Here is a 144,179-nt window from a genome sequence, read left to right as displayed (position 1 = left end):
ATGGTTTCCTCACCTCTACGTTCTTTGTACCTATGTTTTTCTTTCCAACTTCTGTGATTGTTCTTTTTAGAGATGTCCATTCCTCTTCATCTGTACTGCCTACTGAACTCTTCTTCAGTGCTATATCTTCAGCCTTAGAGAACTTCAAGCGTATCTCGTAATTCCTTAGTACTTCCGTAGCCCACTTCTTTGCGTATTAATTCTTCCTGACTAATCTCTTAAACTTCAGCCTAGGTTTCATGATTATTCAATTGTGATTTGAGTCTACATCTGCTCCTGTGTACGCCTTACAATCCGCTATCTGATTTTGGAAGCTCTGCATGACCATGATATAATCTAACTGAAATCTTGCCGTATCTCCCAGCCTTTTCCAAGTACACCTCCTCTTCTTGTCATTCTTGAACAGAGTATTAGCTATTGATAGCTCAAATTTATTTCATAACTCATTCTTTCTGCCTCTCTCATTCCTAGTACCAAGGCCATATTCTCTCGTATCCCTTTCTTCTACTCCTTCCTCTACAACCACATTCCAGTCCTCCATGAATATTAAATTTTCGTCTCTCTTTACGTACTGAATTAGCCGTTCAGTATCGTCATACATTCCCTGTCTCTTCATCTTCGGCTTGTGACATCGGTATGAATACAACAACTATTGTTGTCCGTGTTGATTTGCCGTCGATTCTGATGAGAATAATCCTATCACCGAACTATTCACAGTAACTCACTATCTGTCCTACCTCCCTGTTCATAACGAATCCTTGTCCAGGTATACCATTTACTGATGCTGTTGATATTATCCTATAGTCATCTGACCAGAAATACTTGACTTGTTTCGATTTCACTTCACTGAACCTCACTATATCCGGACTGAGCCTGAGCATTTCTCTTTTAGCATTTCCTAGTTTCCCAAACACGTTCAAATACCTGACATTCCACACCCCGTCTCGTAGAACGCTATCCTTTTGTTGGTCATTCATTCTTTTTCTCATGGTCACCTTCCCCTTTGGCATTCCCCTCCCATATATCTGAATGGGGACTAGTCTGCAATCTTTTGGCAATGGAGAGATCATCGTGGCACTTTCCCAATTACAGGTTACATGTCCTGTGGATACAAACCGTGTTCCGTTATTGCAATGGTTTCCATTGCCTTCTGCATCCTTATGCTGTTGATCATTGCTGAGTCTTCCACTCCAGGGAATGACAGTGTTCTGATCCTCTGTCAGATCCTCCTCTCTCTTTGGCAAGGCGCTAGATGATTGTGGTTGACTGCTTATTCCAGAAGTCTTCGATCACCACTGTTGATGATCTTTATTCAAAATTTAAGCGGTGGCGGGGTTCGAACCCTGGGATGTGAACGGTTTGATTATTTACCAAAGACGATATCCTAGTCCACAGTTACTTTTTATTAACTGCTAAGGAACCGCATCATTCTTTATGGTCGTCTGATAAGATAAGGAATGAGGAGGTCCTCTGCAGAATCGCCGGAGAAAGGAAGATGAGGTAAACTCTGACAGGAAGAAGGGAGAGGGTGATCAGATGTGTGTTAAGACAGTGTGTGGAATAACCTCCACGATACAGGGTAAAAACAGTAGGGGAAAACACAGGTTTCAATACATCCATCAAATAACTGAGGCCGCGCGGTGCAAGTGCGATTGTGACATAAAGGGGTTAGCGCAGGAGAGGAATTCGTGGCAAGAAAACAAACCTGCATACATGTTCGAAAAAGAATGAGATAAGTTTAAACATTATAACTGAAAACTTCGATTCTAAATTTTGTAAAAAGTACCGCTTGGTCGTTTGTGCATTTTTGTAAAAGATATACTCCTGCAAAGTGACGGCTCTTTTCAAAAAGAAAACTTTGTATTCCAACGAGTAAGTTAAATTTCACTCCATGTTTGTATCTTCTTTTATGTAGGAGATCTAGTTTTTTGATAAGGGATGAATCTTTTTGAGACTCGGAATGGAACAGAAAAGAAGTCCTATGCTATATATTGATTACTTTGAAAATCACTTCACATCATATTATTCGAATCTACACTTAGCAGTATGCCACCTATCGCAATTTCTATGATTACTGTAGCAGTCTGTCAAAAGCCTTACATAACTATAGGGATCTGATAAATTCGACAACTTTCCTTAATGAAAACGAAAGGAAGCATAAATAAACCAAATGTAGTCCGTAAACATGTTGGAAGGAGCCACTGTTGTTGAAACCAGTGACGAAATGAAACAATCAAAATTACAGGTACTGCTAGAAGTTCTCCAGAAATGAAATGAAATGTCGTGTGGCTAGGGCCTCCCGTCGGGTAGACCGTTCGCCTGGTGCAGGTCTTTCGAGTTGACGCCACTTAGGCGACCTGCGTGTCGATGGGGATGAAATGATGATGATTAGGACAACACAACACCCAATCCCTGAGCGGAGAAAATCTCCGACCCAGTCGGGAATCGAACCCGGGACCTTAGGATTGACAGTCCGTCACGCTGACCACTCAGCTACCGGGTCCGGAATTGCAGCATGTCTGACATTATCGTTCTATCGAAGGCCGCACTCGCTGCAAGATGGGTAACATAGGTCGATAATCTTCCTTAGCTATGTGTACTGGCAAAATAAATCATTGAAACTTCCTGGCAGATTAAAACTGTGTGCCCGACCGAGACTCGAACTCGGGACATTTGCCTTTCGCGGGCAAGTGCTCTACCAACTGAGCTACCGAAGCACGACTCACGCCCGGTACTCACAGCTTTACTTCTGCCAGTACCTCGTCTCCTACCTTCCAAACTTTACAGAAGCTCGTTTGGAAGGTAGGAGACGAGGTACTGGCAGAAGTAAAGCTGTGAGTACCGGGCGTGAGTCGTGCTTCGGTAGCTCAGTTGGTAGAGCACTTGCCCGCGAAAGGCAAAGGTCCCGAGTTCGAGTCTCGGTCGGGCACACAGTTTTAATCTGCCAGGAAGTTTCATATCAGCGCACACTCCGCTGCAGAGTGAAAATCTCATTCTGGAAAATAAATCATTGTCTGACATCCGTCACCTACCATATAATACCACATTCTGAAATGCCCACAGGAAAACAAGTTCAGGGGTCTTACGTCAGACCATCGAGATGGACGTGCTCTGCTGCGTCGCTGAATGAAATTTCGAGAAGTCCGCTAAAATACTTAGACTTATACCTTATTGCGAAAAGCTCTGTATGGTGAGGACAGAGCCATGTGGAAACTGCTGGCGCTCAACGTTCGTCTTGATATTTAGTGCACTGTTATCAGTGGAAGTAAAACTGCAGCACTGAAGTAGGGTTGGCGAGAATTTTTTCATTTTCTTGGCGAGAACGCTTATACCAGGGATTGCCAGGAATTCCGCCTGGTCAGACTGGGTCCCGGAATTTAATTATTTGGAAGGCATCTAGAGCAGGGCTGTCCGCTCGTATTACTTGGTGCACTCTTGACGCGCAAAACTAAAAGAATGCTTGTCAGAATCTGCGTGGCAACAGGCGACAGATAAGACATCAGTACCTGAGAGAACTGGAAACTGCGCATTATAAGAATAAGTTATTGTCTTCAGTCTCAAGATTGGTTTCATGCAGTTTTCCAAGCTAGTCTATGCTGTGCGATAGTTTTCATCTCTATGTAACTACGCAGCCCTCATCTATTTGAACGCACTGTATTCGAGCCAGTCTCCCTGTATAATTGTAATTATACCCCCCCCCCCCAAATCCCTGACATACTTCCCTCTATTACAAATTCACGACTCCTTGATGTCTCAGGATGTGTCTTCTTAAGCGATCCCAACTTTTAATTAGGTTGTCCAAAAATTTCTTTTTACTAAAGTTCGATTCAGTACCTCCTTACTAGTTATTCGATCTGCCCATTTAATCTTTAGTATTCTTCTGCAGCATCACTTTTCAAAAGCTTCTATTCTTATCTGAATTGTTTATCGTCCACATTTTTCACTTCCGTGCAAGGCTACACTCAAAATAAACACTTTAATAAATTTCTTTCTGAAACATAAATTTACGTTGAGTATTAACGAATTTCTGTTTTTCAGTTATACTTTTCTTAGTACTGCCAACCTGCACGTAATGTCCTCTCTATTTTGGGCATCATCGACTAATTTGGTGAGAAAATAGCAAAACTCATCTACCGAAAACATTGTGTTTGAATGGAATCCGCCTTGAGGAAACACGTGTTTTTCTTTTTATCCAGACATGTTTCCATAAGTTTGCTGCATCATCAGTGGGCTTTTTTTTATTTTCTTTCTATAAGAAAAGGAATATTTTGGTTTACTGCTTGCTGTTTACTGTCTGTATACATAAAAATGTGAGATTTTAATAAAATATTTACAAATTTGTAAAACGTGTTATGGTTCTTGTGGTTTTCTGTGTTTTGCGTCTCAGTGCTTTTTCTTTCACAGTTTTTCATTGCAACTACAGAGAACTTAGAGCTGAAAATTTATTTACATCGAACATTTACGACTGTGAGTGTTATGGTTTCTATTATTTTAGGTTGTGTGTGTGTGTGTGTGTGTGTGTGTGTGTGTGTGTGTGAGTGAGTGAGTGAGTGAGTGAATGAGTGTGTGGGGATTTTTGACTGTCTCTCTCTGTGTTTGGGCGAGTTTATGGGTTAGGGTCGTCTGACAATTCCTTGAGGGCAGAGAACAGAGTTCCGTTGCAAAGAGCTGTGTACTCGTTTATTATTTGTTTTCTTTCAACTACGGTTTCCTGTATTTGGTGGGGAGCTGTTACTGCATTTGAAAATTCTTAAGTCGGTGTTGATGTCTGTCGGTTTGGTGGTCTGCGTCTGTGGTCCATATGCATAAGGTGTCCTGTCGGCTGTTAGCTGTAACCTCAAGAAAAACCCATCTACAAGTTTTAGTACCTGATTTCCTCTTGTAATTCTTGCAGAGCCACCTGGTTTAATTCCACTGTATTTCATACTAGACACTATCCATTCTGCGAAACTGTTCTTCCAAGTTCTCTTCCTGTGACATAATTTCAATGCTGTCGGCGAACGTAAGAGTTTTTATTCCTTTTCACCGAAGATTGATTCCCTGTTCAAATTTCTTCTTTATTTTAACCTCCGGGATGGGCTAAAACACTGACTTACTCCCTGATCATCTACTGCTACCCTTTAATGTCTTTCGACTTCTGTAACTACAGACTGGTTTCTGTGTATGTTATGTTATGTGATGTTAAACGGGGACCTAGAAACGACGGAGAGGCTCCGTCCCCGCCTCAGCCGCAGTGGTCCGCCACTCCAACGACGACTAACGTAGTCCACTTCACCCCTCCGTCGCCCCACACCGAACCACTCATTCAGGGTTATTGTGAGGTTCGGCCCCCGGTGAACCCCCCCCCCCCCCCCCTTTCCCCCAGGGAGCGTCTCACACCAGACGAGTATAGCCCTTATGTTTGCCTGGTAGAGTAATGGTGGTGTACGCGTACGTGTAGAACTTGTTTGCGCAGCAATCGCCGATATAGTGTAGCTGAGGCGGAAGAAGGGGAACCAGCCCGCATTCGCCGAGGCAGGTGGAAAACCGCCTAAAAATCATCCACAGACTGGCCGGCTCACCGGACCTCGACACAAATCCGCCGGGCGGATTCGTGCCGGGGACCGGCGCTGCTTCCCGCCCGGTAACCCGTGCGTTAGACCGCACGGCCAACCGGGCGGGCGGTTTCTGTGTAAGTCGCTTAAAACATTTCACTCCCTCCGTTTTATCGCTGCCGTCTTCAGAATTTCAAAGACAGTATTCCAGTTAATATTGTCAAAATCTTCCTCAGAAAATATAAATGCTATCAATGTAGGTTTACATTTCTGTAACCTACCTTTTACACTAAGTTGTAGGGTCAGTGCTGCCTCGCGTGTTCCTGCGTTTTTCCTAAATACAAACTGATTTTCCTTGAGTTCGGCCTCGACCAGTTTTTCCATTCTCCTGTAAAGAAATCTTGTCACTTCCAGCGATGATTTTTTAAACTGGCAGCTCGGTAAAATTCACACCTGTCAGCACCACCTGCCTTCTTGGAAATAGGAATTATTATAATCTTCTCGAAATTTGAGGGTATTTCAGGAGTCTCTTATATCTTACATTCCTAGGGGAATAATTTTGTCTTGTCTGGGCTCTTCCAAGGATATCAATGATTCTACAGGATCTTAGATTTTACTTAGGTCTTTCTGTGCTCAGCTTCATTTTCATTTATTTCTTCAATTTTTATAATACTGTCTAAGTACATCTACCTTGTATAGCCCTCCAGCCTTCCAATCTCCGTTCTGTGCATGATTCTAGCTTGTCATCTGAGCTCTTGACATTCATTCAGCTCCTTCTCTTTTCTCCAAAAGTCTCTTTAATTTTCCTAAAGGGGGCATCTATCTTTCCGTTAATTATGTATTCTTCCACAGACTTGTTCTTGTCTTATATACATATCCGCATTTTATGTCAATCTCCTTTTATAGACTGTATTATTTTTTGCCTGAGTCTTTTGCTGTATTTTTATATTTTCTTCTTTCGTTAAAAAACTTCAGTATCTCGCATGTCATTCAAAGGTTTCTACTGAGCCTTTCTGATCCCCTTTGCCTTCACTGTTTCGTCTCTCAAAGGTACTCATTCACATTCTACTGCATTCTCGTGCTCAGTCATTGGCCAATATTGGCTTCCAAACTCTTAGTAACCTCTGTTCCTTTCAGTTTACCCAGATATCATCTCCTTAACTTCTTAACATTCTGGAATTTCTTAGGTTTTAATCTACGGGCCATAACTAATAAATTTTCTTCAGAATCCACTTGTATCCCTGGAAATGCTTTGTAGTTCAGAATCTGGTTTTGACGTCTCTATGTTGCCATTTTGCAATGTGTTTAAGAAAAGTGTCACATATTCTTACGGGAGGTACAGTAATGTTCAAAAGCAGAAAAAACATCCTCTATTGATATGTCTAGAAGTTAGTACCTGCTGAGATAAGGACCATTGAAGATCCGCAGTTCACAGCCTGCATTTTATTTACATTTGAAGCAGTACTCACAATTGATGGCATAGTAAATTACCACATGAGGACAGAAGAAAATAATCGAGCATTCATGGGGGTGAGACATCAGGACCACTTCATTGTTATTGTAAGGACAGGAATTGTCGGTGTCAGACTCAGATTAATAGGTGCTGAGTATCACCAAATTCTTGTCGAAGAATTACCAGCGCTATTGGAAAGCGTTATCTTTGCAAAAAGACAACGTCTGTATTTTAAGCACCACATTCTCTACGTATCGTGACCGCGCGAAAGTACCTCACAGCAACGTTTCGTGTGCGATAGACTGATCCATTAAGTCCGGCAGTGTGCCCTCTCCTTTCAGCGGACCTGAATCCCTTCGATCTCTGGCGTTAAAGGAGCGTGTTGCCAATACGTATAACATAATCCGGATGGAGCCAGATACCCTTGAAAGAGAGCGTGATTCATTGCAAAAAAAAACCTGAAGCGCGTGTTAAAATGCGTGGTACCCATCTGAATCACTGCCTATAGTGTCTACTCCTATGTAACAGAACGATAGAAGTGAGAGTACAGATTTTCCCATATCTCAATACATACTGCTTTTGGGGTGTATAATAATAGGAACTTTCCTTCTAGTTTTGGACAAACCTACCTGCTGTAGAAAAGGGTGATACTTTTTCTGAACAGCCTGTATAATCTATTAGAAACCTTCCGACGTCTCCAGGACTTTTCCACGTACACAATCTTCTTTCATGATCGCTAATCCAAGTGTTAGCAGATTAAAGAATCAGATTTGGGTATTACAGCAGTACATTTAGGTACACGAGTATTCCCGACACATACATATAAGAGGTACATAGTGACATACATTTAGAGCTGAGCATTCCATATGCTGCTAAGTAGCACTTGGGAATAAATTCAGTTGACTGAACTGTGGTTTTCCCTGGCATTCTAAATACCAAAAGCATTATTGTTTTGTTTTGCTTTAGGGCACAAAAAACAACTAGGGTCATACGCGCCCAAGTCAAAACTATAGAACACGAACACAGAGAGGGGTTAAACGACTGTACAGCAGTCCCAATGGACAGAATAGGAGGTAGCTAAATACAGGCACGTGGAAAGAGGGCTAAAAAAACACCATACAGAAATGGAGGCCCAAAACCAAGAGCATTACATAAGCAGCCTAGTTAGCTGTATCCCGATATTGGCATTGTTGACGAAGTCCAGTACCTTATACGTTGCGTTGGATGCTAAGAAATATTCGAGACTGTTTGGGAACTGATGACCACGAGTCCGAACATGTGATACATGTTCTGAGGACATTGTAGAAATACATGATTTGGCTCTTCTTCCCCTCCGCAAACACATAGAGTGAGACCGCCCAGATTGAGCTCATAGAGGTGTTTGCTGAACTTCAAATGCTTAAAAATAAGCCGTAGCATAACTCGTGTAAGTCGTTGATGTCTGTACCTTATTATACCATACCACTCTTAGAATCGTGGGATGAATTAGGGCCTTTGATTTTAGATGTCCTCGACCATTCCTCTTGTCAGTCCGAGGACGACCACTTTCTCAGCATGGGTATCATATCTGTGAAAGAGAGTTTATAATATTTGATAGCTCAATGCAGAGATGGCTACTTTCTACGGTATCTACTTGTTCATTTTCAGGTTTCGCGAATGGTCTTTCATCCACTCCTTCACGACGTTGTGACATTTCCTCTGCACCCGAAACAAACCGTCGACGATTGTTGCAACTACTTGGCTGGTACAATACTGTGATGATTTCTAATCAGTTTTAGCGCTGACATACTACCTTATACATGCATATAAGACCCTGCAAAGAATGGACTCGTCATCATACGTATTATATTCAACGTTACTTTTTTTGGGTCGGTTCGCCATATCTCCCACATTACTTAATGAAAATAGATGGTTGAGACATCATCTTTTAGATTTCGTTCACTATTAATAACGAATAATACACAAATAGTTTGAAATCATTGTTTTCGTTAAACGACTATGTTTAACAAAATTTATAAAAACGATGTAGAATGTGCCATGTATTGAAAATCCGTTTAACTAAGATGCATGGAAGCTGTGGCAATTGTGTACATTCTTTACGTAAGTGTAGTCTGTCAGGTGATTTGGGCCATGTGTATGAAATCTTATGGGACTTAACTGCTGAGGTCATCAGTCCCTAAGCTTACACACTACTTAACCTAAATTATCCTAAGGACAAACACACACACACACACACCCATGCCCGAGGGAGGACTCGAACCTCCGCCCGGACCAGCCCCACGGTCCATGACTGCAGCGCCTGAGACCGCTCGGATAATCCCGCACGGCGATTTCGGTCATACACGTCGATGTAAAGGACTTAGAAGGCGGCATCAATTGACACTCTTATTTTACTCTTATGCATAACAGTGGTAGAAGTTGTTTACTGTCTTTAAGCAAGCGTTGTGTTCTCTGTGAATAAACTGAATTGCATCAATGTTCATTATTCCAGGTAAGTACTATTTTCATTTATAAGTTATCTTATTTAACTTATAATTCGTCATTATTTACAGCGTATTCAACGTTGCGTTACACTTCTCCTAAACTGAGTACTATTAATCTGAATCACCAGCAAAGGTAAAAAAAATTAAAAGAGGTTGAAAAAAAAAAACAGCCAACCAGTTGACCTAGGTTTCGATATTTGTAAAAATATCTTATTCAGAAGTAGTGGGGCTTGTTACATCACATGATGGTACATTAGATTAGATGAAGCCGATCGGCTGTTGTCAGTTTACACAGCTGCTGTTTCACAGACATGTTTCAGATTTTGAAAATAATTACGGCCAAGAATATTTATTTCATATTAATTTTTCTTACTAAATGAACAACTACAAAAAGCCAAAAAATGTCAAATGTCTGCTGAATTTCTTTTTCTCTATTTCAGGTTTTCACTGTGCCACGGGACAGAAATGCAGACTGAGAGGGAGGCCTCCAACGTGAGGCCGCTCCACACCATTGGAACGACTCACCGCCCGCAGAAGAAATGCTTGAGTAAGTAACGAACCAAGACAACTTCCACCTCAGAAAGATAGAGAAGTTCAGCACAATCGCAGACAAGACCGACTCAGTGCTAAACGGCAACAATTAATGCAAGACAACGACTTTGTGAAGCCAAGTTACCTGCTTCACGCCATCAGAATATCAGTGCAAGAAGACAAACCCCAAAACTTCCAAAAACGTGTTGTTCCGTCCACTTTCCCCCTAAAGACAATGAAGTGCGAACACACAGTGTTGGTAATATGGACTAAATGTGGGTATATCGCTCTACGAGGTTGTTAGCATTGGAGTTTAGTGACAATTCAGCTACCACGTCGTTACTTTTTACTAAGTAATACTAGAGGTAAGGCGTACCGGCAACAAAAACTTTGAGACATAGTCTACGTGATATATATGTGAATAATATATGGGATATCTTAATGCTAACCAGGGGTTAATTAATGGTGCAAGATTAGTGGATATTCACTAAGGAGAGGACATCATCACTGCTAAACTGATTGACTCCGATAATACTCTGCTCATATCCTGCATTAACTTCACATCTTCTGACTAACAATGACTTCCAAACTGATAGCCGGCCGCGGTGGTCTCGCAGTTCTAGGCGCGCAGTCCGGAACCGTGCGACTGCTACGGTCGCAGGTTCGAATCCTGCCTCGGGCATGGATGTGTGTGATGTCCTTAGGTTAGTTAGGTTTAAGTAGTTCTAAGTTCTAGGGGACTAATGACCACAGCAGTTGAGTCCCATAGTGCTCAGAGCCAAAATGATAAGAAAACAATCCGATAGAAGTAGCCTTCGCTATGACCATTAATAAAGCACAAGGTCAGACACTTCAAAGGGCAGGATTGAATTTACCAGAAAGTGTTGCTTTGAGTGGACAAGTATACGTGGCTTTCTCGTGAGTTCGCATTTTCAGTGATACCTTTGTTTGTACTAAAGAATATACAGCCAAAAAGTAAACGATGGTCACATTGTTACGGCTAGCATCATTTCCAAAGAAGTGCTGTGAAATAAAGGCTTTTTAAAAAATAAAATTAATGTGATAAAGAATATTTGCTCTTTATACGTATACAATTAACCGTGTTGTATACGAGTGTAATGACATCAGTTTTTACAGGGCGACTAATATTTGTTACAACTATTTAAAATACAATTCCTTTTTTTAAATAAATACTTCCATTTATTTATTTCTCCGTTACTATGTTACACATCGGTGACTAATAAGGGTAGAGTGGGAGTTATTCGAGCTGGTCAACCAGTTATCAGTAATTACACTAGTCAACAGCCATTTTGCATCTGGGATGTGATACATCAAATAGTATGTAATTTGGTGTGCAGAATCCGAATATACTTTTCAAAATGTTTTATTACCATTTTTGAGTTTTTAAACGTTTTTTATTTTTCATATTCAGTATTTCGCTTTTTGCTGTTCTTCTGTTTTGATGTTTAATTGTTTGTTTTCGATTTGCAGAGGAGAGCTAGAAGATCTACAAATCGTCAGTAAATGGTTGTTGAGGTAATCGAGTGGTGTGAAAGAGATCCTCAGTGAGTGTTTCCTGTGAAAGATAGTGCAAACTTTTTGTGTTTAAAAATTACACTGAGAAAAATGGCAACTAGCAAATCTCGTTGTTGTCTAAACCACCCTTACAACCTATGTTCTGTATGTGGGAAATTCACTCCAAAAGGCCAAAGAAAACCAATCAATAATTTCGTTAAGAAGTCATATAAATTGTATTTTGATCATCCTGCTGGTGATCAAGATAAAAATTTTGCACCTCATATTGCCTGCATAACCTGTACCACAGCCTTAACCGAATGGTTGAAAGGAAAACGCCGAGCCATGCCATTCGCTATTCCGATGGTGTGGTGTGATCCTAAAGGCCATTATTCAGACTGTTACTTCCGTCTTGCAAATATTTCGGGACATTCAAGCACAACCAGACATAAAATAAAGTATCCAAATGTATCTGCATCACAATTTCCTGTGCCCCATGATATGGGGTTGCCTGTTCCTGTCTGTAACTTGATAGCCATGGAACCAGACACCACGTCAAGTGAATCAGAAAGCATTGAACATATAGATGAGTACCACCCTCAGTATCATGACACTTCATCTCAGCTCTTTAATCAAAAGGAACTGAACGATTTGGTTCGCGATCTACAACTTTCGAAACAGGAAGCTGAACTCTTGGGATCGAGATTGCAACAACGGAAATTAGCCGCAGTTACTGAAGGGCAAGAAAATCTGAAAACCGATATTAAAGCACAATTAGTGACAGTCACTCAAACTCAAGAAGAAATGAAATTAGTCCAGACTGAGATTAAGCAGCAGTTACAAGACAGTTTTTCCGAATTAGAGCAGCGGATAGAGGCGAAGACCAAAGAACTCAAAGATCAGGCCGAAGAGACGGAACGAAAATTAACTGCACAAATAGAATTGGTGAAAGCACAATGTGAGGAATCTACTCACCGCGTACGTGTCTAAATGAAGGAGTATGTGGTTATTAAGATAGATACTGTACGGGAACAAGTGGAAATGGTTCCGCAATTAATACAAAAGCAAGACGCCATGTCATGTGCAATTGCACAACTTCCTGAATTGGCACGTACACAGGCTAACCTAAAGGAAAGCGTTGAACATCTGACAGAGCGTCAAGGCGTTATAGACCACCAAATTAACGTATTTACGGGTAAATTATCCGAAATCACATTAGAAAACAAAAGGCTAATGTGTGAAAACGTTGAGCAAAATGTTAAGGCAGCATTCCAGAGTTTATCTGGCAAACAGGAAGATAATTTGTTTGCGAAAGGACTTGAGGAGGTGCGACACCAGTTAGGTGCTGATTTGGAGCATTGGAAACAAACGATAGAAGAGTCGATGCGCGCTTCACAACAAAGCTCAGAACAAATGAATACAGGGCAGCAGCAGAAGTTGGCAGCGACTATAGAGCCAGTTACTGCCCATTCGCACACAATACCGACTTGTGTAAGTAATTCAAACATTAAATTGCCACAAGCGGGCTGTTCGCGTGAATTCTTATCTAACGGAGATTACGAAAGCCTTTGCCATGCCGAAGAAAAAATGATAAAGCATAGGCAATTCCAGATTTTTAACCCTGACAAAAGGGGGGTCCATCCAATTGTTTTTATTCGAAGTTTCAGAGGAGTGCTACCCAGAAATTGGTCGGAGTGGCAGAAGATCAGTTTTGTTACAGGGTATATACAAGGTTCGGGGGCGATCTGGGCCTCGGACATGACTTCTGTTTGCTCGACATATGACGATTTTGAGAAGGCGTTTTTAGCAAAGTTCTGGTCAGAAGGGGTACAGGAACGCCTAAGGCAGGAGGTGCTCTACCCAGAGCCTTTCTCCTTTTCGAAAGGAAGCCTTAGAAAGTATTTCGAAAAATATATAAATAAAACGAGATACTGGGACAGACCTATGCCTTTGCCAGACATAATAAACATACTTAAGGCAAGACTACCAACTAGCATCCGGAATCAATTGATTTACGGCAACGACAAAGACTTGGAGTCGTTCCTCACGACGTTAGACCATATAGATATTATCGAAGAGAACAATCAGAAAGCCCGTAATAACAGATTCCAATATAGGGAGATAGAACCTCCGCCAAACGGTAGGCAAGGTGGAAGTATGTGTTATGCCAATGGCGATCAATCGACACTTAGAAGGAATGAACAGAGATCGTTAAGTAATGGAGAAACCCCTCAAAATCTCAATAGTAATCCCGGCAATGGTCTTGCGAGGGGCTATTCAAGGAACAACAGGAACGGGAAAAGATACAATCCCGTGTGGGGGAACGAAAGAAATTTCAGACCCCAAGCCTGGAATAATAACGATAATAGGAAGTGGAATCAACCGGGAGGAATGAATTCAAATAGCCAACATCAGTGGGGACGGACATCTACGAATCAACCGGTAATTACCGAAGTGACGGATGATGTCAACCAGCAGACAAATCAAAATCCCACAAACTTGTAAGGACCCACTCGTGCCCCGGAGGAGCGGTCAACAATTGGTTGAGGGGCAACAGGATATGTGTACCCATGCTAACGTATAATGATGGACGATTACTGGCAGATGAACTGACCGAGGACTTAGAACCACAAGATGAGGATAAGGAACAGGTGGCAGTAGCCGAAGTGCAAGTCATTATGGAGACCGTACCTATAGTGGTGGTTTTAGACACAGCTGCAACCACAAATGTTATTTCGGAGGCACTATTCAACAGGATCAGAAATATAAGACGAGTACCAATTTTTCCAGTTCAAAATTGCAGAATAATAGGCGCCGTTGGGGCTCGATCGGCTAATGTAAAGGTGCAGTCACTACTTGGTGTGGAATTCGGAAATGTAGCAATATTAAGCACATTCCTGGTTGTGAAAAATTTGGTGGTAGATTGCATTATCGGAGTCGACAGCCTACGTCGATACGGATGCAGAATAGATTTTAAAACAGGAAAAGTTTGGTTGAATGTTAATAAACAAGAAATTGAGTTGGAGATGTTAAAAAAAAGGCCTTACGAGAAAATATAATTGTGGGATCAGTGTGCAAGTAATCAGGACGGCCAAAAATTCGAAAGAGCACGTAATTAATGAGTTCCAAGTCAAAGAAGATTTCGGTCAATTAGTGTTTGGAAAGTTAAATGAATCCGACTGCATTATCGAAGATCAGAAGAAGCAGCTCAATGAATTATTATTCACGTATGAAAACGTTTTTGATGAAAGGCCAGGAGTTATTAAGGGATGCATATGCCATCTCTACGTTAAGCCGCACGAAACGTATTGTAGAACTTTCTATCCTGTTCCCTGGAGGTTAAAGGCTCAAGTTCAAAATGGATATGACTTTTCAAGGAAATGATGGATTATGTCTTTGTATAAAAGGAACCACACACTTTCCATTATTCGATGATTTGAATCCAAAATCTACTGCAAGTTGCATGAATCCTTTAAATTACGAAGAACAAATCATTGACAGTAACTGTGTCAGAATTTTTGGACTTACAAGCACAAATGGTGATGCGAAGTCCAAAAGAAAATTCAAACTAGACTAAATATTATGATGTTTTCGGCAACAGCATTAGTCAATGGATAAATGGAAACTTTAAGTCAATGGCTAAATTCCTTGCAGTACATCGTAAGAAAAAGGATGCATGAAGCCATAGGGATTTTGTTTTCAAAAAAGGAGAATCTTGGACGGTGCAACCTAACCAGTTCTTTTACAGGAAGAGTTTCCCTTTCGGTCATTGCTAATTCTTTTGGAATGAATGTTGCATGTGAAATCTGGTATCCCTGTCCCTTCTACTCTTCTAATTGTGGGCCGCGTAGAAGACCGACTACAAATGTGAACGTCCGGGACATGCAAGATCCGGGGGAGTTTCAGCATCGCAAGATATTGTCCTGGGAACAAGATTGTAAAAAAAAGAAGCTCGAGTTATTTATTGTAATTTTTTTTTAGCTAGAGGCACAAATCACTCTTCTCCAAATCGTTATATAAATCGATCCCTATCTTTCCTTTAGAGATCAATTTCAAAATTATTTTTTCTCTTCTGTAGGCTTTCCTATCTTCTATGTACCGTAGGCTGGGGGTCTAGGCTTAAGAGGTTTTCCAAGGTTTCCCTGCTTAAGAAAGTTCCCGAATGGGTAGACCCTGATAACAGTCTCATGAAAGATCATCTTCCTTGGTTGTGCGCAGCAAACATAACACCTTGATGCACGTAAAAGCAATACAGCCGCGGTACCTGTCTCTTCATTTCTTCTGTTTCCAATGTTTATTTTCTTCGTCTGTCTTAAACATAATTAATCTTTTTCAGTCGGAGGACTGACACTCATCACTTCCGGGTTACCCACACTAATAGATAGCTCGCGAAGTGTGTTCGGTAAATCAAAATTAGGCTCACAATCTTCGCTCGCTGCGAGGGGCATTGTAACGTCCCCACAGAAAATACCCTCTACCACGCACCAATTAATCATTGTCAATCAAACCATCCACATTCATTCACTTTGGAAAAGTATCTGATCTGATTTTCTCGTAACATATGCGGCGACAGCTAGACGACGCCAAAGTATTTTCTAGCGCGTTTATTCTTTGAAATAACAGAGATGCATATATGCATTCTCCATGGTTGTTAGAGGGGTAACTAGGACAGCTTCTGGAGTATGGATTGAGGGATTGACGTGTTTATGAGAGATACATATTCTGATTTTCTTCTCGCTAAATCGAGCGAATTAACTTTTGTGCCACTAGCGGTTTGTTTGAATAGAAAGAGAGTGTAAACGGAAAATTATGAAGACGTTGAATCACCGGAGATCCGGACATGTAATGGAGATGGATTTAATACACAATTTCCTTCATAAATAAGGTTTGTGACTTTTTGTTCCGGAGTGAATGAACGAATGAGTTTTTTTCTGAACCAGTTGATGATCACGTTGGCTCTGTAATTAGTGGGGAAGTTTCAGCTGTGTAGAAGAGAGCCTGCAATCACTGAGTCTGTGTTAAATCGTCCAAAAAGGCTTCGTACACATCTGGAATTCGCAATCTGTCGTAAAAGGAACAAAGTGTCCACACGATTGATTCTCCCGACTGAATTCAGTGTTTAACAGTGTTAAAAGCTGAAAGAGGGTATATTTGTTTTACCACAAATAAGAAAATTGCTGAAAGAACCAACCTTTGATACCAAACACACATATATCCAATTAGCTACTTGGTCCTCTTTTAAAGGAATTATGAAGGGCTGTTTGGGTAACAGAAGAGACAAAAACTATTTTACGATTGTGAATGATCTGTTGGACAACTATAAGAACATGGGCTGTAGAATGTCGCTTAAAATTCACTTTTTGCATTCTCGCCTTGATTTCTTCCCGAGAGATTTGAGAGCAGTAAGTGGTGAGCTTGGTGAACGCTTTCACCAAGACAATCTTAGCAAGGCCATTGGAACCCTTCGATGATGGGTGACTACTGCTGGGGTCTTGTTAGGGAAAGCTATGAAACGGCAAACAAATGAAGAGCTCCTTCGTCGCATTTTTCGAAAACCAACGACGGTTAAAGGTGAAAATATCTTCTGAACTAATATGGACCTTTTATAGGCATCATGTTCATATATACATACAAAATAGTATTGAAAATGGAAATTAGCGTTTCGCGTCATTGGCCGGGAGGTTTCCTTGCGGGGCAGGTCCGGCCGCCTTGGTGCAGGTCTTATTACATTCGATGGCACATTGGGCGACCTGCGGGCCGGATGGGGATGGAATGATGATGAAGACAACACAACACCCAGTCCCTGAGCGGAGAAAATGTCCGACCCAGCCGAGAATCGAACCCGGGCCCGTACGACGGCATTTCCGTCACGCTGACCACTCAGCTATCGAGGTGGACACAAAATAGTATTGATTTAAATCGTTCTGAATATGTATTTTTGTTTGACTTAATTCTGTCAATTTTCGCTATTATCATTTCTTATTCTACTGTGTTTCTAGGAAATGTGACGTCATAGAGAAAAACAGATTTTACCATTGTATTCAGCACCCCAAAATTAGTTACATCCACCCATGTACAAACCCGATGCAGACAAAATTTTAGATTTGTCAGATAGTAATATTATATGACCTGGCGCTGAGGTAATGGGCTACACCATTATTGACAAGGAGCTAGTTACAACATAGCATTCGTGGTTTAGCTGTTGTGCCATTTGCCTTAATCTCTTCAGAAAAGTGAGTACCCACCACTTTAGGAAAGCTGTCTCCACCCTTCCCAAGTGAGCTGATGCGCTGTCTCTGATGCTTTTTTTCAGAAAAGGAGACATTAAACCCAAGTATATCTGCTGAAAGGAAAGGGAACTGCTCAGCCTGGCGTATGTGCAGCTGCCGAAAATTGTAGCTACAACTAAACTGACCTTGCTCATACACTCCTGGAAATTGAAATAAGAACACCGTGAATTCATTGTCCCAGGAAGGGGAAACTTTATTGACACATTCCTGGGGTCAGATACATCACATGATCACACTGACAGAACCACAGGCACATAGACACAGGCAACAGAGCATGCACAATGTCGGCACTAGTACAGTGTATATCCACCTTTCGCAGCAATGCAGGCTGCTATTCTCCCATGGAGACGATCGTAGAGATGCTGGATGTAGTCCTGTGGAACGGCTTGCCATGCCATTTCCACCTGGCGCCTCAGTTGGACCAGCGTTCGTGCTGGACGTGCAGACCGCGTGAGACGACGCTTCATCCAGTCCCAAACATGCTCAATGGGGGACAGATCCGGAGATCTTGCTGGCCAGGGTAGTTGACTTACATCTTCTAGAGCACGTTGGGTGGCACGGGATACATGCGGACGTGCATTGTCCTGTTGGAACAGCAAGTTTCCTTGCCGGTCTAGGAATGGTAGAACGATGGGTTCGATGACGGTTTGGATGTACCGTGCACTATTCAGTGTCCCCTCGACGATCACCAGTGGTGTACGGCCAGTGTAGGAGATCGCTCCCCACACCATGATGCCGGGTGTTGGCCCTGTGTGCCTCGGTCGTATGCAGTCCTGATTGTGGCGCTCACCTGCACGGCGCCAAACACGCATACGACCATCATTGGCACCAAGGCAGAAGCGACTCTCATCGCTGAAGACGACACGTCTCCATTCGTCCCTCCATTCACACCTGTCGCGACACCACTGGAGGCGGGCTGCACGATGTTGGGGCGTGAGCGGAAGACGGCCTAACGGTGTGCGGGACCGTAGCCCAGCTTCATGGAGACGGTTGCGAATGGTCCTCGCCGTTACCCCAGGAGCAACAGTGTCCCTAATTTGCTGGGAAGTGGCGGTGCGGTCCCCTACGGCAATGCGTAGGATCCTACGGTTTTGGCGTGCATCCGTGCGTCGCTGCGGTCCGGTCCCAGGTCGACGGGCACGTGCACCTTCCGCCGACCACTGGCGACAACATCGATGTACTGTGGAGACCTCACGCCCCACGTGTTGAGCAATTCGGCGGTACGTCCACCCGGCCTCCCGCATGCCCACTATACGCCCTCGCTCAAAGTCCGTCAACTGCACATACGGTTCACGTCCACGCTGTCGCGGCATGCTACCAGTGTTAAAGACTGCGATGGAGCTCCGTATGCCACGGCAAACTGGCTGACACTGACGGCGGCGGTGCACAAATGCTGCGCAGCTAGCGCCATTCGACGGCCAACACCGCGGTTCCTGGTGTGTCCGCTGTGCCGTGCGTGTGATCATTACTTGTACAGCCCTCTCGCAGTGTCCGGAGCAAGTATGGTGGGTCTAACACACCGGTGTCAATGTGTTCTTTTTTTCCATTTCCAGGAGTGTATATTCCACAATCAGAACTGCAAACCCAGTTTCGAAGTAACATAGGCTGCTAGCCAGCCCCACCCTTATCTGCACTTTATCTTGCGCGGTTGAGATTACTCCGGTTCCCTGAGTTATAATCGCAAGTGGAGAGCCCCACGTATCTCCATTCTTATCACTGACAGCAGCTTATTGGTGAATAGTGTTTGTCCTCGTATTTTCCACTGCTATGTATGGGGACGATTGCTGCTGCAGGATCCCTAAGTTCTCTTTATTTTTAGTAAGAAACTATTTATTGACGTAATATTATTCTGCTACTTCGATTACTATTGTTCCGTATGTTTGCTCCCACAGAAAGTAACGTAAGCTGCGATCCGGAACGGAAGTAAATATGGCGGCGTACGGTTCATAAGTTCTGGGTTGTGCGCCCGTGTCCAATATCGGCTCCGTAGTATCATGTGACACTACAGATGATGATTACTCAACTCACGCTAGAGCACATAATCCGAATTTTCCAGCTTCTTTTTCCTTTCTCTCCGCCCCTGACCAATGCGTGGGGTCATAAATTTGAGGGCGCTGCCTTCAGACTTTCTAGTCGAGGGTGGCCTCAGCTGTCATTATGAGGTCGCGCGGGTGCTTTGAGGAAGCAGCTCTTCATCTTGGTAGGGAGGACGCAGTATGTTATGTTATCTTGGATGGGGAGTTATAGACAGATACAGAAGTATCTTGAGGAGTGCCTGAGGGAAGTGTGAAATGTCAGTGGACGCCCCAGGATACGACAACAACTTGATGGGCGGGAGGAAGGTGCAGGCTAAGTTCACCAAACGCCATTTGTTGCTTCACAATGGTTGGTAATCCTTTATTTAATGAGATATACTTAAAAACAACACTAACATATAAGTCAATAATAACTGACAGATAGATTACAGGGCGGCGAACCAAAAGGACCACACTTACATCAGTTTTTTTTATTGTTCTTCGGGACAAGTAATAACTCTTTAAAATAACCAGTTTAACATTCATAAAAATGCAGCTCAAAAGCCCTTTAGGCATCCGTAAGATTTCAACCAGGCAAATCTGACTTCACTACATTTACAAACAGAGCTCAAAAATGGTTCAAGTAGCTCTAAGCACTATGAGACTTAACTTCTGAGGTCATCAGTCCCCTACACTTAAAACTACTTAAACCTAACTAACCTAAGGACATCACACACATCAATGCCCGAGGCAGGATTCGAACCTGCGACCGTAGCAAAAAATGGTTCAAATGGCTCTGAGAACTATGAGACTTAACTTCTGAGGTCATCAGTCCCCTAGAACTTAGAACTACTTAAACCTAACTAACCTAAGGACATCACAAACATCCATGCCCGAGGCAGGATTCGAACCTGCGACGGTAGCGGTCTCGCGGTTCCAGACTGTAGCGCCTAGAACCGCTCGGCCACTCTGGCCGGCGCGACCGTAGCAGCAGCGCGGTTCCGGGCTGAAGCGCCTAGAACCGCTCGGCCACAGCGGCCGGCTACAGACAGCGCATTACCATAACAATTTGAAAAGCCGTCATTAGATAGTAATCTTCAGACATGGAAGCTGAGCCTTAATTAGAAAATTATTTACAAATTCAGGATTACCATTAAAATAACTTGGGGGCGATTTTGATGCTAGCAATTTAGCAACTTTTCAGACAGGAAGGTAACAATATTCAAAATTTCATAAGTTCAGCATTTGACAATACTTCAAAATTTAAACGTTCAGGGTTCCGACAAAGATTTGGAACGCCCTTTGGGCATTAAAAATTTTCGAACATAAGGTAACAAGGATTTTAAAATTTACAGCAGTGCATAATTAATGATTGAAAAATCTTCAAATCAAGTAGCGATATAAGGCTATTCCGGGCTGGCGGAGGCAAGGCTTGATTAGGATGGCTTAGAGTAGCAGACACTTTGATTTAAACTTAAGTCTGAATGCCATAAGATTAAGAACTTAACTTATAGAGAGAGTCCAAAGCGAGGAGTGCGCGCCGCCTCAGTGGCTGTCGCAAGACAGGAGGCGCAGCACCACGCCGCACACACGTACACAGCCCACGTGGTCTACCCACGACCGGCGAATTGGCGGGCGGGGTGAATAACACGCCGGGACCAATGGCTTCAACAGTATGAACAACTCGGGAAGCCGAGGGCAAACAAACAGCCATATAATTCATGCAAGATTGAGCATCAAGTAAGTAAATTCCCACGGCCCGATAGAAGAATACCAAATGCAAACTCCGCCCCAGGCACCGACCAAAATCTAAGTGTTACAATGACTGAATAATTAAAACAAAGATCAACCGGTTTATAGCTCAAACGACCAAACTCTTCGAAAAACAAATTCACTTGGGAAGCTTAAAAGTAAGAATAAATGCTTAAGCGTTAATACCTAAGCACAGGGTACAGTAGTAATAAAACATAAGGCAGTTAAATAATACATTTTTTCTTTTAACAGAACTGCCGGATGTCGCCAAGACCTTCCAACGTGAGCGCATAAAACGAACCAACATTCATCGGGCCTCTGGCGTTTGCTTGTCACGACCATACCCCATGTTACAATTCATACACAAGTCGGGACGGAAAAGTAAGAACTTGCCACCTTAAAGGTCAGGCTGAATATTCAACCTGAGTAGTCCATAATACATACCCTAGAACATATTCCAACCAAATTAATTTCGCACCCAACCAATAACGACAAGATCACCGAAATGCTAATGAAATTACAATAAAAGGAAAACACCGTTTAAATACACTCAAATATATCATATATAAGGGGAGTTCACACAGAGGGGGGGGGGGGGGGGAATTTAGTGACGCGGAGTGACGGAGAACAGTGGACAAACCAGCCGAAAGGGAGCAAGCCCAGCATCGGAGCACAGGTGCCAAAACCCACAAGCAGAAGTACATTGCTCAAAAATAAGGTAGGACGGACGGTTAGCAGGGAAACGCAACGTGATCACGACGCCCACATCAGAAGACGGTCACTCGCAAACGCGGATAGTCAATCGGGCGCAACAGCGCAGAGCGCAACACTCCACACAGCACTGCCCCGTACATGTAGCCGCTCACTTGGTGGTCAGGCCCCGTAATCGCACGCTCATCGTTCGTCACCCGTTCCTCTCTCTCACTGTCGCACCGCCCGTCAACAACCTACCTCCAACTTCCTCCAACCAAACAGCTAACAACAAGTCGATCGAAGCGCCACCCGGTGGAGTGCCAGGAAAACGGATCGGCCACCAAGCAACGATATAACAGCTCTGAAAACGACGCGAGACGGCTCAAATTGTATTCGGACCCTTCCTGTTTACGTTGCATTTTGATGGTCAGCCAGAGAACATTCACAGTAAACTAAAACTTTGTGTAGATGGTGTAATTTTCTGTGATGGGGTACTATCTTAAAAAGCTGCACGAATATTGTCAGATATTGATAAGATTACCGGCTGGTGTGGACGAACGGCTCTAGGCGCTTCAGTCCGGAACCGCGCTGCTTCTACGGTCGCAGGTTCGAATCCTGCCTCGGGCATGATTGTGTGTTATGTCCTTAGGTAAGTTAGGTTTAATTAGTTCTAAGTCTAGGGGACTAATGACCTCAGATATTAAGTCACATAGTGCTTAGAGCCATTTGAACCATTTGATAAGAGTTCAAACTGGTGCAAGGACCGGGAAATTCATTTAACTGTCCATAAAGTAAAATACGAGTAGTACGGTTCACAAAATGCAAACAGTAATATTCTATAAATAAAATATCAATGAGTCACAACGGGAGTCAGACACTTTATAAAAGTACCTTAGTGTAACAATATGCGGGGATGAAATAATCAAATAGATTCAGTAGTAGGTGTAGCAGGTATTGGACTTCGCTTCAGTACCAGGATACTGTGAAAATGGAGTGATTCTACAAAGGAGACCGCTACTCCTGCGACGTACCCTACAATTTGCTGAAGTGTGTGCGATCCGTAGCAATAGGACTAACAGGCGATACTGAATGTACACAAAGAAGGGCGTCACCAATTGACGCAAGTTTGTTTGATTCGCTGGAGAGCGTTGTGGAAATGCTGAAAATCTGTATTGGTTGATTCTTGAAAAATAGACGCCAAGCAGCCCTTGAAAGTCTACTTACAGTGTTTCAAGGGCATTATTAATTCGAAGAATCTGCCCATCATATCTTTTGTATCTCTCCCATGAGGCCTGCGGAGACAAGGCTAATTACTGCCAAACAAAGAGACCTTTAGACATTCAACCCCGCGCTTCATACGCAGTTGGAATGTGTACAAACCCTCCTATGTGGTACAACAGCAGGTATCATCTTCACAGTGGATGTGGAGGTGTTTGGCGATTACTCCCTGTGCTGTTAATCTCTCACCTCACCCTGGATCTTCGGACCATGACTGGGTCTCTCATTATTTGCAATAGATGATCGCCGATCATCCTCTTTAGGTAACATCGAGGCACTGCGGTAAGACACTGGGCTCTAAGTCGGGAACACCGCCTTTCAAATCATGATGCACAATAATCATCCTCCTTGCACGAAGAATCGCCAGTTACGCATTTCTCTCTCATTTTGTCTGTGCTACCGCTATCCATCACCTCTCCATTGATACCTCCACACCTATTTTGTCGAGTGAATATTGCGCAGCGGACGAAAAAAAATCTCATATCAGCTGTATGCAGGATTTTATGTTCTTTGTTTCTTCACTGCCCAGTATTCGTAGCGATATAGCGTGCATGGATGGACTGCTTGTTCGTAATTTACTGTCTCGACCTGACGCCTGTTCTCAGCCGCCTCTTTTCACCGACACGTTGCCGAAATGTCTGAACTAGTCTACTTTCGCAAGCAATCCTCCGCCAATGACGACCACTCCGTCCCGCAAGCTCAATATGCACAGTCCGCTTTGATCTTGTTTACCAGACGACATTGGCATTTCTGTGACTTAGTTTCTGTTCAATGACTTCTGTAGTATTTCCCATTATCACTTTATCTGCAGACGGAAGATGGCTGCATTTCGTTACTGAATACGTGAGTTCACAAAAGCCCGCTAGTGTTTTAAAACTGCTTCTCACACTGCTTCTAGGTTTTATTCTCGACGCTTCTGTGCCGATCGGTGTGGCCAAGTGGTTCTAGGCGCTTTAGTCTGGAACCGTGCGACCGCTACGGTCGCAGGTTCGAATCCTGCCTCGGGCATGGATGTGTGTGATGTCCTTAGTTTAGGTTTAAGTAGTTCTAAGTTGTAGGGGACTGATGACCTCAGATGTTAAGTCCCATAGTTCTCAGAGCCATTTGAACCATTTTTGACGCTTCTGTCTACTAAGTTCCAGTTGTGCGTCATAATTTTGACTCAACGGTAAACATCACATTTCCTTTTGTAAATGTCTGGGTTGATGATTTCTCTCCAGTTACTATGTATTTTGCCACTCTTCCGCGTTTGTTGGTCAAGCGCACATCATTTGACCCCAGTATCCTAATACCTTCTGTAGCTACATCACTCCCTTCTGTAAGTAATCACTTGCCATATTTCCTAGCGCTCTCTCGATTTCAGTCTCAGAAACCTTTTGCATCGGCTGTAGGAAAGCTGTATATTCGTGTAGTGGCAGTCGACTTCTTCAGCTATAATTCTCAGTACTGGCACCTACTCGCTGTAATTTAGGTATTCCGACTTTTCTGGTTCCCCCATCTCTCTCACATTCAGTTGCACCAATTTATTTTCTCACCTTCCTTATGTTGTTTGCTATACTGAAGACCTCGCTATTTCCATGACGGGTACAGCTTGTGTCTAGTACATTGTGCCTCGCTTCCACCCATGACTCTTTGATGGTCTTCAGAAAAGATTTGTAAATTTTCTGTTTCACTACAGTGCTGCTTTCTGTCAGACCTAGGAGCCTGCCATTTTAGTGCTCCACCCCATTTCTATATTTTTTTTTTCCTTCTTGCACTTTGGTTTTGCGGAGGATCTCTTTCCTGGAACGAACTAGCTTATCCTTAAAGCTACTCCGTAGTGCATTCACAGTCACGTTGCTCAAACAGAGATCCATTTCGTCGACGTCTTCCACAAACCCTTCCTGTACTTGATTCTCCTTCACGTCCTCTCGCCTACTTACAAAGCATACCACTTTACCTTAGCCTCTATCTGTTCTCCGTCTGGTGCATACCAGTGAGTTGATTGTGACATAAGGTACGTAGTGTTGAGAAAAAGCAACGTCGTTGCATTAGTCGTATGCCACAGATTTTCCGGAAAGGGTCTCCATGATCTGTCAAGAAAGATGTACATTTTATTGAAACTATTAACAATGTTCAGTAGAGCACATTGTTTGAAATTATGAAGATAACAGGAATAAAATATGGAAGAAATGATTTTCTATATCTTCTACATAAACCACTCTGCAGTTATAAGAACTGAATGTCATGAAAACGAAGTATTTGCTTATGGCGTGGCACTGGGTTGCAGCCGATCGCCGAAAATATTCAATCTGTACATTCTTTAAATAATAAGAATCTAAAGAGCAATTTCGAAAGGAAATTAAAGTTAGGGATAAGAAATTTTAATATTGTCAGAGATACTCAAATAACTTGTATCATCAGCCTGACAGGAAATTATGGTATCTTGAGGAGCAGGGTTAAAATGAACATCTAAAAAGTAAGATGATAATAGAGCGTAAAAAATTATGTCATGTGATTCTGAGGGAATTAGATCAGTAAACGAGACACTGAAATTTCTAGAAAAATTTTGCTATTATGTGAGCAAGATAGCTACTGGTGGCCCCAGTGGAGACAATATAAAAGGTTCAAATGGTGCAAATGGCTCTGAGCACTATGGGACTCAACTGCTGAGGTCATTAGTCCCCTAGAACTTAGAACCAGTTAAACCTAACTAACCTAAGGACATCACAAACATCCATGCCCGAGGCAGGATTCGAACCTGCGACCGTAGCGGTCTTGCGGTTCCAGACTGCAGCGCCTTTAACCGCACGGCCACTTCGGCCGGCCAATATAAAAGGCAAACTGGCAATAACCAGAAAAGTGTTTCCGAGAAAGAGGAATTCCTTAACATCGAATACAAATGTAAGTGTTAGGAAGTCATTTACGAAGGCATTTGTATGGAGTAGTCTTACATGGAAGCGAAATATGAACAATAAGCTGTAAGGACAAAAAGACAATACTTGCTTCTGAAATATGGTACCTCAGAAGAACGCTGAAGATTAAATGAATACTTTTAATAACTAATGCGAAGGTATTGAATCAAACTGGGGAGAAACTGCGTTATGGCACAACTTCACCAAGGAAGATCGGTTGGTAGGACGCATCCTGAGGCATTATGGGTTATTCAATTTGGTTACAGAAGGAATTTTATGGGATAAAAACTATAGTGAACTTCCAAGACGTGACCACAGTAAGCAAGTTCTAGTGAATGTAGATCTCAGTAGTTATGCAGAGATGAAGGGTTGTTTCGGGGGAGAAGACTAGACAGCGAGGTCATTGGTCTCATCGGGTTAAGGAAGGACGGGGAAGGAGGTCGGCCGTGCCCTTTCAAAGAAACCATCCCGGCATTTGCCTGGAGGGATTTAGGGAAATCACGGACAACCTATATCAGGATGGCCGGACGCAGTATTGAACCGTCGTCCTCCCGAATGCGAGTCCAGTCTCGTAGCCACTGCGCCGCCTCGCTCAATAGCAGAGATGAAGAGCCTTGCAAATTGTAGACCGGCATCGAATCAGTGTACAGATTGAAGACCATGCAACAACAACAATTTAATGATTTAAAATTATGATTTTATAATTGTGCTACAAAAATATGTAGTGACTGAACGTGAGTTTTTTTTACGTTTTCCCTAGCCACCTCCGAACCATGGCAAGGCAGGCTCGAGCGCAAGCTCGCTACCGCAACGAGAAGTTGGGAGGAGAGCCAATACCGCAATATCGTGGAGCTTAACCAAGGCCGTTATCACACATCACTTGAAAGGGAGGTATGAATCAGAAATAACTGTTAAGGAAACACTCGGCACAGTGCGTCATTTCCGAGTTAATTTGCATTGAAGTTAGCTAATGAGACCACTGCACACGAAGATTCAAGCAACCTGCCAGATACAACTGGTGTCAGTTGTTCTCATAGTGTAGATGATAGTACACACGATAGCCGAGCCTTTGGATTGGATTCGATTCTCACTACCGTCCCATGTCCAAATTTTTATCGCTCCCTTGTTTGGTTTTAGGAAACCAAGCTGTTACATCCCACGATACTATCCCCAGCATACACTATACATTCATCTAAGTTCTATCTTGACAACAGCTGAAAGCTAAACCGCCTGTGTCAACAACGAGCAGGCTATCAGCTGGGGGGAAGTGCTGAGCAAGCTGCGGCAAACACGGAAGCTATCGCAGTACCAGGGAACAACTGAGTGCCCACCAGAAAAAAAGAGCCCCTGAAAGGTGAAGCTGCGAAAGTCTCAAGATACCAGGGAGCTGACAACGATGGAAAACCAGGACACATGATGTCTTTACCATCCCCACCGCAGCAGAGTGCACAGAAAGCACCAGCATAAATACCCCACCCTTCTGAACAAATGCCTCTGTCCGTTTCGCATCTAGCCAATGATGATGGCCAATAACCCTTCTCCAGCGTAAGTGTAGAATAGGGCCTTTCTCTCCAATGACAGTGGGCGGCCAATAGTAACTACAAGTGTTTAGCGAGTAACTCCCCTTCTTCTGCATCAGCGCTGGAATATTAACCTATAACGATGGCTCAGCAATGGTAGCTACAAGAATTTTAACTGATACTCCCACGCCGGCCGGAGTGGCCGAGCGGTTAAAGGCGCTACAGTCTGGAACCGCACGACCGCTACGGTCGCAGGTTCGAATCCTGCCTCGGGCATGGATGTGTGTGATGTCCTTAGGTTAGTTAGGTTTAAGTAGTTCTAAGTTATAGGGGACTTATGACCACAGCAGTTGAGTCCCATAGTGCTCAGAGCCATTTTTGATACTCCCACTTCTCCAGCACAAACGCGGGAAAACTCTCCTCTATAAGAGAACGTGACACTGGTCTCCTGCAGTGTTCTAGCAGTAGTGGACGCCGGAACATCCTGAAGAAGATACCAGCAAAGGGGGCGAAACGCCAATTATTTTAGAAGGAAATATGAAGCGGTCTAACAACCCAGATTTTAACTTAAGTTACATCGGCTACGAAAGCCTGCAGACTTACATAAATATCTAATTTTTTCAGCCCACTGCGTTGTCTCAGACCTTGTCTCAGTTAGAGCTATCCAGTTGGAAGATATGTTATACTAGTCGATCCCTGGCACACCTTGCCATCTTCAATTTCCTATGGAGTCGCAATTCGTGCTGGAAGGACCCTGCGCTGCCAGCTGCAGTACCAAGGGAGCGCTAATAGACTTCCATCACTCTGCAGGCCTGCAGGAGGCTTTACCTGCATGACCAGGACATTGTCCGTCATTGGCCTTCGAGGAGAGGGAGGACACCGCTGCTGCTGCTCGTGCCATCCTCTGGTAGACATCGATGCTGCTGTCTCCTGCCCCGTCAACAGGAGATGGTGGCTGACAACTGAATGACAGGTGGACCTAGGGATGTGTCTCCTGAGTGCAGACCTTCACTAGCAAGGGGAGCTCTTTGGAGATCGACACATAGAGCTGGAGGCCATCAGCGTCCATCGGGCGATGCCACTTGTTGACGTAAACGCTGGCACCCAACGCCTTACTGCACCAGGAGAACGGCAAGTCAAGAGCATCCCAACCCCCCCCCCCCCTCCCCTCCCTGATGAGGCCACTGGCACGCCAGAACGACTGTGGCGCAGAATCTTGGAAGGCCATTCTGTATTACTTTTTAATAAATGTATCATTGTTTTCACGGCGCTCTCGAGTGTAATTAGGTCCTCACCACAGCATCCTGCCCAGCTCTCTCCTGATGACTGTACAGGTCTGGGACCGAACCCTATAAAACGAATAACACATCTTGCGACATTGACTCTGATGGGCCACGTGAATTTGCAGGTGTAGAGCCTTATCGACTAATTTCAATACTAATTAACTCAGAAATGGCATATCATATCGAATTTTTTCTTAACAATCATTCCTCATCAGAACCTACCCTACATCACCCTTACAATGTTTTCAGACTGATTCTGACCACTCTGTATATTATACTTGGGCTCCCAAGCGTCTTTATCATCCAATAGCTGTGAAGCAGGATCGAGGCTGGATCTAATTCTCAGTGCGATTACTGAAAAATGAAACCGTGTTGTGATCTTCCACAGTGAAATTATATCGGGAGGCGAAAACCAGTATTGCATCACGCTCTCTGTCTTCCATACGATCACTCAGCGATAAAATAGATGATTTCCATCCATTTACTGATTGTACATAAGACCATAAACATGTAAGTATTTAACCAGAAATGTGAAAGCAGCGTTTCTAATTTATGGCTTTGCAGACGTTTGGAGGAATGGTGCCATGGCATGCGCCCCCACCGATGCAGTGCGGTATTCCCTTCAGCTGGTCGCCACTGCGCGATGCACGCTGATGGGCTCGACGATATTACGCGGCCTGCCGCGCCGCAAAATTACTCCAATCCAAGAGCGGAATGCTGGCGCCGCGAAAACCGCTGTGTGGAACGCGTTTAATAAGCTCAACATCTTGAACACAAGTCTTCTTGGTTGTGAACATAAAGCTATATACTGCAACAGTAGTGTAACATTATTCCAGTAACGGTTGGCAAACAAGGGAAGGAAGTTTTCAATATTCAGAACTGCAACACGTATGAAGACCGAAACAAGTTTTACAGAGTGCATGTTGCGTACAGTTCGCTTTATTGTCTCACTAGCTGCAGTGCCGAGCGTTGCCCGGGATGTTTAATATCTGCCACACAAAGTGACTGCCCATGAGCTTTGTCGATACTCATAGTGAATGCAAGCTGCTTGTGAAACAGCAATCGCTCTGTATCGAAGGGCACAACTGAATCACTACATATCAAGGGAATGCGACGAATGAATGGGTCTTCACCTATGACATTCGTAAAAGTCAGGTTCTAGGCTTCCGGTTCTGAACATTGCAAATAGACATCAATTTCTTACCAACAATTACATCTTTATGCTTTGTTTCCCTTTTAAATTACATATTAAAGGGATACGCCTGTAATACAATAAGTGTCAAAAATCTAACTGTAAAATGCATCATTTTATCATTTGAAGAAACTTAATTTTCTGCGAGTTATATTTTGACTATAAATACATACATATTCGTAATGTATAAATGTTTCACATATTTATTAATATTTTGTACAATGCAAATACATTTTGCGATAAGTATCTCACTGTGATTTTGGAGAATTCGTCTTCTGTTGTTTCAGCTCAGTTTTCACTGTTTCAAGTACGTCTGTGTTCGAGCACAAGCTGGAGTATTCGAACTTAAACGGTCCCTTGGAAGTGTAAAGCATTTAAGCTTCTAAGTCAGTTCAATCAAAAGATACGGCCATTTATATCACATGTGATACTCGAAAACTCACTCATCAAAACCTATAGGGAACTGTCTGTTGATCTAGAATCATGAAATTTGCAAAGACGCATAGTTTAACACTACAAATAAATGAAAAAATCCGAAAATTGATAATTTGTAATTATATCACACCATAAAAATATTTGTTTTCATTTTTTATCTATCTGTCTGCCTGTCTGTTAAGAACCATTTTTCTCTGGAACAATATGGCATATCAAGTGCAAATCTATGTCGCATACTAAAGTCTTTGATCCTTTGGTGGTGTAAATGATTCAAGTTTCTATGTCAATGCAGTCAAAAGATACGGTCATTTATGTCACACATTTTGACTCTCGAAAACTCCCTCATAAAAACCTGTAGGGTATTTTTCGTTGACCAAGAATCATGAAATTTGGCAGTAAGCAAGGTTTCACAATAGAAGTAAAGGAAAAAATACAAAATGTTTTAATTTGTAATTTTATAACACGAACAAGTATTTCTTTGTAATTTTTTATCCGTCTATCTGTTTGTCTGTGCCTCTGTTAAGACCAATTTTTCTAGTGAATAGGTTAGCGTATCATATGCAAATTTATGTCACTAAGGTGTATGATTCCTTGGGGGTGTAAGAATTATAAGCAACTAAGACAGTACAGTCAAAAGATACGGCCAGCTACGTCAAAACCGTTAGGGTACTTGCCGTTGACCTAGAACCATGAAATTTGCCAAGGAGCAAAGTTTAACAGTACAAGTAAAGTAAAAGATCTGAAAATTGTTAAACTGCAATTTTGTCACATTAAAAATATCTTTTTTCGATTAGAGCATGCATTGCATTCATCACTCGTCAAAAGCATAATAGAGAGAAATCACTGCATGCAAACATAAAATGTAAGTTGAGTCATGTTTTAGCAAGTAAGTAAAAAACATTTTATTGAATCTTCTATACCTACTGAAGTTCTCTGCTCGCTTCTTTCTGTAAGTCACAACACGTGTGAGGAACTACTGTAGAGATTTTAGCATGGGCATGGAATTCCTGGGACCGACATCTTGACAGTATCGTTGAGAATCTCGATTCTCAGGATGCGTGAACTCTATACGCCCGCTGCTTTGCTCACGTAGACTGCATGGTCTGCTAGGAATTATTATTTATTTATTAAATCAGATTTGTATGTTGTTGCGCCCAATGTTCGTGTGTAAATTTCTACATTGTGTTATTGGAAATTCAGTCGCTAAGAAGATGCAAGGGGGAATTAAAGTTTCTATGGAAATGGTTAATTATGAAAGCATTTTTGAAGCTAAATCTATCAAATTTTATATTTGGCTTCTCGGCTAAAAATGAAGAAATACATGTTTTATTGTTTTTGGAATTTCAGCCCCTAACGAGGTGAAATAAATGCTTTCATAATGAAATAATTCCATAAAAACTTTCGTCCCCACTACACCCCCACCCCCTCTCCTATGGTGCTTGAATTTCGAAAAACATTGAAACACGTATTTTTTTACTTCCAACAGAAAAGCCAAACACAAAATTTGATAAATTTTTATAAGACTTTTCATCCCTGAAGATTAGATGGGTAGATCACATAACTAATGAGGAAGTATTGAATAGGATTGGGGAGAAGAGAAATTTGACGCACAACTTGACTAGAAGAAGGGATCGGTTGGTAGGACATGTTCTGAGGCATCAAGGGATCACCAGTTTAGTATTGGAGGGCAGCGTGGAGGGTAAAAATCGTAGAGGGAGACCAAGAGATGAATACACTAAGCAGATTCAGAAGGATGTAGTTTGCAGTAGGTACTGGGAGATGGAGAAGCTTGCACAGGACAGAGTAGCATGGAGAGCTGCATCAAACCAGTCTCAGGACTGAAGACCACAACAACGACAACATTTCACCCGCTTAGGGGTTGAATTTCCAAAAGCACTGAAGCACGTATTTTTTATTGGTCACTGAGATGTGAAATACCAATTTTCGTAGTTCTATTTTCCAAACTATATTAACAGTGACATTTTTCAAAAAACCTTTCATCCCCTACTTCACACGCTTGCAGATGGAATTTCAAAATATCCCTTCTTAAACGACGCCAACTGTACAACGTCAACACGCTCTCAAAATTTCAATTTTCTATGCTTAAAAGTCGAACTTTCATCCCCTATTTCCAATAAATGATATACCTACTTTTGCGGTCTAACCAAGCTTCCAACAGAAATTTCCAAACATTTGGCTTTAAAAATGCTTTCATAATGAAAGATTTTCATAAAACATGTCATCCCCTATTGAACCCACTTAGTAGTTTACTTTCCAAAAACGCTGAAGTAATAGCTCTAGCTTCAAAATTGCGTTAATGGCAACATATTTTTAAATAGACCTTTCATTCCCTATTTCTCCCCTTAGGGGTCAAATTTTCAAAAAGAAGGAATTTCTGACTAAAATCCGAATACCTACACTCCTGGAAATGGAAAAAAGAACACATTGACACCGGTGTGTCAGACCCACCATACTTGCTCCGGACACTGCGAGAGGGCTGTACAAGCAATGATCACACGCACGGCACAGCGGACACACCAGGAACCGCGGTGTTGGCCGTCGAATGGCGCTAGCTGCGCAGCATTTGTGCACCGCCGCCGTCAGTGTCAGCCAGTTTGCCGTGACATACGGAGCTCCATCGCAGTCTTTAACACTGGTAGCATGCCGCGACAGCGTGGACGTGAACCGTATGTGCAGTTGACGGACTTTGAGCGAGGGCGTATAGTGGGCATGCGGGAGGCCGGGTGGACGTACCGCCGAATTGCTCAACACGTGGGGCGTGAGGTCTCCACAGTACATCGATGTTGTCGCCAGTGGTCGGCGGAAGGTGCACGTGCCCGTCGACCTGGGACCGGACCGCAGCGACGCACGGATGCACGCCAAGACCGTAGGATCCTACGCAGTGCCGTAGGGGACCGCACCGCCACTTCCCAGCAAATTAGGGACACTGGGGTATCGGCGAGGACCATTCGCAACCGTCTCCATGAAGCTGGGCTACGGTCCCGCACACCGTTAGGCCGTCTTCCGCTCACGCCCCAACATCGTGCAGTCCGCCTCCAGTGGTGTCGCGACAGGCGTGAATGGAGGGACGAATGGAGACGTGTCGTCTTCAGCGATGAGAGTCGCTTCTGCCTTGGTGCCAATGATGGTCGTATGCGTGTTTGGCGCCGTGCAGGTGAGCGCCACAATCAGGACTGCATACGACCGAGGCACACAGGGCCAACACCCGGCATCATGGTGTGGGGAGCGATCTCCTACACTGGCCGTACACCACTGGTGATCGTCGAGGGGACACTGAATAGTGCACGGTACATCCAAACCGTCATCGAACCCATCGTTCTACCATTCCTAGACCGGCAAGGGAACTTGCTGTTCCAACAGGACAATGCACGTCCGCATGTATCCCGTGCCACCCAACGTGCTCTAGAAGGTGTAAGTCAACTACCCTGGCCAGCAAGATCTCCGGATCTGTCCCCCATTGAGCATGTTTGGGACTGGATGAAGCGTCGTCTCACGCGGTCTGCACGTCCAGCACGAACGCTGGTCCAACTGAGGCGCCAGGTGGAAATGGCATGGCAAGCCGTTCCACAGGACTACATCCAGCATCTCTACGATCGTCTCCATGGGAGAATAGCATCCTGCATTGCTGCGAAAGGTGGATATACACTGTACTAGTGCCGACATTGTGCATGCTCTGTTGCCTGTGTCTATGTGCCTGTGGTTCTGTCAGTGTGATCATGTGATGTATCTGACCCCAGGAATGTGTCAATAAAGTTTCCCCTTCCTGGGACAATGAATTCACGGTGTTCTTATTTCAATTTCCAGGAGTGTATTTTCGTAGTTCTAGCTTCAAATTTGCCTTAATGTCTACGTATTTTCAAAAAGCTTTCATCCAATACTTCACCTTCTTATCGATAGAATACCGAAAAATCTCTTCTTAAGTGACGCCTACAGTATCAAATCAATACTCTCTGCAAATTTCAAGATTCTAGCCTCAGTGGTTTGAGCTGGGCGATGATATGTTAGTGACTCAGTCCGTCGGGACATTGCCTCTTACATAAATAGACTAAGTTTGCACGAAATACTGAGTGTGTGAGTCGTACTCATACTTGGCCAGTTTTTCTTCCCATGTGACTCGGTTTCATTTGACTGCCCCTTATAAATAATCAGTCTTCACAGAAGTCCTCCTGCATACCTTTCCAGACTGGCACTAGAAAGGATATTGTGGACAAATTGCTTAGCCACAGCCACAGATATCATAATACACGGTAGCGATCACGAGGTGGATGCACAGTAGCAAACCGCGCCGTTGACGTCAGTGTGAACCCAACCAGCGCTCAGAAGTCTACAGTTGCCTTAATGTATTGTGCTGCAATTGCGCTTCCGAGTGAAAACGAAGCAAATTTTTATTTGTCATTGGCAATTGAGTACAGAGTTATGACGCAATTATCAGTGTACTGAGGAATTTTTTAGAGTAAGTTTTTAAGTGAAAAATATGATTTGCTGCGATATCGCAAGTTCTACTAATCGCAACAGACAAGTAAGTTGGGAATTACCTTCATTTATTTTCAAAACTATGAGATGAAAAGAAAATGGACAAATGCTTGTAAACATGTAGACTTTTCTACAGTTGAAAATTCACCGGTCAGCTCAAATTTCCACTGTCGTCATTCCATTATACAGCTGATGGTTGTCTATATTCGCAACTGCGAATACATTTCTTGTATGTCGTAACGGGTGTAAGCGCCACAGTGCCTGTTCCTTTGGACATGGATGCATGGTTGCATCGTAATTCGGAATAACACAGGCTCTGCAATATCGTATCGTATGGTATAGAAAAATAATATTAACAAACATATAGCTTAATAATAATAATAATAATAATAATACACTAAATCATGGAAAATATTGATTGCTTTCATACCTGGGAATGAGTTAAACATGAGCGCGCCGTGTGCGTATAAGCGTCAGGGTAGTGCAGCGTGGCGAGGGGTTCAAAGTGACTTCACAGCCAACTACTCGCCTGCGCGTGACCCCCACCGTGTGTTGTAGTATTCGTGGCCGCAGACTAGGGAATTATTCTAGTACGCATCTTTCACTCTGCAGTGGAATATCTGCAGTTTTGAAACTCCCGGACAAGTTACAGCTGGGTGCCGGACCGTTGTGGAGTTACTGGCAGAAACAGAGCTTTGAGGCCAGGTCCTGTGTCATAAGGCATAGCTCAGCCGGCAATAGAAGCGCTTGTAAAAGGGAGGTGTCTGGGCTCCAGTCCGAAACAATGATTCAGTCTGTCAGGAAGTTTCAAAATAGCGCCCAATCCGCTGTTTGATGAAATATTCGTTCTGAAATGAAGCTAACAGATGGAATTGGAAAATTGCCATCCTATGGGCCCGAGTTCGATTCCTGGCTGGGCCGAGGATTTTCTATGCTCAGGGACCGGGTGTTGTGCTGTCTTCATCATTTCGTCCCCATAGGGAGATGAAGAAGCTTGCACAGGATAGTAGCAAGGAGAGCTGCATCAAACCAGTCTCTGCACTGAAGACCACAACAACAACAGATAGAATTTTTGTAGCCCTGTGATTAGTGTCTTAAGTAGAGTCTATGTTTCATAAAGAAAACGAAGTGGGAAAGAAAAGCACTTAACACGATTTACACACAGAGAAGTCAAGAGTAATCGCTTTCCAGTTTGAAATAAGAAAGGAGAAGCAATGTTTTGCAACCTTTCATATCTATTTTTCCCCCTTATTCTTTGAGTCCCCCACAGTGCTTTTCTGTCTGAATGTGAAGGCTAATCTTAGGAAGTACTGTAGGGATTTTCATTCGGTTTTGGCTAATAGATAGACTGATTGCGGGGTAGGTTTGAGTGAATACTTTATTGAAAAGTCGTCCCACAGTATATGCTTAGCAGCCGCGGCGGGTTGCTGCTTTAACAGTCAATTCAGGCCTTGAAACGCCCTTGCAGTCGTCTACCGTACACGTATACAGACGTGGCTTCCTGGCGCTTGTAAGGCTCGGTGCTTATCTCATTTGGCGCTGTGTTCGTCCAAGGGTCCCATCTGAGCTGCGATAATTGAAAAGCACTCGAGATAATCCCATTTCTTCTGGCGGAACAAATCTGAGCAAAGCTCAGGTCACTCACTTTCTCACCTGAGACGAGGTAAGTCACGCCTCTACAAAACTACCGGGAGCTGGTGATGTGTTCTTTCGGCATACATGTCCGTTGTGATGTCATCTCGACGGGTGATTATATACCGGGTGCATAAAAAATCGTTATGACTAATCACAAGATATTGAAGCTATGTGTACGTTATTTCGGCAGCAACCATTCGCACTGGTATGTCGGGTTTATCGTTTGTTCGTCACTCGGAGTTTTTGGCGTCTGTGAACACTGAAAATCAGGAAAGTATTTTCACAGTGCTTGTCCATTCCTATCAACTAAATTTTGGTTTGCACGCCCTGGCAGTCGGAACTCTTCCTCTTGCTATCGCTTCCAGAGACTTTTTCTTTCTCCACCCTGAGGAAAGTAAAAGTTATTATGAAAATAATTTTGCGTAGAATGTGCGAAGGTCTCAAATTTCTTTATGCGGTCAAGTCATAAGCTTTTTATTACGTCATGGGGAATTCCAGATTGTTTAGTATTTGTTGAATAGAAATACAAAAAGGCATATTGGTCGGGGTAACATTTCTTCGTTTGTGCAGACAAATATGACAGCGAATGCATAACATTAACATGACATACTGTATGTGATATTTATCTGTGCTCTAGATGTTTCACCAACGAACTGATATTACGGACTTCACCATGCGAAGTTCCTTAGCTAATCCAGTTGCGTAGTTCATTCTATTTCGTAAGAAACAGAACTTATTGATATTTCTGTTGCCTGTGAATATGAACTGACGAGCGAATTGTTTACGTTTCTCCCTTGTTAGATTTTTTTACCGCTTGTACTTCACCATTCCTCATTTTCCTGAAAAGTTGTTGCAAACTAGATCTACCAAAGGCTCGACGTTTGTTTTGTACTCGACGTTATAGGATTGGTCCTATTGCAAGTAAGATGTCCTTCCCATCCTCCAATCTTCGAAGCGATTTACCCAACCAGTAAATCAGGAGAATTTCGGACTGACATTGATGCCAAAGCACAGTGCAGCTTCGATAATGACATATTAGCAAACCATTGCCAGTCACAAAGAAGCGGAAAGAGTCAGAAAAGATCCTAGTATCGAATGAATATCGATCCAGAGTTTTGGGGTTTTTGGCACTGAACTGCTCTTCGTTTCTTTGGTTCTTTTCATATCATTGCTTTGCTTTTGAATGCAGACATGACGTCACAAAATAGTATTTTACTCTCGACAGTATGTATAACAATGGAGTGTCTATTTGTGACGTTGAAGAATATAACAATGGCTTTTCAAACTACATGTAAGAAGCATAAGTAGAAGTAATTAGACTACTTTCTACTGACATCGTAATAAAGGAAACGTCAACCTCCCAGCTTCCAGATTTAGAAAGCTAAAATCCCGCCTAACTTATGAAATGTTTATTTCTGAATATTTCCCAGAACCAGCACCAACTGCGACGACGTCAATGAAGTAGCCACAGCGCTTAATAATCAGAACACTTGTCGATCCGTTCACCAAGATGAAATTATAACCGATGTGTTGACGGTTTGCCGTACGGCGTTTAATAAAGGTACAAGTTTATAAAATCCAATTCATTTGCAAAGCTTCGTCAGCATTACTGTGGTAGCAATGTGGCTCTGGCCGTGACGGTCTTAGTGAAAAAACGAGTGGAGAGATGTTGCCAAGGCTTTGGGAGGGGGAGTGGAACAAAACGGTAAACTTGGGTGGAAGTTTAAGAGAAGACGGAGGGGGGGGCGGGGGGGGGGGGTCGCACAGTGGGAGGTTAAGTAATGCTACACATCTAGGTTGCATCTATATGAGCGGACACGTAATCCTTATCATACGTATGTCGGTAATTTTTAGCAATGAATTTCACCGATACTGCTAATCACGAAACCCCGACAACAGAGATAAATATATGTCATCTACTGTAACACGTTACGATCTGTAACTTGACAAACAAGAGCCGCGTAATCGAATTAATTTTACCGATGGCTGCTGTGAAACTCATACGTTAAGTGGCTGTAACAGACCCCCTTAACTTATTAACATAAATTTGCTCCCTGTTGGTGGTACTTAAAATCATGATTAATTTTTAAATCTCCTAATACTCCATCTCTTTGTTTCCTACGTCATATGTTCTACGATACAGCTTAATCCGTGACTCCGGGTTAATGTCTTTGAGTAGTAATGAAAACTTTCTGGATACTGGGTACGAACTTCGAAGTAAGACGAACGTAATGAGGAGTAGCAGAAATGACTAAACGACAAAATTAGCATCTGATCTGACGACCCGTCGAAATACTCATGGTATAATATTCGAGTAATTGAGGACGTAGGGTGCAAGCGCTACTCTGAAATGTTGGCACAAGTGATGAATTCGTGACTGGCCGCAAAAAATCACCCTAGAAAACTGATGACTGCTGTTTTTGTTTCTGTCATGTTACATTTTGCAGTTCATAGTACAGACCTATCTTCTATGTACTTGGGAATTTCAACGCAAGTTATAAAGAGATGATGATTCACCAGCCACAAACAGTTCTTCTGTTTTCCTGTGTTCATCGAACTCTGCCTCACTTCCGTGTGACTGCATTCTTCGAATAAACTTTACTTAAGTTAATAGAGCTTAAATTACTAAAGTAATATTTTTCATGAACGTGTAATAAAGTGCAAATGCACCACAAAATTCTGTAAAACATCCTTCCATTTTTAGTGGGTCTTTTGTACGTTGTAACACGTTCACTGGCATTTTAGTTCAGCCACGCTTTGGTACGATACTGTTTCAAGAGCTGTTTTGTTGTGGAAGTTAGCCCAAATACAAAACACACATACAGACTGTATGTATGCGCAATACTATCTTTACAGATATATTATTGTTTTGAAGAATATTTTACTAATAGGTCTCTATATTTATACTGAACGGTGATTGCTCAAAAAAAGAAAGTGTGTGCTTCAATGAAGCGTGATTAACAAAATAGTTATCGGAAGGACTCAGCAGACTCTAAGATTTATCTCTGGCGATGCTGTTGTTTGCAGGAAAGTATCGTTGTGGGACGATCGTAAGGAAATACTGAAAGACTTGAGTAAAATGGTGTTAATATGACAGTTTTATTTGAATGTCGATAAATGCTAAACAATGCCTGTAACGAAGGAAAAGAAGCCAATAATATCAGGTTACAAGATTAATGGTGAACACAGAGAGCATGTAGTGATTCAGGAAAAGCTAGGGCCGGGTTGAGTGGCGAAAATTGCTTGCTATTAATATTTCATTTAATAACAAGCAAGAATTTTCAGTTCACAGTAAATTGAGAACCTTCTTAAAAAAGATCGTAAATCATCAACCAGAAAGACAAATGAAAACAAATATTTGGAAACAGAACAAGTCTTGCTCAGTCAAGGCAGAATGCAAAAGTATTTTCAAGAATAATTAAAATCTAAAGCGATAGGATAAGCCCCAAAAATAAAAGGGATAGTCACCATTATAAAAAAATGAGATGAATAATTTGCGCTGGAGAAACTCGCGGAATAAAAACAATTCAGAAAAGTATACAAGATTTATAATAAGCTAAAAATAAATGGGTTCAAAGGCTTAAGTAATATCGCACTATACGCATGAAAGTTGCTATAATTAATTGTGTCCACAGGCACCGTCAAATCATAGAATAACAAGAAATCAGAATTATATATATCTTAAAACAATTTCTTTAATCAAGTCCACAAGCATCACTAATCACAAATACAACTTGGTTGACTGAATTCCACTGTCTGAACAGTCGGAAATAAATCTCGACGCATATACTCAGAAACAGGCGTGATCAGTTGCTTACATTTCAGTGAACAGCAGTGTAGTAATCACACAGTGAACCTTTAGACAGATGAAAGACCCATATACCCCACACAGTGCTAATATCTGTTCTTTGATGTAAATACAATACCGGCCGTACAGAGGGCAGACTTAAGAACTTGCTCCGAACTCAGGGAAGCGTTTTAAACAAAACACACGAACCTAATTCAAGCCGCTGTCCCAGTTCCTTCTCTCCAGGAACAACAGCAAGGAGCGGACTACTGGACACCGAAACGACAACGCACGTCCCGTGCTTCCACCCTTCTGGACTGCACATTCTTGTTATCCACCGCCGATGTGCCAAGCGCCTCTTACAAATCCGTCCTCTTCGGCTGCTCCACAACATTCTGTCCTCCGGTAACAGCGAGCCTCCTTCATTGGCTTCGGACGGCACCGACTAGTATAGGTGACTGAGGAGACAATATTTTGAATGGGAAGCCATGACCGGAAACGTACCGTTTCCGTGCTCAAGCCGTTTAAAAACATTTTTGTTAGGTGTAGTCGTATTGAGAGGTGCTTACATCGGATCGCCTGATGTCATTTGACATCTGTTCTACCTCTCTGACCTGGTTCGGGCCTCATTGACATATCTGTCAGTGTTAGAGCAACATGGCTGAATAACGTTTGCAGCATACATCGACAAGATCCTTCCGTATGGCGAAGTTCGCAGTAATGGAAGAGCTGCTTTTCGCCTTTGGTTGAAATGGCTCTGAGCACTATGGGACTTAACATCGATGGTCATCAGTCCCCTAGAACTTAGAACTACTTAAACCTAACTAACCTAAGGACATCACACAACACCCAGCCATCACGAGACAGAGAAAAGTCCTGACCCAGCCGGGAATCGAACCCGAGAACCCGGGCGTGGGAAGCGAGAACGCTACCGCACGACCACGAGATGCGGGCTTTTCGCCTTTATCAAGATCGTTGTCCACAACGTTCTACTTCATCGTATAGCTTATTCGCCACAATTACGCAACGGCTTCGCGAACGGGGTACCTTCACCGTCAGTAGGCAAAGCAGATGCCGCACATTGGAACTGGAAGAGACGGTACTGCATCACGTTGAAGAGTAACCGTTGACGAGTACACGAACTATTGCTCGTGCAGTAGATATTGCTCCCAGTACCGTCTGGTATGCTCTGCATCACCAACAACTACAACAATGCGACCTCTAAAGGATATAGTCACTAATGCCAGCCGATTTTGCACCACGCTTTGAGTTCTGTACTTTGTTTCTGGGCCGCTGCATCAACGAGCCCATAGTGTTTCCACGGCGCATTGTCTTCACATATGAATTTAAGTTTACTAAGAATTGTGTTATCAATTCTCGAAACAGCCATGTCTGGGCAGACGAAAACCCACATGCCACTCATGTCCAGGGATTCCAACACAGAACTGGTATCAATGTATGGGCAGGTCTTCTGGATGGTCATGTGACTGGACCGTACATGCTTCTACCCATCTACTTGATCTTCCTAAGACAACTGTTGGGCATGTTGTTGGCTGCTGTGCCACTGAACGTCCTTCAAGATATGTGGTTTCAGCATGATGGTGCATCCGCTCACTTTTCACAAGTTCGGGAACATTTCTGAACCAACGATTTGGAATGCAGATGGATAGTCCGAGGTGGTCCAACCGCATGGCCTCCATGATCACCGGATTTAACTCCAATGGACTTTTCCCCCTAGGGTTGAATGAGTAGTCTGGTTTATGAGACTCCTGTAGAGGCAGAAGAGGATCTGGCAGCACGTGTTGTTGTCGCTGCAGGAGAGATTGCAGAGATACCAGGTGTGATAGAGCGTGTGTACCACATCATTCGTATGGAACAATGTGAGCACTGAACTTGGCGGTCGCCACATCGAACCTTACTTTTAGTGGATCAAGATGCTAACATCCTTTTGAAAAGACAAAAACGGTTTAAGTTTAAACGACATTGTTTGTGAAAACTAATAAAATTTCATTTTTGTTTCTTTGGTTATTAATGAGTAGAGTTGTAAAACATGGGGTGTATTGGGTCATACCTAATAAAGTACCTGTAAAAGCGAACGCGTTACCAATTGTTTCAAATAGTTGTAGCATGTTATGTTTCCGGACATGGGTTCCAATTCGAAATATTATCTACTAACGTCCCCTATTAAGTGGCAGAAGTTTATAAGCGGAATTTTAGAGCACCCTGTGTATTCTGCTCCGTAACTTCCCACTTTTACTAAATTTTTGACTCGTCCATCACTATCGTGAAACTGTTTTGTACTGTACCCTGGCTGATATATCTCGTTAGTATCGATCTGTGCATTCCATTGGCTGCTCTCTGTATTCCGTGTGGTTTGCACACACTGCTATGCGACTTACTTGTTTCTACCGCGTAATAATGAAACTGCAGCTTCTCACGAAGGTCTGGTATTGGGCTGTAACTGTCGTATGGCAGCGAAACTTGGAAGATATGCTAATGTGCTAATACGGAACAGATTTATGCAGGAAAAAATTATTTCGTCATCAGATGCAAATCTGTAGCTGTTGATCACGTCTTTTTACAGACGCTCACTGGACAACTTGTGTAAGCCCTGTTTAGTACTAAAATAAACATTACGCCTTTCTCACTTGTTTGATCTTTTTTGCCCACATTCCAGTCCTAGTCCATTCCATATAGAAAAATTTCTTCTCATATTTGTTGCATTCAAAATAAATGGTTCAAATGGCTCTGAGCACTATGGGACTTAACTCTGAGGTCATCAGTCCCCTAGAACTTAGAACTACTTAAACCTAACTAACCTAAGGACATCACAAACATCCATGGCCGAGACAGGATTCGAACCTGCGACCGTAGCGGTCGCGCGGTTTCAGACTGAAGCGCCTAGAACCGCTCGCCACTGTTGCATTCACTGCGCTAGATTTACAACTGTTGGCCAAAACTGAAACTAATTTTTTCCCACGGTAAATCTGTTCCGCATCAATGCGTTAGCATATCTACCAATTTTCGCTGCCGTGCGATAACTACAGCTCACATGGACCTCTATGAGTAGCTGTACTTTAATTACGAGGGTTATTCTGAAAGTAAGAAACGATTGGCTGCGAAACGGAAACCACAGAGAAAATCCGATTAAGTTTTGCACAGGTGTGTTCAGCAGTGTCTCCAGTATGCCCGTCGATCGCGTTACGTAGTTCTTTTTAGTTCTGAGCACACAGGGAACACATAAAGATACCTAGAACAATAGTCTCTCCCGCAAAGTACGAGTGCCTGGTGAGAAATTTCGCCTGAAGCCATACAGCCAACGTTACATAACTGCCATGCGCTTTCTTCTTCGAGACAATACTCAGCCGAATTCTGCATGGGCAATGAAGATGCTCCTGCACCGTTTTCAATTGTAAATGTTTAATTACCCACAATACAGCCCGTAATTCTCTCCCTCTGAGTTTCATCTCTGCTCACATGAACCACTGGCTATGAAGACAACATTTTGGCACAGACAACGAGCTGTAGGCCAGCGTAGAGAATTGCCAGAAAGCACTGGCGGCTGTCTTCTATAAAGAGAGTATTGGATAGTTGGTACAACGCTACGACAAACGTCTAAGTCGGATCGGTGACTATGGAGATAAGTAGCTGAAAGTTGTAGCTAACTGTTTCAAATAAAACAGTTTCGATTTTCACTGTGGTTTCCATTTCGCGTCCCATCGTTCCTTACTTTCCGAATAGCCCTCGTATAATCTCGTAGGTACCTCACCCACACGTATGCAGCTCGTCTTGTCGGTTTCTAATAACCTGTTACCTTATTCTTCAACTTAAAACCGATTTACGTAGTTTTGTTTCCGTTGTCGTAATATACAGGGTGGTCCATTGATAGTGACCGGGCCAATTACCTCACGAAATAAGCATCAAACGAAAAAACTTTCCGAAAAGCCCTCGTATAATCTCGTAGGTACCTCACCCACACGTATGCAGCTCGTCTTGTCGGTTTCTAATAACCTGTTACCTTATTCTTCAACTTAAAACCGATTTACGTAGTTTTGTTTCCGTTGTCGTAATATACAGGGTGGTCCATTGATAGTGACCGGGCCAATTACCTCACGAAATAAGCATCAAACGAAAAAACTACAAAGAACGAAACTTGTCTAGCTTGAAGGGGGAAACCAGATGGCGCTATGGTTGGCCCGCTAGAAGGCGTTGACTTAAGTGAAACGGATATCAACAGCGTTTTTTAAAATAGGAACCCCCATTTTTTATTACACATTCGTCTAGTACGAAAGAAATATGAATGTATTAGTTGGACCACTTTTCTCGCTTTGTGATAGATGGCGCTGTAGTAGTCACAAACGTATAAGTATGTGGTATCATGCAACATTCCGCCAGAGCGGACGGTATTTGCTTCGTGATACATTACCCACATTAAAATGGACCGTTTACCAATTGCGGGAAAGGTCGATATCGTGTTGATGTAGGGCTATTGTGATCAAAATGCCCAACGGGCGTGTGCTATGTATGCTGCTCGGTATCCTGGACGGCATCATCCAAATGTCCGGACCGTTCGCCGGATAGCTAAGGTATTTAAGAAAACAGGAAGTGTTCAGCGATATGTGAAACGTCAACCACGATCTGCAACAAATGACGATGCCCAAGTAGGTATTTTAGCTGCTGTCCCGGATAATCCACACATCAGCAGCAGACAAATTGCGCGAGAATCGGGAATCTCAAAAACGTCGGTGTTGAGAATGCTACATCAATATCGATTGCACCCGTACCATATTTCTATGCACCAGGAATTGCACGGCAGCGACTTTGAACGTCGCGTACAGTTCTGCCACTGGGCACAAGAGAAATTGCGGGACGATGACAGATTTTTTGCACGCGCTCTATTTAGCGACGAAGCGTCATTCACCAACAGCGGTAACGTAAACCGGCATAATGTGCAATATTGGGCAACGGAAAATCCGCGACGTCTGCAATTGGAACATCACGACCTTGGCGTGTTAATGTATGGTGCGGCATTATGGGAGGAAGGATAATTGGCCCCCATTTTATCGATGGCAATCGAAATGGTGCAATGCACACTGATTTCCTACATAATGTTCTACCGATGTTACTACAAGGTGTTTCACTGCATAACAGAATGGCGATGTACTTCCAACATGATGGATGTCCAGCACGTAGCTCGCTTGCGGTTGAAGCGGTACTGAATAGCATATTTCATGACAGGTGGATTGGTCGTCGAAGCACCATACCATGGCCCGCAAGTTCACCAGATCTGACGTCCCCGGATTTCTTTCTGTGGGGAAAGTTGAAGGATATTTGCTATCGTGATCCACCGACAACGCCTGACATCATGCGTCAGCGCATTGTCAATGCATGTGCGAACATTACGAAAGGCGAACTACTCGCTGTTGAGAGGAATGTCGTTACACGTATTGCCAAATGCATTCAGGTTGACGGACATCATTTTGAGGATTTACTGCATTAATGTGGTATTTACGGGTAATCACGCTGTAACAGCATGGGTTCTCAGAAATGATAAGTTCACAAAGATACATTATCACATTGGAACAACCGAAATAAAATGTTCAAACGTACCTACGTTCTGTATTTTAATTTAAAAAACCTACCTGTTACCAACTGTTCGTCTAAAACTGTGAGCCATATGTTTGTGACTAACAAGCGCCAGCTATCACAAAGCAAAAAAAAGTGGTCCAATTAAAACATTCATATTTCTTTACGTACTACACGAATATGTAATAAAAATGGGGGTTCCTATTTTAAAAAACGCAGTTGATATCCGTTTGACCAATGGCAGCACCATCTAGCGGGCCAACCATAGCGCCATCTGGTTTCCCCCTTCAAGCTAGACAAGTTTCGTTCTTTGTAGTTTTTTCGTTTGACGCTTATTTCGTGAGATATTTGGCCCGGTCGCGATCAGTATAACCCTGTATAAATCTATTTGTTCATTGTTCTTACCATTTAAATTTTATTTTTGTAATTATAGTTACACTTGTGACTGATGCTCCAGTTACGATGCTACCGGTGTCAGGTGACGGTTTATATCTAAAACCGGTAGTAGCCTACAGTGAAAGATCGCAATAAAGCTTTGTGTTATGAGTTTTGTGAAATATATATGCGCTGTTGGTAATCGCACAAAAAAACTTATAAAAAATAAAAGATTTTAACAAGGAACCCCTAGAGTGCGAGTCGCAAATGGTCAAAGATGTTTGTGGCATTCGAAGCCGCTCGTGTTGTCTACCATGCAAAGACAATATTGGCTGCTAATGGCAACAGAGGGCAGGACTGGAGGTCTCCAACGGTGAGCACAGCATGAGGCTACGGAACGCAGTTGAAGTGCTTAGTCGCCGGCCGATGTGGCCGAGCGGTTCTAGGCGCTTCAGTCTGGAACCGCGTGAACGCTACGGTCGCAGGTTCGAATCCTGCCTCGGGCATGGATGTGTGTGATGTCCTTAGGTTAGTGAGGTTTAAGTAGTTCTAAGTTCAAGGGGACTGATGACCTCAGGTGTTAAGTCCTATAGTGCTCGGAGCCATTTGATTTGAAATGCTTAGTCGACGAGGAACACACAACAGGGCTACAGCGCTAGTGGTGCTGATACAAAGATGAACAACGGAAAACGATAAACAAAGCAAACATTGCATTACATCTATAACAACAGACGCCAAAGTTGACATTTTGTCAGGAAGTAACCAAGGAATTTCGTAGAATGAGAAAGAAGCGGCAGATGAAATATTAGCGTTTCTGCAAGATGAGTCAGTGGAATGTGTGGTGTCGTATACGCTCGACTGTGCGGACAATGTACATGAGCAGTTCAATGATGGGGATTTGTGCTTAAAAAGTGAAAGTGATATTGAAACAGGTGTCGAGCCATGTAGTTCATCATCCGTGTCGGGCAGGGAGCCACAAATGCCGTATCTAGTGAAAAGTGGCAAAGAACAATCGTTGCACAAGGAGAGGGTACCGTACGTTCAAGATGATCCCAGCATAGGAAAAAAAAGTCCGCAATAATATGACAGTGTAGTGCATAAGAAAAACTACGGGTGTTCAGTGAGGACAAGGCACACTTGTTACAAAAACTGTCGTTTGCGTGCGACGTAGATTACAGTGATTTCAAAGGAATCAGTGGATGGCTTCATAATTTCAAACAGTGTCACGGAATTGTAAAACGTAAGGTAATAAAAATTTCAATGAAAGCGTCAAGTTCACGACGCACATCACACTGCGGAATCGGCCCAAAAATATAGATGAGATAACCAAACTTATCCCACCGTTTGTCTTCAACTCCGACCAATTGGGATTCAAAGAGGAAATGCAGATGAAAGGAACCCTGCAAATTAGAGGTGCCAAAAGATTTGTATTAAGATCAACTAACATCAATACCTTAGTGCATTCGTATACCGTACAGTTATGCTGACTATTAATCTGAATGATAAACTGGGGAAAGCTGCAGATGTTCTGCCCCTACGATTCTCTCTCGACTTCGTGATCTTGCAAGGGCAGTAGGGAATATTTACATCACAGCAAGCAAGAATAGAAAACGGACGTAAGAGAACTTCAAGTATTGTACGAGCGCTGCATTTGGCCTTCAGATGGTCAAAACACCTTCTTTCACTTAAAGCAAACTATTCCTTTTGAAAAGAGTGTGACATTGCATTTCCTGGAACCACTGGACGAATTCAGGCTGTGAATGTTTGTTTTTCCGTAGCTATGAGACATTATAGCACTATCTGCAGCTACGCCTTAAAAGGGTAGCCAGTTTGACGATGTGTTGAACAACAGACTGCTTCGCATTTGGTCGCATGCCATCATATTCCATCAGTTGTAATCACCCCGTTACACCAGTATGATTCTGTATGCATTCTTTAAGAGTGGATACCTAGCTGAACACCCTGCGCGTTTTGTAACTCCAAAGGATCTTTACGGAGCGGACGTTTGTGATCACGTTGGCGTGCCATTTTTCATTCGATATTCATGGTGCAAGTTAATTGTTTATTTTGAACATTTCTTGAATGTCGACGATGTCGATTTTGTGAAGAGTAATACATACATCCCATAGAAGGTTGTTGTATGCAGCTTCCGGACGCTAATTTTCTGTCGCCCTCCTGATGCACAAGGTGAGTCATTTGCAGCTAATATTTTTCCAGTCGTAATTGTTAACACAACACTTTCGGATGAGCCTTATTAAAGACCGAGCTTGCGACCTCGCACTCAAGGAGTTTCTTGTAAGACACTTTAGGGTGAGCCCATCTACCCTGGTCTTGAGAAAACCACCCCTAAAGTTGATGACGCACGGTAGACTTGAAACGTCCCCTTAGAACAATTATACACGACTGTCCTTGAACTGACACACAATATTTTTAGCGCAACGCAATCTGACTTTCAAAAAATCCCTACGAAAGAATGGCCCTGACTAACATTAACCTATACCTTTCACAAATCACTTACCTCACAAAAATCTTCGTTACTCGAACTACCGCAAAACAGCGAGCGCCACTACTGCCAGCTAAATAAAAGATTCAAACTACGGAAGGCACTAACTACTGATAGGCATAGTTAGCAAATGAATGATTTTAATAGAGAACAAACAATGTATTTACCTTAATAGTGTTGAAAAATCATAATATACATAGGAGTTCATGACATCCAGTCTTAAAAATTTCCAAACTCCGCCATTTCTCTCCCCAAATCCACCACTGCTGGCGGCTCACCTCCAACTGCGCAACGCTCGCTTCCCACGCCCGCTGCCAAACACTACAATGGCAGACAACAATGCAAACTAGACACAGACTGCACACAGCACAGCCAGTGGTTTTCATACAGAGCGCTACGTAACATTGCCAATAAGAAAACATAAACAGCCTACTTACATAGTCAGCATGCTCCCCACAAAAATTTTACAAATTGTTTTGGGCAGTGGCCAATAATGATTTGATAAAATTTTTCGTAATTACAATAACAAAGATATCAAATGCACCCACTTATTGATACAATGTTGGTCAAAAGCTAAACTGTTCTCACAGTCCATACAGACAGTCCTGATCATTCATCACAGTAACATTGAAGTGTTTTTCTCAAAGTCTGAGCAGTAAAAGAAAATGCACACGGAAGTAGTGGATTTCCATGCAATCTTGAAGAAGTAGTGTTGTCCTTGCAACGGAAAGACAGTGCTGACTCTTGACATGCAGTCAGGTATTGGTCCACAACAGAGCAAACCCACAGCAGAGTCAGTCGAAATTTTGAAGAGTATTGGTAGGTAGGTCATCACAGAGCAGACCCACTGTAGTCCTAGTAGAGATTACGGTACTGGTGGGCCACCAGAGGTGCAGACCCACTGCAGTCCTTGTAGAAATAATGGTATTGGTGGGTCATCAAAGATGCAGACCCACTGTAGTCCTTGTAGAAATAATGGTATTGGTGGGTCATCAAAGATGCAGACCCACTGTAGTCCTTGTAGAGATGGCCAGCAGCCACCTGTTGTGACTGTGCAGGTGCACAATCACCATTGAAGAGTCTTGCAGATAACATAGCAAGTCCATAACCACCACTTGTGCACTCACAAAGTTTATGGAACTGTCCTTAGAACCAGCAATGCTGTTATCCAGTCCCTTGCTGAATTATTAACACACGTGCAAACACTAACAGTCCTTACTTCTCACATATTGTCCATATACTATGACCAACAGAAACGTGTGCAGTGAAATGGAACTTACAAGTTAATAATATGATGAACTGGTGTCAATTACAATTTTATAACATAAGAATACAATTACAAAGGTACAAAATACATCATTAAAGAACATAACAATACAGATAACATTTTTAGTAAAACAGGCTTTACAAAAGAATAGAAATAGACATATACATCAGTGTTACGGGAATTATGACATAAGTAAATACACTCCTGGAAATTGAAATAAGAACACCGTGAATTCATTGTCCCAGAAAGGGGAAACTTTATTGACACATTCCTGGGGTCAGATACATCACATGATCACACTGACAGAACCTCAGGCACATAGACACAGACAACAGAGCATGCACAATGTCGGCACTAGTACAGTGTATATCCACCTTTCGCAGCAATGCAGGCTGCTATTCTCCCATGGAGACGATCGTAGAGATGCTGGATGTAGTCCTGTGGAACGGCTTGCCATGCCATTTCCACCTGGCGCCTCAGTTGGACCAGCGTTCGTGCCGGACGTGCAGACCGCGTGAGACAACGCTTCATCCAGTCCCAAACATGCTCAATGGGGGACAGATCTGGAGATCTTGCTGGCCAGGGTAGTTGACTTACACCTTCTAGAGCATGTTGGGTGGCACGGGATACATGCGGACGTGCATTGTCCTGTTGGAACAGCAAGTTCCCTTGCCGGTCTAGGAATGGTAGAACGATGGGTTCGATGACGGTTTGGATGTACCGTGCACTATTCAGTGTCCCCTCGACGGTCACCAGTGGTGTACGGCCAGTGTAGGAGATCGCTCCCCACACCATGATGCCGGGTGTTGGCCCTGTGTGCCTCGGTTGTATGCAGTCCTGATTGTGGCGCTCACCTGCACGGCGCCAAACACGCATACGACCATCATTGGCACCAAGGCAGAAGCGACTCTCATTGCTGAAGACTACACGTCTCCATTCGTCCCTCCATTCACGCCTGTCGCGACACCACTGGAGGCGGGCTGCACGATGTTGGGGCGTGAGCGGAAGACGGCCTAACGGTGTGTGGGACCATAGCCCAGCTTCATGGAGACGGTTGCGAATGGTCCTCGCCGATACCCCAGGAGCAACAGTGTCCCTAATTTGCTGGGAAGTGGCGGTGCGGTCCCCTACGGCACTGCGTAGGATCCTACGGTCTTGGCGTGCATCCGTGCGTCGCTGCGGTCCGGTCCCAGGTCGACGGGCACGTGCACCTTCCGCCGACCACTGGTGACAACATCGATGTACTGTGGAGACCTCACGCCCCACGTGTTGAGCAATTCGGTGGTACGTCCACCCGGCCTCCCGCATGCCCACTATACGCCCTAGCTCAAAGTCCGTCAACTGCACATACGGTTCACGTCCACACTGTCGCGGCATGCTACCAGTGTTAAAGACTGCGATGGAGCTCCGTATGCCACGGCAAACTGGCTGACACTGACGGCGGCGGTGCACAAATGCTGCGCAGCTAGCGCCATTCGACGGCCAACACCACGGTTCCTGGTTTGTCCGCTGTGCCGTGCGTGTGATCATTGCTTGTACAGCCCTCTCGCAGTGTCCGGAGCAAGTATGGTGGGTCTGACACACCGCTGTCAATGTGTTCTTTTTTCCATTTCCAGGAGTGTATATAAAAGATCAGAATAACTTTTGAAACATCAACTTCACACATGAGCAACAAAACAGAATAAATAATGTCTAAACATCTTTACAAAGTAAATAACATAGTATTAGAAAAATTCTACAACATATCTCTTATCAGATAAACACATAAAGACAGGAAAAACACAAATACACAAGAGTACACAGACACATACCAGAATAACACAGGAGGTAAGGACAGGGTTTGTTTTCAGTGTAACATTTGGTACTGCAGTCCAACCCAAAACTTCATTCCATAGATCTTTCGTCTTATTTCAACATTTGTTTCCACCAACAAAATCCTTATCAAGCATGCTATCTGTATTTATATGTTCAAATATTTCTTACCTCATTATTTATTTTCCATTATTTTACCTCATCACTTATTTCCAAGAAAATCCTACCTAAACCTGTTGTCCTTAAACCCTACTTTTTTTGTTCATATCCTCTTTCAAAATACTTTTTTGGCCAAAACATTTTCTTATAGCTTCTCAATGCATTTCTTCCAATTCATCACAACTCGTTCTCTTATACAGCCTACCCCATTTTAAGCTAACTTAAATCTACTGAGCTCAGATGCTAAACTAAGGGACGAGGCAATGCAGCAGCACAAAACAATTAACACAAACAGCAATGACAAAAAATTCAAATTGGCAAAGCAATTGCAATATTACACCTAATATAAGGCACTGTGCAGCAAACAAGAAAAATAAATGCGTAGTAAAACTGGCTTAACAGCGTAATACAAAGTCAAATTCAGTAACACTATGCCTGGCAAGCAGCAGCAGCAATGCAAAAACTTATATCTAAACATGACATAGCTCAAGCAGAAAAAATATTACACTAAAAACGGCCATGTCTAATACCTATGTCACATCTTAACACTAGAGTGATGCATCACGAGAACTTACACTAGCAGATAAGTTACCAAATCGTAAAGAAATTATTTATGCAATTCCTGTGAAGGGAAATGTCTATTTATCTGCCCTCGTTTTCTTGGAAGTAAATCATAAATTTCTTATTGACTGGATCTGTAGGAATAAAATAACTATATTAGTACATATATTAAATTTCATTTTAACCAATGCTGCAGTGCAGCTAGAAACTAGATATTAAAGAAAATGAGCAAATATGTACAAAGGACGGCATGAAACATCATTCATTAGCCATATGGCATTTCATAAGGCGGTAAAAATTCTCTCAATTCTCGAGAAAGACGCTTGTCATAATCAGGTGTGCAGATGTAAGTATCTTCCCAAGTAATGAGTGTGTCGTATTTGCGGTGCTTTCTACAAGGAATGTCAATAGCGAGGACAATGGCCTCCCTTTTTCTTTTCTTTTCTACCTGTGCCTCTGAAAAGGCACGCACTAATGGTTTTTTCTCCAGGCGTCTGACACAGCTGGATGCCCACGACGCATTACGTGCAGGTGGTCACTTAACTTTCTTACGGAAATATTTACGACAGCAGTTTCCGCTACAGTGGCAGTCTCATATAAAAAATTTCAGAGGTCGAAAATTTGCGTTGCAAATGTGTACATACAAAATCTTATGAATATAACAGTGTCCAACAAATTTTCGTCGGCATTGTGATACATTCACGCATTTACACACATTTCATAACTCTTAAAGTACGATTCTTGGTTTCCAACATCCTTTTTCACAAGTCAGAGTCCCTCACCAATATTCATTACTCCTTACCTTATTACACATATAAATATTCGTCGACACTTCTTCAATATTTCATCATAACAGATACGTAGCATAATCAAATAACTCATATAGCATCAGCTTATTGATCATAAACATACCGCAACAGCATAATACACATCATCATCGTAATAATAACATCATAAAACCTCAGCCAAATCTCAAAATCGTCGTAGCTTCCTCCAATAGTTTCAAAACCTAAAAAAAAATTCTCTGCTCATGTCAGTAGTGTCATTTACCTCAAACTTACTTTAAAAATCATACTCCGTTACCAAATACATCATTCAAAGCTCTCATGGTATCACAATGGTTCCGGAAAAATATGAGTATTTCACAAAGTACAGACAAAATACAATTTCATAAGTGTGAAGTTATCCAACTGTGTAACTACGTAAACATCTGTCACTGATGTAGTAAAAAAAAGTTTCTTTCTCTGTTAAATGATCAAATAGCTGTGTAATTCTGTGTTAGAGAAATATGGTACCGATGTGTAAAGTTGTGTAAGCAAATACCATATTAGCTAGGGCTCCTTGTGCTTGCCAAACACATGGTACACAAAGTAAGCGTGTACCCCCCTGAGGATTAATGTAATTATACCCTCAGGTGTTACAGATTACAGCAATGGAATGAAATATTGTATCACGGAAAACCCTTGTATCATTGTACTTCAAATATCTTAAAAAATCAATGTTTTAAGTACAAAATTAATCACTCAAATACGTGTACTGTAGCGCTAAACTGTGCGTCATGTTGTAAGATAATCTCTGTGGAAGTCTCGTAGTTATCGTCCTCCGAAAGCTAAGTTCTGCAGAAGTCAATGTACTTACCTCATGATAAACAAAAGTGAAATGCTTTGCGTATAGATGTCGTAGTTATTATGCTTATTGGCGTGATGAAGAAAGTACTGTACAGTAACGTATTGTTGTGCCACGAAAAAGGCTGTCTCATTGTTCCTATATCACAAAAGTTACTACTAAAACATGTTTTACTTTCCAGAAGAATTCAGAAAACTGTGCAGATATAAAACAGATACACCACAAAAGCAACATTATAAATTGTCACTCATTAGTAGCGTCATGATAAAATCGTGTAGCTGTCACAAAAACTAACCACTGTGTCGTCTGTTCACAATAACAATGCATTCGTAATTTCTGTTTAAATAAGTTCTCTTGGTTCTTGACTGGATATTTAACTTCAAACATTGTTGCATGTTAACAGTTTCTTAAGTCTGACAAAGCATACTAGAAATGTGAAGTGAAAAGTTTTATGGCAAAGACAAAGTTAAAAAGCAGATTATCTTTCAATAAACGGTTTTACATGTGAAATGTGGTGTAAACCTTTACTCTTCCTAGTACGCAGAGTTTCAACTTCAACGCAATTATCATACGGTATACGTCGGTAAAGAATACAGGAATTTTTCTCAAGGTTAGCGTCTATGTTATTTTTCTCTGAGCCAGCCGGCGCACCCGGCTGCCTGCGGTGCGAATCATTGTCTGTCTCTTTGTTGGCGCGCGTCGTTATTGGGATTAGGAGACCTAACTTCTACAAATTCACCTTGCCGAGAAGGCCCTGCCCTGTTTGAAGCTCGCCAGTTCTGATGGAATTCAGGTCTGTCGTTTTGTCGGTAGTTTACATAGTTTCTTGTTTGTCGGTCATGTGGTGGAGAATTTCTCCCGGAATCGTAGCTGCGTGGTGGACCGTTGCGTCTTAAGTTATTCTGTCTCCCGTGATAATAATAGTCCTGGTTGTCAAATTGTCTGTTTCTATGATTGTCTCTGTCATATTCATTACTACGGAAATGCGATCTTTCTCTGTAACTATTACCCTGCCAGTGGTTGTCATATGGGTGGTGTCTGTTTTGTTCACGATTTGCGTTGTAAGAATAGCCTTGTCGCGTCCAGTTATTATTTCTTTCATGCCGGAATTGTGACGGATGTGACCTGTAGTGATTGTTTTACTGTTTTCGCATCCCGCGACTGTCTGTGTCAATTTCCAGTTCTTGTAACAGTCTTCTTTGCAACGTCCTGCTAAAATAATATGTCGTAAATGTTCAGGCAGTTTGATTAAGCAAATGCGGATGAGTTCTGAGGGGCTGTATGGGTTTGACAGGTACTGATTCTTGTGCAACATGTCTTCAAAATATTTCACAAAACTGGAAAATTCAGATTGTTCGAAATGTTTCATCATCATGATGCTATGTTTTACTCGGTCTTGTGTAGCTTGAGACCAATATGCTGAGAGGAAGGCATGGTAAAATTCTCCTTCACTGTGACAATCGTGGATGACCGATCGCATTCTTACAGCTGGTTCATTCTCTAAATAGCTACACATAAATTCTAATCTGCGTTCTAACGACCAGTTGGGAGGAAAACAATGAGAGAATTGATGGAGGCATGCTTGTGGATGAATGTCGTTGGCAGAATTCTTAAACGTTTTGAATTTACGTGTAGTAATGAACAGCTTATAGTCAAAATCATCATGTCGGCGACTCGCATGTCGGTCATTGTTACGTCGTGTCGGCGGTTCCATCTCAAAATTCGGTGCACATTGCCAATTTCTTTCATAACTTCCGAAATGCCCTGCGTTATTAATTTGTGGCTTTTCCGTATTTCTAAGTTCCTCTTCCCGTGTTGGAGCGTGAGTGTCCTCTGAAATATGAAATTTTTGTATTACTTGTGCCAACTGATCTTGTACTTCCCGGATTTCTCCTTTGTATTGTGTATTAATTTGATTCTGATTTTGTTTGAATTTCTTAATTTGTTCATACTCTTCTGTGTCAGTGATGGCTACAGGTCTTGTGTCATTCAGATCATCATCTACCTTTGCAGATAAGTTAGTGAACTGATCTGAAAGTTCGGCTACTTTATCCGATAATGAAATTATTTCCTCTGTGTGTTTTTCTGAACCAAGTTTCAGAGTGTCCATTTGTGTTGAAATCGTATCTACTATGTCCTTTAAGTTTTCTTGAGTTTTTGCAAGTTGCGTAACCGAATCGGTAGATGCAACTGAGTCAATTTTAGCTTGCAAGGTGTCGTGATTTTCATGAACAATAGTTTGCAGTTCTTTTATGGCAGCTTCGTGATTCTGTAGTGCATTTTCATGACGCGAAAAAATAGGTTGGAAATGCTCACAAATTTGTGTTTTTACGTCATTACAGACTTTTTGACATTTCGATTCGATTTTATGTAACTCAGTAGTTAAATCTTCACGTGTTTGTTCAAGTGTGGTGTCTAACTTTTTAAGATTTTGTTCCACTGTGTCTAACTTTTTAAGATTTTGTTCCATTGTGTCTAACTGTTGCTGTGTTTGTCTCTGATTTTGTTTCATTTGTTGCATTAATTGCAATAATAATGTATTAGTGTCTGGAATCTGTTCCTCTATGCTTTTCGGCAGTGCATTTGCACCGGCAACATTCACATTTTGACAAGCAGAAAATGTGTCTTGACTTATTTGAGAAAACGGTGAGGACCCAAAACCTGAATCTACAGTATTTGCGAGATTGTTTCCTGTCATTTCGGATTCCTGAGGCGAGCTGTTGCCGACCGATCGATCGATAATGCTTCCCTGTTCACTAATTGTTTCACTGTGTACACCATTATTTGCAACCCGCTCCATTTCCCTATGCGCAATTACCAAATTACTACTTTGAACATTAGTTAATTCATTACTCGGCGGCGCTAACACACTGCTTTCGTCTTCACTGTCATTTCTCAGTTTACTTTGGAGCCTAGTATTACGTTTTTCACACGCCATAATTGTCACAATATTTCACACGATAACACAGAAAAGCACAATTTGAAGAGCAAAATAAAATAACATAGCAATGGAAATAATGTCTACTTAATTGCAAGCGTAGCTGCGAAATACTTGGTGCAAATCTACATGCATGCCACAACTGTTTTACTGTACAGCAATGAAAAACTACAACTACAATGGAAATTCTCTCTATAATTACGCGCTGGCAATAAACAAAAGCTACACTAACTACACAAACTACAAGAAATAAATCAGAAGATTCCAGTGAGGTATCCTCGGCTAAGGGTCGACATATGAAACGTCCCCTTAGAACAATTATACACGACTGTCCTTAAACTGACACACAATATTTTTAGCGCAACGCAATCTGACTTTCAAAAAATCCCTACGAAAGAATGGCCCTGACTAACATTAACCTATACCTTTCACAAATCACTTACCTCACAAAAATCTTCGTTACTCGAACTACTGCAAAACAGCGAGCGCCACTACTGCCAGCTAAATAAAAGATTCAAACTACGGAAGGCACTAACTACTGATAGGCATAGTTAGCAAATGAAAGATTTTAATAGAGAACAAACAATGTATTTACCTTAATAGTGTTGAAAAATCATAATATACATAGGAGTTCATGACATCCAGTCTTAAAAATTTCCAAACTCCGCCATTTCTCTCCCCACATCCACCACTGCTGGCGGCTCACCTCCAACTGCGCAACGCTACGCGCTGTTCACATCCAGCTGCCGCTGCCCAACACTACAATGGCAGACAACAATGCAAACTAGACACAGACTGCACACAGCACAGCCAGTGGTTTTCATACAGAGCGCTACGTAACATTGCCAATAAGAAAACATAAACAGCCTACTTACAGACTTACAATTGACGGAGGCGTTCCGTGAATGAAAAGTGAGTCATCGCAATGCATGGGGTCACCAAACGAAAATTTTGGTAGGAATCAAGGCAAAACACTTCCTTGAATGCTGTTCGTGTACTCGTATGCTAAACGCCGCGAAACTGAAGCGCCGCTGCGGTAGCGTCCAAAGCATTTGGCTAGTTGAAAAAAGAGCCTGTGTTCGACTCGCAAGTGCATTCATTACTTTTTCTCATTTCTATTTTTGTTTTCGTTTCGAAATAGGAGGAAATAAGAAGGTTAAGAGGGTAATTAAATCAATAATAAATAATAATAGGGTAATCAAATGAATTTCTTAGACTGATACAGAGTTACATGCCCTCCATTTCTTTCGAGCAACTAGATGAATGGCATTTGTTATATCAACATTTGAAACAAATATACTCGTGGCACCAAGAACATCGAATGACTGCAATCTTCGCGAAATTACATCGTTCTTTTCGAAGATTCGGCAGAAAACCGACGTGATTTACATTTAAAAATATTTATTTTTGGGGAATTACTTTTTATGCATATCACGCAAACGATAGCATTGCCTGAAAAATCAGCGCTGAAAGTTGATCGTAAATTATACTGTCAATGTTAACTGCATCCGGAAGGTTGTGCAACTCCCGCTGGTTTTCCAGAAGCAGTTTCACTTCGCCATCTAGAGGGTGTTCGGAGAGGGAAGGACTTGTAGAGGGAACTGAGTACATAATATTTTGAATAGGAACCCATTACCGAGAACGTACTGTTTCCGTTCTATGATAGTTCAGTTGTGTATCGCGTCAGCATCTGTTTCCGCTCAAGCTAATTTGACCCGTTCTTAAAGCTGCGGCACTGAATGTTTGTCAGGAAATGTGGTTTCAGCATGATAGTGTACCGCCTCACTTCTCAAGCGCGGTTCCGAGACATCTTTGCAAACGATATGGTGAAGCATGGACAGCCCGAAACGGAAGAATCGCGAGGCGGCCACGATCACCGAATTTAACTGCTATGGACTACCTCTTGTCGGGTCGTATGCAAAGTTTAATTTGCCAGACTCCTGGAGAGATAGAGGGAGATCTCTTGGGACGAGTTCTGGCCGCTAGCTAGAAATTAAAGATACACCATGTGGCATGGAGAGTGTATACCAGAACATGCTTCGTAGGTATAATGTCTGTAACACTGTTAGTGGTCGCCACACCCAGACGCTGTTGTAATGCATCAGTACTGTTCTGTGCGTACTGTACGCTCGGTTCCTTTTTGTTTTGGGATAATGTAAAGGCGTAACGTTTAAGTGTTTATACAAACAAACGTGCTTAAGTGATTAACGGATGTTTCGTTATAACTGTACTGCGTCACGCCGAACTCAGTTCCTCAAACAGAAGTGGATGAATTAATCATCTGAATTGAAACGTTGAAACCGTTGTAGAACAGAAAATATACGTTTCAGGGCATGGGTTCCTATTCAAAATGCTATGTACTCACTCCCCTCTACAAGTCGTAGAAGTTAGTAACTGGCATTTCCGAACATTCTGCATAAACATGCTAGCTTATATGGCAATATTAGTTTGTCCACTCCAGGAATACAATGTCAGACAAAACTTGTCATCAGCAACAGATGGTTTTAAAATGTTCTCAAGAATGAATTTTTTAAAATTTATATGTCAACCTACCGGACCCGGAGCAAGTGACGCAAACATTTTTAAAGAGTTCGTTGAACGATTCATCTCTTCCATACCCCGAAGACCAGTTTGTTATAAGGCACAGGAAAACATTACGCAACATTTGCTTGAGGCTGCGGTACTGCACCGTGTAGTTCAAAATGGCTCTGAGCACTATGGGACTTAACTTCTGACAAGGGAACCTCCCCATCGCAGCCCCCTCAGATTTAGTTATAAGTTGGCACAGCGGATAGGCCTTGAAAAATTGAACACAGATCAATCGAGAAAATAGGAAGAAGTTGTGTGGAACTATGAAAAAATAAACAAAATATACAAACTGAGTAGTCCATGCGCAAGATAGGCAATATAAAGGATAGTGTGAGCTCAGGAGCGCCGTGGTCCCGTAGTTAGCGTGAGCAGCTGCAGAATGAGAGGTCCTTGGTTGAGTGAAGCATTTAAATTTTTTATTTTCAGACAATTATTATCCGTCCGTCCGTCTGTCCGTCCGATGCGAGGTAACTGCGCCGTAGTATACGGACGCTACACCTAAACAAACATCGAACACACGTCAGTCGACTACAGCACACGGAAGAGAGAGTATTCCTGCTAACGAGGCTCCCTGGCTGGCAGTTGACTGTTCGCTACTTTGGACGAGAGTGCATTAAATACGTGAGATGTATTCCGTGGGCAATATGAATCCAGGAAACATAGCGGACGGACGGACAGGTAATAATTGTCTGAAAATAAAAAATTAAACTTTCCTCTCGAGGAAAGACTTGAACCAAGGACCTCTCATTCCCCAGCTGCTCACGCTAACCACAGGAACACGGCGCTCTTGAACTCACATTATCCTTGACGTAGCGTATCTTGCGCATTGACTACTCAGTATATTTTGCTTATTTTTTCGTAGTTCCACACAATTTCTTCTTGTTTTCTCGATTGATCTGTGTTCAGTTTTTCAAGGCCTATCCACTGTGCCAACTTATAACTAAATCTGAGGGGGGTGCGATGGGGAGGTTCCCTTGTGAGGTCATCAGTTCCCTAGAACTTATAACTACCTAAACCTATATAACCGAAGGACATCACACACATTCATGCCCGAGGCAGGATTCGAACCTGCGACCGTAGCGGTCGCGCATTTCCAGACTGTACCGCCTAGAACCGCTCGGTCAACCCCGGCCGGCGCACCGTGTAGTAAAACGTTATTTTGGGTATATTACCAAATGCGACAAAGGTTCGCTTTTGTCCCTCATCCGATAAAGTAAGTTGAAAGCTCGTCTACGAAGCACTCTTACTCGTAACTGCTTTCATACGAACCAAGTTGTTTGAGAAATTTATTTGGCAACCTTGTCATTATTCCTTATTGATTTACTTACGTTGTTCACCAGCTTGTTCCTACCAATTTCGAAAAAAAATAGAAATGAAAACGAAATGGAGGCACTTGGGGATCAAACACAGGTTGCCTGTCCCCGAGCCAAATACCTTTGATGCTGCGCTACCGGAGCTTTCACTGTAAATCGTTTACGTTATGGGTACATAAACGCTAGTCAGAAAAGTATCTTTCCTCGATTTCTAGGAAAATATGAGTTTGCGGCCACACATATTATGATGAAACGTTCTCAGTTTTCGATTACCTACCGATCTTGTCAATTTACAGTCTATTGCACGTCATGAACTTTAGGAGAGGCTTTCTCAAAAACGGAGGGCTGTTGAGCCAAAATGTGTTAGAGTTTCATTTTAGTTTGTAAAAAAGCGACTTGCCAAATTTCAGCCGAATCGGTTGGCCTTATCGTTATAGCGATATGAAAAAGACATAAAGTCAGTATTAGGAAAGACCTAGGCTGAATGCAAAAGTTCAGGGAAAGAGCAGTGCATCTCTAAATGAATTTTCATAAAAGACAGAAGTGCGACTAGTTCTAGAGTATATTGTTACAGCGTTTGGGGTACTTATGAAGTAGGCATACCAACAGAATTCAGATAGTCGCTGTTGGAATCGTAACAGGACGGTGCGGCGCAAATGAAACTGCAACGCAAGTGCTCGGTGAATTTAGGTATACGCTCTGTCGGGTAAATTTAGAGAAGCCGTATTCGAAGAAGACATTGCGATCATTCTGCTGGCACGTTTGTCTTTACATCTTGGGTAGAAATACCGATAACGAGAGAGAGTAGGATGCGTACAAACTCACACAGGCCGTATCTTTTTCCTCGCCCTGTAAGCGATTGGAATAGGTAGAAAATCTATAATATTAATACGAAGTATCTCCAGGTAAGCACGGTATAATGATTTGCGGGATATGCTTGTCGATATAGACGTAGATGTAGAGCGGACACTGGCTACAAGGATGCTCCCGCGTCGTCAGCTGTATATCCTCCCCTGTGGCAAATCCTCGCTAGTTTCAGTACACTTAGCCTTTCACTGAAGTTGCTCCTCTTCGGATCGTTCATCATATTCGGTGTGGCAATTTTTCTGAGCCAGATTGCGACATGAAGTGTGGGGCTCTGTTGTAAGGAGGAGCCATCTGCTGACCTGATAACAGTTGAAATTGGTGTCCTAAAATTTTCCCAAAAACAAGCTTCAGCTGTACAAAACGAAGGGTTAATATAGATTAGGTTGTCACATAAGTTCACAGTGTTTCTGTTTTGCATGTTGATATTCCGGTTGCTATGGGTTGAACCATCGATTAGCACTTTTTATTTGTAGTTAACTGCTGCTGTTTAAGTTTGCACACGCCATTTTGTCATTTGGAGATAGTGAGTGGAACTTTGGACGCTAGTAAATGGAGTGCCAAGTGGCGGAATCGGAACATTTACGAAATATTCTTCTGTTTGAGTTCAGTAGAGGGGTGGCAGCAGTGGAGGCAGCCAGAAACGTATGAGCCGTGTAGGGGGGTGGTGCCGTTGGAGGAAGCACGGCAAGATAATGGTTTTCTCTTTTTAAGGGTGTAAGTGGGCTGTTTACGTTTTTATGTTGGTAACGCCACGTAGCGCTCTGTATGAAAATCACTGAGTGTGCTGTGTGCAGTCTGTGGCTGGTTGGCATTGTTGGAATATTTGCTATTGTAGTGTTGGGCAGCTGGATGTGAACAGCGCGTAGCTTTGCGCAGTTAGAAGTGAGCCACCAGCAGTGATGGATGTGGGGAGAGAAATGGCGGAGTTTTCAGAGAGGACGATCTGGACGTGTGTCAGAAAAAGGAAATTTGTAAGACTGGATGTCATGAACTGATATATATATATGATGACTTTTGAACATTATTAAGGTAAATACATTGTTTGTTCTCTATGAAAATCTTTCATTTGCTAACTATGCCTATCAGCAGTTAGTGCCTTCAGTAGTTAGAATCTTTTATTCAGCTGGCAGTATTGGCGCTCGCTGTATTGCAGTAGTTCGAGTAACGAAGATTTTTGTGAGGTAAGTGATTCACGAAAGGTATGGGTTATTGTTAGTCAGGGCCATTCGTTTGTAGGGATTATAGAAGGTCAGATTGCGTTGCGCTAAAAAATATTGTGTGTCAGTTTAGTGAGGATCAGAATAAGTATAGAGAGAACTGTCGCAGTACGTCCAGTTCTGCTCAGCTGTTTGAAAATCAAATAACGTAAGAGGTTTTCCATCACTATCATTTTTAAATTTTTCTTAGGGGACGTTTCAAGGGGGAATTATTTTGACATCAGTGACTTTCCACGTTCAGGGAGGCCTCCGGGGTTTGATGGAGATCGTTTAAACGCGTTAATGCACATTGACCCACATGCTCTAAGGTAACAATCACAAAAATGACAGGGGGGCCATATGTGCATCTCTGCTATCACGTCATCAATTGGCTCTTCAACAACACCGATCATTACCCTCCTGCATCGTTTCTTAGGGCGAGAAGTGATGTCTTTATGCTGACCTAAGGAAAAGAAAGGAATGATTGAGCCCAAACACAGTAGCAACTCCCCGTCCAAACATCTGCGTGCGTCCTCAAAAGATAATATTATACACCTGGTGTAGCAAGGAACGTGTGGTGTACTTACGCATTGTTTCATTGAGGTGTAACCGTCATTGCTGACATTTATTGTCAACAACTGAGACGTCTTCCAGACACAATCCAATAAGAACGACCAGGAAGACTGTGTGAGGTGATACTACTCCGAGATAACGTCCTCCTGCATTCTGATAAACTGACAAAAAGCGCTAAACTGGGATTGGGAAGTCATTCCACACCCACCTTATTCACGTGATCTTGCCCCCTCAGATTTCTCTGTGGAACAGCCTTCAAGGAATTGTTATTTCCGGATGAAAATGCCCTCCGAACATGGCTCCACGAGTTCTTTGCCTTAAAACCATATGATTTCTATAGCCGCGGAATCGAAAAGTTGTGCCAGCGTTGGCGTACTGTTACGTACGTCTGTTGCGTCTATTAAAATTATGGAGAAATACTTAGAATTTACGCACCAGCCTAATAATGTATGCACTATGCAAGAGGGCAAAATAAGAACGGGAGACCAAGAGACATGTGCTCCGATTAAAAATGGTGTACGATAGGGTTGCAGTCTTCGTCCTCTACAGTTCACCCCGTGTATCGAAGAAGTTGTACCGGAAATCATAGGAGGGTTTATGGATGGGATTAAAATTCGGAGCGAAAGCATACCAAAAAAACATTCGTTGATGACATTGCTATCCTGGTGAGTGTGAAGAAGAATTTCGTGCTCTATTGAAATGATTACGGCCTAATGGGCAAGTAATAGTGATTCAGAGTAAACCAAATAATGATGAAAATAAGGAGAAGGATCAGAGCTGAAATTAGCGATAAATTTACCATCAGAATTGGAACTACGTAGGAGAAGAATGTGTCCTGCTACCCCGGAAGAGACTCAAGCATGAGAGTGTAAGAAGCAAATTAGCATAGGCAAAGCGGGCATTCCTCACAAAAAGATATCCGCTAGTATCAAAAATTGGGATTAATTTGAGGAAACAGTTTCTGAATGTATACTGACAGCATTGTATGTTACAGGATGACAGAAGGATGTCTTCAGGAGTGCCCCAGGGGAATGTGATCGGACAGCTCTTGTTTTCTGTATACGCTGGTGTCCAAAATTAACGCAAAAAAACGTAAATTTACTTTGCGACAAAACAGTATATACAGAAAAAAAGCAGAAACAAAATGAAGAATACGGAATGTAAACAACTGCAACATGCATAACGGTAGACAAAAATGTACTTCGTTTTTTTCCAACTCAATGGATTTGCAAACACTTTCCGAGAACTGGTTAATGTGCTCAGTGTAGGGTGTGACCACCTCTGGCAGCAATACGTGTCTAACAACGACGGGGCATGTTGTGAATGATGTCATCAGTCTCATGTTGAGACAATAACGCCCATTGTTCCTGCAGAGAAACTCGCAGTCTTGGAAAGTGGTTGGTGGATGCTGACGTGATGCAAGGTGTCTCCCTATGGGATTCAAATTGGGAGAGCGACCAGGCCATATCATGCGTGCAATATCTTCCGTTTCCAAGAAAATATCAACCACCCGTGCTCTATGAGGTCGAGCATTACCGTCCGTCAATATGAAGTCTGGACCCGTAGCACCTCGCAACAACTTCAGATCAGCTCCTAAGATCTCGTCACGACACCTGACTGCAATTAAACCTTACGGACTCACCATACAATTTCATGAAGGCGGTTTCGAGTTGTAAACATAATACCTGTCCACACCATTAGGTACCCACCTCCATATCGGTCTCTTTCCACAATTTTTGGGTCCCGAAATCGTGTTCCACGTTCCCTCCAGACGCTAATTAATCGAGAATGACACTCTAGATTAAATCGAGACTCATCTGTGAAAACAACATTGGCCCACTGTTCGACCATCCGAGTGCGCCAGAGGTAGACATACAGCATGTCTCCGACAATAAAGACCGCGCTGCCGAAGACTTCTGCACGCCGTTTACCTACATACAACACGTCAGTGGATACTGCCAGCTTATATACCAGTTGCCGTGCAGTACTAAGGCGGTACTAACGTGCCCTTACAGCCAAATAACGGTCCTCTCTTCTGAAGTCACACGTGGTCAGCCCTACCCTGGACTTCGGGATACAATTTCGGTCTATATAAACTGTCGCCAAATCCGAGAAACAACAGAACTATTCACACTAAGCCATCGAGCGACTGTCCTGCTTGCTTTCTTTCTATCTCCCTCCACCGCAGAGAGTCTCGTACGCGTCTTACCTCTGCCATGTTGCACCGTCTATGACAGTGTACGTACCGATTGTGGTTGTGCAGCAAACCCTACCTCGTTTCGTAGGGGCCATGACGTCATCGTTGGTATGGTTGTCAGTTGACCGGAATGCCATCTTCCGTGCAGAACACGATCGTATGGACATCTGGTTTACAGTTTGTGTGATGATATTGTGAATTAGACACAGGACGGGGAAGTTGCGATTTGTTGCTTTGATTTTGGACACCAGTGTGCATAAATGATCTGACGTATAGGGTGAGCAGAAATCTGCGACTGTTTGCTGATGACGCTGTGGTGTATGGGAAAGCATCGTCGCTGACTGATTGTTGAAGGATACGGCATGATTTAAACAGAATCTCTATTTATTATGAAGAATGGTAGCTTGTTCTAAATGTAGAGAAATGTAAGATAAGGGCGACGTTCTTCAATTTATTTTTCTGTTTATTAGTGGAACTCATGTACATTAAGTTGCTAAAGTTTCAATGATGACATCACATCGGAAGTGCCTGAAAAATAATTATGTGTGTGACGCAACCTTCCTGCTATGATCACTTTTTGAAGCAACACTTCAGCATTAGCTCGGTGAACGATTCCTTGGATTACTTTCAAGAAAACCTGCACAGGCGACATCTAGAAGGCTGTCATATATACTCTTTGGTTTCACAGATCATCTGCGACTCTGTTCCGTATCACAGAAATAATAGCAAACCAGCTGCTTTGTTTACGAAGAAGCAATTCTTGTTTTTCCTTGTGCTACCGACGGAGATTTAAGCAAGTGTTCAATTCTTTCATCATTCAATAATGCCACGGTCTTAAAGAGTGTACAGGAAACTGGATAAACTGCGTTTTCAGGAGATATTGAATGCAAGACGTGAGAAACATCAATAAACCAGCATTCATCATTTGTGCGGCGCTGGTGGATGTAAATATCTACAGGCACAGAGGGATAAAAAGCGCTGCATTCACAAGGAGAGTCTCCCAGATTGTATCCTGGATGTTGCAAAGCCCACTCACAGGTTTCTAGCCGAGACTGAACTTCTCACAAAGTGTGTTCATGGCAAAACGCAGAATCCAAATTAGTATCTAAATTCACTGGTATGGAAACAATGCCCTAAAACCACATTTACATCTGCTGCAGTTGTCAGAATTGCAACTTATGATGCAGTTCTTATATTTAATGATAGGAACGAAGGGAGGGCAAAGGTATTAGAGAGAATTGGCTTTAAGATAGGAAATTTTACTCATGAAGTCTTGAGAAAAATAGATTTACAGCGCCTCTCTGTAGCTGAAAAGTCAATCGAAGACCTGGTTAAAGGAATAAGGAAGAAAACAAGACACCAGAAGAGAAGCCTTGAAGGGAAACAGGGCCCTGAGTACAAATCCTGGAGGTCAAGAGGTGACATAATACGAGAAAAACGTTAGGTTGAACTTTAAATTACTTTGTAAACTTATTTCTATAAACACAATAAAACTTGAAGCAAGAGTAAATCTTGAAATTCTGAGTGTAAGCTGAGATATGTGGCGAAGTGCGTGAAATGTTGCATATATTTTGTGTTATACTTCTAGAATTATAATGAAAAAATCATTGAAATCCTCCTATTCGATATATTCAAAAAATCTCATGAGAGAAGTTTAGCATATGCAAAGAGATTAAACAGACAAAATTTTGTATACATGTCTTCAATAGTGTCTGAGAAAAGATACGTACACTATTTTTTTTAATATCGTTTTAAAATTCCATGATAAATGTTAACTATGTATAATCCAATGAACTTAATAGTAAATGTGTTAATTTCATGTAAAGCATGGTACAAAATTTCATTGCCGGATCTTAAAAATTGTGGATTTGGTGCATCTTGTAAACGGTTGGCGTTTTTCACGAACGTCTCCCCCTTAATGCAGATGAGCAGGAAGAACAATACTGTACTGTTGGAATACAGTGTTAGTGGTGAGCCACTTGGCAAAGTAACGTCGGTTATACGAGGGCTATTCCGAAAGTAAGGTCCGATCGGTCACGAAATGGAAACGACTATGAAAATCCGATAAAGCTTTGCACAGATGTGTTGGGTAGTGTCTCTAGTATAACCCCAGTTAGCATCACGTCGCTCTTCTCATTTCTGAGCTCGCAGTGGGTGCGTAAAGATGTCTAGAAAATAGTGTCTGCCGCCAAGTACGGGGGCCTGGTGAGAAATTTCCCCTGAAGCTATGCAGCTAACATTACATAACTGTCGTGCTGTTTCGTCTTCAAGACATTTCTCAGCCGCATTCTGCAGGGGCAATGAAGATGCTCCTGCATCGTTTTCAAATGGAAATGTGAGAGTACCCACAATACAGCCCGTAATTGTCTCCCTCTGAGTTTCAGCTCTGGTCACATGAACCGCTGGTTATGAAGACAACATTTCGGCACAAGACAACGAGCCGTAGGCCAGCGTAGAGAATTGGCGGAGAGCACTGGCGGCTGCCTTCTATAGCGAGGGTATGGGAAAGTTGGTACAACGCTACGATACACGTCTAAGTCGGGTCGGCGACTATGGAGATAAGTAGCTGCAAGGTGTATCTAACTGTTGCAAATAAAACATTTTTGATTTTTACCGTGGTTTCCATTTCGCGACCTATCGGACCTTACTTTCGGAATAGCCCTCGTATATCTAAAGTCCTAGACTTCAAAGCGATATGAAGTGCAACGAGCGTGTAAGGACAGTAGTTGGGAAGGCGAATGGTAGACTTGGGTTAATTGGGAGAGTTTTAGGAAAGTGTAGCACATCTACAAAGGAGACCAGCATATAGAACAAAAGCGTGACCCATTCTTGGGTAGTGCTCGAATGATTGGGATCCCCAGCAGGTTGGATTGTAGGCAGATATCGAAGCAATTAGGATGCGTGTAGGTAGATTTGTTACCTGTAGTTTCAATCATCATACAAATATTAGGGAAATGTTTCTTGAAGCCAAACTGGAATCTATGGAGGGAATACGACGTTCTTTTCGCGAAATAATACCGAGGAAATTTAGAGAACTGGCGTTTGGAGCTGACTGTAGAACGATTCTACTGCCGCCTATGTACATTTAGTGTAAGGATTGCCGAGGCAGGATAAGAGAAATTAGGACTCGTTCGGAGATATATAGGCAGTCGTTCTTCCTCGCCGTATTTTCGAGTGGAATAACAAAGAAAATGACTAGTAGTGACATACGGTACTCTGAGCCATACATCGTGTGGTGACTTGCGGAGTATAGATTGATCAGCCAGAACACTATGACCACCGACCTGCTATCGATATAAACCCGTCCGCGATAGCAGCGTCACCTAGCTAGGAATTACTGGCAGTCAGACACACGGACGGTTCCTGTAGTATCAGTGAGCGTGCTGTGTATGTGGTGAACGAGCAAGGAGCTTGATCTACGTATCTGAGTTTAACCGGGAGGCAGAGTGTGATGGCCCGGAGGCTCGGGACGAGCAGTTCGGACACAGCACGAATTGTCGGGTGTACGAGGACTGCTGTGGTGGGTGTCTTCAACACGTGGTAAAACCACGTCCAGGTGTCATGGTGTTGGGTGGCCACCCCTCATTACAAATTTCGGACGTAGTAGCCTGGACAGACTGGTAAAACAGGACAGGTGGCGAACTGTGGTGGAACTAACATCAGATTTTAGTTGGGCAGAGTACAAGTATGTCTGAACACACAGTGCACCGAACCCTCCCAAAGATGGGCCTCCGCAGCCGACGACGCTAATCTTCAACACCACAACATCGGCAACTACGAGTACGATTCTAATCGGCTCACGGCCGTCGATACTGGACGCTGACGCAATGGCAGAGCTTCACATGGTCTGTCAAATCCCGATACCTTCTTCATCATGCCGATGGGAGGGCACGAATCCGTCGTCTTCCAGGGAAACAGCTCCTTGACGCTTGTACTGTGGGACTGAGCCAAATTGGCGGCTCTTCCATAATGCTCTGGGGTACATTCACGTAGGCATTCACGGGTCCAGTGGATCTCGTGCAAGGCACCATGATGGTCAAGGAGTATCGTACACTGGTTGCAGCCCACTTCCATCCCTTCACGACGACCGTGCTTCCCGATGGCAATGGCATTTTTCAAGAAGATAGTGCGCCATATCACAAGGCCAGGAATGTGATGGAGTGGTTCGAGGAACACAGTGGCGAGTTGCAAATGATGTGCTGGCCTCTCAGTTCACCAAATTTGAGTCCGATCGGACACATCTGGGATATGTTTGAATGTAGCGTCAGTGTACATCGCCCACTCCCCAGAATTTGTGGGAATTAGGTGACTAGTGTGTGCAGATGTGGTGCCAACTTCCTCCAGCTGCCTACCAAGACCTCATTGGGAGCTGTAGAGACTAAAAATTGTATGAGAAAGCAGATAGTGTAATGCATCCAACAAATAATTGAGAACGTTGGATGCAAGTGCTACATGATGACGAGTTTGGCAGAGGAGAGGAACTCGTGGCGGGTCGCATCATACTGGTCTGATGACCGATAACAGAAAGGGGTGGTATTAAGTTACTCTGTATTTGATTTCCAGAAGACTAACTAATAGATGAAAGACGTTTTGGTACGACTTGGTTAACTTCTAGTTATGGCTGTGCAGACCAACTCTTCTGAAGACGGCAGACTGTAATTTTGCCGTAGTGTATTCGAGACACGGAACCTGCAAATGAGAATGAGGACTGGGTTGTGTTACAGACGGGCCAGACACAGTCGACGATGGCGGCGGAGGCGGCAGCCACAGCCCAGGAGCTGATGCTCGACGAGAATGTGGAGCCTCCAGCGGGCCCAGCGCCGGCCAAGACGTGGCCCCAGTACCTCGCCGCGCTCACCGGTGAGTATCCAGTATCCAGTACCCAGCACGACTCAGCGTGGCCTGAGTACCTCCCCTCACACAAAGATGAACGCTTAAAATATAGTTCCCAGCACTGCTCAAGGTAGCCCCAGTACCTGGTTGCACACACCGAAGTGTAGCAGGGTCTTAGTACCAATACGCAGCACCCAGTACCCAACATTGCTCTAGCCGATGAAGCGCTCGATTGCTGGGACAGCTCTCACAAGTGGAGCATACACCCAACCAGTCGCCGATTTATGTTACCTTTTATATGACTGTGGTGCATGTGGTGGTCACGAAGTTTTGATCATCACCCCGGAAAAATAAAGTTAAGTAATTAATGTTTTGTTTGTTTGCAGGTACATGAGATGCGTAGTCTGGCATATATTAAAATTCCGCGTCACAATGCCGTAGCATGCCGCTAGAGGGATAAAAAACAATATGGTGTGGTCATTCTATAATTTATTTTGCCAATGTGGTAATTACTGCTGTATGGCTACCTTCATGCATATTTACACACACTGCCAGATTAAAAAAGTGAAATACTCCGACGACATGCTCCGATGGCACTGTAACTTCGTGTGTATGCGCATCAGTAGCGGGTATGTAAATGATTACAGTTGCAGTTCTCTGTGACAGGTAGAATGTCCACCAGAGTCCATTCCTGTAGTCCGTGTTTAGTGTTGTTTCCAGGCCCGGTAAGGCCTATAAATAGCATAAACATCAGATTTTAAGTGATCACCGTGAATGACGAGGAGATGCCACGTATTCGTGTGAGACAGCGTTATCAGCACCTGATTCTGAAAGCACGATTTTAGAGAGAGACCTCATTGTGGGTCTCTGTTCCCCTGCGTGGACAAATAATGCTATATGAAGTTCTTTGTGGGATTTGAATGCGATAGTGCCCCGATGTTGGAACGCATGGGAACGTGATGGGAGGCACATCTGTCGTCAAAGTTCCAGTCCAGCACGTCTGATCGCACATGGCAAGACCACCGTACTGCACACCAAGAACGTTGTAACCCATTCACATCTGCATCTGCCATTCAAGAACAAGAAATGGACTCCCTTCAACATTCTGTCTCAACCCTCATCATTGCTCGGAGAGTAGCAGCAACCGCACTAGGCAGTTACCGTCCCAGGTGCAGTGCAGGCTGCCATTAACATTGGAGTAATGCCATGCCGATGAATGGCACCGTGTTGTGTTCAAGTGTGCATTATAGTTATGCTGTACGTTGAGCGACCATTGTCACTGAGAATGGCGACAATACGTGAAGAGGTCCAATTCTTCCAACGTTTTGGAGAGGCACAATGGTGTTACTCTTGACGTAACTGTATTGCAGCCATCAGGTATGACATCAGAGCATGGCTGGTAGTAATTGAGGGATCTCTCAAGGCACAACGGTACGTCACGGACGTGCTGCGTCCCCATGTGTTACCTCACAAGTGACAGTATCGTGCGGTCATTTTTCAACAGGGCAATGCTCGTCCGCACACGGAAATTGTCTTTATGAAATGTCTGCGTCATTTTGAGGTACTCCAATGGACAGCAAGAAACGCAGATCTGTTCCCGATGCAGCATGTGTGGACTTCAACTCCGTCTCAGTGTCAGTACCGAAGATACGAACGACCAGTTACGACGGTTGTGGGACGGCTTGTCTCATGAGAGGATACGATAGCTGTATGACACCCTTACCAGCTGAACCACACCAACCATCCAGACCAGAGGGATTGCGTCTGCTGATAAGTGTGCAAATTCCTTGTAAATTTGACTGGATTTTGTAATCACCGCAACAGCAGATACCTTTTGAGCCCGTTAAGTGTTACGTCGTTATTTCGTCCTCTTCTGCGTGCTTCGTTTTCTTTCTAAGCCAGCGTATATTATATCCTGTTCTAGTTCGATACGAATCTCAAGTTTATCCGAGAAATCGAGCTGCAAGGTTTTACGAACGATCAGCAGTACCACATGAGAGCGCCAGCCATCGAACATCGGCACAGCTGCAACCATCTCAAGCGCAATAAGAAATGTAGAACTACATTAGTGACGAAAGCAGTGAAAGGTCCAACAGTGGCATAATCACTACGTAAAAGGCACCCAACCCAGGGCCTAATTAACTTCATCACCAACAATGAAGGCGAGATGCGTTTTGTGTGTGTAAAAACTATTAAGACTGAGCGTAATTAGAATTCCAAGTTAAATTGTGTGGTTACCTCTACTAGCCACGACGAGTAAATTCTTAACACACTGCCAGAAAAAAAAAATTATTTCGTTTCCAGCGTATTCAAAATTTATTTTTGCAACACTGCGTATGGAATACATGAAAGGATTACATTTGCAGATCAGTAGCACAAGAGGTTCTGAGCTATCAGGTATCGACCCATTCCCAAACACTCGTAGTAGTGTGTGGTGTAGACTCAACGGGCGGCAATGCAGGCGCTGACTCTGGCATTCAGTCGATCGTATAGATGGCGAATACTATCCTCGGATACGTTTTACTACGCCTGCTCGACCTGTTCACGTATTTCCGTAAGAAATGTTGGTCGGCGAGTCGCACGAGTCGCTTCTCGTCCCATCAAATCTTACAAGTCCGGAGATCTTTCTGACCAGGGAGGTTGCTGCGCGTCTTCCAGATCACGTTGAGTTTCGCGGGCAGTGTGTCGGCGAGCATTATCCTGTTGGAACAAAGAACGGGTCTACAAAATTCTGCAAGTACCGAGAGCTGATTAGCATCCCCTCCAGATACACCAAAGGTGAACGAGAGTTGTAACTTATCGCACCCCAAGCCATAAGGCCTGGGGTGAGACCAGTCTGTCTCGGACAGATACACTCTACGAGACAGCGCTAACCAGTTCTGCATCGTACACGCTAACGACAGTTAGTTGAGTGCAGGCAGGATCTGCTTTCATCGCTGAAAACAACTGCGCACCATTCTACGAGGTGTGGCTAGAAAAAAACCGGACTAGTACTGGTGAAACAATAAAACGAATGCAATAAGGCTGAAAGTCGCGTGGCCTGTCACGTGACTCTCGCTCCGCCTACTGCTCGAGTTTCATCTGCCTCCTGCACTCAGTCTGCCCGTGGCGTCTGTTTTAAGTAGTTGACGTTTTGTCTGTGCGTCGGAAAATGTTGAGTGTACAGAAAGAACAGCGTGTTAACATCAAATTTTGTTTCAAACTAGGAAAATCTGCAAGTGAAACGTTTGTAATGTTACAACAAGTGTACGGCGATGATTGTTTATCGCGAACACAAGTGTTTGAGTGGTTTAAACGATTTAAAGATGGCCGCGAAGACACCAGTGATGACACTCGCACTGGCAGACCATTGTCAGCAAAAACTGATGCAAACATTGAAAAAAATCGGTAAACTTGTTCGACACTTTCCTTGTCAACTCCTGTTAACTCAGACACTGCTCTGATTGTTAAACGGCGATCTTGTCGAACAAGTTTACCGATTTTTTCAATGTTTGCATCAGTTTTTGCTGACAATGGTCTGCCAGTGCGAGTGTCATCACTGGTGTCTTCGCGGCCATCTTTAAATCGTTTAAACCACTCAAACACTTGTGTTCGCGATAAACAATCATCGCCGTACACTTGTTGTAACATTACAGACGTTTCACTTGCAGATTTTCCTAGTTTGAAACAAAATTTGATGTTAACACGCTGTTCTTTCTGTACACTCAACATTTTCCGACGCACAGACAAAACGTCAACTACTTAAAACAGATGCCACGGGCAGACTGAGTGCAGGAGGCAGATGAAACTCGAGCAGTAGGCGGAGCGAGAGTCACGTGACAGGCCACGCGACTTTCAGGCTTATTGCATTCGTTTTATTGTTTCACCAGTACTAGTCCGGTTTTTTTCTAGCCACACCTCGTATCTTCCAAATGATCCTCTGTCGGCACCTGACGTGCTGCACACGTCGTTGCTCTGGCGTGAGTGGAATATGGGTTAGGGGTTACGTGTCCGTTGCCCCATTGCTGAAAACCGGTTCGCAACAGTTCGCTTTGACACGTCTGGGCTCACAAGCCGTCTTATCTGTCCTGTGGTCGATGTACCACCTGCCACTGTGCCCTTACAATACGACGATAGCTGTCAGTGCTGCGTGGACGACCGGAACCTCGTTTGCGGGTATGAGAATGTTCACGTGACCACTGATACCAGCACCGTTGCACAACTAACGCCGCACGGAGTGGCCGCGCTGTTTGAGGCTCCATGACACGGATTGGGCAGCCCCTGCCGCCAGAGGTTCGAGTCCTCCCTCGGGCATGGGTGTCTGTGTTGTTCCTAGCATAAGTTAGTTTAAGTAGTGTTTAAGTCTAGGGACAATGATCTCAGCAGTTTGGTCCCTTAGGAACTCACAAACACACGCACACATATACAACTGACGCAGCACGTCCAACGTGTGTCGCAATTCTCCGAAAGGATCATCGCGCCACTGGGAAGGCCACAATTTGGGACCATTTTAGATTCGCTCATTTGGTTGTAGAAGCCATTAGTGTGTCTCTGTGGCATAGTTGGCTATTCCTTCACACGACTGCCTCATACCGAGCCTTCTGGTTGTGAGCAGTCCTAATTAGAGGGTAAACAGTGGAACTCTGGTAGCTATGCCACTACGCTATCTGTTGGCGGGCGACGTTCAAACCATCATCAGAACACCTACTCCCCCCCCCCCCCCCCAAGTGGCACATATCGTCATCGGATCAAAACTGACTTGTCTTTCCAGTTGTACTAATTTTTTTTTCCGGCAGTGTATATTATCACCTCCAAATGAACAACAAGAGTATGCATAGTAAGGGAGAGTGGTGCTTGCAGCAGCGTTCGGTTTGATGACCAAGCTAACGTTTATCTGAAAAATGGTAAAGTCGTAAATTATAATAAAAAAAAGATTTCTGTTTGGAATCTTTTCTCTGGAGCTTGTCTTTCGATGTGTTCCATTTTACAGAGTAAGACATTCGATTCTGTCTGCAGCGAATGCCTTAGCCAAGTATAGGAAAAGTTGTCATATTAATGGGATTACGAAGGTTACCCCGCCGGCCGCGGTGGTCTAGCGGTTCTGGCGCTGCAGTCCGGAACCGCGGGACTGCTACGGTCGCAGGTTCGAATCCTGCCTCGGGCATGGGTGTGTGTGATGTCCTTAGGTTAGTTAGGTTTAAGTAGTTCTAAGTTCTAGGGGACTTATGACCTAAGATGTTGAGTCCCATAGTGCTCAGAGCCATTTGAACCATTTTTGAAGGTTATCCAGAACAAGTTTACACACCACATCGTAATCCAGCTGGTTTAACCGAAGATTGCTGCTTACTGAGTCTTGTAGTGGGAGCTTCCAGTATCTCGAGGCGCTTCATAAGAAGGTGCTCCAATCAAGCCTTTAATCTGGGCTTCTGATAAGGTGCTACATATTGTCCAATGTCGGTAGTGGATTCATTCGTCAAGTATGAAGATCGGTAAGGCAGATCAGTGAGGTGTGATTTAATTTCAGGTTGTTATGAGCGCTGGAAGTCGATAAGACCACTGCTAACACAGCACTTCAAGTCCATTGATATAGAGGTCTCAGTCCCGATTCCAAAATGGAAACATCCTACCGTGAGTCAGTACGTACCTTCATTATACCTCAAATTAGTATGCAGATGGATGATTTCGTACAGTGGACCTCATATAAATGAATATCGTGTTCTAGCATCGATCTTGCACTGGCTTACTTGGCAGTCCAATTCGAATTGGCTTAAATCCCAGATGTCAGTTCATTTAACAGCAGCCAGACTGATGATTTCTGACAAATGAGATGCTCTGTCTCTTAGGTGCTGAGGGTATTAAAACTAAACTCCGCACGAACAGACCATGAAGGCCCAACGCTACCTACCGACCGCCGTGTCTTCCTCAGATCAGAGGCGTCACTGGATGCGGATATGGAGGGGCATGTGATCAGCACATCACTCTCCCTGCCGTATGTCAGTTTTCGAGACCGGAGCCGCTACTTCTTGGTCAAGTAGCTTCTCAGTTTGCCTCACAAGGTCTGAGTATATCCCACTTGCCAACAGTTCTGAGTAGACGGAATGGTCACCCATGCAAGTGCTAGCCCAGCCCGACAGCGCTTAACTTCGGTGATCTGACAAGGCCGTTGGCGGGTTTCCCAAATGCCGCCAACTAAAGGATGTGCCGTGAGGGCCGAGACTTGGCGAAACTAGTCGCTGCTAGGACTATAACGCCCACTACATGTTATTGACATGTATCGGCACCGATAACAGAGGATTGTCACTGCGGATAGATGAGCAGTACTGCATTAGATCACGCGCCAATTTAGTACTGAAACAAGGAAGAGCGTGAGCATTTAAACAATATCCACGCTGTGAGATTCAGAAACCATCGTGCTGCATTTGTACTTCTGTTCACAGTACAGCACGGAGCACAGAGATTGGCATATGCGCAAGAACACCTGAGCTGATGTGTTGTGATACATGCTGGTAAGCATTGATGGAAGGATGTGAGAACGTCGAAAACGATATATGTAAATAGGAGTCCGTTCAGGCTGTAACCTCCCCCTCACTTATCGACCTTAATGACAGTGAAAAATTAAACCTCGTGTACCTAACGGAAATTTGAGAAAAAGCAATCGTCACCGAAGTCAATTTGTCGGTAAAGAGGGAGGAAAGGGTTACATCCAAATGAAAGGACAAATGCAAATGAAACTGGTGGAAGTTAATTTTGAAAAGGGGTAAAGTTAATAAAGAAAGTAAATGTGCGGCAGTTACGTTAACAATTAACTAGAGGTAATTAGATATTTGAGATTTGGGGGACATTACGGTCGCCAGTCCTAAGGACAATTACTATAGTAACTGAAAAATGAAAGGTTATTACACATATAATTAGCACTAGAAGCGTGGAAACTGAAGGTTGACACGTGTAGTGTGAAAACTGAAAGTTTGTCAGAAGTAATAAATTTCGCTACACTCTGACTTAATTTAGCAAAAGAATTAATAAAACCGGAAAATCGAAAGTTAATTTAGTGACTGAAGTTAATAGTGAGCTTTCTTTCTGAAGCACATCGAAATTCAGTAAAATACGGTTAGTCTTGGACTACCTCAACAATCATTTCAAAAGCTACTTGAATCTACGCAATTTAGAAATAAGAGATTTAATTTTGAACTTGAATTAAATGATTCTGAACAATTAACAATAGTAAAATTTAGTACGTACCAAGTTGAGCTGCAGTCACAGATAAGCTAAAATACGGTAACAAAACTCGTACTCTTAATTTGTGCTTGTGTAAGCTAAATATTGTAGCCAGCTATGAATACCTTAACTGAACTTGAAAATTAAAGCAGTGAAATCGAATGATGCTGGCGTTTGAATTTCAACGACACTCGGGTTCATTCCGGAAAAGGAAGGGACCCTGCTTGGTAATGCAATTGGGACAATGAGCAACAAACGTTCATGCTAAGTTGCTGTAATTTTGTGATGCAACAATTTTAAAAAGCTGAAACGCTGAGGTCTGCCATACAGTTCTAAAACTTTACGTGCTTCCAGTCTTCCTTGTTGGTTGATTGAAGGTTTGAAGCCGTCGATCGAGGAGGTGGTAACAGTCACTCATTGTCGGCCGTCGCTGTTGCAAAAGCTGGATGTCGGTGCGCCTTCTTCTCGACACGGTCACCAGACGAAACGGGCTCTTGATGTGCGCCAGCTAATGCTTCCCGTCCGCGACACCATGTCAGAAACTATCATCGCAAGTAGAGCGCAATTACATGCTGCCAAACACCGAAAGCGTGGCAACTCGCGGGAGCGCCACACAACACACCTGCTCCACTGCACCACCTCAGCCAGACTCTCCCTCTGCCCGCGCTCCACGCGACAGAGTTAACACTACCAAAGATCCTAAACACTTTCGTTCTCCACACGACCTATCGATGTATTCGTTCGATACCATAGTTTTCCCTAGGCCAGACCCAGCGTATAAATACAAATAATATTCACCAAACAAACCAATTATAAATCGACATAAATGCATATATATACAAATAGTAAAACAATTACAATATATAAAGACACGGAAATGTCATATCTTGAGGTAACAAAACAAGGAAAAAGAACTATAGTACAATAGATGGAAATAGGAGGATATGCATTTCCGGCGTTAAAAGGCTAGAGACGGGATAATTCCGCTGTAGTAGATGTTCACAGTGGTTGCAGGAAAATGATCCAAATGTCCATTGGGCTATCATATTTTTGCCTTTGTTGAACCACAGCATACCTTAAGCGGGCAAGTCATCGCCCATAGCATCGCTGCCAGATTGTCTGAGAAACACACAACAACCATTACGGTGCTCTCGCGCCTTCCTTCACATTATTCACATTACTCACTTTCTTGCAGTACATTTGCACCCTGAATTACGCAAAGATAAAAGGTTTCTGGAACGTTACTCTCTGAGAAGCTTTCAGTTGAAATTTTCATCAATATCCACTTCCTTTGACGTATTCTACAAATTTAGTAACCCCATTCATATGGTACATTAATTGTTGGTGTTATTCTGTTCGTCTTACAGTACTTAATATACTGTCCTTTCTGAAATTAAGGGAGAGTTTATTTGCAGAGAAAGACTTATTAATTCTTTGATAAAAGTTATTAAAATTTCTTCTTGTTCTGTCGGTGTAATTGGATAAATTATAATGCCTGTATCATTTGGAACCATGGACCTTGCCATTGGTGGGGAGGCTTGCGTGCCTCAGCGATACAGATGGCCGTACCGTAGGTGCAACCACAACGGTGGGGTATCTGTTGAGAGGCCAGACAAACATGTGGTTCCTGAAGAGGGGCAGAAGCCTATTCAGTAGTTGCAGGGACAACAGTCTGGATGATTGACTGATCTGGCCTTGTAACATTAACCAAAACGGCCTTGCTGTGCTGGTACTGCGAACGGCTGAAAGCAAGGGGAAACTACAGCCGTAAATTTTCCCGAGGACATGCAGCTTTACTGTATGATTAAATGATGATGGCGTCCTCTTGGGTAAAATATTCCGGAGGTAAAATAGTCCCCCATTCGGATCTCCGGGCGGGGACTACTCAAGAGGACGTCGTTATCAGGAGAAAGAAAACTGGCGTTCTATGGATCGGAGCGTGGAATGTCAGATCCCTTAATCGGGCAGGTAGGTTAGAAAATTTAAAAAGGGAAATGGATAGGTTAAAGTTAGATATAGTGGGAATTAGTGAAGTTCGGTGGCAGGAGGAACAAGACTTTTGGTCAGATGGTTACAGGGTTATAAATACAAAATCAAATAGGGGTAATGCAGGAGTAGGTTTAATAATAAATAAAAAAATAGGAGTGCGGGTTAGCTACTACAAACAGCATAGTGACCGCATTATTGTGGCCAAGATAGACACAAAGCACATGCCTACTACAGTAGTACAAGTTTATATGCCAACTAGCTCTGCAGATGATGAAGAAATTGATGAAATGTATGACGAGATAAAAGAAATTATTCAGGTAGTGAATGGAGACGAAAATTTAATAGTCATGGGTGACTGGAATTCGTCAGTAGGAAAAGGGAGAGAAGGAAACATAGTAGGTGAATATGGATTGGGGGGAAGAAATGAAAGAGGAAGCCGCCTTGTAGAATTTTGCACAGAGCATAACTTAATCATAGCTAACACTTGGTTCAAGAATCATAAAAGAAGGTTGTATACCTGGAAGAATCCTGGAGTTACTAAAAGATATCAGATAGATTATATAATGGTCAGACAGAGATTTAGGAACCAGGTTTTAAATTGTAAGACATTTCCAGGGGCAGATGTGGATTCTGACCACAATCTATTGGTTATGAACTGCAGATTAAAATGGAAGAAACTGCAAAAAGGTGGGAATTTAAGGAGATGGGACCTGGATAAACTGAAAAAACCAGAGGTTGTAGAGAGTTTCGGGAAGAGCATAACGGAACAATTGACAGGAATGGTGGAATGAAATGCAGTAGAAGAAGAATGGGTGACTCTGAGGGATGAAGTAGTGAAGGCAGCAGAGGATCAAGTAGGTAAAAAGACGAGGGCTAATAGAAATCCTTGGGTAACAGAAGAAATATTGAATTTAATTGATGAAAGGACATGCAGCTTTACTGTATGATTAAATGATGACAGTAAGATGAAATAAGAGGTAAGATACTGCGTGAAGAGTTCGACAGAGCACTGAAAGACCTGAGTCAAAACAAGGCCCCGGGAGTAGACAACATTCCATTAGAACTACTGATGGCCTTGGGAGAGCCAGTCATGACAAAACTGTACCATCTGGTGAGCAAGATGTATGAGACAGGCGAAATACCCACAGACTTCAAGAAGAATATAATAATTCCAATACCAAAGAAAGCAGGTGTTGACAGATGTGAAAATTACCGAACTATCAGTTTAATAAGTCACAGCTGCAAAATACTAATGCGAATTCTTTACAGACGAATGGAAAAACTGGTAGAAGTCGACGTCGGGGAAGATCAGTTTGGATTCCGTAGAAATGTTGGAACACGTGAGGCAATACTAACCTTACGACTTATCTTAGAAGAAAGATTAAGAAAAGGCAAACCTACGTTTCTAGCATTTGTAGACTTAGAGAAAGCTTTTGACAACGTTAACTGGAATACTCTCTTTCAAATTCTGAAGGTGGCAGGGGTAAAATACAGGGAGCGAAAGGCTATTTACAATTTGTACAGAAACCAGATGGCAGTTATAAGAGTCGAGGGGCATGAAAGGGAAGCAGTGGTTGGGAAAGGAGTGAGACAGGGTTGTAGCCTCTCCCCGCTGTTATTCAATCTGTATATTGAGCAAGCAGTAAAGGAAACAAAAGAAAAATTCGGAGTAGGTATTAACATTCATGGAGAAGAAGTAAAAACTTTGAGGTTCGCCGATGACATTGTAATTCTGTCAGAGACAGCAAAGGACTTGGAAGAGCAGTTGAACGGAATGGATGGTGTCTTGAAAGGAGGATATAAGATGAACATCAACAAAAGCAAAACGAGGATAATGGAATGTAGTCTAATTAAATCGGGTGATGCTGAGGGGATTAGATTAGGAAATGAGACACTTAAAGTAGTAAAGGAGTTTTGCTATTTAGGGAGTAAAATAACTGATGATGGTCGAAGTAGAGAGGATATAAAATGTAGACTGGCAATGGCAAGGAAATCGTTTCTGAAGAAGAGAAATTTGTTGACGTCGAGTATAGATTTAAGTGTCAGGAAGTCGTTTCTGAAAGTATTTGTATGGAGTGTAGCCATGTATGGAAGTGAAACAAGAAGAGAATAGAAGCTTTCGAAATGTGGTGCTACAGAAGAATGCTGAAGATAAGGTGGGTAGATCACGTAACTAATGAGGAGGTATTGAATAGGATTGGGGAGAAGAGAAGTTTGTGGCACAACTTGACTAGAAGAAGGGATCGGTTGGTAGGACATGTTTTGAGGCATCAAGGGATCAAAAATGTAGCATTGGAGGGCAGCGTGGAGGGTAAAAATCGTAGAGGGAGACCAAGAGATGAATACACTAAGCAGATTCAGAAGGATATAGGTTGCAGTAGGTACTGGGAGATGAAGAAGCTTGCACAGGATAGAGTAGCATGGAGAGCTGCATCAAACCAGTCTCAGGACTGAAGACCACAACAACAACAACATTTGGAAAACGTTCAAGGAGTGCTTTATGTTTTTTAAGATATATTTTAAGTGGAAGGTCATTCACTTGTATATTGTTCATCATTACTCTACCGCCAAAACTGGGATGTTGTTGAAGGATATTCACTCTGTATTTTAGTAAAAGTGACCCGAGATTTCCTGTCGCTCGTTACAGAGTAATTGCCCTTTTGTGTGACGTACACATGTTGATTCTTATTCATGTTTAAAAACCTCCGAAAAGACATAGATGACACACAGACAAGCAGTTTAATATAAGACACATGGGGCCGCAAATGTCGGGGAATACCCCAAACGTGGATAACAAATGTTTAACTGTGTCATCACCAGATGGCGTACCTCGCCGCACGTGCAGCGGTTGACTCTATCGCCCCTGATCCTTCCAAGTCAAATATTTATGTCGGTGTCGCTCCAGGCTTATGTGCGCGACTTAGCGCATGGGGCTCGGGGTTCGAGTCTTGCATCTGTCAGGCTGTATTTTTTCCATTATGCCAGACAGTTGTGTGTTCACACTGAGGTGAGATTTATTATTTTATTATCGCTCTCCTCGTCTCTGCTGGTTTATTGCAAAGTGCAGTACAACAAAAACCTAACATATTGCGACACAAATAAATGAGTGTAAAAACTTAGAAAAAAGGGAAATAAAATCAAAAGAAGAACAGCTTTTACTAGGTACAGGACAGTGATTTTGTAACTTCTATGTTTACAACAGATCGCATGTACAAAAGGTATTCGAAATTTGCACCGTTTCCTCTAATACAGTATTGCGTTTTTGAATTATCCCTTCACCGCGCCACCTGTGACACCATATGTTCAACATTTGTAAGTAGGCTGTTTAGGTTTTCTTATTGGTAACGCCACGTAGCGCTCTGTATGAAAATCACTGGCTGTGCTGTGTGCAGTCTGTGGCTAGTTTGCATTGTTGTCTGCCATTGTAGTGTTGGGCAGCTGGATGTTAACAAAAAAATGGTTCAAATGGCTCTGAACACTATGGGACTCAACATCTTAGGTCATAAGTCCCCTAGAACTTAGAATTACTTAAACCTAACTAACCTAAGGACATCACACACACCCATGCCCGAGGCAGGATTCGAATCTGCGACCGTAGCAGTCCCGCGGTTCCGGACTGCAGCGCCAGAATCGCTAGACCACCGCGGCCGGCGGATGTTAACAGCGCGTAGCGTTGCGCAGTTGGAGGTGAGCCGCCACCAGTGGTGGATGTGGGGAGTGAGATGGCGGAGTTTTGAGAGCGGATGATCTGGAAAGAGACAGTAAATTTGGAAGACTGCATGTCATGAACTGCTATATATATTATGACTTTTGAACACTATTAAGGTAAATACATTGTTTGTTCTCTATCAAAATCTTTCTTTTGCTAACTGTGCCTATCAGTAGTTAGTGCCTTCAGTAGTTTGAATCTTTTATTTAGCTGGCAGTAGTTGCGCTCGCTGTATTGCAGTAGTTCGAGTAACGAAGATTTTTGTGAGGTAAGTGATTTGTGAAACGTATAGGTTAATGTTAGTCAGGGCCATTCTTTTGTAGGGATTTTTGAAAGTCAGATTGCTTTGCGCTAAAAATATTGTGTGTCAGTTTGAAGCACAGTCTTGTATAATTGTTCTGTGGGGACGTTTCATATGTCGACCCTTAGCCGAGGATACCTCACTGGAATCTTCTGATTTTTTCTTGTAGTTTGTGTAATTAGTGTAGCTATTGTTTATTGCTATCGCGTAATTGTAGAGAGAATCTCCTTTGTAGTTGTAGTCTTTCATCGTTGTACAGTAAAACAGTTGTGGCATGCATATAGATTTGCACCAAGTATTTCGCAGCTGCGCTTGCGATTAACTAGATATTATTTTCAGTGCTATGTTAATGTGTTTTCTTATTTTTGCTCTTCAAATTGTGATTTTCTGTGTTATCCTGTGAAATACTGTGACAATTATGGCGTGTGAAAAACGTAATACTTGGCTCCAAAGTAAACTGAGAAATGACAGAGAAGACAAAAGCAGTGTGTTAGCGCCACCGTGTAATGAATTAATTAATGTTCAACATAGAAATTTGGTAATTGAGCATAGGGAAATAGAGCGGGCGGCAAACAATGGTGTAGACAGTGAAACAATTAGTGAACAGGGAAGCATTATCGATCGATCGGTCGGCAACAGCTCACCTCAGGAATCCGAAATGACAGAACACAATATTGCAACTACTGTAGACTCAGGTTTTGGGTACTCACCGTTTTCTCAAATAAGTCGAGACACATTTTCTGCTTGTCAAAATGTAAATGTTGCCGGTGCAAATGCACTGCCGAAAAGCATAGAGGAACAGATTCCAGACACTAATACATTACTATAGCAATTAATGCAGCAAATGAAACAAAATCAGACAAACACAACAACAGTTAGACACAATGGAACAAAATCTTCAAAAGTTAGACACAATGGAACAACACCAGAGACAAACAGAGCAACAGTTACACACAATGGAGCAAAATCTTCAAAAGTTAGACACAGTGGAACAAAATCTTAAAAAGTTAGACACAATGGAACAAAATCTTCAAAAGTTAGACACCACGCTTGAACAAACACGTGAAGATTTAACTACTGAGTTACATAACATCGAATCTAAATGTCAAAAAGTCTGTAATGACGTAAAAACACAAATTTGTGAGCTTTTCCAACCTATTTTTTCGCGTCATGAAAATGCATTACGGAATCACGAAGCAGCCATAAAAGAACTGCAAACTATTGTTCATGAAAATCACGACACCTTGCAAGCTAAAACTTACTCAGTTGCATCTACCGATTCGGTTACGCAACTTGCAAAAACTCAAGAAAACTTAAAGGACACAGTGGATACGATTTCAACACAAATGGACACTCTGAAACTTGGTTCAGAAAAACACACTGAGGAAATAAGTACACTATCGGAGAAAGTAGCCGAACTTTCGGATCAGTTCACTAACTTATCTGCAAAGGTAGATGATGATCTGAATGACACAAGACCTGTAGCCATCACTGACACAGAAGAGTTTGAACAAATTAAGAAATTCAAACAAAATCAGAATCAAATTAATACGCAATACAAAAGAGAAATCCGGGAAGTACAAGATCAGTTGGCACAAGTAATACAAAAATTTCATATTTCAGAGGACACTCGCGCTCCAACACGGGAAGAGGAACTTAGAAATACGGAAAAGCCACAAAATAATAACACAGGGCATTTCGGAAATTATGAAAGAAATTGGCAAGGTGCACCGAATTTTGAGATGGAACCGCCGACACGATGTAACAATGACCGATATGCTACTCGCTGACAAGATGATTTTGACTATAAGCTGCTCATTACTACTCGTAAATTCAAAACATTTAAGAATTCTGCCAACGACATTCATCCACAAGCGTGGCGCCATCAATTCTCTCATTGTTTTCCTCCCAACCGGTCATTGGAGCACAGGTTAGAATTTATGTGTGGCTACTTGGAGAATGAACCAGCTGTAAGAATGCGATCGGTCATTCACGATTGTCACAATGAAGGAGATTTTTATCATGCCTTCCTCTCAGCATATTGGTCTCAAGCTACACAAGACCGAGTAAAACATAGCATCATAATGATGAAACATTTCGAACAATCTGAATTTTCCAGTCTTGTGAAATATTTTGAAGACATGTTGCACAAGAATCAGTACCTGTCAAACCCATACAGCCCCTCAGAACTCATCCGCATTTGCTTAATCAAATTACCTGAACATTTACGACATATTATTTTAGCAGGACGTTGCAAAGACGACATTGAAGCTTTTCAGGAACTGTTACAAGAACTGGAAATTGACACTGACAATCGCGGAACGCGAAAACAGGAGCACAACAATTATAGGTCACATCTGTCACAATTCCGCGATGAAAGAAATAATAATTGGACACGACAAGGCTATTCTCACAACACATATCGTGACCAAAACAGACACCACCCGTATGACAACCGTTGGCAGAGTAGTAATAATTACAGGGAAAGATCACCTCTCCGCGGTAGTGACTATCACAGAGACAATCAGAGAAACAGACAATATGGGAACCAAAATAATTATTATCAAGGGAGACAGAATAACTTTAGACGCAACAGTTCAGCGCACAGTTACGATTCCGGGGGAAATTCTCCACCACATGACTGACAAAAAAGAAACTATGTAAACTACCGACAAAACGACAGACCTGAATTCCATCAGAACTGGCGAGCTTCAAACAGGGCAGGGCCTTCTCGTCAAGGTGAATTTGTAGAAGTTAGGTCTCCTAATCCCAATAACGACGCGCGCCAACAAAGACAATGACTCGCACCGCAGGCAGCCGCGTGCGCCAGCTGGCTCAGAGAAAAATAACATAGGCGCTAACCTTGAGAAAACTTCCAGTATTCTTTACCGACGTTTACCACATGATAATTGCATTCAAGTTGAAACTCTGAGTACTATGAAGAGTAAAGGATTACACCACATTTCACATGTAAAACCGTTTCTTGAATGATAATCTGCTTTTTAACTTTGTCTTTGCCATAAAATTTTTCACTTCACACTACTAGTATGCTTTGTCACACTGATAAACTGTTAACATGTAACAATGTTTTGAAGTTAAATATCCAGTCAAGAACCAAGAGAACTTATTTAAACAGAAATTACGAATGCATTGTTATTGGGAACAGACTATACAGTGTTATTGTGTGTGTACATTCTTGCTTGTTAGTTGCACGATTTCGTAACGACTATAAGACTCACATATTTAGAACATTTACCAGTACTGCTAATGAACTTTTAATGCAACATTTTGGTTTACTTGAAAATACATTCTGAATTTAAAGTACTTTCTGTGGGATACCAGATGACACAGTGGTTAGTTTATGTGACAGCTACACGATTTTATCACGACGCTACTAATGAGTGACAATTTACAATGTTGCTTTTGCGGTGTATCTGTTTTATATCTGCACAGTTTTTCTGAATTCTTCTGTAAAGTAAAACATGTTTTACTTTTGTGGTATAGCTACAAGGAGACAGCCTTTTCCGTAGGACAACAATACGTTACAGCACAGTACTTACTTCATCACGGCAATAAGCGTAATAACTAAGATATCTATACGCAAAGCATTTCACTTTTGTGTATCATGAGGTAAGTACATTGACTTCTGCAGAACGATAACTACGACACTTCCACAGAGATTATCTCACAACAAGACGCACAGTTTAGCGCAACAGTACTCGTATTTGAGAGATTAATTTTGTACTTAAGCCATTTATTTTTCAAGATTTGTGAATTACAAAGAAAGTTTTCCATGATACATTTCATTCCATTGCTGTAATCTGTAACACACGAGGGTATAATTACATTAATCCTCAGGGGGGTACACACTTACCTTGTGTACCATGTGTTTGGCAAGCACAAGGAGCCCTAGCTAATATGGTATTTGCTTATACAACTTTACACATCGGTACCATATTTCTCTAACACACAAATTACACAGCTATCTCATTATTTAACTGAGAGATAAACATTTTTTTTACTACATTAGTGACACATGTTTAAGCAATTACACAGTTGGGTAACTTCACACTTACGAAATTGTATTTTGTCTGTATTTTGTGAACTGTTCATATTTTTTCGGAACCATTGTGATACTATGAGAGCTTTGAATGATGTATTTGGTAAGAGAGCATGATTTTAAAGTACGTTTGAGGTAGATGACACTATTGAAATGAGCAGAGAATTTTTTTTAGGTTTTGACATTATTGCAGAAAGCTACGACGTTTTTGAGATTTGACTGAGGTGTTATGATGTTATTTTTACGACGACGATGTGTATTATGCAGTTGAGGTATGTTTATGATCAATAAGATGATGCTACCGTATACGAGGAATTTGATTATGCTACGTATTTATTATGATGAAATATTGAAGAATTGTCGACGAATATGTATATGTGCAATAGGGTAAGGACTAATGAGTAGTGGTTAGGGACTCTGATTTGTGGAAAAGATGTTGGAAACCAAGAATCGTACTTTAAGAGTTATGAAATGTGTGTAAATGTGTGAATGTATCACAATGCCTTCGAAAATTTTTTGCACATTGTTATATTCATAGGATTTTGTTTCTACACATTTGTAACGTAAATTTTCGACCTGTGAAATTTTCATATGAGACTGTCACTGTAGTGGAAACTGGTGTCGTAAATATTTCGATAAGAAAGTTAAGTGACCACCTGCACGTAATGCGTCGTGGGCACCCAGCTGGGCAACAGTCGCCTGGAAAAAAGCCATTAGTGTGTGCTTTTTCAGAGGCACAGGTGGAGAAAAAACAGGCCATTATCCTCGCTATTGACATTCCTTTGTAGAAAGCATCATAAATGCGACACCCTCAAACTTGAAAACATGATTACACTGTAGAGTTCTTAATTTATGATATTTACTGAAATGAAATGATGAGAAACATTTCATGTCTATTGTCTTGCTAGTACAAAGATTGTTTACTGCATTATGAAATGCCATATGGCTAGTGAATGACGTTTCACGCCTTGCTTTGCCCATTTTGTTTAATATCTAGTTCCTAGCTGCACTGCAGCATTGGTTAAAATAAAATTTTATAGATGTACTAATATAAATATTTTCTGTCTACAGATCGAGTAAATAATAATTTTTTTCAAAAAAATGAGGGAGCACAAAAAGACATTTACCTTCACAGGAACTGCATACATAATTTTCTTTTCAAGTACTTGGTAATTTATTTTGTAGAATAAGTTGTGGTGCACCACTTTAATGACATAGATATTAAGATGTGAATAGACATTTCCCTTATCTGCATTGTTGTCTCTACTGTAATATTTTTCTGCTTGAGCTCTGTCATATTTAGATATAATTTATTGCATTTGCTTCTGCTGTTTGCCAGGCATAATGTTACTGAATTTGACTTTGTATTACGCTGTTAAGCCAGTTTTACTACGGATTTATTTTTCTTGTTTGCTGCACAGTGCCTTATATTAGTTGTAATATTGCAATTGCTTTGCCAATTTGAATTTTTTTGTCATTGATGTTTGTGTTAATTGTTTTGTGCTGCTGCATTGCCTCGTCCCTTAGTATATATATCTGAGCTCAGTAGATTTAAGTTAGCTTAAGATGGGGTAGGCCATATAAGAGAACAAGTTGTGATGAATTGGAAGAAATACATTGAGAAGCTATAAGAAAATGGTTTGGCCAAAACAGTATTTTGAAATAAATGTGAATAGAATACAGAAAGGAGGTATAGGTAGGACTTTTTGGGAATAATGAAGAACGAAGGGAGATCTCCAAGAAGTAAAGAATGTTTTCTTTTGCAAAATACTGCAGTAAAACAATCCCTGTCCTTTCCCCTTGTGTTATTACACTTTGTGAATTTGTGTTTTTCTTGTCTTTATGTGTTTAGCTAATAAGATTTACGTTGTAGAATTTTTCTTATAATGTGTTATTTACTTTGTAAAGATGCTTAGACATTATTTATTCTGTTTTGTTTTAATGCTCATGTGTGAAGTTGATGTTTCAAAAGTTATTCTGATCTTTTATGTATGAACTTATGTCATAATTCCTGTAACACTGATGTATATGTTATTTCGATTCTTTTGTAAAGCTTGTACTACAAATGTTATCTGTATTGTTATGTTCTTTAATGATGTATTCTGTACCTTTGTAATTGTATTCTTATGTTATAAAATTGTAATTGACACCAGTTCATCAAATTAAGTAACTTGTAAGTTCCATTTCACTGCACACGTTTTTGTTGGTCATAGTATATGGACAATATGTGAGAAGTAGGGACTGTTAGTGTTTGCACGTGTGTTAATAATTCAGCAAGGGACTGGATAACAGCACTGCTGGTCCTAATGACAATTCCAAAAACTTTGTGAGTGCACAAGGGATGGTTATGGATTTGCTATATTCTCTGCAAGACTCTTCGATGGTGATTGTGCACCTGCACAGTCGCAACGGATGGCTGCTAGCTGTCTCTACAAGGACTACATTGGGGCTGCATCTTTCATGGCCCACCAATACCATTATTTCTACAAGGACTACAGTGGGTCTACACCTTTGATGACTCACCAGTACCATTATTTCTACAAGGACTGCAGTGGGTCTGCACCTCTGGTGGCCCACCAATACCGTAATCTCTACCAGGACTACAGTGGGTCTACTCTGTGATGACCTACCTACCAATATTCTTCAAAACTTCGACTGACTCTGCTGTGGGTTTGCTCTGTTGTGGCCCATTACCCGTCTGCATGTCAAGAGTCAGCACTGTCTTTCCGTCGGAAGGACAACACTACTTCTTCAAGACTGCATATGCCGTCCGCGGTGGTCTAGCGGTTGTGGCGCTGCAGTCCGGAACCGCGGGACTGCTACGGTCGCAGGTTCGAATCCTGCCTCGGGCATGGGTGTGTGTGATGTCCTTAGGTTAGTTAGGTTTAAGTAGTTCTAAGTTCTAGGGGACTTATGACCCAAGATGTTGAGTCCCATAGTGCTCAGAGCCATTTGAGCCAAGACTGCATGTAAATCAACTACTTCCGTGTGCATTCTCTTTTACTGCTCAGACTTTGAGAAAAACACTGCAATTTTACTGTGATGAACGATCAGGACTGTCTTTATGGTCTGTGAGAAAATTTTAGCTTTTGACCAACAGTGTATCACTAAGTGTGTGCATTGGATATCTTTGTTATTGTAATTATAAAAAAAATTTTCAAATCTGTATTGGCCAGTGCCCAAAACAATTTGTAAAATTTTTTGTGGGGAGCATGGGGGCTATGTAAGTAGGCTGTTTAGGTTTTCTTCTTGGTAACGCCACGTAGCGCTCTGTATGAAAATCACTGGCTGTGCTGTGTGCAGTCTGTGGCTAGTTTGAATTGTTGTCTGCCACTGTAGAGTTGGGCAGCTGGATGTTAACAGCGCGTAGCGTTGCGCAGTTGGAGGTGAGCCGCCACCAGTGGTGGATGTGGGGAGTGAGATGGCGGAGTTTTGAGAGCGGATGATCTGGAAAGAGACAGTAAATTTGGAAGACTGCATGTCATGAACTGCTATATATATTATGACTTTTGAACACTATTAAGGTAAATACATTGTTTGTTCTCTATCAAAATCTTTCTTTTGCTAACTGTGCCTATCAGTAGTTAGTGCCTTCAGTAGTTTGAATCTTTTATTTAGCTGGCAGTAGTTGCGCTCGCTGTATTGCAGTAGTTCGAGTAACGAAGATTTTTGTGAGGTAAGTGATTTGTGAAACGTATAGGTTAATGTTAGTCAGGGCCATTCTTTTGTAGGGATTTTTGAAAGTCAGATTGCGTTGCGCTAAAAATATTGTGTGTCAGTTTAAGCACAGTCATGTATAATTTTTCTAAGGGGACGTTTCACATTTATCGTCCATTTTTGGGGTACTTCCCGATACTTACAACATCGTACATCTTATATTAAATTGTTTTTCTCAAAATCACCCATGTCGATTCGGATGTTTATAAACGGTAATAAGAAACATGCTGTAGACTTTTCCGGACTGCACTACTGATGAAATATTCTCGAGCTTCCATTCGGGTAGCTGCGTTAAAATCGGTGGCGTTTCTTCTTTGCCAGAATATGAGCAGAGTGACACTCAGCGAAATGTCACGGGATTTCGGTGTAGACACTCGGATGGAAGCCTGAGAATATTTCATCACAAACTGCATCTCCTTTGCTTTTCACCCTAATTTGTCTTTGTATCTGTATTGCAGTGAAAAGATCGGGACAACAGTGTAAATTTCCTTCTTAGACCAAAACTTGACAACAGTAGTTCTCATTTGTCTTCGTCCTAGGACTTGTGTCCAGTTCTGTTCCATTCTGGCTCAGATTTGTTTTTACGGCAGTGTCAGTTGTAGGTTGACACCGGTACACAGTGGTCTGGGTGGGTTTACTGATGAAGAGTTGGCCGATATGCACCTCGTGCACAGGTTCACTGAATGCAGTGGAATAGTGACAGAAAGTCACCATGGTCAGCTGTTCCCTCACAGACGGCCTCCACTTCACGCTGTGTTCACTGAATGCAGTGGAATAGTGACACAAAGTCACCATGGTCAGCTGTTCCCTCACAGACGGCCACCACTTCACGCTGTGTTCACTGAATGCAGTGGAATGGTGACAGAAAGTCACCATGGTCAGCTGTTCCCTCACAGACAGCCACCACTTCACGCTGTGTTCACTGAATGCAGTGGAATAGTGACACAAAGTCACCATGGTCAGCTGTTCCCTCACAGACGGCCACCACTTCACGCTGTGTTCACTGAATGCAGTGGAATAGTGACAGAAAGTCACCATGGTCAGCTGTTCCCTCACAGACGGCCTCCACTTCGTGCTGTGTTCACTGAATGCAGTGGAATAGTGACAGAAAGTCACCATGGTCAGCTGTTCCCTCACAGACGGCCACCACTTCACGCTGTGTTCACTGAATGCAGTGGAATAGTGACAGAAAGTCAGCATGGTCAGCTGTTCGCTCACAGACGGCCACCACTTCACGCTGTGTTCACTGAATGCAGTGGAATAGTGACAGAAAGTCACCATGGTCAGCTGTTCCCTCACAGACGGCCTCCACTTCACGCTGTGTTTTGTGCTGGTACGTTTTAATGGTTGCATGTTACAGGCTTATCATTGATGTGAAGGAATTTTCACAGAAACAAAGATAATTCTGATTAAAAAAAATTGTTCAAATGGCTCTGAACACTATGGGACTTAACATCTATGGTCATCAGTCCCCTAGAACTTAGAACTACTTAAACCTAACTAACCTAAGGACAGCACACAACACCATCACGAGGCAGAGAAAATCCCTGACCCCGCCGGGAATCGAACCCGGGAACCCGGGCGTGGGAAGCGAGAACGCTACCGCACGACCACGAGCTGCGGACGATAATTCTGAGAAGATACCGAGTAAGTCATATTTGAATTATTGCTTCGTAACAGGCCACTGGAGACCACGGGTACTTGTTATCGAAATGTTCAGATAATGTCACTGCTCCTAAATTCTGTCGATGCAGTTCGAGTTCACCTATGCAGCTTACAGTACCTTGGATCAAACTCCTTTTATCCAAGTGGAAGCAAGTCTCAAGGTCTTGTTTTAAATAATGCTTTTTAATTTCGGTGTTGCGTAACATAGAACTTGGGTTTGCTTACTTGAAATATTTGCCAAAGCTAGATGTACACTATTGGCCATTAAAATTGCTACACCCCGAAGATGACGTGATACAGACGCGAAATTTAACCGATAGGAATAAGATGCTGTGATATGCAAATGATTAGCTTTTCAGAGCATTCACACAAGGTTAGCGCCGGTGGCGACACCTACAACGTGCTGACATGAGGAAAGTTTCCAGCCGATTTTTCATACACAAACAGCAGTTGACCGCCGTTGCCTGGTGAAACGTTGTTGTGATGCCTCGTCTAAGGAGTAGAAATGCGTACCATCATGTTTCCGACTTTGATAAAGGTCGGATTGTAGCCTATCGCGATTGCGCATTATCGTATCGCGACATTGCTGCTCGCTTTGGTCGAGATCCAATGACTGTTCGCAGAATATGGAATCGGTGGGTTCAGGAGGGTAATACGGAACGCCGTGCTGGATCCCAACGGCATCGTATCACTAGCAGTCGAGATGACAGGCATCTTATCCGCATGGCTGTAACGGATCGTGCAGCCACTTCTCGATCCCTGAGTCAACAGATGGGGACGTTTGCAAGACAACAACCATCTACACGAACAGTTCGACGACGTTTACAGCAGCATGGACTATGAGCTCGGAGACCATGGCTGCGGTTACCCTTGACGCTGCATCACAGACAGAAGCACCTGCGATGGTGTACTCAACGACGAACCTTGGTGCACGAATGGCAAAACGTCATTTTTTTCGAATGAATCCAGGTTCTGTTTACAATATCATGACGGTCGCATCGGTGTTTGGCGACATCGCCGAGAACGCACATTGGAAGCGTGTATTCGTCATAGCCCACCTGGCGTATCGCCCGGCGTGATGGTATGGGGTGCCACTGGTTACACGTCTCGGTCACCTCTTGTTCGCAGTGACGGCACTTTCAACAGTGGACGTTACATTTCAGATGCGTGGTTCTACACTTCCTTCGATCCCTGCGAAACCCTATATTTCAGCAGGATAATGCACTACCGCATGTTGCAGGTTCTGTACCGGCCTTTGTGGATACAGAAAATATTCGACTGCTGCCCTGGCCAGCACATTCTCCAAATCTCTCACCAATTGAAAACGTCTGGGCAATGGTGGCCGAGCATCTGGCTCGTCACAATACGCCAGTCACTACTCTGGATGAACTGTGGTATCATGTTGAAGCTGCATGGGCAGCTGTACCTGTACACGCCATCTAAGCTCTGTTTGACTCAATGCCCAGGCGTATCAAGGCCGTTATTACTGCCAGAGGTGGTTGTTCTGGGTACTGATTTCTCAGGATTTATGCACCCAAATTGCGTGAAAATGTAATCACATGTCAGTTCTAGTATAATATGTTTATCCAATGAATACCTGTCTATCATCTGCATTTCTTCTGGGTGTAGCAACTTTAATGGCCAGTAGTGTATATACGTTCCAAAATTCTATACCAGTTCCCGAAACATTTTCTTCCAATCTGTGATCAGTTTCATCTATATCTTTGTGTTCTTATTGGAGCTTAAACAGCTGTGATAATCAGAACTGGCAAGCTGTACAATTTATGATATGCGCCTAGCTATTAGCCACTCGCTGTCTCCCTGCCCACAGTGACGCTGAGTTCGCTGTCGGTGGGCACCGTTCTCTCGTGGACGTCTCCCGCCCTGATGGAGCTCCAGGACGTCAACGCCACGTCGGCGCCCTTCCACGTCACGCAGGAAGAGGGTTCTTGGATCGGGTAGGTAATCCCACAGTCCTATATCGCATATTTCATTTCATACAGTTCACAGACAAAACAATTTAAACATCTAGAAGGAACGATCCTTTGTACACCAAATACCCGAATATGTAAATGATTAGAGGTGTACTCATCTATAACGATTAGAACATCCACGAGAGTGTATTAGTTTTTTCATCAAGTCGTCTTGTTTTCAAGAGTGACGTGGTGCATAATAGCCATGATACGCATCTTACGGTTATGGACCGTTGTAAAGGGCCACCGAGAATGCCGAGTACTTCCATAGGCCCATGTTAATAGTTCTTAAGAGAATTTTGAAGGGTCACCATTCTGGGTCAGAATGTGATCAGCTCGTCGAATTGTGCCATTTCTGGACATGAGGGGCCTTAAGATATGACAGTTGCCCTTATGTGACTTAAGTGAGAACGTAAGATAAGTTAAATGTTGCCTACCGTATCACCATCCAGTGAATAGGCCGTCGTTAACAACACGACGCGGCGGGTTACTTCTGAATCATGAAATGTGACGAATGGTGTCGCGTCATTTGTAGCGATGAAACTCGGTTCCGTACTTCTTCTATCTGCGTGTATGGCGGTGCCGAAGACAGAGATCGCATTCTGTCAATATTTTGCTGTTATAGCAAGAGCCATTGTGAAGGCAGCTATCACTTCATTTCAACTACGGCAAAGACAGCACAGACATCCTTCTCCCCATATGTTTGACCTCATGAGTCAATATCCTGGTTCGGTCTTTCAACAGGACAACACTTGTCCTCATCCGCCTCATGTCTACTAATTGCCTGTGTGATGCTGAGGTGTTCCCCTTTCCAGCAGGATCTATAGATCTGTACCCAACAGAATTTGGTATGGCGCCAGATCGCACGGTAATTCCTTCTCAGTGATAATACCCAGGATATCGAGTACCAGTTAGAACAATTGCTAACCAACGTACTTTAACGGAGAATCTATATGTACGACACAGTTCCCAACCAAAGAATGCCGGCCGGTGTGGCCGTGCGGTTAAAGGCGCTTCAGTCTGGAACCGCGTGACCGCTACGGTCGCAGGTTCGAATCCTGCCTCGGGCATGGATGTGTGTGATGTCCTTAGGTTAGTTAGGTTTAATTAGTTCTAAGTTCTTGGCGACTAATGACCTCAGAAGTTAAGTCGCATAGTGCTCAGAGCCATTTGAACCATTTGAACCAACCAAAGAATGACAAGCATCCTTGACCAACAGGCTGGAACTTCTTGCCGGCTAGGCACCAGCAGTGTGCTCATACACTCTGCTTCATTGTCCAGTTAACTAGATTGTGTAATCAAGTAAACGGAACACGTGAAGTTACGTTTCCCATCCTCCTCTCCTTACATGTGATTAACCTTTTTTGTCACAATGTATATACAAAATTACCATCTTCTTCCTTTATTTCCAGCCTAGCCAATCCTCAGAGGGGCGACCACGTAGCTAATACCGTGTATGCCTCGCTCACGTTTCTGTAGCGCAGGAGGCGATAATGCCGTAATGACGTAATAGTATGGGCAATGCAGAATTAGTTGTGGTCTACAGTGATGACATGCAGTCGCATAGATTAACAAAACATGCCGTTCTTTATGTTGCCACAATTGTACTAGTGGGAATAAATTGTTTCAGTTCAAGGAAATCTCCACTGTATTTTGTTAATATTTACGCAAACAGTAGGAGAGTTGTTCTCCTGAAAAATGTGTATTTCTTCGTAACCTGGACTATGCACTCACTCCGAAAGAGTACGATGGTTCTGAACTGATCCGCACTGTCTTCTAAAGCTATCAGAAGTGTGAGTTCAAAACAAGTAGTCACCAGTCTCACGATCTTCTTACAATCATAGTACATCTCACATGGCACACATGCACTGTATCTTAGGTGGTTCTGAAGGCCAATTTGAGGATTTTCTTAGCTTCATAGACTGCAAGTATCCTTTGTCAAATTATTCGTGTCCACTTCCCGTACATCACCGCGATGCAATGACAATGAAGAAGTAATGACGGAAACAAAAGATAGGCTCATAAGTGGGATGAAATTCAGGGTGAAGGAATATCAGTGACAAGATTCGCTGATAGGGTTTAGAATGAGTCTCAATTCATCCGAAAGCTTTCTGAGTAAGCATATGTGCACATCACAGTGCAACCCCCTGACGTCATTCACTTGCAGCAGAGAGGGAGGGGTTGATGTGGGAGGGCGGTCACATGCGTGTGTGACCTTAGGGGACTGTGCTGAGATGCGTACGTATGTTTAGGCAGCAAGCTCTCAGGTGAGTCGAGACTTGTTACCGGAAATGACATCATGATTATGTAAGAGGGAACTGTACTGAAATGTATACATATGTTTAGTTAGAAAAGTCTCTGACGAGATGGTGGCCATGGGGCTGCATACTGATTGGTTGTTTCGTTAGAATGTCTGGTAAAATACGGTGCAATAATTTGGAGAACTAACTACCAGTTTTGATGAAACAAGAAACTGTACTGAGGGACCTATACGAAATGAAAATTCGTTATGCCGTTCTTTGTAAGCAGAGAATTTATGGATATATTCCAATTGTCTTTCGATTCTGTTTCATTCGCGTCTTTTTAATTGCATACAAATATTCCGGATGTTGGTCTTTTGTTGACTGAACTTGGCAATTCTAATAAAGCGACGTACAGGTTCTGCGACAAATCATAATTTTTCCAAAAACCTATTGTACATTTAATGAGTCATATGGAAGAGGGCCTGTTATTTGCCTTTATGGTAATTTTATTCTGTTACTGCCCTTAATATAAAATCTTCCGTCGAATTCTTAAACATTTTATTTGCTGCTAAGCTTTAAAATTTGGAATCAGAGGTTCACTTGTACACATTCCGGTGGATGTGATCTTCTTCTGGTTAGATATCGCTAGCTGTTAACTACTTGTTGGCTTGTAAATGCTACGGACTAATTCAGTGCTGAAGGATCGAGAGGAAGCCGACTCTCCGATGTAGCAGAGCCATACGAGTAGCTAGCCTTTCATTCAATTTCTTTGGTAAAGCGATGTCAGCAGCACACAAACTGCGCATATGTTGGATCTATGCTGTAGTCTTGCTTCTGGTGCAAGTTTATTTTCTAACCTGTTGTGAACCTCTACGCTCGTAAGTCTGTCACTGCATATAGATTTAACTAGTTGTTTAGTCTGTGCTGAGTTTTAGCAATTTCTAATAGAGCCCGACGGTCGTGAAACAACTAATCAATGCACAGCTTATTCGTTAACATCTTTATTGGAGTATATGTGTCTGTTTGCGACGACCATTCTATCATAGTTGCACTGGATTCTCAAGCGGCAATAGCAGGTTTAACCCTCACCCCCCCACCCCCCACCCCACCCACCCAATTGCTATTACGCCGTCGATGCGACATCAAACCGTAATACGTACTCCTTATTCTTCAGGACTGCTGCACATACACGCAGGTTATAATTCGTGCCACTCGAAGTGATGCGCACTTACGATATAGGCACATAGAGTTAACAGTTGCAAGAAAGAATTACCATTGGCTTTCTGCTCAATGGGCGCAGTAATAAGCAAACTGAATGCCGTTCTCTGAAGCAGAGGGCTGATGTCAACAACCCGATACTTAATAACCCCGGTTTATTCGCGGGAAAAAACAGCCGAAGCTAGACAATGGTTGCAACCCTACCACAACAAAGGTCAAAAATTAATTATGATTGTGGTGTTGCTCACGCTGCTAAATACTGCATTTTCGGGCAACAACAAAGTTATATTGTGTGGCAGGTGTCATTAGAGCACAGTTAATAAAGTCATTTCATGAAATAATATATAAACTAGGCACTCATCTTTTCGTGATTCCCAAGCTGGTCTCCTTGTGAATTCATGGCTCTATCGTCGAAAATGATTCCAAGCTCGGATGCAAAGAGGCCTAGGTGTTATTCTGCGATATTCAAAAGTTTTATAGATGTGTTTCACAAACCATTCTTGAAGATTAAACTTTTGCAAGTAAGCTCAATGGTGAGGTAAAAAAATAATCAGCACTCCGAATTTAAGTTACACTTCTTTTTTATTACTTCTGTTGCAATATCACGTAACATACAAAACATCACTTCACAATATGAAGCCCGCATCTCGTGGTCGTGCGGTAGCGTTCTCGCTTCCCACGCCCGGGTTCCCGGGTTCGATTCCCGGCGGCGTCAGGGATTTTCTCTGCCTCGTGATGGCTGGGTGTTGTGTGCTGTCCTTAGGTTAGTTAGGTTTAAGTAGTTCTAAGTTCTAGGGGACTTATGACCACAGCAGTTGAGTCCCATAGTGCTCAGAGCCATTTGAACCATTTGAACCACAATATGAAACATACTTGAAAATATCTTCCTCACTGTTAAAGTTCACATTTTATAAACTGACTACAACTTCCGTCTTTTCAACATGATGACCAAGACTTGACTCTCCAATAACCGCTTACGCGCCAAGAATCAGAGTTACAAGTATGACAAAGATCATAGTGACAAAAAAAAAAAAAGAATACACATAAGTATAATATCAGTGCAATATAAACATATCGATGTATCAAAGTACCTCTACATTAATGAAATCAAATCTGAATGTTGTCACAGAAATATGTTAACCATTTTACAGAAACACAGTAGAATATTGCTGGTATCAAGAGGTTGAGGTGGGGTGCGGCAATGGTTACGTAATTCAAGTACCATTAGAACTGGAAACGGAGTACTGTCCTGTAGCAACTTGCGTTTTCTTCTTCACAGAAAGAACTGGTGTATGAATGTTCTAGGAAACATAAGGCCGTGAGAAAAGCGTGTAATACTAATAAAGAGGGCCACATAATGTTCTCACGAAATGTGACAAAACAAGTTTTTGATGTTATAATACTTACCTGTCACATGTAATATGTAATCTTGAATCTGAAAATAATCTGTATGAGTGGGACGTTACGTTTTTATATATAATCTCAGCACAGACAATTAGAAAATACAATCCAACCTGTTTTGCGTTAACGCAACTAAACACCACATAGAACATATGAACTTTATAAAGCAACAATTTGCTATCGACTCGATTCGGGTCTTTTGCAGTTTTCATGTCTTCAAAACTACACAACGGAAGCTCGTCTGTCAGTTGCAACGCATGTGGCCCACTGGTGGAATAGGAGAAATTTAGGTGCAATCTAGGTGCTCTTTTCTGAAAAGAAATACACTACCGGCCATTAAAATTGCTACTCAAAGAAGAAATGAATGTAATAAACGGGTATTCATTGGACAGATATATTATACTAGAACTGGCATGTGATTACATTTTCACGAAATTTGGGTGCATAGATCCTGAGAAATCAGTACCCAGAACAACCACCTCTGGCCGTAATAACGGCCTTGATACGCCTGAGCATTGAGCCAAATAGAGCATGGATAGCGTGGACAAGTACAGCTGCCCATGCAGCTTCAACACGATACCACAGTTCATCAAGAGTAATGACTGGTGTATTGTGACGAGCCAGTTGCTCGGCCACCATTGACCAGACGTTTTCAATTGGTGAGAGATCTGGAGAATGTGCTGGCCAGGGCAGCAGTCGAACATTTTCTGTATCCAGAAAGTCCCGTACAGGACCTGCAACATGCGGTCGTGCATTATCCTCCTGAAATGTAGGGTTTCGCAGGAATCGAATGAAGGGTAGAGCCACGGGTCGTAACACATGTGAAATGTAACGTCCACTGTTCAAAGTGCCGTCAATGCGAACAAGAAGTGACTGAGACGCGTAACCAAAGCCACCCCCTTCTATCACACCGGGTGATACGCCAGTATGGCGATGACGAATACACGTTTCCAATGTGTATTCACCGCGATGTCGCGAAACACGGATGCGACCATCATGATGCTGTAAACAGAACCTGGATTCATCAGAAAAAATGACGTTTTGCCATTCGTGCACCCAGGTTCGTCGTTGAGTACGGCATCGCAGGCGCTCCTGCCTGTGATGCAGCGTCAAGGGTAAACGCAGCCATGGTCTCCGAGCTGATAGTCCATGCTGCTGCAGACGTCGTCGAACTGTTCGAGGAGATGGTTGTTGTCTTGCAAACGTCCCCATCTGTTGACTCAGGGATCGAGAAGTGGCTGCACGATCCGTTACAGCCATTGGGATAAGATGGCTGTCATCTCGACTGCTCGTGATACGAGGCTGTTGGGATCCAGCACGGCGTTCCGTATTACCCTCTTGAAACCACCGATTCCATATTCTGCTAACAGTCATTGGATCTCGACCAACGCGAGCAGCAATGTTGCAGTACGATAAACCGCGAACGCGATAGACTACAATCCAACCTTTATCAAAGTCGGAAACGTGATGGTACGCATTTCTCCTCCTTACACGAGGCATCACAACAACGTTTCACCAGGCAACGCCGGTCAACTGCTGTTTGTGTATGAGAAATCGGTTGTAAATTTTCCTCATGTCAGCACTTTGTAGGTGTCGCCACCGGCTCTTGCCTTGTGTGAATGCTCTGAAATGCTAATCATTTGCATATCGCAGCATCTTCTTTCTGTCGGTTAAATTTAGCGTCTGTAGCACTTCATCTTCGTGGTGTAGCAATTTTAATGGCCAGTCGTGTGTTACTCACAGTTGTGGATTCTCAGTGTTCTAAGAAAAATTGTAGACAAAACAATAAATTACTTGCCCATACGTGGGTTCCTATCTCAGAGACGATTAGCTTTGAAGCTAGGGAGCTTGTCAGTGTGCGTGCAGTGAAAGAGGGAATCTCATCCGCTTATCGCAGGGCGATAGCATCGCACCTCGACGAGTCCGCTGTCGAAGTGTTCCGGCGTTTGAATTCCCTTATCGCTACCAAGTTGAATAGTCAGTTCAAGTCAGATAAACTTCGCGCAACTCGCCCTTCAGTGTGACGATAATCGCTGGCTGGCGGCTTCAGGGCACATTTGGTTGTAGGCCATAAGAGTACGCGAGGGATATTTCGAGTGAAGGGGGGAGGCAACCGGAGGCGCTTCCTTCCTTCCCCCCACCTTCTCGACCCCCCATGGAAGTTTCAGTATAGAAATTCCATTCATTGCTAAATTCTTACGCCACTCTATTTATGTATTTACCGAATTGAAAGTTTTGTCCGTTCTGCACTACGTTGCCAAAAAGAAGCAGTAATATTGTGTTCTTAACAATCGTTAAAAAAACAGGTTTGATTGGGTTCTCTGTGACTTGGTGCTGGTAGTAACAGACCAGTAGAGCAATACTGGGCGTTGTGGTTCTTGTATCAAAGCGCCTTTCTCAGCTATTCTGTCTTCCACCTCATTAACATTAATTCCGGATAAAGGTAGGAACACACGACACAATACTGACCCTACGACTTATCTTAAAAGATAGGGTAAGGAAAGGTATAGCACTCCGTCTTCAGGCCACAAGTGGCCCACCGGGACCATCCGACCGCAGTGTCATCCTCAGCTGAGGATGCGGATAGGAGGGGCGTGTGGTCAGCACACCGCTCTCCCGGTCGTTATGATGGTTTTCTTTGACCGGAGCCGCTACTATTCGGTCGAGTAGCTCCTCAATTGGCATCACGAGGCTGAGTGCAACCCCGAAAAATGGCAACAGCGCATGGCGGCTTGGATGGTCACCCATCCGAGTGCCGGCCACGCCCGACAGCGCTTAACTTCGGTGATCTGACGGGAACCGGTGTATCCACTGCGGCAAGGCCGTTGCCAAGGAAAGATAAACCTATGGTTATAGCATTTGTAGATTTCGAGAAACTTTTTGACAATGTTGGCTGGATTACTCTCTTCGAAATTCTGAAGATAGCGAGGGTAAAATGCAGGGAGTAAAAGGCTATTTACAACTTGTGCACCAACCAGACAGCAGTTTTAAAAGACGAGAGGCATGAAATGGAGGTAGTGGTTGAAAAGGTAGTGAGACAGGGTTGTAGCCTGCCCCAATGTTACTCAGTCTGTACACTGAGCAAACATAAAGGAAACCAAATAAAAATTTGGAGTAGGAATTAAATTTAAGGGAGAAGAAATGAAAGCTTTCAGATCTACCGATGGCACTGTAATTCCGTCAGGAACAGCAAAGGACTTTCAAGAGCAGCTGAGCAGAATGGGCAGTGTCTTGAAAGGGGGATATAAGATAAACATCAAAAAAAGCAAAAGAAGGATAACAGAGTGTAGTCGAATTAAATCAGATGATGCTGATGCAATTAGATTAAGAAACGAGGTACTCAGTAGATTAGTTTTGCTACTTAGGCAGCAAAGTAACTGACGATGGCCGAAGTAGAGAGGTTATAAAATGGATACTAACAACGGCAACAAAAGAGTTTCTGAAGAAGAGAAATTCGTCAACATCGAATATAGACTTAAGCGTTGGGATGTCTTTTTTGAAGATATTTGACTGGAGTGTAGCCAGGTATGTAAGTGAAATGTTGACTATAGTAAGTTAAGGCAAGAAGAGAATAGAAGCTTTTGAAATGTTGTGCTACAGAATAATGCTGAAAATTAGATAGGGTAGATCACGTAAAAAACGAGGAAGTACTGAACAGAACTGGGGAGAAAAGAATTTCACGGCACAACCTGACTAGAAGAAGGGGTGGGGTGGTAGGACACATTCTGAGGCTCAATGGGTCACCTATTTAGAACTGGTGAGAATTGGGGGGGGGGGGGGGGGTGAGTAAAATCGTGGAAGGAGACTAAGAGATGAATACAGTAAACAGATTCAGAAGGATGTAAGTAGCAATAGTTATTCGGAGATGAAGGGGCTTGCATAGGTTAGAGTAACATGGAGAGCTGCAGCAAACCAGTTTTCGTACTGAAGACGACAACAACAACTAGTGTTATCCATTAAAAGATCTACTCATTTCTTTCCTTTAACTGTAGGTTTACACCAGATGGAAGTTTGACAAGTCAACAGTTTTAGATGTTCGTAATAAAGACTGTAGATTTGAGAGCTGATGGTGAATCGCTCAGAATCACTACCTCCAGAAACACGGTTGCTTGTATTCGAAATTGCTACGATGAAATATTTATAACCTTATCTTTGACCTAAAAGTTGTTGGACTCTCTGCAAAGGATATAGCAGAGGGAAATGAGTTGGCTGTGTTCTTCCACAAATGCTGCCCCACGTCTTTCTTTTACAGAAACATCTGTATCAACTGGGAGCCAGTCTTCTGACAGCTACCACATCTTAACTGAGTATATGAAGATCTCCCTTCACGGATTCTAGCTGACATAATGTTTTCTCGTTGTGTTTTCCGTTAGTACATCTGTATTTGAACAATCTAAAAGCTAAGGCGGTCTGCTGAGATCACATTCCACTTTAAACAACTGATTGTTGTACACTTCAACACCATAAGTTGTGTATCTTCTTCTACGCTCCATCTATAGAACCGACTGCTATAAGTGAATAACACAACACGCCACATTTTCCGCTGGAAGTAAAAACAAAAATTTGTTAAACGTTCGTCAATTCCGAACTAGTGATAAGTGCAGGGTGTGAATACCATTGACCATGAAGAAACAGAATTACAAATTCTGCGATCCGCTGTCACAGTTACACAATAACGTATAAAAGAAGTGACAATAGTAAGACGAAGGTTCATTCCTGTGCCGTTAAGAAATGGCAACACAAGTTAATTTAAAGTTGGTTTTAGAAAGTTTCATCACGTTCATCCACACGAACGCTGCATCGGCCAGGGCAACACAGCAAATGAACAACCCTAAACTTGAATGTTTCAGTACACATACGTTCATATTCATTTACAACATTGAACGTTGCAAAACGCAGACATGGAAATAATGACATTAAAAAGCCGCGGTGGTAACACCGGTCCCGTCATATCCCCGAAGGGTCAGCACTGCTGGGCTGGGCTAGCACTTGGTTGGGTCACCATCCGTATGTCGAGCGCTGTTGGCAAGCAGTTAGCACTCAGCCCTTGTGAGGCAAACTGAGGAGCTACTTGATTGAGAAGTAGCGACTCCGGTCTCGTAAACTGACATACGGCCGGGAGAGCGGTGTGTTGACCACCCTATGTATCCGCATCCTGTGATGCCTGTGAACTGAGGATGACACGGCGGCCGGTCGGTACCCTTGGGCCTTCATGGCCTGTTCGGGCGGAGTTTAGTTTTCTTAGCCATTAAAAAGATCAAACTTGAATTTTTATTATTAGTTACAAACTTCAGTTGTTGGATTACACCTTAAACAAAATGGTTCAAATGGCTCTGAGCACTATGGGACTTAACATCTGTGGTCATCAGTCCCCTAGAACTTAGAACTACTTAAACCTAACTAACCTAAGGACATCACACACATCCATGCCCGAGGCAGGATTCGAACCTGCGACCGTAGCAGTCTCGCGGTTCCGGACTGTGCGCCTAGAACCGCTAAACCACCGCGGCCGGCACACCTTAAACACATTTATCTTATTTTCATAATAATTTAAGAATAATGTAGTGCTGAGCACTATTGTATGTGATGGAGTTTTTCTCTTGACTCTACGTAAACAATACGCTTACGCAGAACTCTTCCCTCCCCCCTCCCTCTCCCCCCACCAGAAGATTGTAAACATATTTTTGAAACCACCTGTAAACTGAATCAAAATTAAATAAGCATTCATAAGAGCTTATTTCCTCCTTCTCCCCTTTTGAGGAGTGGCAGTCAATGTCACCGAATCAGTGGCTGTTATTATGAGTGTCTATCAGGGTAATCTAATTTTTCTGATACCATTCTGTCTCATATTTTCTATTTTCAGTCTATCTAACAACATAGATAAGTGAAAAAAAATATTCTGAATATTTCATAACTTTATTTACTACCTTATTGATTATTTTGTTAGCTACTTACTGAATCCAGGCGCATGAGAAGTAATTTCAGCTTATTACGTTAAAAACGTTGACATAAATAATATAGCCTTATACAGAAGTCATATTCAATATAGACTAATAACATAATTTGTATCTTTTATTTTAGTAATCTATCTACAGTTACACTCATCAAAAAAACCTTTTAATCACCCCGTTGCCCAGAACTCCTGAAGACAGACGTTGAATGTGGGTACTGTATCACAGACACAGTCCCTTTGTTTAGCGATGTATCTAAACCCGCCCAAAGATGTAAATAGCCATGCAGGAGCAGCGCCTATTAGACGAAGGGGATCTGACAGCCGATCAGTTCCAGTCTTTCCACCAAGAAGGGGGTACACGGCTCGTGTTGTCTGTAGTTCAACCAAGCCTAGACGATCGATTCCGTGGTTCGATCGCGTCTGCATTGTTACTTTGTGCCAGGAAGGGCTCGCAGCAAGCGAAATGTCCAGGCGTCTCGGAGTGAACCAAAGCGATGTTGTTCGGACATGGAGGAGATACAGAGAGGCAGGGACTGTCGATGACATGCCTCGCTCAGGCCGCCCAAGGGATATTATTGCAGTCGATGACCGCAACCTATGGATTATGGCTCGGAGGAACTCTGACAGCAACGCCACCATGTTGAATAATGCTGTTCGTGTTGCTACAGGACGTCGTGTTACGACTCAAACTGTGCGCAATAGGCTGCATGATGCTTCACTCCCGATGTCCATGGTGAGGTCTATCTTTGCAACCACTACGCCATGCAGCGCGGTACAGATGAGCCCAACAACATCCCGAATGGACCGCTCAGGATTGGCACCACGTTCTCTTCACCGATAAGTGTCGTATATGCCTTCAACCAGACAATCGTTGGAGACGTGGTTGGAGGCAACCCGGTCAGGCTGAACGCCTTAGACGCACAGTCCAGCCAGTGCATAAAGATGAAGGTTCCCTGCTGTTTTGGGGTGGCATTATGTGGGGCCAACGTACGCCGCTGGTGGTCATGGAAGGCGCCATAACGGCTGTACGATACATTCTCCGACCGATAGTGCAACCATATCGGAAGCATATTGGCGAGGCATTCGTCTTCATGGACGACTTCCCCCCCCCCCTCCTCCTCATCGTGCACATCTTTATGAATAACTTCCTTCAGGATAACGACATAGCTCGACTAGCGTGGCCAGCGTGTTCTCCAGGCATGAACCCTATCGGACATGTCTAGGATAAATTGAAAAGGACTGTTTATGGACGACGTGACCCACCAACCACTCAGAGATCTACACCGAATCGCCGTTGAGGAGTGGCACAATCTGGACCAACAATGACTTGATGATCTTGTGGATAGTGCGCCACGACAAATACAGGCATGCATCAATGCAAGAGGACGTGCTATTGGATATTAGAGATATCATTATGTACAGCAATCCGGACCACCACCTCTGAAGGTCTCGCTGTATGGTGGTACAACATGCAATGTATGGTTTTCATGAGCAATAAAAAGGGTGGAAATGATGTTTATGTTGATCTCTATTCCTATTTTCTGCACAGGTTCCGGAACTCTGGGAACCGAGGTGATGGAAAACTTTTTTGATGTTTGTATATTCAGTGTCCAAATATGAATGCTTTGCAACAGCGTAAGTTTCTTTTTATCCTCTAAAATTTAGTTCCTTGGAGCATGACACATTTTAAATTTCACTTACTCTGTTACACAAAAATTGTGAAGTTTCGAATATTTCCTCCTCTGATAATTTTCCATGGAAACATAAGGTGATGCCCGTGTACCAGCAGAAATGAATGATTGGCAGCTACGTGTGCTCGTTGACCGGTGAATTGTTAACTGACTTGCAACGTCAGAGTTTCACCATATGTCAGTAGACAAACTACTTAATCAGGTGACTTGCAAAGGTATGAAGCTAATATGTGATGATTAAATTAAGATCATATACGAGTAGCGTTTGCTCTTCAAACATCTTGTATTTTCTGTCTACAAGACTTCTACTGAAGGTTTTGACCTGACTGCATTGGAGTGGTACTTCGAAATTTAGACATATCGTCTAGTCCTTTAGTGCACTCTTGCATTGCTCTTTCAGTTTGGTCTTCTGGTGCCAACTGTTTATGACTGTTTTGCAGCTCGTGATGACTGGGTGTTGTGTGGTGTCATTAGGTTAGTTAGGTTTAAGTAGTTCTAAGTTCTAGGGGACTGATGACCATAGATGTTGAGTCCCATAGTGCTCAGAGCCATTTTTGTTTTGCAGCTAGAAAGATTCGTAAGTGGGTGGAGGAGCGTGTACAAGATTTCGAGGAAATTTCTTACAGCAAAATATCCTGGATCGTGAACCACTGACGGATCTCCATCGTCGTGAATTGTCCACCCCAAACTCGTTACCCTCTCATCTGAAATGAAGGACTAGGATGGAAATTAATATTACTGTTATTGTACGCTTCTATACAACGGATATTTTCTACCTGTCAGAAAATTTTCCCCAGAATATGATGCCCTAAGACAGTAGGCTAATAAGTGAAACTGGATATCTAAGAGGACCTTTTACATTGTAACCTTCAAAGCCTCCAGAAGATGCTTATTTTTCGCTCTGGCATTGGTCGAATATTGGCTCCTAAAACTGGTTCTTATCAAACAACCAAGACTGTAGAGTATTGTGAGTGCTACCAGGAGGTCATAATGATGTGACCAGCAGTGTACGAGAGGTGATTCCGTGAATATGTTACAAAATTTCAGATATGGTAAACGTATCAATTTGAGGTAAAGGTCACTTGGTCAGTAGAAGGAATTGTTTCAGAGTAGCGAAATTGAACAAATGCTTATAGCTTCTAAAGAGTGCATTTGACAGTCCACGTTTACTAGATTTTTTTTCTTTTTTTGGGTCCATGCTACCACCTCTGAAAGTTGCCTACCCCGCAATCTTAGTAACAACAGTACTGGTATATGTACTCCACTGTCAATTGTATCAGAAGTCGGTCGTTTCCAGATCAGTGTCCCTTACCTGAAACTGATACATTTACTGTTGTCCATCAGGGAAACACATTATATTCACGGTTTAGCATAACGGTACTTAGTTACATAATCTAACAGTGAACGTCGACTGTTCGCAAAACTTGATACCTGCTCGAAGTTAATTGACAGCCAGCTACCTTCTATTAGAACAATGACGCGTTGAGAACTTAAGGCGTTGGGTTGGGTTGGGTTGTTTTGGGGAAGGAGACCAGACAGCGAAGTCATCGGTCTCATCGGATTAGGGAAGGACGGGGAAGGAAGTCGGCCGTGCCCTTTGAAAGGAACCATCCCGGCATTTGCCTGGAGCGATTTAGGGAAATCACGGAAAACCTAAATCAGGATAGCCGAACGCTGGATTGAACCATCGTCCTCCCGAATGCGAGTCCAGTGTTTAACCACTGCGCCACCTCGCTCGGTGAACTGAAGGCGATGAGGTTTTTATCTAAGAGAATTTTCTCATGCTTTAGATACTGTACGAAACAGTCGTATTTCCAACTGTTTATCTATCCAGTCACCACATCATATTCTGTTGTGCCTCATCTGCAATCCACCGCACGCGAGTGCTACTAACCGACTCAGCGTGCGTAGGATAGAGTCTCATACTAATGGTCTGGATTTAAATCTGACGCAATCAGACGCAGTTATCGACCTGATAACTTCGTAGCTCACACCGATCGCTGTGGACTATCTTGTGTTTACTCATCAGGAAAAGATAGGCGTACATGACGTATCTCACAGTGGAGGTGATACCGTGTCTTGATTACTTATGTGTACGCGGTATCACGTTGTGCGTATAACAGATTTGTTTGCCGGTATTTGAGCGTAGATTAATCCTCAAGCCTCGTAGAAGCCACTTAAAACTTTGATTTCAGTCTTCAAATTTGCTTTTTCTTCACGTGTTAATGTGCCGAGCAAGATACTAGAGCAGAAAATTTGCTGAGATTATGAAATGGATTCAGAGCATCACTTGATCGTTTTGAATTAGGTTTGTCACGCCTTTCGTGCATCACAGCAACAGAGTGTCGTAATTGTTTCGTCATAATGGCCGCTGTCACAGTCTTCTTCATGTCTGTCGAAACGGAGCTCCTCGATCCGCGTACGAATGTATGGTTTCTCGTCGATACGAACTACTGACAGCCTTGGGAGAGCCATTCCTGACAAAACTCTACCATCTGATGAGCAAGATGTATGAGACAGGCGAAATACCATCAGACTTCAAGAAGAATATAATAATTCCAATCCCAAAGAAAGCAGGTGTTGACAGACGTGAAAATTACCGAACTATAAGTTTAATAAGTCACAGTTGCAAAATACTAACGCGAATTCTTTACAGACGAATGGAAAAACTGGTAGAAGCCGACCTCGGGGAAGATCAGTTTGGATTCCGTAGAAATGTTGGAACACGTGAGGCAATACTGACCTTACGACTTATCTTAGAAGAAAGATTAAGGAAAGGCAAACCTACGTTTCTAGCATTTGTAGACTTAGAGAAAGCTTTTGACAATGTTGACTGGAATACTCTCTTTCAAATTCTAAAGGTGGCAGGAGTAAAATACAGGGAGCGAAATGCTATTTACAATTTTTACAGAAAGCAGATGGCAGTTATAAGAGTTCAGGGGCACGAAAGGGAAGTAGTGGCTGGTAATGGAGTGAGACAGGGTTGTAGCCTCTCCCCGATGTTATTCAATCTGTATATTGAGCAAGCAGTAAAGGAAACAAAAGAAAAATTCGGAGTAGGAATTAAAATCCATGGAGAAGAAATAAAAACTGTGAGGTTCGCCGATGACACTGTAATTCTTTCAGAGACAGCAAAGGACTTGGAAGAGCAGTTGAACGGAATGGACAGTGTCTTAAAAGGAGGATATGAAATGGACATCAACAAAAGCAAAACGAGGATAATGGAATGTAGTCGAAATAAGTCGGGTGATGCTGAGGATATTAGATTAGGAAATGAGACACTTAAAGTTGTAAATGAGTTTTGCTGTTTGGGGAGCAAAATAACTGATGATGGTCGAAGTACAGAGGATATAAAATGTAGACTGCCAATGGCAAGGAAAGCGTTTCTGAAGAAGAGAAATTTGTTATCATCGAGTATAGATTTGTCAGGAAGTCGTTTCTGAAAGTATTTGTATGGAGTGTAGCCATGTATGGAAGTGAAACATGGACAATACATAGTTTGGACAAGAAGAGAATAGAAGCTTTCGAAATGTGGTGCTACAGAAGAATGCTGAAGCTTAAATGGGTAGATCACATAACTAATGAGGAGGTATTGAATAGGACTGGAGAGAAGAGAAGTTTGTGGCACAACTTTATTAGAAGAAGGGATCGGTTGGTAAGACATGTTCTGAGGCATCAAGGGATCACCAATTTAGTATTGGAGGGCAGCGTGGAGAGTAAAAATCGTAGAGGGAGACCAAGAGATGAATACACTAAGCATATTCAGATGGAAGTAGGTTGCAGTAAGTACTGGGAGATGAAGAAGCTTGCACAGGATAGAGTAGCATGAAGAGCTGCATCATACCAGTCTCAGGACTGAAGACCACAACAATAACAACAACGAACAAATTTTTTCTCGAGCTTCCGACCACATTAAGTGGTTGAAAGATCCACGAGCATTCTGGCAAGTGCACTTATTTCACTGTTAAATGGTGACTGCCGTGAGATAGCAGCTGCTGCCCTGATATAGGGTGTTTCACGATTCTTACTAGAGGCTTCCACGGATTCTACAGGAGATTTAGAAGTTTTGATAATGAACCCGTGTCCGGAAGCAAATAAAGCTTTGATAGGGAACCTATGTCTGGAAACGTACCGTTTGGATGCAGTATGTGTTTGCTGATCGGTTCCCTATTACATCTCCGCTGTACAGAACGCACACATCCGGTGAAGATGGCGCCGCCTTCAGGTCTTCGGCCCAAGTAGAAGAACGGTGAGAGAAACTGATTCGTTCACGACTACAGTAGCGCAGTTTAGTGTGCTGAAGAGCGCGTTGGAATATCCTCTTTCAAGTGTAAGTACTTCGCCATCCAGAAGAGAACACAACGACGATTATTCTAAACACTAACCACGCCATGAGTTGGCTACTGGAGAGCCCATTAGTCAGATCTCACCGTCCCCACTGTGCGCATACCATGAAGAGCGAGATTTGAAAGTATGTCGTTTTCACACATATTTCACATCCATACGGTACATCTCGTGACTTGAGATCTTTATCAAAACTCTATCAGGTCCCCTCTCCAGCCCCTATAAGCCTGTAATAGAAATTGTGAAATGTTCTGTATAATCATGCTACTACAAGTGACGCCACTGGTACCTAAACCAGCGCGTATACACCGAGGTGACATAAAACATGGGATACCTCCTTGTACTGGATTGGACCTTCTTTTGTCCGGCGTAGTGGAGCAACTCGACGTGGCATGGACTGAACAACTCGTTGGAAGTACCCTGCAGAAATATTGAGCCATTCTGCCTCTATAGCGGTCCTCAATTTCGTAAGTGTTGCCTGTGCAGGATTTTGTGCACGAACTGATCTCTCGAGTATGCCCCATAAATTTTCGATAGGATTCATGGTGGGCGATCGGGTGGCCAACTCATTCTCTCCAACTGTCCAGAATGTTCTTCAAACCAATCGTGAACATTTGTAACCTATTGACATGGCGCACAGCTGTTTGGAAACATGACGTCTGTGAATGGTTAGAAATTGTCTCCTTATATCCGAACATCCAGAAGATCTAGTCCATTCCATGTGAACTAAGCCCGCACTATTCTGAAACCACCACCATCTCGCACAGTTCCTTGTTGAAAACTTGGTTCCGTCGCTTCTTGGGGTCTGTGACACACTCTAAACCTGCTATCAGCTCTTTCCAACTGAAAGCGGGGGTCATCTGACCACGCTACGGTTTTCCAGTTGTCTGTGGTCCAATCGTTGTGGTCACGAGCCCAGGAGAGGCGCTGCAGGCGATGTCGTGATGTTAGCAAAGGCACTCGCTTTGGTTATCTGCTGCCATAGCCCATTAACGCCAGATTTCACCGCACTGTCCTAACGGATACGTTCTTCGTAGGTCCCACATTGATTTCTGCGGTTATTTCAAGCACTGCCTCTGAATTCATGATATCTGCTGTATTTTCATGCATAGCTGACAATGACTGCTAATACTGGAACAATAATCTACTATTGTATTTCACCTGCTATGACGCAACACGCAGTTTATTAGACGGCTCATTTTATGCCCAACACGCTTCTTTCCAGTCGCCAGAGGAGTCATTGATAGCGGACATCGCAGGACATCGACATTCCTCGCTGTCATATGTCATAGATACATCAAACTGGTCGCGCTACTGGCTTGTATGTAGCTTCCTTTACAGATGCACTGTATTCTTCCGAAACCTTGTGAACACGTCTTCCATGCATGCTGGTTCTCTAATACTCACTTTCCGTCACCGTCCCATTTCACATTGCTAATATATGATGTGATGTGATACTACCAGTTTCTCTCTCTTTCTTATAGCCATTTTACTGCATCCACGCACATGTAAAGATACTTGTCGTTTCTTGCACCAAGTGGAAATTTTGTCCGAGCCTTGATGAATTCCCTTACGTTTGTTTAGTGGCGATACCTATCAGTAGATAACATCGTTAGCGAACTATCTTATAGTGCTGCTGATCATTCTACCTCGTAAATGCTATTATATTTCCTTGAGGCTCATCGATTGTTTCTTTCCTTTCTGTTCAACGGTTTTCTCCCATGTATGCTGTGAGATAAATCTTTATCGAGTCAATCACATATCTGCCTACATACTCAGTGCGATCTAATTTCGTTAGTGGTCGCAGATGTCAAACAGTGTGAAACGCCTTTGGAAAGGAGGAAGACGGACTCTACTTGCTGACCTGCATCTGTTGCATGCAAAATTGTATGAAGGAAGAAAATTGTAGTGATTAAAATTCTTCTGGATATTATGCCGTGTCGCCGGCCGCGGTGGTCTCGCGGTTCTAGGCGCGCAGTCCGGAACCGTGGGACTGCTACGGTCGCAGGTTCGAATCCTGCCTCGGGCATGGATGTGTGTGATGTCCTTAGGTTAGTTAGGTTTAAGTAGTTCTACGTTCTAGGGGACTGATAACCACGGCAGTTGAGTCCCATAGTGCTCAGAGCCATTTGAACCATTTTTTTATGCCGTGTCATTGCTAAAAACAACAATAAAAAACTAAAACCGACGTTTCGGCCGAATTGCAACGGCCTTCCTCAGGGCACGACTGGTTTTGCGTGAGGATAGGTTCTTCTATTTATTACAGACTATCGATGTCTGACGTCACTGTTGTAAAACATTTAATTAGCCGTCTAATATGATTGGCTAGTCATGACGTAATGGAAGATGGAAGGAAAGAGGCTATTCGTGGATGTCCATGTCGTCAACGATTGGTAGCTGTCCGCCAATCAGCGTTCGGCTTCTGGTCGGCAAGTTTTCCTCCTGGTGTGCGCGGAGGTGGACTGACAGTTGCTCTACAGCTGTCTGTGCAGATACGTCCGTGTCCCGTGTAGCTTCTGCACCGCGACCGCTCGCGGCTTGTTGGACTGGGATGGCCGGCAGCCAGGACGCCGGGAGTTTGTAGCCATCTTCTCTGTTGATGTTGTCAGGCTGCTTAATAATTTCGATCGCCTCCCGTATTTTGCGTTCTCGCATCCACGATTCTTTCGCCAATACTCGGGCCTCCTGGAACCTGATAGGTTGTCCACAGTGACGGTGGTGTTCCGCTATCACCGATTTATTATGCTGTTGTAATCGTACGAAACGTGCGTTGTAGCTCCTTTGATTCTTCTTTGATGTTATTTACATCGCTTATCCGGTAGGCTCGGGCAGTTAACGTATGCAGAACAGAATACCTTAGAGCTGGGTGGTGGTGGCTCTCCGCGTGCAGGTACCGATTAGTGTGCATTGGTTTCCGGTACACTTTGTGTTCCAGTTTACCTTCGGCAGCTCTGTATACTTCCGCATCCAGAAATGGCAAGGTACCATTGTTTTCAGTCTCACGTGTGGACTTTATATTTTTGTGCGGGCCTTTTAAGTTCTGGACGAAGTTTCCCAATTCCGCTTCACCGTGTGGTCAGATAACGAATGTGTCGTCCTCATACCTTAGCCAACAACTGGGACGTAACGGAGCAGAAGCTAGGGTCGTTTGCTCAAAGGCTTCCATGAAGATGACCGCAGCTACAGGGGAGAGCGGGGAAGCCATTGCCACTCCATCTAATTGTTCGTTTCAAATGGGCGGTTTTCTTTTGGGGTTGATAGCTTTGTGCTACATGTCAACGGGCTACATGAAGTTTCAGTGACAATGTTATCGACGGTGCCTCAGCTGCAGACAGGGACTGAATTGAGAGTCAGGGTACAGTGAAGTGCTTTCAAATAGAAAGATCGCTGATGGCCATAGGCTCAGTCAGAATTATGGTAGCGACGGGATCCAAGATGTTCCCAATACAGGTGCAATGTGAAACAAGGCTGATGGTGTAGCGTGGTGTAATCACGTGAGTGGGTCGCTGTTGGATGTAGACTCCGTGGAATTTTCAGTGGTGGTGCGATCCATGGTCCTCTAATAGAGATGGGATGTGAATTGGGACTGAGAGTGTAGCGTGACTTCGAGTGGGCACATCACTACTCTTCTTCGTGAAAAGTTTGGTGGTAATGGCATCATGATCCCTCAACAGCGTGTAAGATGTGAACTAAAGTTAAGGGTGTAGCGAGGCACCATCATGTAGGCTTGTCACTGCTGTCCTTAGACGCCAAGGAAGATGGCGATAGGATCTACGATGTGTCAACAGGATGCGGGATGTGAACTGCGGAAGAAATGGCTCTGAGCACTATGGGACTTACCTCCTGTGCGGCTGGTCCCGGCGGAGGTTCGGGTCCTCCCTCGGGCATGGGTGGGTGTGTTTGTCCGTAGGATAATTTAGGTTAAGTAGTGTGTAAGCTTAGGAATTGATGACCTTAGGAGTTAAGTCCCATAAGATTTCACACACATTTGAACATTTTTGAACTTACCTTCTGAGGTCATGAGTCCCCTAGAACTTAGAACTACTTAAACCTAACCAACCTAAGGACATCACACACATCCATGTCCGAGGCAGGATTCGAACCTGCGACCGTAGCGGTCGCGCGGTTCCAGACTGTAGCGCCTAGAACCGCTCGGCCACTCTGGCCGGTGAACTGAGGAAGAGGGCGTAGGGCATGTCACTGCTCTCTTTCATTGAAGGCCTGGTAGCAATGGGATCCATGATGTCTCAACTGGATGCGGGATACGTATTGAGGGGGAGGGTGTAATGAAGTGTCCTGAAATGAGCCAGCCACTACTGTCCTTAGACGCTACGGAACTTTCCACAGGGACTGGAATCATCACTGAAGGTCACATACGAATTGAGGCTGGTGGTGTAGTGAGGTCCTCCGCTGTTCTGCGATTCCAGACAAGTGTCTCCACTGGAGGTGGGATGTGAAGCGAGTCTCAGGGTGTAACAAGGTGCTTCCCTTTCCGCAAGAAGGTCTCTGGTGTCCTCGGACTTCGTGGAAGGTTTGGTGACGATATGATTCGTGATGCCTCAACTGGAGGTAGGACGTGAATCGAGACAAATGGTGCTCGGATGCGTGCAGGTCGCTGCTGGCCGTGGGCTCGATGGTGGGCTCGCTGCCCGCGGGCCGCGTGTCGCAGGTGGTGGGCCGCCGCCCCGCTCTCCTGGGGCTGGCGCTGCCGCTGGCCGCCTCCTGGGTGGTCATCCTGGCGGCGGGCGGCGCCGCGGCGCTCTACTGCGCGCGCCTGCTGGCCGGGCTCGCCGTCGGCGGCATCAGCGCCGTCGCGCCGGTCTACATCGCAGAGATCGCGCACAGCTCAGTGCGCGGCACGCTCGGCTCTTTCTTCCAGCTCATGATCACCATAGGTAAGCTCAGTTGCGTTCGTACTTCTATTTAGTATAGTAAATACCGTAACGAACGTTGTGAGATGAACATAACACGCTGCTGGCAAAAAGCTCAACTCGTGGAATGACTGTTTCCATACTGATCTCATGACAGTATATGACACCTGGACGTAAGCAGATACAGGGTGGTCCGGCCGGCCGGAGTGGCCGAGCGGTTCTAGGCTCTACAGTCTGGGACCGCGCGACCGCTACGGTCGCAGGTTCGAATCCTGCCTCGGGCATGGATGTGTGTGACGTCCTTAGGTTATTTAGGTTTAAGTAGTTCCAACTTCTAAGGGACTGATGACCTCAGCAGTTAAGTCCCATAGTGCTCAGAGCCACTTGAACCATACAGGGTGGTCCATTGATAGTGACCGGGCCAAATATGCCACGAAATAAGCGTCAAACGAAAAAACTCTAAAGAACGAAAGTTGTCTAGCTTGAAGGGCGAAACCAGACGGCGCTATGGTTGGTCCGCTAGATGGCGCTGCCATAGGTCAAACGGATATCAACTGCATTTTTTAAAAGTAGGAACCCCCATTTTTATTACATATTCGTGTAGTACATAAAGAAATATGAATGTTTTAATTGGACCACTTTTTTCGCTTAATGATAGATGGCGCTGTAATAGTCACAAACAAATGGTTCAAATGGCTCTGAGCACTATGGGACTCAACTGCTGTGGTCATTAGTCCCCTAGAACTTAGAACTACCTAAACCTAACTAACCTAAGGACATCACACACATCCATGCCCGAGGCAGGATTCGAACCTGCGACCGTAGCAGTCGCACGGTTTCGGACTGCGCGCCTAGAACCGCGAGACCACCGCGGCCGGCACAAACAAATGGCTCACCTGTTACCACAGGTAGGTTTTTTAAATTAAAATACAGAACGTAGGTACGTCTGAACATTTTTTTCTTCGGTTGTTCCAATGTGATACATGTACCTTTGTGAACTTATCATTTCTGAGAACGCATGATGTTACAGCGTGTTGCCGCGCGAGCTTAGCCGAGCGGTCTAAGGTGCTGCAGTCTTTGACTGTGAGGCTGGTCCCGGCGGAGATTCGAATCCTCCCTCGGGCATGGGTGTGTGTGTTTGTCCTTAGGATAATTTAGGTTAAATAGTGTGTAAGTCTAGGGACTGATGACCTTAGCAGTTAAGTCCCATAAGATTTCACACACATTTGAACATTTGTTACAGCGTGATTACCTGTAAATACCAAATTAATGAAATAAAAGCTCAAAATGATGTCCGTCAACCTGAATGCATTTGGCAATACGTGTAACGACACTCCTCACAACACCTAATAGTTCGCCTTCCGTAATGTTCACACATGTATTGACAATCCGCTGACGCATGTTGTCAGGCATTGTCGGTGGATCACGATGGCAAATATGCTTCAACTTTCCCTACAGAAAGAAATCCGGGGACGCAGATCCGGTGAACGTGCGGGCCATGGTATGGTGCTTCGACGACCAATCCACCTGTCATGAAATATGCTATTCAATACCGCTTCAACCGCACGCGAGCTATGTGCCTGACATCTATCATGTTGGAAGTATATCGCCATTCTGTCATGCAGTGAAACATCTTGTAGCAACATCGGTAGAGACTTTCCGTTGCCCAATAGTGCGTATTTACGTTCCCGCTTTTGGTGAATGACGCTTCGTCGCTAAATAGCACGCGTGCAAAATATCTGTCACCGTCCCGTAATTTCTCTTGTGCCCACTGGCAGAACAGTACACGACGGTCAAAGTAGTCGTCATGCAATTCCTTGTGCATAGAAATATGGTACGGGTGCAATCGATGTTGATGTAGCATTTTCAACACCGACGTTTTTGAGATTCCCGATTCTCCCTCAATTCGTCTGCTACCAATGTGCGGATTATCCGCGACAGCAGCTAAAACACCTACTTGTGCATCATCATTTGTTGCAGGTCGTGGTTGACGTTTCACAGTGGCTGAACACTTCCTGTTTTCTTAAATAGCGTAACTATCCCGCGAACGGTCCGGACACTTGGATGATGTCGTCCAGGCCCGTTGGACATTTTCATCACAAGAGCCATACATCAACACGATATCGACCTTTTCCGCAATGGGTAAATGGTCCATTTTAACACAGGTAGTGTATCACGAAGCAAATACCGTCCGCACTGGCGGAATGTTACGTAATACCACGTACTCATACGTTTGTGACTATTACAGCGCCATCTATCACAAAGCAAAAAAGTGGTCCAACTAAAACATTCAGATTTCTTTGCGTACTACACAAATATGTAATAAAAATGAGAGTTCCTATTTAAAAAAACGCAGTTGATATTCGTTTAACCTATGGCAGCGCCATCTAGCGGGCCAACCATAGCGCCATCTGGTTTCCTCCTTCAAGCTAGACGAGTTTCGTTCTTTGTAATTTTTTCGCTTGATGCTTTTTTCGTGAGATGTTTGGTCCGGTCACTATCAATGGACCATCCCGTATATTTAATAAAATAAGATAACTAATCTCACTCATGATCATCATAGGCAAGGGAGGTTGAGAATTTCCTTCTAATTATATGTGCCAATTGTGGTGAAAATGTTCAAATGTGTGTGAAATCTTATGGTACTTAACTGATAAGGTCATCAGTCCCTAAGCTTATACACTACTTAACCTAAATTATCCTAAGGACAAACACACACATCCATGCCCGAGGGAGGACTCGAATCTCCGCCGGGACCAGCCGCACAGTCCATGACTGCAGCGCCTCAGACCGCTCGGCAATTATGGTGAATTTAGGAGAAAAGTGTACCTGAGTCACAAAATTCAGGTTTCCAGTAAATCGCAAAAGATTTACAGTCTGATTTGCATATCAGTCTGCAGATTAAGAATATTCAAGCTTCATATTCCTGTTAGTCAAGTGTCTCTTTATCCTCCATACCTTTTTCGTTCATTCTTTTATTTAGCCTAGTCTCCTCGGTAAAACTTTGTTTACTCACAGCCAATCAATTACTGTTACAGCAGAAATCATATTCCTTTCAGCCTGGATATCTAATGTAGTCAGAACATGAATTCTAGAAATTATACCACATTTTAAAGTTTTTATTGAGTCCATTACACCTATCTCCAACACTGTCAGCCGACAAATAAAGTTTCTTGTTTTCGCTCCCCTATGCAGCTGTTGACGCTTTCGTCGGTATTCTGTGAGAGACCGTCGAGTTATCTTTTAAGAAGATTTAATTTGCCGTATTTCTTTACTTGTGCATAGTTGCCTCTATAATAGCAAGGAAAGCTTGTGAAGGTATTGTATGCCAGTACACCCAATTTCTGCACGTGACTGTTGAACCAACTGATGTGTATTATTCGATGTTGCTTCGAAATGGATTATGATCCACATCTGAAAGCTCAAGAAAGTAAGGCAAAGAAGAATGCATCACATATCATGACGCATTTTAACCCTTTCGTGGGCAAAATTATTGAGCAGTTTTTTTTAATGAATGGAGAGGAGATAGTAGTTAACAGATAGGTATATTTATCGTACAGAATATCAAATTTGCTCCAACTGTGAAAGTGAAGTCACACAACAAGGTGGGAAGTATTCTTCCCACTGCCCTTCTTTGGAGTTAAATGACAAAAACAACTTTTTCAATATATGTCATATTTATTTCATAAATTTACTTCTCTTGTTACAATGATTGTTCACAATTACTTGGCATGAAATTTTCTGAAACTTGCGTCTATGTAAAGTGGTATTTGACAATTTGTACAAACACAGCGAGTACTCTTTTCCGCAGCTTTGGTACTACAATAACGGCACGTCCAGTAGCTTTCTCCTAAAATGGTTTGATGCTCCCCTACAGCCATATGACGACAATCTTCAGGTACTTTACCCCTTTTTGCCAGAAGGACAGGTTTCTCTCTACGCCTTTTTTGAGATGAGAAGCCAGCGATCAATTGTCTGGCTAGATGGATCCTGTACGTGAGCTGATCATGCAGTCCACTTTCTCTTTTACTTATTTTCCACAGGATAAAACTGTTCACTGCAGCAACGTCCACCAGGAAATAAAATATTCTGTGCCACCATTTTACAGAACGTCTGCCAATAGCATATCTTTCTCGTAATTGATCAAACTTATCGACACCATCCATTATTTTGTTGTATTCTGCCACAACTTCAGGACAAGAAATCACTGTACTAGTACCATCCTTGTTTTTCCTTTTCACTGTGGCTGTTTCTCATGGGTCATGAATTGAGGACAGGAAAGTGACTGGACGGTTATCCATCCATTTTACTGCAGAAATGGCTCCTTTTGTTTCAAACTGGAATTCTCCTCGTTCCAATTTTACGTTTTCCTTCATAAATTTGGGTAAATACTATAGCTTTGAGGAAAAAATCAGAAAATGTCACGCAGACAGCACTGAAAGGCTCCTCTACAGAGCAACACTCAGCTATACAATGCCTCTGCGCGAAGGTAGAGCAAAACCGGCGGGAACTTCCGACTGGAAGTAGTACCCTACACTGTTCACTAGGTGGGAGCACCGTACAGAGGTGGGGACTGTGAATCCCACGGGACTAGGAGCGAGTTCATTGTAGTGGGAGGTATGTTTCCCACCGCTCACGAAAGGGTTAAAATGCCAAAGCTGCGTGTCACCGGTACAACTTCAGGTTCAAACTAAATTTATGAAAATATGGAAAATGAAAGTGTCCATGAACTACATATTTTGGTAACCGACATGAAATACTCTTTTCTGGAGAGCATAAATTTTTTCAAATATTTAGTCATTTTTCACGAGCAGTTCCCCTTAACAATCAGATTAACATTATGTATGGTGAGCTTGTTACAGACCCATGTGGTGTTAACGAAGGGGTGCAAGTACTCTAGTGGGCGCTGCCGACAGGTGTGCTGTACACGTACTGCGTGGGGGCGGCAGCGCCGTACCACGCGCTGGCGGGGGCGTGCCTGGCGCCGGTGGTGGTGTTCTGCGTGGCCTTCTTCTTCATGCCGGAGACGCCGTCGCACCTGCTGACGAAGGGCCGGCGCCGCGACGCGGTGCGCGCGCTGCTGCGGCTGCGGGGCGCCCAGTACGACTACCGCGACGAGATAGCGCTGCTGCAGGCCGAGGTGACGTGTTTACACATACATTTCCACGCCTCTGCAGGTCGCCTTTTGTATCTACAACTACAGTAACGTAAACAGTAATCGCCCTCACTTCATACGCAAATAAACAGATACACTTACAGACAGACTAGTTTTCACATTTTGTCCATGAGATATAGGGTGTAACAGCTGTAAGTGCAGGTATTTCTAAAGGTGACTGAGGACGGTGTACCGAACATTACATTACTGTTTACTTCATTTGCAGATTAATAATTATAGCCATTACCAGTCAAATGTTTTTGTGTTGGTTAGTACCTCCTAGTTTACGTGGCAAGAGGAAGCCTTTAATGTTTATTTTCCCCTGGGCAGCGAGCCAGGTGTTGAAGTGTAGATGCACGGAAGCAAAAAGGTTAGGCTATACTGACAGGTGCTGTACTGAGTGGTGCAGTACGACCATGCAGGATACATCAGGTCGTCAAATTTGTGATGTGTTTGTAGGAAGACTGTTCGATGCAGAAAAAAAACTACCGACAAATGTGTGTTGATATGAAGATACCACACACAAAAATAACTGCACATATACCAATTAACCTGTATCCCATTCCAAAATTAAGTTAAAAATAAATTCCGCTTACTGGTTCAAGCTAATCGAGACTTCTCCATTAGATGTAAGGCAAACGTCCCTACGAAATATTGCTAATTGGTATTCTCGCTTCCCCATTATCAGCTCGCTTGGTGTCTAGCCGAAAAGTCTCTGACTCTATAATAAGTCAGAACCTAAGCATTCCATTATCTTTAAGAGGAGAAAGTTAAATCAAAATACAAAAGTATTCATATATAACCTGCCTAGATTGCCACAAAACGCTACAGATTTCTCTTGCCACATTAAAAGTACGACGGATAGTTAAACGTCTGGCTCATAACGAGGTCGTTAGAGACGGAGCACAAGCTCGGATTGTCCCAAGAGTGCGAAGGAAATCAGCTGTGCCATCCCGGAATTTTCCTGAAGCGATTTGGGAAAATCACGGAAAATCTTCGTGTGGATGGCCGGACACGGATTTGAATTGTCGTTCTCCCGCATGCGAGTCCAGCCTGCCAACACCATGCCCCATGTCACGTTAAGTGAAGCTACTGGTTGGGTGGAGTAATTCACGGAAACATCAAGGTGGCAAGTCAAACAATCTTATTTGGCCGCTCCACTCTTACTATCACCATCCCATTCCTCTCAGTAACAGAGAAAAATGTCTGTCACTAATCCTTGACAGTAAACTACACTACTGACCATTAAAATTGCTACACCACGAAGATGATGTGCTACAGACGCGAAATTTAACCTACAGGAAGAAGATGCTGTGATATGCAAATGAGCAGAGCAATCACACAAGCTTGGCGCCGGTAGCGACACCTACAACGTGCTGACATGAGGAAAGTTTTCCACCGATTTCTCATACACAAACAGCAGTTGACCACCGTTGCCGGGTGAAACGTTGTTGTGATACCACGTGTTTCCGACTTTGATAAAGGTAGGATTGTAGCCTATCGCGATTGCGGTTTATCGTATTGCGACATTGCTGCTCGTGTTGGTCGGGATCGAATGACTGTTAGCAGAATATGGACTTGGTGGGTTCAAGAGCATTATACGGAACGCCGTGCTGCATCCCAACGGCCACGTGCCACTAGCAGTCGAGATGCCAGGCGTCTTATCCGCTTGGTTGTATCGGATCGTGCAGCCACGTCTCGATCCCTGAGTCAACAGATAGGGACGTTTGCAAGACAACAACCATCTGCACGAACAGTTCGACGACGTTTGCAGCAGCATGGACTATCATCTCGGAGACGGCTGCGGTTACCCTTGACGCTGCATCACAGACAGGAGCGCCTGCGATGGTGTACTCAACGACGAACCTGGGTGATCGAATGGCAAAACGTCATTTTTTCGGATGAATCCAGGTTCTGTTTGCAGTATCATGATGGTCGCATCCGTGTTTGGCGACATCGCGCTGAACGCACATTGGAAGCGTGTATTCGTCATCGCCATACTGGCGTATCACCCAGCGTGATGGCATGAAGTGCCATTGGCTACACTTCTTGGTCACCTCTTGTTCGCACTTTGAACAGTGGACGCTACATTTCAGATGTGTTTCGACCCGTGGCTCTACCCTTCATTCGATCCCTGCGAAACCCTACATTTCAGCAGGATAATGCACGACCGCATGTTGCAGGTCCTGTACGGGCCTTTCTGGATACAGAAAATGTTCGACTGCTGGTCTGGCCGTCTGTTCAATGGTGGCTGAGCAACTGGCTCGTCACAATGCGCCAGTCACTACTCTTGATGAACTGTGGTATCGTGTTGAAGCTGCATGGGCAGCTGTACCTGTACACGCCATCCAAGCTTTGGCTCAATGCCCAGGCGTATCAAGGCCGTTATTACGGCCAGAGGTGGTTGTTCCGGGTACTGATTTCTCAGGATCTATGCACCCAAATTGCGTGAAAATGTAATCACATGTCAGTTCTAGTATAATATATTTGTCCAATGAATACCCGTTTATCATCTGCATTTTTATTTGATGTAACAATTTTAATGGCCAGTAGCGTATATATAAAATAAAGAACAAAATAATACATCTTTTAGCTCATCACGGGGCTCAGTCTCCTGTTAGGAAATATTCTTCTCATTCTCTTTTCCTTTGTTTTCTCTTCATAAACGGTACATATCTTCTCATTGATAATATTTTTTATCTCTGTGTGGTGGAGTAAAACTTTTATCACATCAGAATCACAGTTAGCAAGTACGTAACTTCCTTCTTGGGGAATTTGTATTATTCTGTATGGTGCAGTATATAAATACTGCCATTTCTTATCTAAGGTTTTCTTTATCGATGCCTTTGGATGGTTTCTCAACAATATTTCTTCTCCAACAGCATAGGTTATTACCTTCTTCACATTTTTATCGAATTTTGTCTTCCGTAATTGAGCTTAATGTTGAAGATGTAAGTAAACTTTCTTCGAGATCTCCTCCTTAGTGAGATTGTCTTCTTCAATTTGTGGCCATCCCTTTAACCGGTCTTGAGAATGATCCTTCCCATACATCACTTGGTTAGGCGAATATCCTGTAGAAGTATGAGGCAAGTCGTTATAAATCCTTTCAAATTCTGATAACCACTCGATCCATTTTTAATGTTGATTGTGGTATATGTATTTAGGAATCGATTTAATTCGCAGAACAATCTTCCGATTGGATTCCCACGGGGATAATAACGTGATATATATATAGTTAATATTGTATTCCTTCATAGTCGCCATCCAGATTCTGCTGGTGTAATAGGCAGCATTGTCTGTCAATATCTTCTTCGGTTTTCCAAACTCTGTTATGAAATCATTGACAAATTTCTTTAACACAGGACACACATGTAGATTCCTCAAAGGATACAATTTCACATACTTCGAAAAAATATGGCAGAATGCCAGAATATACTTAAATCTTCCACGAGCAGTAGGACATGTTCCACACATATCACAAGATATCAATGTTAAAGGTTCGTGTCGTATGATTGGATGTAATTCAATTTTTCGGCAATAGTTGATGGTTTTAGTTTTCTGGCAAATCTTACATTTCTTTAGAATGTTACTAGCCAAGCGTTGTAAATTGGGATGGTAGCAATATTAGGCTAACTTGGCTTCACATTTTAAAGATCCAAAGTGTCCCCACTTCAGATGTGTATACCACAGTAAAGATTCCAGTTGTTCCTTTGGAACGTATACTTTGCATGGTTCAGCATGAGTTTTTCTTCGAAATAATATATTAGATTGTAAAGTATATAGACTACTCGAATGATTCGTAGCTCCTTGGCTGATTACATCTCGAATAAGTTTCCAGTAAGCATCTTGTTCTTGCACCTGCAACATGTTGTGACACAACTTTGAAATTTGTTTCTCACAAAATGCAATAGACAGATTCATTACTTTGAAATCTAAAGTCTGTTCCTCAAATGCTTCACTATCCTGCCTGCTAGGCAAACGAGATAGAGCATCAGATACAACGTTGTCTTTACCTTTTACATATTGCATTGAAATGTTATATTCTTGAAGTAACAAGACCCATCTGGTTAACCTTGAGTGAAACATTCTTCCCGTTAAAATATAACACAAAGCTTTATGGTCACAAAATATGGTTACTCGTTTTCCATAGACAAAATATCTAAGCTTTTTAAGCGCACATACCACAACTAGTATCTCTAACTCTGTGGTACAGTATGCCCTTTCACATTTAGAGATGGTTCTGCTTGCGAATCCAGTAATCTTAATGGTATTCATATCGTGTGGATCATCCATTTGGAAAAGCGTAGCGCCTAGGCCTGTTTCGGAAGAATCAGTGGCAATGTAAAAATCCTGTTCCAGTTTCGGATAACTAGGCGTTAACTAAAGCGTCTCGGATTTTGTCAAACGCTTGACTACACTCACGGGTCCGTTTCCACATGATGTTCTTTCGTAATAAGTATAATAAACATTCTTGGCTGATTAATTGATTAGGCAAAATCGTCGAAAAAATGAAGCTAATCCCATGAAAGATTTTAATTCCTTTTCATTTTTAGGATAGGGACACACTTTGATAGTACTCATTTCCTTAGGATTCGGCATAATACCGTCCGGAGAAATTATATGTCCTAGGAACTGCAGTTGACTTCTGGCGAATCTACTGTTACTGCATACTCTAAAAATTTCGCAACTACTTTTTCAAGCAGATCGAGATGTTCCGCCCATGTTTCGGTAGCGATCACTAGGCTGTCCACATACAAGGTAACTCTATCGAGCAAATCTCGTCCAAGTACAGTGTCTAGCGCAGATATAAATACACCTTCACTGATATTTAGTCCAAATGGCCTAACAGTGAATTGGTAACTTCTGCCCAGGAAAATAAAAGCAGTATACTTTCGAGATTCAATAGAGATTTTTGTTTGCCAGTACGAACTTCTCATAATGGATGTCAGGAAGTGGGCACCACAGAATTTCTGAATTCTCTCATCTAAGTTCTCAGGTCTTATCTGTACCATTATGATTATCTTGTTTATCTCTCTGGCGTGTAGAAATAATCTACTAACAATGGGGTAGTTTACTTGAAATGTTTCCAAGTGCTCTACCGAACATCAGCTGCACGTCAACTAGAAGAATTTCGAGAACACTGATGTTATCGAACACAGCCGTACAAATAACCTAAGGAGTTATGCAGCCTCTCAGGGAAATACCGTCCAGGGCTGGAAAGAAATCCAGTGCGCCGGGGTACCTCATCCTAGATGTGGAGGAGGCCCTGCCTGCGGCAGTCGAGGATGCAGAGTGCAGATGTCCGCCAGTTGTGGCTTACGTCTGCACCAAAGAGGTCTGTCGCTTGGGTTCTGGGCCTATCGTCAGTTGGTACGCTGGCGCAGGTGGTGAAGACTGCTGGCCTCGCTCGCAGAGTGCAGAGTACACAATTTTGCAGCATCGTCCCAAAAATTGATCGTCGTCCTTTCGTTTCGAGCTTAGTGTCACAACCGCGCCTCCGTCGATCCTGTGACAATCGTGGTTGCAGATTTCTGATCCTGCGTTTTGCGGTGGGCGATTGTAGGACAACCTGAATACAAAGTATTAATGTCCCATAATGATATTTATTGGTTCTCTGTGAACCGACTGTTGGCTTCGTAGCCCATCGTTAGATATCTGACGATTACCTAAGAAGCCGGTTGATAACGAACTGATAAATGTTATTATGGAACATTAGTACTTTGTATTCAAGCTATTAAATATTAATTTGGTCTGTCACATCAGTTGTGCCTAACTTTTGTGCACCCAGGTTTCCATTTTTTTTTCTCAAAGATTTTAATAGTTGCTCCACATCCTCTCACTGTCCCTTAGCTTTTAAAACGTCACGTATACGACATCAGAGGAACGCGATGCAATACGTAAAATGTATGAACTAAAGCTTCAGAAGCTACTGTCGCTGAAAGCGTTCTAGGCGGTTCACATGAACTCCGTAACTTATAGCTCCTCAACGTCTGAACTTCACAGTCGTTCAAAACTGTCCATACCACCCCAACCAGAACTCTGCAACGAATAGAGGGCCTGCGATTTCTTATTGGCATTTTAATGAAATAAATTAAATTTAAAAATATAAATAGTTACCTTTTTTATTGTTTTTAAAATTGTTTTTTGTTATTTGCTCTTTCTTTCTTTCAGTACGAACTTTGTTGTAGAACCTCTTATTTACGTGTGGTAATAACTCATTTAGACAGGATTAAGTACATTTAAAATTACGTGAACTTAGTCAACCCTCTCATGCTGATAAATTCATATTAACTGATTAAGAATATTTAGTTGAGAATTATATCTTTTACATAATTCGGCCTTGGCACACATTTTCTAAATGCAGTGGTTTTTTTTTTAAATATTAACTGAATTTTTTCCCGGTGTTAGCTATGGAACACAAGACTGTCACTGTTAGCAGAAAATGGTTAAATATTGCCAAGCCGACGTTTAATTATCATTGATAAAACACACTTCACTATACATTTAAGTTATTTGAAAGAACCAACGTTAACTGTCCGCCTATGAATGCACAAATGTGAAACTAGTAATAAATTCCGTCAGTCTCAGGATCGCTGTAAAAGAAAAACATTTTCTTAATTCACTGCTAATTTTTATCTGCTCCCGATTTACGGGTTTGGTTAATTTTTCTTAGCGGAACAATTTTTTAAATGTGCCGCCGCTGCAAATCGTTCGGTCGCGGCACAGCCCACTAACACCAGCGATAATTGCTAAAAAGTGCTGAAAATTCTTTAAAGAAATATTATAGATGACATGGGCAAGCTAATTTACATAAGTAATACACACTTTTGATAAATTATAATGTATTTAGACCACAACAATAATTCAACTTACATTAGTTTGTAATTTCTCCTCTAATGGCGGCTAAATCTAGATACAGACAAATGAAGTCTACCCATTCATAAAATGCTACGTCACAGGTTCCTCTCTCTCTCAGCTCTCGAGGAAGACGACAAAGAATGCACACTATGTATTCCTATTTATATCACTATCAACCGTTAATGTCTCTTTGCAATCTGCGCCTGTATTTTACATTTTTCTTATCGCAGATATTGACACATTTCGTAATTACATTATGAGTATAGAAATATTACAATCATAAATACATAGAGAATATTACTACAGAAAATATTACAATAATAACGAATGTCCTTTACACAAAATTAAATAATATTTTTTGTTAAATAATTACAGTATATACAAATTGCTTCATAGCGGCGTATATAGTACAATTAAATTTTAGTTTATTAATAGTGTGTGTGTTGCCAGGGACCGTTACAGCATCTTCCCGCAACAAGACAGTAATCCATATCATAGGAGTGTAGCAATATTAAGCTAAAAAGGACTATTCCGTTTTTATCAGAAAATTTTAGAACGGTGAATTATTATCTCCAATACTTCAATTGATAGATGGGTGGCGAAACAGTACTTTTATCCAGAAGACGTTTTTAAGATAACGATGACATTTAAAATTTCAGTAAGAGCACTCTGCCCATTTCGCTATTTTGGAGTTGCACAAATTTCTAGTAGTAGAATGCTTATCTATTTTTTTTTTTTTTTTGAGTTTTTGGCACAGAACAAGGGCAGACACTACTTAGCCGGATGTGAGTCCCTTGATACTCATCTCAAATACACATGAAACTGTAAATATCAGGATAGGTCGATTGACAGAAACAGTAAAAACGAGAATTAAAACATCACACGTACTCGGTTGCATAATTACATGTATGCGATATTCCACCTAAAGGACAGAGCGAGGTGGCGCGGTGTTTAGCACACTGGACTCGCATTCGAGAGGACGACGGTTTCAAACCCGCGTCTCCGACCATCCCGATTTACGTTTTCCGTGATTTCCCTAAAACACTTCAGGCAAATGCCAGGATGGTTCCTTTGAAACGGCACGGCCTAATTCCTTCCCCATCCTTCCAAATCCGATGCGACCGACGATCTCGCTGTTTGGTCCCGTCCCCCGAATCATTCAACCAACCACATAAAGGACAAGCTGCGGAGTTCTTGTCCACACAGTACTTCGGGAAATGTAGCGCACAAGGCTATACAATGACGTGCAGGTTTCAATATGTGGTGTCTGCGGCTGCTCAGGTGGACGAGTCGTCGCGACGCAAGGCGTCGGTGCGTGACGTGCTGCGCAGCCCGGCTGCCAGGAGGGGACTGCTGCTGTCGCTCGGCCTCATGGCCATCCAGCAACTCAGCGGCATCAACGCCGTCGTCTTCTACACCTCCACCATCTTCAAGGTGAGCCCGCTCCTCTCAAGCTCACGCCACAGTACTACACTGCCGTCGCGAAGTCACGCACATGAAAATAAATGTGTGTGCAAACAGGAGACGCACTGCATTCGTTCACGCTACTAGTAAAATATGAGGGTGGTCCACAAAGTAAGTTCCATTTGGTTATATAAAACAAACGTGTATAGGTACAGAAAAAATATTTATGAACCGTGAATTTTAATTTTCAAAATCTTTTCTTAAAGAATTTACTTTATTTACTAGCGATTCACCAAGAACATTAACACATTTAATCACACTAGGTGAGCGTGGAAGTAGTTGCCAGGAAGTAACTGAAGGAAAATAAAATTGCCTTTAACAAAAGTGAATTTTATTCCTAACAGCCTTTTCAAAAACAGATTTAAAATTACAGTCGGAAGGACCCTCTAAATCAAGTTACAACTATTCAGAGGCAGAATAACTTTTTTTTTTTTTTCAGTAGGAGCCTTCGGGCTGAGAAGCTTCCCCTCCCTTTCAAGACGGCCGTAATCACGACCGCTCACAACGACCTCTGAAAACTACACTGGTGCAGTGTAAAATTTTAACAACTCACACAAACACATAAACTATGCACCCCGTAAGAGGGATAGAAACGGTACAAACACTCACACTAATAAATTATTTGCCATCAAAAGTGCAATTTGGTTTTAAAAGGGATATTACGGTGGAAGGGTGGCAACTTCATAAAAATGACTATTTAAATAAAACCCCATGAAATTCAGACTTGCATAAAGAGTACAACATGCTCTACATTACACATATACCGCCTCGCGAGATGATAGGCAAGATAAAAACATATTTCAGGAAATCGGTCTTTACCTTAATTCTATAAATTCGGTAACACCGAATCCGACAAACATGACAGGGGCAGCTATTAACGTATGGCAGACCGACAGACAGACAGACAGACAGGCACTAACTGCCTAACAAATGTGGACGAGAGACAGACGAGCAGGCTGGGAACAAGAGACTGATCAAGAACACAAGTAGAATTTAACAAGTTACTGTAACAACATATCACTAATCACTTAACTTCTAATAACTGCGGTTTCTGGCAAAGACCTGGCGCAGCACCCCCAAAACGCTCTCCCGAACCGTCCGCCGCCAGCCGCTTCAACGGACGCAGGAAGGCGCGCCGATCTCCCGTCTCACAGCGCCACAGCTCGCCCCGGCCAGACCGATGTCGTGGGTTGATTCCTGTTGCTCTCGTGTTGGCCGTGAATCCACTACGCCTCGCTATACGGCGCGGCCACTGGACTGATATGGCGACCTCACATGCGCCGACGCTCCAGGCGCACACATCTTGTGTCCCAGTGCGCGACCGACCAACCGATCGATGCAACTGCCAATGCCCATTGCCCGAGCAAACTCGAGCGGACTGGCGGCCTAACACATACTAGCACTCCGGACGACCGACAGACACTAACCGCCTCACCAGTGCGGACGAGAGACAGACGCAGACTAACTTGGCTGACCAACTGACCAGACTGGCCCAGACTGACAGACTGCCCTGGCTGACCAACTGCCTCAGACTGTCTGACTGACTGACACTCCGAGATTTTTTTTTTTTGTTTCGATTTCCCCTGAAGGGGGCGAGCTGGCAGCAGCTTAGTACGCCGCTCTTCAGCCTACAGAATTTGTTTTAAAAAGATGAAGATAATAAATAATAAAAGATAAAAGTTGGCGATAAAACCGGTGACTTAAAGGTAAAATGGTGGAAAATTGTGGAACTTAAAACATAAAACAAAGGGTTGATGATGCTAATAAAATACACAGGAAGCAGAAAAATAAGACTCGCCGAGCTGATAGCGCCCCTTAAATGCACGTGAACAGGCAACCTTTCCGCTTTCCCACCGGAGGGAGACACCAAAGCTGCGATTACCACAGCGGTGCCACCGCCAGAAACGGAGGGCGACTGCTTCTCACAACGCACTGCGGCGCGCTCTTCAAAACAGCAATTTATTTATTTATTTTTTTTACCACGGCTCAATTTATTGTACAAAAATCCACAACTTCAAACTACTTTTCTACATAGCTTCCGAAATTTTGTAGGCACTTGTCATAGCGTGACACTAGTTCATATATGCCTTCTTCATAGAGGGGTGCCGCCTGTGTATTGTGCGGGGCGCAATTTCCTAATGGTTTCGCAGTAACGATGTGCATTCATTGACTGGCCCCGTGGTAAGAAATCAATCAACAAAATGCCTTTTCAGTCCCGAAAAACGGCGCATATGACTTTTCGAGAGGTCAAGATTTGCTTAGGCTTAACCTTCGTTGGGGATTCCACTGATTGCCGTTTTGTTTCAGTGGTGACGTACGATACCCAAGTTTCCTCCCCCGTGACTATCCGAGAAAGAAAACCATCCATCGCTTTCTTCATTGTAGCGTGCCAAAAACTGAAGTGCATTGCCCATCCGTTGTTTTTTGTGTTGTTCAATTTGAATTTTGGGGACCCAACGTGAGCAAAGTTTTCGAAATTTCAGATTTTCAGTAACAATTTCATGAATTAGTGATCGTGAGATTTGCGGAACTTCCATATCCAGGGCACTAAGTGTAAACTTAAGGTTGTGCTTAATCTTCTCTCCAATTGTGTGAACCAGTATATCAGTAACCACAGACGGGCGTTCACTTCGTTCTTCATCGTGCACTTGATCACGTCCTTCATTGAACAGTCTGACCAATCTTCTAACCATTGAATCACTCATAGCATTTTTTTCGTCAACCTCGCAGATTTGCCGATGAATTTCCTTTGGTTTAACTTTCTTTGCATTTATAAAACGAATCACAGATCTGATTTCACACGCGGCGGCATTTTCAATTACGGCTGACATTATAAAGAAGCACTACAAAGCACACATCGGCAGCAGCGATCTGAAAATGACGTACATGTCTTCTCCTTCAGTCAGAGTAACTGCTACGCGTGCTCGGAACTACGATCGTAGCGCTGCCGCGGACAGAAATAGAAACGGAACTTACTTTGTGGACGACCCTCATATATGTAGCCAGTCTCTTGTGTCGATGAAACATTGGGGGAATTTCACCACGACATACGACTCCTCACCCGAGAACTATTTCTACAATAAGAAAATAAGTAAAAGAAGTGAACTGATTCACTGTACTGTCGGTTCCTGGTAGAACATTTTATACATTATCAATGAAACAGGCACGACAGTGGTGCAATATTCTACAACATTTATTGTTGTACATACCAGTTTTCGGCTGTTGGGCCCCCATCAGGTACAAAGATAAATACAGTATATGTGGTTGTTGAATTTTATAGGTTCAAAAGCTTTAAACTAATGCATTACATAGTATCGCAGTTTGTTTCCAAAAATGACAGTTCATAATGTTTGATTTTGGACTTAAATGCAGAGGAATTATTTCAGTGAAGATGATACGCAAAATTATTGAACTTAGACAAAATATGTAACACATTAAATAATGAACTATATAACAAAACAGAATAACTGTTCTAAAAAGGAAAGAAATAATAATATTTTAATGATAACGTAGTGTAAAACTATTGAATGTAGACAAAATATCTGGTACATTAAATATTGAGCTATCTCGCTAATTACAGTGCACTGTTTTAAGACACCACAAAATTTCAGAGCCAAACATACTGTATTTATCTTTGAACCTGGTGATGTCGGAAAAGCCGAAAACATGTTTGTAAAATCATAAATATCATAGAGTTTTACACCATTGTTGTGTGTGTTTTAAGGATAATTACAGTAGCGCTCTACCAAAAAAGTACAGTTCAGTAATTCTGGTACACTACATAAATTTAGTTAATGGTAGGACTAGCGGTGGTATTGGTAGCACCGGTAGGGAAAGAAAAATAAATGAAAGAGAGAAACTGGGAGCCGACAACTTCTCTTTGTTTTTTTGCTTGTTTGGTCTTTTGTTTTGTACATCATTAGAACGGCACATCATTCACTGTTAGTCCAGTGTCAATAGAATACAAATTGCATTTTCTAAGTAATAAAAATTACTTGATCGCGTAATTTCTGCCCTTTAATGCGACCAAAGCAATTACTTTCGATGCAAGTACAGTTTACATGTACAAACACAAGAAATTATGTACAATTATCGTTATTTTGTACTCGGCAGAACGTTCTTCATCATGATCAAAGGTAAGAGTTTCCTATTATTATAGATAAATGCGAAAGTTATTTGTGAAAAACAGAAACACGTTTTGTATAAGCTCGGCGAAGTATTCAAGCAATATTTGACACATTTTGTTATTGCAGTTTTTATATTTTACCATTTTCCTGAGGAACTTGATAAATATGTACTGTGTTCTTTATTTTTACTAGAACATTCCTCTGTTTCGCATTACAAATCAACGACTTTCGAATAGAACCTGAATTAAACATTGACAGTTTCATTATGAATACCGTTAACCTTGAAGTAACAGACAGGGGGATAACTATGTAGAACAAATATGTTCTGTAGGTTGCCTGGCTCTTGATACACTACTGGCCGATAAAATTGCTACACCAAGACAAAATGCAGATGATAAACGGGTATTCATTGGACAAATATACTATACTAGAACTGACATGTGATTACATTTTCAAGCAATTTGGGTGCATAAATCCTGAGAAATCAGTACCCGGAACAACCACCTCTGGCCGTAATAACGGCCTTGATACGCCTGGGTATTAAGTCAAACAGAGCTTGGATGGCGATTACAGGTACAGCTGTCCATGCAGCTTCAACACGATACCACAGTTCATCAAGAGTAGTGACTGTCGTATTGTGACAAGCCAGTTGCTCGGCCACCATTGACCAGACGTTTTCAATTGGTAAGAAATCTGAAGAATGTGCTGGCCAGGGCAGCAGTCGAACATTTTCTGTATCCAGAAAGGCTCGTAAAGGACCTGCAACATGCGGTCCTGCTGAAATGTAGGGTTTCGCAGGGATCGAATGAAGGGTAGAGCCACGGGTCGTAACATATTTGAAATGTAACGTCCACTGTTCAAAGTGCCGTCAATGGGAACAAGAGGTGACCGAGACGTGTAACCAGTGGCACCCCATACCATCACGCCGGGTGATACACCAGTACGGCGACGACGAATACACGCTTCCAATGTGCGTTCACCGCGATATCGCCAAACACGGATGCGACCATCATGATGCTGTAAACAGAACCTGAATTCATCCGAAAATATGACGTTTTGCCATTCGTGCACCCAGGTTCGTCGTTGAGTACACCATCGCAGGCGCTCCTGTCTGTGATGCAGCGTCAAGGGTAACCGCAGCCATGGTCTCCGAGCTGATAGTCCATGCTGCTGCAAACGTCGTCGAACTGTTCGTGCAGATGGTTGTTGTCTTGCAAACGTCCCCATCTGTCGACTCAGGGATCGAGACGTGGCTCCACGATTCGTTACAGCCATGCGGATAAGATGCCTGTCATCTCGACTGCTAGTGATAGGAGGCCGTTGGGATCCAGCACGGCGTTCCGTATTACCCTCCTGAACCCACCGATTCCGTGTTCTGCTAACAGTCATTGGATCTCGTCCAACGCGAGCAACAGTATCGCGATACGATAAACCGCAATCGTGATAGGCTACAATCCGACCTTTATCAAAGTCGGAAACGTGATGGTACGCATTTCTCCTCCTTACACGAGGCATCACAACAACGTTTCACCAGGCAACGCCGGTCAAGTGCTGTTTGTGTATGAGAAATCGGTTGGAAACTTTCCTCATGTCAGCACGTTTTAGGTGTCGCCACCGGCGCCAACCTTGTGTGAACACTCTGAAAAGATAATCATTTGCATTTCACAGCGTCTTCTTCCTGTCGGTCAAATTTCGCGTCTGTAGCAGGTCATCTTCGTGGTGTAGCAAGTTTAATGGCTAGTACTGTATATGCTCACTCAGTTTCTAGACAGTTCATCACTTCCGGTTTTTAGGGGAATCTATTAAGACACTGATGGCACGTGTAAAGAAAGCAATCGTTATGAGGTACCGCCCGATAGGTATCTAACACCTCAAACTTACAGGTAATGCAGGTATGACCTTAACTGAGTAAAGCTACTATGAAAACTACCATAGTCTACACTTGCTTATGACGGTCTACAGTAACATATGGACTGATGACCTCAGAGCTCAGAGTCATTTGAACCATTTAGCCAAGTCACATATGGTAGTTTTACAACTCTACTCATAATGTGAAAGAAGTGCCTTTTTCTTAACAGACTTGTCTATTACCCCGCGTTGCAGGAGGCCGGCAGCTCGCTGTCGCCCTCAGCGGCGGCGATCGTGGTGGGTGTGGTGATGGCGGCGGCGACGTTGGCGTCGTCTCTGCTGATGGACCGGCTGGGGCGGCGCGCGCTGTTGCTCCTGTCCACGGCGGTGATGGCGGTGGCGCTCGCGGTGCTGGGCCTGCACATCCACCTTGCCCTGCAGGGCATCGGCTGGCTGCCGCTCGTCTGCGTCTGCGTCTACATCGTCGTCTTCTCGCTGGGCATGGGGCCCGTGCCCTGGCTCATGATGGGCGAGCTCTTCAACCCGGAGGCCAAGAGCATCGCGTCCGCCGCCTCCGTCTTCACCAACTACCTGCTCGTCTTCGTCATCACCAAGACTTTCGAACCCATGTCGAGCGCCCTCGGCACAGCCGTCGTCTACTGGATCTACGCCGGGCTGTGCGCTGCTGGCGCCGTGTTCGTCTTCATTCTGGTGCCCGAGACTAAGGGAAAGACTATGCAGCAAATCCAGGAGATGCTAGCCACAGGGAAGACCTCGTGACCCCCGTCTCATACCGTACCCAAGATTCACATAGAACAGTGAACAAGAAAAAGAGTATCTCGCTGAACGAATCATCGTCGTTTACAGGATGAGTATGAAATGATTACTCTCTGTTCTGCGTACCAAGCCAATACAAATACACTTGCCATTATTTCGTACTTCATTTCTCCCATCAGTCGCATGTCACTTTTGAGTAGGCTGTTTAGGTTTTTTCAGTGGTAATGCCACGTAGCGCTCTGTATGAAAATCACTGGCTGTGCTGTGTGCAGTCTGTGGCTGGTTTGCATTGTTGTTTGCTATTGTAGTGTTGGGCAGCTGGATGTGAACAGCGCGTAGCGTTGCGCAGTTGCAGGTGAGCCGCCAGCAGTGGTGGATGTGGGGAGAGAGATGGCGGAGTTTTGAGAGCGGATGATCTGGACGTGTGCCCATCAGAGAGAGTAAATTTGTAATACTGGATATCATGAACATATATATGTATTAATGAGACGTCCCCTTAGAAAAATTATAAATGACTGTGCTTAAACTGACACACAATATTTTTAGCGCAACGCAATCTGACTTTCAAAAATCCCTAGAAAAGAATGGCCCTGACTAACAATAACCTATACCTTTCATGAATCACTTACCTCACATAAATCTTCGTTACTTGAACTACTGCAATACAGCGAGCGCCACTACTGCCAGCTAAATAAAAGATTCTAACTACTGAAGGCACTAACTACTGATAGGCATAGTTAGCAAATGAAAGATTTTGGTAGAGAACAAACAATGTATTTACCTTAATAGTGTTCAAAAGTCATTATATATATATATATATATATATATATATATATATATATATAAGTTCATGATATCCAGTATTACAAATTTACTCTCTCTGACGGACACATGTCCAGATCATCCGCTCTCAAAACTCCACCGTGTCTCTCCCCACATCCACAACTGCTGGCGGCTCACCTCCAACTGCGCAACGCTACGCGCTGTTCACATCCAGCTGCCCAATACTACAGTAGGAAACAACAATGCAAACCAGCCACAGACTGCACACAGAACAGCCAGTGATTTTCATACAGAGCGCTACGTGGCGTTACCAATAAAAAAACCTAAACAGCCTACTTACACACCATACTCCTCCAAGCATGATGTTCATTTGTCAAAATAACTAGTGTGGTCTGATTGGTTCCAGTTCAAGTCCTCAGTCTCACTAACGCTTTGTTATCACTCAATAGATATACTAATTAGTTATTTATAGTTTTCGAATAAGCCCATTTACACTAGGCGACTACTTAGAGGTGGTCATTTGCCTTCTTATGCGTCCACATTTTTTTCATTCCTATCCTGTTGGCTTCCTTTCTCTTTTCAACTCATGTCGCCCCAGTCGTCTTCTTTGGGTTTTCCTCTTGGTCAAACTACTATTTTTTGAATTTTGGACCTGAAGCTTTCGTGGTTTTGTACATATTTTGGAATACGTATGCCAATTTCAGATCAGTTACGATCTCGCCAAACCATTTACTCGTGCCCATTTTTGCTCTGCTGCTCCTGTCAAAAAAAAAAAAAAAAAAAAAAAAAAAAAATCAACTGTCTTCAAATGCTAGCCAATCTACAGATAACTTTCTTCTGCCTAAACTGATTAGTTGGTCACTTTTGAGGACTGATTTCTGTTTGCGCCATTTTTGTTTCACTTTCTCAAGTACGGAGATAGCCCGTCTCCGAGTTTTACTCTCGTTTTGATTTCGGTAGGACCTAAGAGTTCTCAATGAATTTAACCTTAGCCTCTGAATCTGCCAGTGTCTGTTTTGTGATTGAATATGTTTTCAAATCTAGACCTCCTTCTGGTAATATCTGTTAGAGTGATTAACGGTCATCTGAGTCAGCGGACTTTTCTGGAATCAACAGCTGTGCAGATTAAATTTTTGCTACAAATTTTCTTATGTCTTCGGCTTGGCTCTAGATTCAAGTTTCGGTATTCTCCAGCTCTTGGTTTCAGTTGTTCCTGTGCTTCATTGAGAAGACCGTGGGATACAATTTTGTATTGCAATTGATCTTAATGAGATTCCCCTGTAGTTATTTACTTACGTGATCTCCTTTTGTACAACAGGTCAATTAAGCAGTTTTCCAATCTTCTGGAATTTTGTCTCTTTTCCAAGTGTCTTGCATGATTTTGGTGGTTTCTTTCTTTGTTTTTCAGCCTGCAGAACTGAGAATTTCTTCTATGATTCCGTCTTCCTTCGATAATTTATTGTTTTTGAGTCTTTTAATCTGTCTGGCAATTTCGTCTTCATCAGAAGGTAATGAATTTTGATTAATGCCCTCAGATTCTCGTGCTGGGAAAGATTTGTGTTGGTTTTGGGCAGTTAAGTAGTTCTTTGAAACGGCTGGAAAGTTCCTTGCAGTTTTCTTGATAGGTTAGAGCCAACCTCTCAAATTTCTAGAAACTTCGACTTCGTAGCTGATATTCCATGGGCTGTTTTGAAGAACCTATAAAATTTCGCGTGTTGTTCCTTGCGAAGTCTTTCTCAAGTTCTAATTAATCTTTTTCATACTTCGTTTTCGTCTTGCTGGTTAATGTGACTGTCCGTTTCCTCACTGACAGGAATTATTTTGTAGTTGCCTTCGCCTTATTGCTGTCCCGATCGTTATATGCATACTGTCGAGTCTGGACTGCATACCCACATCTTCATTCCACCAAGGGTGCTTTTTCCCATCCTGCTGAGGTATTTGTGTTTGGGCTGTTTCGATGAATTTGTTTTTGATTTGTTGTCAGTTGCTCGATTGCTTTTGCTCTAGCTCCCTGTGTGAGGTGGTTGGATCCATGTGGTGTGAAACTTGGGGATTTGTGGCTTTCTTTTGTGAACCATAGTTTTGTTCTTACAGATAAATGTCTGCTTATATGTTTGCTCTCTTACTAACTTGGACGTTCATAATTTCTCTGTGCTTTAAAAAAGAGTTTGATAACAGTCAGTTTGGAATTTGTCAATGAGTGAGTTCAGTGATCTCCATGTAATCTGTCTTGGTGGTTTATTTTTGAAACGTGTTGACATAAGTATTAGGCTGAATACCTTGTAGAGTTCAGCTGATATTCTTCGGTTTTAGTTCGTTTATTTATGTGCTGAGAATTTTCCAACACCGCTTAGTATTGCAGTTTCTCTGTTTCTAGACCCTCTATCTCTTATCTATTGTTGTGGTGATCTTCGAAGTGAGAACTGGTATAATCTACTCTCCTCGTTTGTCTACCCTGTGAAAAGCTCTCAATCTCTGCATAATTACTTCAACCCCCACCCATTTTAATCTGTTTAATGTAGTCAATGACCTACAAATTTTACTCTATCCGCCATCACCCCCTTCCGCCGTTCGCCGTTGCCAAGTTCAGTATAACTTGTCGCCTCAAGATTTGTCTTATCAATTGATCCCTTCTTTTGATAAAGCCGCGCCATAATATTATTTTCTGCCGGCTAGATTCAGTGCCCCCTCATTAGGTACTCGATCTATCCATTTAATCTTCAGTATTCTTCTGCTGCAACCCATTTCAAAAGCCTCTATTCTTTTCTTAACTGTATTGTTTATCGTGCACCTTTCACTTCTACACACTGCTACACTCCAAACAGATATTTCAGAAAAGGCTTCCTAACACATTTATAGTCGATTTTAAAACATTTCACTTTTTCAGAAGCACTTTCATTGCTGTTGCCAGTATGCCTTTATATCCTTCCTACTTTGGTCAATGTCAGTTATTTTTCTGCCCACGTAGCAAAACTCGTCTGGTACTTTTAGTGTCCCTTTTCCTAATCTAGTTTCTTCTGCATCACCTGATTTAATTCGACTACATTCAATTACCTTTGTTTTACTTCTATTGATGTTCATCTTATCATCTGTTTTCAAGACACTGTCTCTAACGAACAAACTGATCTTCGACGTTCTTGTCGTGTGTCACACAATTATAATTGCATTGACGAACCTCACACTTTTTATTTATTCTCCTTGAACTTTATTTCCTTATCAAATCCTCTTGATCCCTCGCCCCGCCTGCGAACTGAAGACCATGTCCAATAGACAAAGTATATTTCACTTCGTTCTCAACTTCTTTCTCCTTTTCATGTCTTAATTGCAGAGCACACTTGTTAAATTTTTATCAGTTACCTCCTTCAGTCTTATAGCCATTACATCGATGACGACTAAACGTTTTATATTCCACTCGCGGAGCATACAGTATACTACAACCAAATTTTCTCGTTTTTCTTGCCTCACGTGCGTAGCATTTCGAATGTAACTCTTCTACCTTGTGGCGATACTATTATATTGTTACTAATTATCCCATTTTCAATTCTTCTTTTGTGTATGTCCAGGCCACAACACAGTAACCGAACATTTAAAACCAACAGCAAATCCCTGTACAAGATTTGAATGCCCGCTTTTCAAGTCAGCAATGTATTCCAGGAGCAAGACGATCGGGCTTTTCAACTTCTGTAGTGATTCTAATGTTTCGGGAAACATTTGTCGTTTCATGGAGGTAGAGTTACAAAATTTGTTCTTGTAAATAAGGAAGAAGCATGGGTGAGTGGCAGTAGCGGCTTAAGATAGCCGTCAAACTTCATTAAGTGGAAGAATGGCGTTTTTCCCAGTTATATATTAATTTAACTTCTTGTAATTTTCTCTTCACACCTAAGTTAAATGAGTTTATGAAACTGAATCGTATTAAGTTTGTTTTGTGTGCATTTCCCCTGCTGTGTGTGTATTATTTAATGACTGTTTACATGAAATACTTTTCTACAAAATGTAACGATGGAAATTAACTGATTTGCACTGAATATAATACATTATTTTATTGTAGTTTTTGAAGTGTGGCGTATTTACTTTACAGCTTTCTCATGTTGTTTTGTTGTGAACTACAAGTAAATAACGCAGCAACTGAGAAACATAGCAGATTTTCATTTTACTTTATTACAAAATATTTTATTAAAATAGTCAGATAAACTTTAATGAAACTCACATGTTTTGTTTAATGTATGTTAATGAAAAGGTGTTTCAATTGTGTTTCACACATTACGTAGTACGTAACATAACACGCGTGTGAAAATGTAGTTTTACTTATCACTTTTAACTACCACCACCAGAAGGCACTAGAGAATTTTGTACTCTCTGCTCTTTCCTAGACTTTCGCTAATAATTGGAATCTAATACTAAATATGTTATGAGCATAATTAAGCTTTTTGTCGTTCCTTTTATATTTGAAGACGACCGTTTGATGCGTTTGAAGTCTGTAATGTAAATACACTAGTGTGGTTGCGGCTGTGTCCAGGAATAAATATGTTTCTTAAAGTCATAATCAAAAAGCCACTATTGAAAGATAAGTACAAAATCGATTCATTATACATCGTGTAGGTGTAAGTCACACGTCAAGTTTTGCATGGTCAGTTATTTAACAGTTCCACTGGGCTGAATTGTAAACTTAATTACCATAACTCGAGTAGCCAGTTAACAGATATTAACCAGCTGCTATGTGCGTTTCAGATGATGTACAAAGGCTTAACAGTTTCGGCATGTATACAATATAATTAGCAGGTATATTTCGGCATGTAGTACAAATGAAGTTAATAAGCTGTAACTGTAGATGATAGAGGCAGAAGCATATTGTCAAGTAACGTCACATGCGGCCCGCCCTGCATGTAGTAGATTTTTTTATCATTTAAGGCAGAGGGATCCAGCAGCATGTGTTTGAAGACAATTTTTTATGTAGTTCATGTAAGGGACAAAGAATATATCACCCGATCCAGTAGTTGGGAGATTTTGAAGGTGCAGAGCATGATTTGTTCCTCTAAATCTGTTCAGTGTTTCCATTTTATTTTATTTTCCTATTTTTTACATACAGTACTGCTGTCTGATTAAACTGTGTTTTCAGATGTTAATGCGAATGGATCAATGACAATCTTAGATGTTTAAGTAAGCAAGGGTTTGGAGAACCATGTCTCACCTGAAATGTTGTTAGTAAATTTCAGAGATTTAGCCGCACCAAATCAGAGACTGACTTTAAAAAAATACCATGGAGAGGGGGGGAGGGGGGGAAGGGGGGAGGGGGGGGAGGGGGGGAAGGGGCATGGGGCAGAACAGCACTGTGAAGTGTTTCGAAATCAAACTACAAGTCTACAACATTAAGGAGGTAACAGTGCATTTGTTACCCGAGACTTCAGACTATCTCTCTAGTATTGGCTACTAGCACAAGCAGCATACAGTTCTTTGCAGAGTGATGAAGCACCAGTTCTTGACGGTAGCTACAGTAACATTAGTTCATAGTATCACATTCACTACTGTGTTCTTGATCTACGTATTGGATGAAGTTATTGAATTTTATTTATATATTTTTTGTTTTAAGAGGCAGATATGGGCAGTCGACACCCAGCGTCTACTTGCTGGTCCTGGTTTGAAGAACGACTAAAGTATCGCA

The 144,179-nt window shown here is 42.8% G+C and overlaps 1 protein-coding gene and 1 pseudogene across 1 annotated transcript; one reads left to right on the top strand and one right to left on the bottom strand.

The window, feature by feature from the left end:
• Window positions 1-71,074: 71,074 nt before the first annotated feature.
• LOC126252100 (facilitated trehalose transporter Tret1-2 homolog) lies at window positions 71,075-138,494 on the top strand. The gene is made up of 6 exons (XM_049952960.1): window positions 71,075-71,206; window positions 95,646-95,772; window positions 117,249-117,532; window positions 122,425-122,648; window positions 130,803-130,955; window positions 137,216-138,494. Exons 1-6 carry the CDS (start codon window positions 71,092-71,094, stop codon window positions 137,738-137,740), a joined length of 1,428 nt encoding a protein of 475 aa, XP_049808917.1. The 5' UTR covers window positions 71,075-71,091; the 3' UTR covers window positions 137,741-138,494.
• Window positions 103,362-103,479, bottom strand: LOC126253984 (5S ribosomal RNA; annotated as a pseudogene).
• Window positions 138,495-144,179: the final 5,685 nt, after the last annotated feature.

The sequence above is a fragment of the Schistocerca nitens genome, chromosome 4 (assembly GCF_023898315.1).
Source record: "Schistocerca nitens isolate TAMUIC-IGC-003100 chromosome 4, iqSchNite1.1, whole genome shotgun sequence".
In the NCBI taxonomy this organism is placed as follows: domain Eukaryota; kingdom Metazoa; phylum Arthropoda; class Insecta; order Orthoptera; family Acrididae; genus Schistocerca; species Schistocerca nitens.
This window is presented reverse-complemented; position numbering and strand designations above follow the sequence as displayed.

Bases quoted from the DNA above. Each gene is read 5' to 3' on its own strand.
- LOC126252100 (XM_049952960.1), top strand. From the start codon at position 71,092: ATGGCGGCGGAGGCGGCAGCCACAGCCCAGGAGCTGATGCTCGACGAG. The intron at 71,207-95,645 runs GTGAGTATCCAG...CCCTGCCCACAG, and splicing joins GTACCTCGCCGCGCTCACCG to TGACGCTGAGTTCGCTGTCG. The intron at 130,956-137,215 runs GTGAGCCCGCTC...CCCGCGTTGCAG, and splicing joins ACACCTCCACCATCTTCAAG to GAGGCCGGCAGCTCGCTGTC.